At 37.5% G+C, this 144,179-nt stretch overlaps 1 protein-coding gene and 1 pseudogene across 1 annotated transcript; one reads left to right on the top strand and one right to left on the bottom strand.

The window, feature by feature from the left end:
- Positions 1-18,451: 18,451 nt before the first annotated feature.
- On the bottom strand, positions 18,452-48,641 carry BPNT2 (3'(2'), 5'-bisphosphate nucleotidase 2). Its single transcript, XM_028533626.2, has 5 exons — positions 47,979-48,641; positions 35,273-35,435; positions 33,848-33,943; positions 20,218-20,379; positions 18,452-18,736 (listed from the first exon to the last, which is right to left on the bottom strand). Exons 1-5 carry the CDS (start codon positions 48,363-48,365, stop codon positions 18,468-18,470), a joined length of 1,077 nt encoding a protein of 358 aa, XP_028389427.1. The 5' UTR covers positions 48,366-48,641; the 3' UTR covers positions 18,452-18,467.
- LOC114514797 lies at positions 48,513-63,526 on the top strand (annotated as a pseudogene).
- Positions 63,527-144,179: the final 80,653 nt, after the last annotated feature.

A 144,179-nucleotide genomic window follows, 5' to 3' on the forward strand; every position in this document is an offset into this window, starting at 1 on the left:
AGGACATTTTTTTCATTGCTTTTAGAGCACAAGTGGCAAACACAAGGCCCTCGGGCTGAATCTGGCCTTCCACCTTGTTTTATCTGGCCCAGCACCCTGTTTCTACCCGGTGACAGTGCGGAGCTCTCACTTAACTGTTAAGGAGTAGTTACATTTATACAGTCCTAAAATTACATTCAGCCCTTTGAAGGCAACCGCAAGGCTGATATGGTCCCCGGTGAACATGAGTTTGATACCCTGGTAGAGGGATGAGAGTTGAATGGGAAAGTGGGGAGGACTGCTAAAGGGCACAGGTTTCTTTTTGGGTGATGGTAGTACTTTAAAAGCTATTGCAGTGATGGCTGCATGACTCTGTAGATATATTAAAACCCCCTATATTATATACTTTAAGTGGGTGATTTGGTATGGTATATGTATTATATCTCAATGAAGCTGTTACAGCAAAAATAAAAAAGATGACTTAGGGATTTATATTTAACCTTGACTCCAATGTTCTCAAACATGAACAAACATCAGCATCACCTGGAAAATGTGTCCAGACACAGATGGCTGGACACATTTACTGCTTCTGAGTCAATAGTTCTGGGAGTTTGCATACCTACATTCTGGGGTGAGCCTGAAGCTCTGGTCTGGGGGCTGCACTTTGAAACCACTGTTCAAAAACAGTCAACTTTTGAAGCAAAAAAAAGCACTTGCCACAAGCAAAGCTCTGCCTCCTGCCTATCACACAGCCCACAGATGTCCACAGGTTGATGCCTGAGAAGACATAAAGAATTTGCAGGGTATCAGACACCAGCCGAATCAAACAATTTCATAGGAGGGAATAAAACCCAGCCTCACAATGAAACATTGCCACACATTAAGGAGAAAGTTCCACTTTGGGAGTTGTTTATGATCAGCTGCGGGCAAAGCTGTGTAATTACTAGTCCCTGTAACTGGAAGAACAAACTAAGCTTTTCAGGGAACTTGCTCTCCTCACTAGCTCGTGAGCGAAGCCCCACCTCCCTCGTACATCACTTTTCTTTCCAGTAAGGGGTGAAGGCATATCTGCCTTGCAGCCTTATTTGAAACTTTAATTAAGTATATATCTAGTTTTAGATTTGAAAATACATCATGGTTTAGAATAACAGCAGGTACTTCAACTATATCTCTCTCCCTCATCTTTCCTACCTTTCTGTGTCATGGTTCCAAACTTACCAGCTATTTGACTTTGACCTTAGAATCTCGATGCCTCAGTTTTCTTATCTATATAGTGGGATTATGCTACTACTTCTGAGCACTGTAGAGAAAATTAGATGAGATGGAGAATGGACAGTGCTTTCAAGAGTGCCTGGCTCATAGCAATATTCCATATAGTAGTATCTGGAACCTAAATTTCCTCAAGTTCTCCAGATTAGAGAGCTTCTGCCCTATACTTTAACACTCAATTACCATAGCTGCACCCCTCAATTTATGTGTCTGTAAAAAACACCAGCAGGTAGTCCTGGGAATCTAAGGGAAGTATACATGCTCTCTGAGTCAGTCTGATTGTCACTTGTTACCTCTTGCTCCAACCCAACAGGCTTGTGTTTGGGTCAGCTCTTGCTATAATGCAGTGATTTCTCTTTGAACTTAACTGCTTTGCCCAAGGTGCCTTCCTTCTCAGGGCATAAACTGGAAGACAGGAAGCACCTTAGCAATTACCATCTGAGCTGGCCTGTTTGTTGGATCTGCAGAGTCCCTGAATAACAGATTATCAATGGCTGAGGAAGTGTTTGATGGGATTCTTAGCTGAAAATAACCAAACACTCCTTAATCATTTCAACCTAAGAAGAAATTATTAAGGAATAATAGGGAGCTTCCAGGATCTCAGGAAGGGCAGAGAATCAGGGGTGAAGGCCATACAGTCAGAAGCAATACCCAAAACATACTGCAGACCCTTCAGTAAAGACCTTAGAGCCACTGCTACTGGGCACAGGAACCTTAGCTCACTGCACACAGTACACCAGACGCTACTGTTCAGAGCTTTGCCTGGGCTGATTGTACACACAGAATATTCCATCATCACTTTCAATTTAATTATCTCACATCGTACTGCCTCCTTCATGTCACTGTTCTTCAAGTCAGAACCACATGTGAAATCACATACTAGGGTCCTGGTGGCAAAGGAGACTGGGAGGAAGAGTTTCTGCTTTTCCCCTGTGAAGGTGAAGTCACAGACAGAGGAAATGTGACCCAAAGCTCTGGGCAGCAGGGAATCAAAACAAATAACCCTACGCATGAATGAGCCTGAGGACTGCCTTTCAGAGCCACTTGCACACCGGTAAGGTGAGGAAAAAGATGCAGAGAGTTCCACACACCTCCAAGTGGGCACAGCAGTGCTTAGCAGGTTGGTGGACCCTGGTCAGAATGGGAGAGTGCAGACACACAGACTGACAGCCGGAGTCCACAGTGGGATATCAGGACTCATCAGGCATCAAGAACAAGTGTCAATACCCAAAGACAACGGACATGGTGGTCTCAGCAGAGACCAGACTATGACAGAGGACGGTACTCAGACCAAATGCTCCTCCCCACTGCCAAGGTGGTATTAGAAGCCTCTATGAACTTGGTCTACCACAGGAAGCTAAAAGCAGAGGAAAGGGAGAACTATCGAGTGTGACAGCCTATAGACCCTAACAAGCCCAGTCCTACATCAGAAATGACAGTATTGTCTTGTTTGACAAGTGTGGAAATAAATAAGGCAAACCAAATGAAAAAAGCAAAGTAAAGGCTATTTGTTCTGGCTACCATCACTTGTATTTTGTCAGAGATGCAAAGGCAGACAGAGGAAGGGGAAGGCTTTATAGTAAGAAAAAGGGAAGCTTCAGATGTGCCCTTACTGGAGGCTGTTGGCCCGGGGAAGCTGTGGGCAGGCTGACGAGGAGTGGAGCATCCTATGTGACTGGTTAGAGGAGCACAGTGGGCTTTCTCTGGTGGATCCTAAGGTAGAAACAGGAACAAAAATTGGGGAAAGCTGGAAGTTATTAATGAACTCCTGGCCCTGTGGGTCTGATTATTACAGAAGTTATTGTTATGCTTCCTGGATTGTCACTAGAGAGACCGAACTGGCTTCCTCCAAGTCTGACTGATGCACACTGGCTTCCAGGGGTGTGTACTGTAGATAAGGGGCTGGTTTTCTGCCCAGGTTGCTGAAGATTGTGGGCCAAAGTTTTGTTTTTATTTGGTCTAACCATTAACCATTTGTATATTCAGTTTCTATATTCAGAAGAAGATGTCCTAAGTTGCACTCAGTTACAAATGAGTTTACGTTTTTGCACATCAGATTTATGATTGCAAATTCTAAGCCTTCTTGTCCATATTGTTGGTATTCTCTGGCCTTGGTAAAGATGGTCTTGCACAGAGTTCCTTGACTTGACTCCTCCAGATCCCGGTGCCTCCTCGAAGGGTAGGAATCTGCACAGGGAAGAGCCCCTCGGAATGACTTTCCCTAATAAGAGCAGTGTTTCCTGCGGGTAACCAGAGCTTTCTCCTCCGCAAGGCCACCCCTTTATCAAAGACACTCCAGCACACCAGTTTCGAAAATAACATTGTTATCATGGTCCCTAAAGTCTTTCATCCTACTCCCACTTCCCCCCAAATAAAAAATGGCAGGGCTGTTAAATAATCCCCTTTTAGTTTCCTTTATACTTCCAATACTTTGATTCTCACCTGAATTGCCCTCTTCTGTCTTAAAGAAAAGAGAGATTTCCACTCCTTTCTTAAGTCAAGCCCACCTCATCTGTGCTCCAGACAACCCGTTCTGCCCTTCTGTGGTCTGGCTCTTTAGTTGTTTCCTCTTTTCATTCTTTGTGTCATTTTAGATCAACAAACACGTCCCGGCGCCTCTACTCTGAGTCCGGTGCTGAGCCGATCCCTGGCCCTTGGTGGTCAGGAGTCCTTTCAGGGGAGAAGAAAAGGACATCCCCGTGGCTTCAAACATGCTGAGAGAGACAATGCAGAGAGTTTTTCACTGAGGTTGATGCCTGTCCTTGACCCCACAGCTGGCCCTCTCCAGACAAAATCCAACTTTCTGGAACAGTGGCTGCCCGTTCATGACAACAATCCCTTCCTTCTCATGACCACCTCGACCAACTACTCCCTAAACTAGTGAAACTTCTGCTTCCCCTGCCCCCTCCTCCGCTGTAGCTTGGAAACTGTTCCACCCTATCACCAAGTCAAACACTTCCTGAGGTCCTTCCTGTCCCTGGCTCCTTAAAACAAAAGCTTATGTTGGCGGTGTTTGTTGATTTTCAGTTTTTGGTGCTATGACTTCTATATGGCTACCCTGCCCTGCAGCATTAGCAAAAAGACAGCAGGGACAGCAGCTTTGGAGAGACCATTTAACCAACTCTCACAGTTACATATGGTCAAATCCCTATAAACAGATTTCTTATTTTACATATACTTACACATTCATATACATTTGCACATCCATATACATAAATGCATTCCCAGTGGCTCTGCTTCTGTGGCTGAGCTCAGAATGATGCAGGATTGATATAAAGAATGGTTCCAGAGGAATAGACTCTTAAGGATAAGTTCTTAGAATTGATTCTGGACGATATAGAGCTGTTTTTTTTCAATTTGATTAGATTTAAAGGTACTAATGTCCCTGTTTCCAGTGGTAAAAGGTACATGTGAAAAATGGCAAGCATTTCAAAAACAATTACACAGGTTACTACTTGTATGTCTCTATAACCAAATACCTATAGAAGAGAAGTCACTGGAGGTTTAAATACTTATCTAGAGCACTTTAGTTTAGGGAGGGAGTAAAATGGGGCAGGTTGGTTGCTTACCGTGTGCTATAGGATTTTTGGAGAAGAAAAAAGTTCAGGGCTTTAAATTCCCAACTCAAGGTCAACATAAGGGACCTGAAAAGCCACTTGTGAGGCTTCTGTGAGGCTGTGAACAATCATTGTTATTTAAATGATAAAACGACAGACCTTGAGCTGAGCTGCAGTAGACAGGAAGGATGTTGATACCCAATGTGGAGAATTTTCGCTCTCCTATAGCAAAGAAATAAAATCTTCTCTTCTGTGATAATATAATGCTGAAAAATGGATCCTAAAGAACAGAGGTTCAACTGTAATTGAACAATAAAAATTTAAAAAATAAATACAATACAAAAAAAGAATGGAGGTTCAGAAAGACAATTCTCAAAGAGAAATGGAAGACTGCAGGTTAAGAAAATGACATATTAATAGTAGCTAACTTTTATAAGAGACTTTATTTTCATGATTAGCCTTACCCATAAGGCTAATCATGAAATCATTATCCTCTTTTTGCATACATAAGGCATATAGAGAATAACTTACTTGTCCAAGTCCCTTAACCAGATCTGAGTTTACCCCATCTGATTCTAAGGTCTGTGTTCACCACTACACTACACTGCTTCATCATAAAAGAAAAATCTCTCTGAACTGCTTTACCTGCCACAAAGGTTTGTTGTTGTTTGAATACTTCTGTGAGAGATAGATTAATAAATTACATTTAGAACCCCACCAAATAGCCTGCATGGGTGTTGTACGTGATTAACATACATTACCTGCAACTTGGAAGTTCTTGAATTACAGGGTAGGGAAGTAGTCCTTGGAAAGCTATTGTTGTTTGCATAAAGTACCCACAGAACCATTTCTAGTTATTGTTGCATATAAATATCTAGGAGGTGCTCGTCCTGTGGACATTGTGGAACAGATCCAGTGCTCCGAGTGGGAGGGACAGGGAGTGGAAGACAAAGGCCATGGAACAGCTGGTTGTTGTCACAGGTGGTTGGCATGTGCTATTCTTTGTCCTGCTGCCCAGAATTCACTGTCTTGGCTTTTTTTACTTTTACTTTAATATTTGCTGTCCCAAATATCTTTCCTTGTGACCAGTGCATTCAGGCTGTATTAATCTTTTTCCCTATTTAGGCCAGGAAGTTTTTGTCCAAGAAGTAGCCTTGGGATCTTCGTGACTTACTCAGAGATGGTCTTTTTTCAGGACTCAATACTTAAACTGCTAGAGTCATTATTATCTCTGAGCAAAATGAAGATAAAAAATGACACTCTTTTTGGGCAAAAATATATTTATTTTTTCTGGCTGGAAACACTTTTTATTGCCTTCACAAGTAATAGAATGAAAGTACTAACTTCACTGTTATTTTCCTTATTATCATATAAATAGCTTTTAAATTCTATTGCTACCCAAATTCATGCAAATTATAAAAATAGAGGAGATTCATCCTCAGGAAACAAAAATCTAGAGTATAAAATATTTTGTATTCCAAGGACTACATAGTTTAATTATGTGCCTCATAGTCATCTTGATATTTTGATTAGGCTATATATATTTATTCTCAAAAATAATATTAATTCTCAAAACAGTAATCATAAAACTTGCTTATTTATAAATCTCCTGATTCTTTAATGTCTTAAAGAAAAAAATTAGTAAAGAGACTACTATATTTTTAGACCAAGCTTTAATTGTCATAATTTTCTGATGTTTCTTAACAACCAAGTGATAAAATATTGGTATTTAAAAAGATAATTAAAATAATAGTAAATATTGTCTTTCAGAGGTTGTGTGCCCTCTTACCCTAATTTCATTTTTTTAAAAGATTTTATTTATTTATTTTTAGAGAGGGAAGGGAGGGAGATAGAGAGAGAGAGAGAAACATCAATGTGCAGTTGCTGGGGATCATGGCCTGCAGCCCAGGCATGTACCCTGACTGGGAATCGAACCTGCGACACTTTGGTTCGCAGCCCGCCCTCAATCCACTGAGCTATGCCAGCCAGGGCTCTAATTTTAAATTTTTTTAAAAACATTTTTCATTGTTTAAGATGCTTATCTCTTGCAATCAACAAGTACTAGACATGAAGAATGAAGGGATCTTGGACCATACTGGAGAGTCTTTGTTAACAATGTGATTTATGGTGAGCCTTTGGGCCACATGCTGTCCACCTGACCTCTGGAGGGGATGGAGACTAAGCCAGCCATGAGGTGGTCAGTAATACTTACATGACTAACCCCTGGACACCAAAGCCTGGTGAGCTTCCCGGGTTGGCAACATACTCTGAGCATATTGCTACACATACTTGAGGGAAATAAGCACTGCCTACACGACTCCACTGGGAGAGGAAAATTGGAAGCTTATACCCAGAACCCTTTTGCCCTTGCTCTCTGTGCTTTTTCCTGTTATTGATCTTAATCTGTATCCTTTGGTTGTAATAAACAGTAGCCATGAATGCAACAGCTCTACCGAGTTCTGAGTCCTCTTAGTGAATTACTGAATGTGGGAGTCGTCTTGGAACCTCCCAAACTAGCAACAATTATGTTAATTGTGTTTGATTATGTGTGTAGGATTCTACCATGTTGGCTGACCAATAATTTTCTATAGGGTCTGACACAAATAATGTCCCTTTTTAATTAGAAAATATTTTGTTACAAAATCATAAGCATGTAATTCTATAACGTAACAATATCACACTTAAGCACATCATATGACATTTTAGGTGAAATGTTCAAATTTAAACTATAAATTATTACACCCACATTATTACCTTACCAACCACACTCAAGTAGGAGTTACTTCTGTCAGACCCTGTTAATAAAAATATATTGCTGATTTAATAAAAGTATGCTTATTGTTTATATCCTTTGAATATGTATATCATTTGATATAGAAGTTTAAGGAAGTAATAACATATGGGTAATTATTGTAGTGTTATTCATAATAACTAAAGTGGAAAATAATCTAAATATACAATGGAGCTTACAATGAGTAAATGATGCATATTTGCCCAGTTGAACATGATAATTATTAAAACTTATGCTGTAAAAGCATACTAGTTTGAAAAAAAGCTAAACTGGCAAAGCAGAGTAAACATATGTAAATATATTTCTGTTAAAGGATGTACATATAGTCCATATTTCCATAGGGGAAAAAGTTGTACGTAAAAGTGTAAATCATGCATCCTTGCGAGTGGTGGAATTAGGTGGCTTTAGTGTTTTCACTTTGTGCAAATTTATGTTTCACTCATATTCTTTGTAAGCATGTGTTATAATTTTAAAAATATTATTTTTAGCCCCACCCCTACAATAAATTTTAAAATCACTTAAACTAATTTTATGATAGAGTCTAAACTTGCTCAATAGAATAAGTTTGGAAAAATGAGACAGATTCTTGAAACATTTGATAGGCATATTGGTACACACTTGGAATTGGGTGAAAATGGGCAGGTAACTTGAAAAAGATGATGAAAATATTTCTGTGTTTTAGTTTGTGGGGATTTTGTGACACTGATGTCCTTAGCTAAGGAGGCTGCCAGAGGTTATCCTAAACCAGAGGTTAGGTACAGGATAATTACATTGGCCAAAAAGTCCATATTTTTTTTCCCATAAAAGACACATTTCTAATTTTCATAAATAACTTCACTGATTTGGGCATTTTGAGTATGTTGGCTATCTCCCACATGGTATAACATTGATTGTTCTCAATTAATGTCTCAGTTTCATTGCTATCAACTTCAACTGGTCTACCCAACCATGCAGCATCATCCAGTGAGAACTCTCCAGAACGAAACTTTGAAAATTACTTCGAACAAATTTGATCAGTCACAGCATTTTCTCCATACACTGCACAACTGTTTTTTTTGTGTTTTTTTGCATTTCAGTTGTTTTTTTACCTTTCTGAAAATAATAAAGCAAAATATACCAAAAATGATGCATATTTTCTTCCATCTTCAATATTAAAATGACTATACAAAATTTCACCAATTTTGATAAGTTTTTTTAATGCATGTTGATATGACAGCTGTCACAATACAATCTAACAAAATTGTTTCAAATGAAGTTAAGGACAACTAAGCACTATTGGAGCCATCCTACAAGAAAAAAAACAAATGGACTTTTTGGCCAACCCCATATATTTAGTTCAGATTTGAATGTGCTTAAATTGAGGAGCGAGCAGGATACTCAATTGAATATAAGCATTTAGAGCCCTGGTTGGTGTGGCTCAGTGGACTGAGTGCCAGCCTGCAAGCAGGAGGGATCACTGGTTCAATTTCCAGTCAGGGCGCATTTCTGTGTTGGGCCAGATCCCCCGTTGGGGGTGTGTGAGAGGCAACCACACTTTGACGCTCCCTCTTTTTCTCTGTCCTTTGCCCTCTTTCTAAAAATAAATAAATGAAATCTAAAAAAAAAGATAAGCATTTTGAAACACTGGTCTAGAGCATAGGAGATATTTTAAATGGGCACTAGGAAGCAATAGGTCGTAACATTGAAGGGATGGACAATACAGAGGATCCAGGAAAGAAACTGCTAAGAAGTAAAGAGGTAAGAGGAAAATCAGAAGAAAATGAGGTTACTGATATTCAAGGGGTAAAGACAGTTTCCAGGAAGGACTAACCAACCACAGCAAAATCCAAGCCAGACAGGCACTTGGCAGTTTGGGAGGTAGGAGACCATCTCTAAAACAGGAATTTGTCTTTCCCTTCAGGGGTTTTCAAGGATATTGAAATTTAGAAATGTAAAAATACCACACTACTTTCCTTGATCTTGACTTTTCCGGGTACAACTTTCCAGGCACAATTCATGACAAAGCCAGTTTCAGTGCAAGATGCTTGACTCTAAGTAGTCTCTCCAACTCTGGAGGAGATGAGGGCTATAGGAAATGAAGCCACTAGCTTATGCTGTTTTCAAGGAACAGAAAGTCTTCTTTTTCATGTCAGGATATGAACATAGCATAGCAACAGAAATACCTAGGAGAGCCACAGAGCTGCTCCAATATTCCATGAAATTAAAATGTACTATGAAGAAAGCTCTCTTGCAATCATGTAAACTCTTGATATTTTCTGGATAGGTGGCATGAATTTGAAGTGGTTGCCAGGGTTTTAAATTTTTTCTGTCTCACAGAGAAATAAATAAAGAGGGGAGGACAGCTAGATACACAAAATATAACATTCACACCTGCCTTTTCCTGAACTGAGCACTTACAATAAGTACAACTATTAAGGTATATTTATAGAGTATCTAATACAAACCCAATACTGGGAAGGACTCAAACAATGTAAAATCAGATATGTCAGAGTTCTAAAAAGCATCACAAAGAAATCTGCTCCTTTATGTAATCAAATAGCTACTTTCTGTCTCCTAGATGAGGTCTGTCCAGAAAAAGTCCAGCCTTTGTTAATAAAACAATAGTTTGCGTGACATTGATGTAACCTGGCAGCCAAGGAGAGTGGACTGGAATGCACATGAACAATGACAATTTCACTGTATTAGTCAGTGGGAGCAGTAGATGCCATTGAGTGAACACGTGTACTGTGTGGCCATCACATTCAAAATGACTGAGCAAGCAGAGCAATGAATCTGCATCAAATTGTGTGTTAAGCTTGAACATTCCTCCGCAGAAACTATTCAGATGATTCAGAAGGCTTTTAGGCATGATGCAGTGAGTGCAGCACCAATAAAAGTGCGGCACAAATGCTTCAAAGATCGTTGAGAATCTGCTGAAAGGGATTCACATGCTGGAAGGCATGCACAAGCAGACCACCTGAGAATGGTGAACGTGTATGGGCTGCAATCAACAAGGATCAGCGACAGACAGTGAAAAAACTGGAACCTGATCTGGGATTACAAAAACTACTTTTGATGAGATTTTGATGCAGGGTCTTAGCATGAAACCTGCTGTGGCAAAATTCATTCCACAGCTTCTGCTTCCAGAGCAGGAGAAACATGGTGCTACAGTTGCTAATGCGTGATGCAAACCACCACCAATGAACCAGGTTTCCTCAAGGTCATAACTGGAGATGAATCATGGATCTACGACTATGATCTGAAAGTGAAGGCCCAGTCACCCCAATGGAATTTACCTGGTTCTCCACATCTGAAGAAAGCACGGCAAAGTCCCAGCAAGATCAAGGCCCTTTTAATTATGTTTTTTGATTGGGAAGGTATTGTCTATCACAAGTACACCCCTCCAGGTCAAACAATTAATGAGTACTACTTCCATGTTCTTTGTCCATTGAGAGATGCAATATGACTAAAATGGCCACAGCTATGGGCAACTGGTGATTGGCAGCTTCATCACGACAATACGCCCACTCATGAGTCATCTTGTACAGTTTTTTGGCAAAACTTCAAATCACCCAGGTGACTCAACCCCTTACAGCCTAGATTTGGCACCCTGTGATTTCTGGCTTTCCCCCCAACTAAACTCACCTTGGAAAGAGAAGAGATTTCAGATGGTCAATGAGATTAATAAAAATACGACAGGGGCAGCTGATGGTGGTTGGGAGAACTCTGTGAGGTCCCATGATGCCTACTTCGAAGGGAACTGAGGTGTCATTGTCCTATGAACAATGTTTCTTGTATCTTTTTCAATAAATGTCTCTTTTTCATAGCACATAGCACATAGCACATGTTCTGGACAGACCTCATATATAAGTGTAGCCTAGAGAGACCTGCTGAACCTGGAAAGAGTGGTAGAACATTCCAGAATATCAACCACTTACAAATTCCCAGCCACAACAAGGCTCACTACCTTTAAGAGCAAGCCCATATAGCCCTGGCTGGGTGGTTCAGCTGGAGAGAGCATCTCCTCGTACACCAAAAGGTCACAAGTTTGATTCCTGGTCAGGGCATATACCTAGGTTGCAGGTTCAATCCCTAGTCAGGCTATGTATGGGACACAACTAATTGATCTCTCTCTCTCACATTGTTTCTCTCTCCCTCACTTTCCTCCTTCTCTAAAAGCAATAAACATATCCTCAGATGAGGATTAAAAAAGAGCAAGCCTGCAAGCCCATATACCTCCCCTGCTCTGCCATTTAAAAAATATTATAGTTGACATATTACATACATATACTCAGAATATTGTAATAACACATGATGACAGATGATTACTAAACCTATCATGATCACTTCATAGGGTATTTAGATGTCAAATTATGTTGTACACTTGAAACTAATATTTTGTATGTCACCCTGTCATTTTTATAATCCACTTTGTCAAGAGGAAAATGCTAATCTACAAAACTGACAATTTTCAATACTCAGAAAACATTACAAGCAAAATTTCATAAAAATTATGTAGCATCTGAAAGAATATCAATATGTAAGTGTAGCTAAGGAACTTAAACATTGTAGCTAAAAGCAGCCCAGTAGAGGGTGATGTGTGGTTTGCCAGTGATAGAATGAAAGGTCTTACCGTACTGGTTTGCTTTATTTTGTCCTCAGAAGAAACTAAAAACTAAGACATCTTAAGGGATCTGGGTGACCTCTTATCATCTCCAAGACTGAGGAAAAGGAAGGCCTTGGATATCTTTTTCATTATACGTTTTCTCCTTACCACCCTCCTATAATTTTGTTTTCTTTTGCTTTTTCTATCTTCCATCTGTTATTTTTTTTAAAAAATCTAATAAAGGATTCAAGTTATAATTTTGTTATAGCTATTTTTGTCACATACACATTCTCAAACATGAATTTTGTGAAAATGGTGAGAGAAGACAGAGAATCCCACATAATTGAGTTTAAAAGTAGATGCATTCATGGAGACAGAAAGCAGGTGTTGTGGGGGCTGGGAAAGGGTTTATTAGGAGTGACGGTTTAATGGGTACAGAGTTCGGGATGAGCAGATTCTTCAAATGGATAGTGTGACAGTTGCACATGGTGACTGTATCTGATGCCCCTTGAACTGTATACATAGCTAAGAAATAAAAGGAAAAAAGCAGATGTGACACAGCATTTCAGACATGACCAATTTATTCAGAAAATTCAAATTTGTTTGGCAAAATATATCCAAGGGCAGAGTTTGAGATAACCATTTCATTAGAGGCAATCACATTTTCTAGAGCTAATTGGCCGAGAGGTAGTATCCAAAGCAAAACTTTAAAAAGTAATTTAGTGTGTGGGGTTGATAATCATAAATATTTGCAGAGAAAATAAAACAAGCAACCAGCTTACACAACTGAACCAAGAGATGCTAATGCTAGTAGAAACCCTTTATTCAATTTAGTTCAACATACATTAAGCACCTAATTTGTTCAAAACACTGGGCTACCAGGGTTGAAGCAGAAACATAAAATTCACCAAGGTACATAATCGTGTCCTTGACAGTTTACAACAGCATGTCTACAAATGAGTGCGATAGGTGAGGAACAACAAAACAAAAACAAAAAACAAATGCTCTGAAAACAGGGAAAGGGGAGAGTTCTACTTCCCAGTAGACACTGAAGTCTGAGGTTGGGACTCCCCCTCCCTTCCTTCAAATTGGTGGTGTGGGTGAGGCAGGGTACAGCACTGCCAAGTAAACTCTGGTGTCTAAGCATGTCTTGGCAACAGGATGTGGCCTGGTTCCTCTACAGCTTTAAATGTGTGAAGGGGTAGGGGTGTTCAAAGATATTTTTACTTTAACCCTGTCATCGATAGCCCATTATATGAAAGAGACTGACAGAAAGTGAGGGTGATTAAAAGCAAAGTCTGAAGTGGCAGGAGCATAGACTGGAAACACCACTTCATAGTTTTAGTATAAATTCAACCCCTTGCATATATGCATCTAGTAGTGCAAGTAACATCATCAAATGGGGGAAAGTCACTGGCAGCACCACAGTTCATCATGGCAGAACGTGGTCTCTCCTGTTGGACTATGAAGCTCCCTTTAGCTACTGCCAACAGTGGATATAAGGGCAGATGAATTTGAAGCCCACATTTTACACATAAATCAAACCCCATAAACATTCTCTCTTTAACTTAACATAAATGAAGAAGAGGGCTTCGCCTTTAGGAGAAAGATGAAGTCTTTGTAGGCTAATAGATCTAATGGTGACTTGGTAATCTATATTTTCTATTTAAAAAAATACAGACTCTTCCTTGAATAATAATTTACTATGTGTATAAGATACACCTCAAAGAGAATTTTAATGGAACATTATAACAGTCAAAGATCAGTTTCTGCTTTTGCAATTACACAAACTACCTTAATTATAATAGTTTGGGAACCATTACAAACACAATATATAACAAAATGTTTTAATATCATTCATTATCCTTAACTCCTGAAAGTTTGGATTATATTATTTTATCTCAAAGGAAAACTGTATTTCACTTTCCCATAAAATTAATTCACTACCAAACCTTAAAATTAAACAAAAGAAAAAGCTTCCCTGAAGCCTTTACCAATGAAAACTTGCAATGAGAACATCTGCCAGGCTTTGAGGAAATAAAAATCAACAACTTACATAACCAGCACCTCAAATCACAAAAGCAAAACCTCCTTTTGAAGTATGAAGTTTAATTCTTCTTGCCCACACAGTAACTGGTAATCAGAACCCTCCCCCACCTAGAAACTGCTCTGGTTTGTTATGTAATACAACATACAGTATTTTTGAACATTAATAAATTACTGATATGGCACAATGAATAAAGAGCTATTTTTTTAATACTGAAGTGACTCAATACTAGGAGAACATGTAATAGCATACTAAAAGTGATTTAAAAGTAAAAACTTTAAAAATGTAATCTATTTTGATCTTATATTAATTGAAATTAAAAACCAAAGGATAAAGTGTTATTTCAAACCTATATATCAAGATAGATGCCAGTTATAAAAAATGTACTTTTGTTGTAAATGCTAGATTATGCAAAAATAATTTTATATCAGTTTTATTTAACTTTAATGAATTTTCCCAACTCTAATGTTAAAAACATTTTAAAAGAACTTAAATTTTAATGGCAAAAAGTTCCTATTTTCCCTATCCATTAAAAAAAAGGTTTTGTTTTCCCTTAACATACAATGCCCTATTGTTAAGGCACATTTTTTTAGGATAAAAATAAAACCATAGATTAGGTTTATTTTATGCAACAGTCACAAAATAGACTTTTGTAGGCATATACAGAAAATAATCAAAATGAAAAATCATTGTTTCTATCCGGGAGCAATCAGCACATAACTAAGTAATTGCAGTTAGAATAACCCAAATAGTTTCCGTTTTTAACTTGCCAAAGATGGTATCCATAAGGCCATTTTCAAGGTGTAATCTAGGAGAGGCAAGCTGGGTATTCTCTTTTCTGAGGAATGGGAGTGCACTCCTGCTTTCCTCTATGCTTGGGCTATCAGGGATAGTTGTCACCTTCAACGCCTGAGTGAAATCCAATATTTCAGTTAAATATCTGAGACAAGAGCTTGAGACAAGGGCAGAGTTCCCGATCACAAGGGTCAGGGCAGATGTGTGCTTTGCCTCCTCCCTCTGCTACCCTTCCCCTGAGCTGTCTTTCCTCTTTCCCACCCTTTTCTTAGCCACTGACCCTCCCCCACTTCTCTGCCCCAGTTTGCACAATATTGAAAGGGAGCACCCAGCAGAGTTTGCACAATTGTTACCTAAAACACACCAAAATGCTTATTTCATTATACAGCTATAAACAATTCACTTGAATATTAATTTATTTTTTTAAAAACCCTACAATTGAGGAAAAGGGGACAATTAATACCAAGGACAGACAGGACCTATCTTGTAGGTCCTTGTCATCTCAACTGAAATAAGGATTCAAGCATGAAAACTAAAAGAAAAAGCAAGTTTTCTCAAACAGGCTTATATACCCAACTCTTGTATTTTCTGCATTTCCATTCTTTGAAGGATAGGTTGGAAGAATTGCTTTATAAAGACAGAAGCACTGGATTAGATTTAACAGCCCAAAGCTCTGTGGTTTTGAAGTGATTTTACTTCACTTTTTTCAGGGAGTCTGAAAATGATCAGCTAGGATTCCACCAGGATTGATCTATCACTGGAAACTACTAGAGTCTCAGTTCTACTGTAAGATTCCAGCAGCCAATTTTAAGAAAAATATGTCTGTGAAAGAATTCCTGGATAAGGTTTGGGGAAGAGTATATTGGTTAAGAAAGAAGAGCAGAAATAAAATGAGAACATTAGGGGCTAGGGAGAAAGGGAGCGAGGTAGAAATGAAGAGAGGAAGAAAAAGGGGATAGCTGATGGCTACTGAGGTTATTCATGTTGCGGCTTTTACTAATGTGATGTGTAAAACTCAATTTTAAGGGAAAATGACCCTCTAAATAAGGACAAAGATGAAGGAAAGGGAAGACCAGGAGTTGGGGAGGTGAGGGTCACTAAAAGTAAACTCTAGTTATTTTGCTACATTTTAGAAATAATTTATGTAATCCTAGGTGACAGTACATGCCTCACTTATTCATGAAGGTGTTTGGCTATGTGCTGGCAAATAATGTCTTACATAAATAAATATAAATACTGTTCTTTGTAGTTATATTAGTTCTGTGATGTATACTGACTTTCAGAAACAAAAAATTTAAAGACTTTCTATAAAAGTACTTGCAAATCATTAGTAACTAGACTATACCAAATTATAAAAATAATGCATTTAACTGACAGCCAATATCTTAATTTTTGCACATAATTCCTTCACAAAGTCATTATCTACATGCAATTAATAAAATTAAAAATAAAACCAAAACAATTATACTTACTAAAGTTTCCATATAATATTGGGGAGAAAACCCCAACTCCAATGAAAGAAATTCCATTTCCTACTACACTAGTCTTATTTCCCTAAGTTTAATATTACACTGACAAAAATACTTCTATACTACAGAACTCTGGAAACACTATATGCATTTTCTCTATGTCTCCTGAGAAAAAAGGATTTTCTCATCTCATTGCAAAGTAAAAAGATGAAGTAAGTCTTCAATGATCTGTTCAAAATTCCTAAGTCCTGTTTAAATATCAAGTATTCCAACTACCAAAATTCTTGGATAAATTTTCATTAAATAAAAGCCTATGTAGTGAGGCCTATCAGATTCTTGGCCAGTTGCTAGAGACTGGGTGGAAACATGTGCATCATGCTATATTCAATCTCCCAATGAGGAATTAAAGGGCTTTGGATGACAGTGTTATATGCAAACCTAAAACCATATGCACATTCCACCAGGTGAGGCTGTTCCTTCTTTGGTCAAGTTTACCTCCAAGATAGGAAACAAATGGAAAATTGCTTTAGGAGAAGGAAGGTGGGGGCGGGGGGGGGGGAGGAAAGAAACTGTGAGAAATTCCTCTCCTTATCAGTATTACAAAATACAAGGATATCAAAGTCACATGAAATCATGGTACTGCTTGCATACATGAAGTTTTCAGATATCACAATGAGAGAACTCAGACGTCCCAATGGTAATTCACAAAGCAAGGTTCTAATTACAGTGACACTGTGAACATGCCATAACTGTTCTTCCAACCACATCCTGCATACTGACTAGAAAAATAATGCTTCAAAAATTCATTTTAACCTGCATTATTTTAATCTGAAGGGCAATTATAAAATAGCTCAAAATTTAGTACTTTGAGTTTGGTTAGGTTAGATCCATTTATTAATGATAACAGCAACCATAACTCATTCTTGATGATGAGAGAATATATACAGACCTGGCAAAATTTTTAAAAAGTACTTGAAGCTTTTGAAAATAATGAAATCTACCCCAATTTATATAGTGTCAAATAATTTTCAATTAGTAATAGAATTCCTTATATTTTTGTAGTGCCTTATAGCATATTTTGTCCCTAATGAGAAAATGTACCAAAAAGGAATGCTAACCCTGAAATCTTAATCCAAACCTTACGAGTAAAAGGCTAAAATGTTGGTCAAGAGGGAAAGGATGGAATCATGCTCTGTTTATAGGGCAAATGAAAATCAACAGCAAGATGTCAGAAAAGTTGAACCTATGGGTACAAACCTATTGCTCATTATAGAAACAAAACACATACACACAGAAATTACAACACAACTACCATACATCTATATTCTCTACCAGCTGGTGAACCTGCTATTGAAATTTCAAAGAAAAAAAACAATTTAAGCTTTTTCTATTTTAATCCATAAGAAATATTCAGGAACAGATAAATAGAGCATTTGTTGCATACTAACGAACATGTGGCTTCTTGTGCTTTCCATCTGAATTAGGGGTTAAAAACCCCAAATTACTTTATTTTCAATGAGATATAAGTATAAAGTAATATTAAACATCTATATGAAATCAATCCTTTCTTCAGCCCAATTCTACATGAAAGTACTAACAGTGAAGATTCATGATGTTGTGTGAAAATGGTGACTAATCACAATGTAGACTCAGTTATAGATTTTAATTCACAAATATATATATATATATATATATGTATATATACATATATATATATATATATATATATATATATATGTCTCGTGTGTAACAACTGTACGAAAATAGTCTCAAAAATAAAGACAATACTTGAGACACGAAGCAATCCATCTTCCCTGATCTTGCATCCTATTACAGGGAAAAGAAGTCTCCGATGCTTCATAAATACTTTAAAAAGTTTGGGATGGCCTTAACCATGCATAGTTTCCACTGATCGTTTGAAGCCTCCACCGTGTTAGGCTCTAGAAGAGCTGTGATCTATAATCAACGTTGCTTATTAATGTCCTGTCTTCTCTAGATCTGGGAGTTTTCTGACTAGAGCTTGGTGGTTCATTCTGATGCTAGCCAGGAGCCCTCCTTCGATGCCGTCAGAACCAGTATAACTGATTTCTTCACCACTCAGGGTAGTCATATGCCCCCCAAGGGCTTTTAAGATGGCATTGCCAGCACATATATCCCACTTTTTGATGTATGTCACATGAATATATAGATCGGCTTTTTCTTGACTCTTATCAGGCACATCCAAGAGCGCTAAAACTTTATAACCTAAAAGATAAACACAAGAATTAGATCATTGTGGGAAAGATTTAAAGAAAGTAGCTTCATTTTCTTAGTGCATTGTTAAAAATAACAGCACAGGGTGTGCAGGAACTCTTTGTACTATCTTTGCAAATGCTAAGTCTAAAATTATTTTAAATAGGTATTTTTTAAGTAACAGTCCAGAAATTAAACCCAAATGAAAAAAATGTACGGTGTAAAGTAAATAACTTATTTAGTTATTCTCAAGTACAACCAAATATATGTCTATAATTTTTAAAATTTATATCCATGTTGTGGCTGTTTTCTATGAAATAATACATTCAGTACATATCATTTCCTATTGAATATTATACTGAAACTAAACACATACAGGTTTCACTTGAAAATGTGGTAAGGCTGGATTTGAAAGAAGAAAATACAAAATAACACTACTATCTTATGTCTTCTTTGTAAGAAGTAGAATTTAAAAATAAAATAATAAAATGACCATAGAAGAAACTAGATCATCTACAACCTAGTTTATCCTATTCCTACTGAGCATTCTGGACACTATTGTTCTTAAACAACCTAACAGACAGACTATTACAAAATGATAAAATTGTATTAAGAAAGGCAATTATATGTGATCAGTAAAGTAAAACTATTAGGCGAAAAGTTAGTAAGCATTATTTTCCCATTACTGTGCTTAAAAGGCTTTCAAACACAAATGTTCTTGACCATTATTTTCATTAAATCACTTTTATAATATTAAATTGTATTCAAAATAAGGGTGGGCAAACAGCCCATGAGCCAAATCCACATTTATATAGACCTTAAGCTATGAATGATTTTTGTATTTTGGAAAAGTAGTTTAAAAAACAAAACAAAACAAAGATCTTATATGACTCACAAGGCCTAAAATATATACCATCTGGGCTTTTCTGAAAGGCTAAGCCCAGCTAGTCCCTGATCTATAATACGGGCAATATAACAATACAGAATATACATTAAGCTAGCTGGGTGGGCACCTGACTCTCTGGCTCATCCCAGACATGCAAGCCAAGAAGTTCACAGGTGTCAAAAGTCCTCCATAGATGAGCCATATAACAACCCTTATGATGATTCCTGGCATCCTTCTGCCATATGAAGCATCATGAAGTACTTGGAGCTTTCTTTCTCTCTCTAATATTCCTACAGTTAAACTAGTAGGAGAGTTATTTTTGAATCAGATCATATATTTAAAAAAAACTGACAGTACATCACTGACAGGAACAGAAATCACTACTGTGAAATCATTTGTTTCTACTGGAAGAGTGTTTCTTAACAAGAAGGCAGGTATGACTGAAATCCCACTCTAGACACAGCCAAGCAGGAGGCCATGTTTCTCTTGAAGTTTCTTCCCAAATGCATGGCAACCAAACCTTTCTCCTGACAGGAGACTTGACCTGTCAAGGTCCCTGCCAAGGCTGGGAATACTTTATAGGCATCACAGGGGAGGACAAACATACCAGCACCACCAGCCGGGATAATTGTTGTCTGGTTTCCAAAAGTCTGAAGAGCAACCTGTTTGACCATTCCTGAATGGGAGCGAGACACAACGATCCGTGGGGTCTTCTCATTGTAGGCAGTGCGGGCTTTCACATTTGACCCACCATCTACCATTGCCCAAGCTGAAAAGCAAACAAAACCCATTAATAGTACTTGAGTTTTTAAAAGTACAACTCAAAGTACCAAGAATGACTGAAAAAAATTTTTCTTCCACAGAGTTCCTTGTACCTTTATTCCAAAACAGAAGTTTTGTTTTCTCAGTAAAGAGAAATATTGTAGTGTTTATTATATTAAGACAAAGCTTAAAAAGTTCATAAAACCCTACCCGGCCAGAGATTAATAACTACTAAACACTTGGCTTAAGAAGTCTTAGTCTCCAGAGCTCCCTGTGGGGTGGAGGCTGAGTCTTCACTGGAACTGCACAGCAACGCAACCCGTACCTACACCAACCTCCTTACCACCCTTCCCAGGGTGAAGCCCAAGAGCACCCCTAGGAAACATTCTGCATGCTAAACTCTATCTCAAAGTCTGATTCCTGGAGAACCCAACCTGTGACAACCTATGACACAAGCACAACTAATTACCCTGAATAATTTAAATTTTAAAATTGTTAAAGAAGTTAGGTTTACATATCTGCTTTGTCAGACAGTATAAAAAGAAAAAGTTCTAGATTTCAAAGTAAAACAGAAGTTTTTAAGAAGATGGGTAGACCCCAGAAATGACTTGAAATGTTTTTCTTGGTTTAGAAGTTTTCTTCATTGTCTATCCAACTACACAAGAAAACAAACTTGCTCAGACTGATCCCAATTAGATTGTTGTTCTAGCAGTTACTCACTGTGGGATAAAATATAGTCAACCATGGCTAGCAGTGACAGCAGCTGCATTACTACATATTCCTGGATGCAGAAAAAGAAAGATCAAAAAAATCAGTAACGTCTGGGTTTCTGAGTTCCTTAAGGACAACGACAGTCTCCCAGACTCTTCTCACCTTTCTTTATGAAAACCCCACATAGCATCAAGGGGGGAAATACACACAGCCTTAATCAATATCTACAGGTGGAAGAGAGAAGATAGCTATCAACCAAAATTTCTGAGGAAGAAGGGGTTCAGCTGAGTAAGTGCTATAGGTGACCCCAGTGTGGAGAATACAGCAGGAGCTTCACAGAGGAGGCAAGAGGTCGGAGGATCTCAGTGGTGACAGGACATCACACAGGATTTCTTCACAGGAGGAAAAGACCCCATCTAAAATCAGAACTGCTAAAAGCAGGCCCAAAACTTGGCAACAGAGCAATGAGAAGAAGAGGCTTGGAGAAGACATGGAACCAAAAGTGATGTCTCAATAATAACATGCTGGATGATGTACAATATATTTTAGGATGTCTCTCCAAAACAGAGACAATTTGGAAGCCAGTAAATAGAACTAAAGAGAAGAAAGGAGTTGAAAAAGATTGGATCAAACAAGAGGAAATGTGAAAAAAAAAGACACCTAATAATAAAGATAATGCCTTCTTCATGCTAATAAAAGATGGCTCCTAAATTGAGAATCATTAGCCTCCAACCGATTCCACAGAAGCTGGTCCAAATGTGAAGAAAACCAAAAGTAAAACCACAATGTCTATTGAAAAATATAAGAAGAAAACACACAAAATAAAGATTATGGTAGGGTGTATCAGGGGACTAAATGGTAATAGAAAAAATACAATAAAGATTTAAAAAGAAAGAAAATAAAGGTTAAAACATTTCAGGCTACTTGAAAATTTCTAGGAAAACGATAACATTCCAACATGATTATAAAAATAAACAAGCAACAAAAATAAAAAAGAATGCTATGATACAAGCAATAAACTCAAGAAAAAAATGAACAAACGATACAAAGACGTGAAATGGGAACTTGTAACACAAGACAGAAAATAAAGACAAAATCAATGAAGACTTAGCACTCAATTATAGAATATACAAAGGACAACAGACTTGTCCAAAAGCACAGCAAACAATAAGACAAGCAAAAAGTGAAACAAGTAAATAGATAAAAGGAACCAGAGAGAAAGTGATAGACACAAAAGTCAGTGAAAAAGTCAATAAACACACAGTAGGAGTCCCTGAAATAAAAGACCTAAGTGTTCACACTGAGAGACATGCTATGTGGACACCTGTCCAGATGCAAACTCTGAACCTGAAATATATCATAGCTCTATTATTATAAAGTTCTCCATCATTCCAGGCAAAAAGATCAAGCCCCTGACAAAATCAATTACCAGCCTTTTTACCAAGTAGAATTAACATGTGCCCACCATGATCACAGCAGTTCGACAGTCTCTATGTTAACCAAAAAAAAAAAAGGGGTTTATGATGGGTGCACTGAATAAATTTAACTGTGAATTTTATAGGAAACCAAAGATAGGAAAAAGGTGGGAAAATATAGATGTGTAAATGTTATATCATAATTGAATGGTGAGAGTCAAAAGATACCACCTTAAATCTGAAAAGTAACATAATAGGCAGATAAACATCAAAAAACCCATGATTGAGTAAAACAGAATGGTGGTTAAGAAGGAGGCTAAAATAAGCTGACTTAATTTTTGGAGAAAACCAACAGATGCTACCTAAAGAAAAGGAACACATAATGGTGAACAAAGTCTGTCCAGAAGGTATCCAGCCACGTACTATGAAAAATAGAGACATTTATTGAAGATATAAGAAATATTGTACGTAGCACAATGACATCTCAGTGCCCCCGAAAGTAGGCACCTTGGGACCTCACACAATTCTCCCAGCATCTCTTCCACTCTTCAAAACACTTTGCAAAATCCTTTGTTGGAATCGCCATGAGCTGCCCTGTTGTATTTTTCTGAATCTCATCGGCGGTCTGAAACCTCTTCCCTTTCAAAGGTGATTTTAGTTTTGGGAAAAGCCAGAAGGTGAAGGACACCAAATCTGAGATGTTGTGGGGCTGAGTCACCTGAGTGATTTAAAGTTTCATCAAAAATTCTGCACAATACATGATGCATGAGCCAGCGTGTTGTCATGATGAAGCTGCCAATCACCAGTTGCCCATAGCTGTGGCCATTTTTGTTGTATGGCATCTCTACACTCACTGCATCATCCCCAAAAGCTTCTGAATCATCTGAAGTTTCCACAGACGAATGTTCAAGCTTAACACAAAATCTGATGCAGATTTGCTCTACTGGCTCAGTCATTTTGAATGCGATGGCTACACAGTACACATGCTCAGTCAACAGTGTCTACTGCCACCACTGATTAGCACAGTGAAGTCGTCATTATTTATACTAGTGCATTTCAGTCCACTCTCCTTGGCTGACAGGTTACACTGAAATTGCACAAACTGTTCTTATATTAACAATGGCTGGACTTTTTCCAGACAGACCTCGTGTATTAAGGTGTTAGTAAAAGTGAAGAACAACAGAAATTTAACTTAAGAAATAATAACTCTAGTTTGAATTGCACTGAATATAAATGACCATGAGATCATAAAGCTATATAAAAAAGGAGACAGCCTGCTCTTTCCCCTAACCTCACAATAATATTTGTTCTCATTGGAGATAGTTTCTACCCTAATTCCTTAATTGAAAACTAGTGCAGGAAAAGAGTTAAACGTTTATCTTGTTAAGAACAACATTTCAAGATAAACAAAATTAGTTTTATTGATGGAGAAATTTCCCTTATAGAAGAATTCTAGCTAGTATATGTAGGGGAAAAAAGGCAATTATAAAGTCCCATTTTACATCTTTAATGGATCATAAAACTACTATGTAAAAAGTTTAATAGAAATCTTGATTATTCATTGATGCTAAAATCTCTCCAGATTACCCAGTTTGGTAGCAAGAGAATTAAAATAATTTTATAACAGAAATTTCGTCATGACCCCCTTAACTATTTTTAGCATCATCAATGATGATATTATATGTCATGTAATATTATGCAGCAGGAAGTACACAAAGAATATCTACAATGTCTTCTTAACAAAAATGCTTAACCTTAATTCAATTAAGGCCCCAGAATTAATTTGCACTTTATAAGAAAAAGAAGATGTAAAAATAAGTTAAATGACACCCTGAGGAAAGAGAACAATCCGAAAGGTAGGGCATTCTATAAAAATTGACCTGGTCTTCTCAGGAAATCGGTGTGATGGGGGAAGGGAGCTGGAGGTTGTTTGTCCAGATAAGAGAATGTAATGCAGAAACCTAACAACCAAAGGAAATGCTTGTCACTTGACTGGATCTTGGTTTGAAGCAATCAGTTGTAAAATTATCTTTCGAACAATTGGGAAAAATGTGAATATTGGATCAACTTAGGAATGATTTTTAATTTTGTTATTATATAAATAGCTCTGTTCTTGCACAGAAACATATTTTTTAGAGATGCATACTGAAGTGTATCAGGATAAAATGTCATGATCCCTGTAATTTTCTTTAAAGTACAAAGGTAAAAAAAAAAAAGTAAATATATAAGCCCTGGCTGGATGGCTCAGTCAGTTGGAGCCTTGTCCAATACACCAAAAGGCTGTGGGTTTAATTCTAGTCAGGGCACGTTCTAAGGCTATGGGTTCAATCCCTAGTCAGGGCAAATAAGGGAGGCAACTGATCAATGTTTCTTTCTCATGCTCTCTCCCCACTTCTCTCTAAAGAAACCAGTAAAACAACAACAACAACAAAAACTCATATTCTTGAGTGAAGACTAAAATAAAAAGCAAATATATAAAAATATTACCAACTGTTACATCTAGAAGGAGTACAGCAGTCTGCTCTTATTGCCCAGGACACATCCCAAGACCCCCACTGGAAGCTTGAAACTGCAGGTAGTACAGAACCCTTTTTATACTATGCTTTTTTCCTAGACACACATAACTCAGTTCAGTTTATAAATTAAGAGCAATAAGAGATTTACAGTAGTAACTAACAATAAAATAGAACATTTAAAGCAATACACAATAATAAAAGTTATGTGAAAATAGTTCTCTCTGGCAACCGAGAAGGCTACTAAGTGACTAAACAGGTTGAGAGCGTATACAGTGTGGACAAAAAGGATGACTCACATCCTGGCTGTGACAAAGCAGAACCACAAGAGATTTCATCACACTACTCAAAAGGGAGAACAATTTAAAACTTACAAATTGTTTAGTTTTAGAATTTTGCATTTAATATTTTTGGCCTGTGAGTAATCTCAGGTAACTGAACTACAGAAAATGAAACTGAGATGAGGAGAGACTACCATATATAAAATTTATTATAATTTTATGTTTGAAGTTATTTATAATAGAAGTTTAAAAAGAGAAATGAGAGAAAAAAACAAAATCCTCTAAATTCATTTTAGAAATGATCCCAAAATTTTTTACTAAGAAGTGAATTTACACTGCTGTACCTCTAGAGGTCAGTATTGTGTAAGAGAATAAAGACAGCATTATCTCAGTGTATAGACAATACCAGAATAATTTTAGATAATTGCAGTTTAATATTTAAAAAAATATAGTTCATGTTACATAAAGTCAATACATTCAGTCATAACACTTACTACAAAATTTTTTCAATCAGCTTAAAAAATACAGGAGGTACTTAAATAAATATTAATGATAGATGATGAGGTAATAGTGATAAGGTAAAACAACCATTAGAATGTGTTTGTTCTCTATAAGATATGCTAAAAAAAAGTCCAGCACAAAGTAAAAAGTAGTTGGTACTTTGCTCCACAAACTTCAGGCATTATAACTTATTTTAATAGCTACAAATTATTGAGTGGATATACTACATATACACTTATTATACTACTTCATTAAAATACTACTGAAGTATCTCTCTAAGATTTTCAAACCCAATGAATTCATTCTAATTAAATCTGACAAGAATTTTGGTTAACTTTGCTCTAACTGCTGCCAGCAGTATGTACTTCCCATTTTTATAGTCAAGTGTTGCTAAATTCTGGTAAACATACAATATTTGATGGTTGGTGCTCTGCCGACATCAATATACAGTCTAGATCTGAAATTATTAATAGTCCCCAAAAAGGACATGCCAAACAAACCTTTGATCCAGGAATAGAAGGTCAACCTACACCTGGTTAAGAACTTAGTGATTCTAACGAATATTCGCTGACCAGCAAGCACCTTATGTTCCAGTACACTGGGCCAGAAAGCCACATCACAGAACAGGGCATTTTACTGGTAATTTACAAAGACATTTTTGAAACATGGTTTATTGATACAAGTTAGAGACTTTTGGCTTTTTTATTTTAAGGGATTAAGCCTACGGGGAGAAGTACCTATTCTTATAAAATACAGATTTAAAAAAACGGGCATTTTATTATGCCAGTTTCACCCCCTAAAATGAACAGATGTGAAAAATAGGACCCAAATGTGAATGTATTTGCCTATCTGATACCAATTTCCTCTGCATTCCCTTTATTATGGTTCTAATTCTCTTTGAAGTAGCAGTCTCTGTTGGTAGCTAAGGGTGACATGTGACATCTGGCCAATGAGAGGAAACAGAGGGTTGAAGCTGATACAAAGAATAGCTGATGTGGATCTAGATCTTTTGTCTTTCTCCTTTCCTTATCTTGCCTAGAACAGACCTAAGGTAACCAGAAGCACTCATCTTTGAATATACAATTAAAAAGCCATCTTCTAAGAAAAAGCTAAAACAGAAAAGTCAGCTCAACAGTATCACAAAGCCACTAAACAATGCCTACTCTCTGGCCATCTTATTAGTGAGAAAATAAACAGCTAGCTTGTTTGACCGCTATAATCAGATTTACCTTCAATGTAGCTAAATGCAATCCTGATATAGAAGAGGCAATGAGAGACACTGTCAAAAGAGAGGGCTTCAAAGACTTAAGCCCTGTACTTAACTGTTATATGTTTTATTTTTTATTAAAAAAATCACTATAATTCCTGTTTTATATTCTTTCCAGAATTATTCTAAGGCTGAAGTGAATTTATGTCAATACACTTCATAAACTGTGAAAATACTAAACAAATGAGATATTAAAAAATATTAAAAATGTTAGCTCGTACAGTAATATTTTTAAATATATGATTTCCATGGTAAGAGCTGGTAAGCCCCTTTTATCATCTATAAAAGACAGTAACATTTTTCCTTGTCACACAGAATTATTGAAAAGTTCAAATGAGACATCAAAATTGAAACTTAACAACTGGATAACCATCATTCAGAACCACCTGAGATCTAGCTGACTGAGCTGAATGGAGAGTCCTACAACTAAGGATATAAAGAACCCACACTGAGACTGGCAGGAAGGGCAGAGACACAGAACAAGCTGATCCCACACTCACATGTGGCAGATAAAAATTGAGCAGGATATCCTAGCTTCAGAGGTTCCCCCTGAGCATCAAAGGGTCCCAGCCCCACACCAGACCTACCAGTCCAGGATTCTAGTGCCAGGAAGAGAAGTCTCCATAATTTCTGGCTGTAAAACCAGCAGAGATTGTGGCTGAGTGAGATCAAGGCTTCTGGAGTCCCAACACTGGGGCAGCAACTCAAGAGGCACCAGGAATATATGGGGAAGGACTGAATTTTCTGACAAAGAAGTGAGGGCTGGAGGGGCAGTTTTCTCCCAGGCAGAAGTACTGGCAGAAGCCACTGTTCCTCTTCTGAGCCCATCCTCCACAGAGCTGGCACGCAAGGTCCGTATCTATTAACTTGGCTATCATTGTTCGCACTACCTTGGGGATTCCTGTAGACCCTGGCCCACCCAACTTGCAGAACCATCCATGCTGTTTCCAGTGACTTTTCCATACAGACAGCCTGTCTTACCTAAAATCTCTCAAACAAGCAGCATCTGGACTCAGCATGACCCATACCTCTTGCTGAGTGACCCCAGGCCTAGCAACAGCAACCCCAGTTGGCCTTGGTTTATAGCTTGGCCTCTCATGGGCACCCCTAAGTTCTCATCTGCTGATCACTCTGTAGTTTATGCTGGATGGCCCTTGGCAGGACACAGGTGGTGCTGACCTTGGCGTGCACCTCCTGGGAGGACCCAGAGTCAGTGCACTCCACGGACAGCTTCAGACCACATTGAAGCACCACCACCCAACCACCTCCACAGGCAACACACTCAAGGGACGCACTCAGTCAGCAACAGAGACCCGCTTAAGTAAGTCCTGCTCTGTGGGGTTTACCTGTGCACAGCTGATCCTCCATGGTGGTTGTAGCCAGCCCTTGCACCAACTGGCTTGGGGGTAAAACCCTCCCATTGACGAGCCAACAGCAATCAATGTCTCAACTACATACAACAGGAAAGTGTACACAGTCCATACAGGGGGTTGGGGGTGCACCTAGAGTACCCAGCTTGGGTGATCAGGAGGCTGTGACACTGGACCCTACAGGACACCTACTACATTAGGACACTCTACCAAGCCCAGGAGACATGGTAGCTCTACCTAATACAGAGAAATAAACAGGGACGCTGTCAAAATAAGGAGACAAACATGTCCCAAATGAAAGAACAGAAAAAAAACTCCAGAAAAGGAACTAAAATGGAGACAAGCAATTTACTATAGATATAGAGTTCAAAAAACTGGTTATAAGGATGCTCAGTGAACTTAGAACTTCATTAGCATGAAAATGGACATGGAAACAATAAAAAAGAACCAGTCAGAAATGAAGGATACACTAACAGAAATGAAAAATAATTTACAGGGAATCAGCAGTACAGTATATAGGCCAAGAATCAAAATAGTGATTTGGAGTATATAAGGAAGATAAAACACCCAATCAGAAGAGCAAAAAGAAGAAAAATCCAAAAAATTGAGCATAGTGTAAGGAGCCTCTGGGACAACTTCAAGCATACCATATTCACATAATGGGGGGTACCAATAAAATAAGACAAAAAATTAAAAACCTATTTGAAAAAATGGCAGAAAACTTCCCTAACCTGGTGAAGAAAATACATACAAGTCTAAGAAACACAGAGAGTCTTAAATCTTAAATAAGTTGAATCCAAAGAAGACCCTACCAATACAAATCATAATTAAAATGCAAAAGGTGAAATACTAAAAATCTAAAAGCAGAGAGAGAAAAGCAGCTAGTTGCTTACAAGGGAGTTCCCATAAGACTGTTAGCTGACTACTCTACAGAAACTTTTGTAGGCCAGAAGGGACTGGCAAGAAATATTCAAGGTCATGAAAAGCAACGATCTACAACCAAGTTCACTCTACTCAGCAAAGCTATCATTTAGAATTGAAGGACATGTAAAGAGCTCCCCAGAAAAGAAAAGGTACATGAGCTCATTTTCACCAAAATGGTATTACTTGAAATGTTAAAGGGTTTTCTTTAAGAAGAAAAAGGTAAAAAATATCCATTAAATGGCAATAAATACATATCTATCAACAACTGAATCTAATAAACAAAATAAACAACTAGGCAGAACAGAAATAGACTCATAAATACAGAGAATATTTTGATAGTTGCCAGATAGCAGGGAGGTTGGGGGATGGGTGAAAAAGGGCACAGGATTAAGAAGTACAAATTGGCTGTTACAGAATAGTCATTAGGACATAAAATACAGCATAGGGAATAGTCATAATATTGTAACAACTATGTATAGTGTCAGATGGGTACAAGTTTTATCAGGGTGATCATTTAAAAGTTATATAATGCCTCTTCACTGGGGTACACATGAAACTAATAATGTTGTATGACAACTGTAATAAAAAAATAAATAAAATGTAAAAGCAAAACTAATAAATAAAACCATGAAAAAATTAAAAAGAAAAAAACAGATTCAAATGAGATAACATTAAGTATATAGCAAATTCTAAATATTGGGTTAGCCAAAAAGTTCATTTGTTTTTTTCCATAAGATGGCTCCAGTAGCACTTCGTTGTCTTTAACTTCATTCAAAACAAATTTTATTAGACTGAATTGATACAGCTGTCATATCAGCATGCATTTTAAAAGAACTTACCAAAATTGGTGAATTTTTGTGTAGCCATTTTAATATTGAAGAGGAAATAAGATACACAACATTTTTGGCACATTATGCTTTATTATTTCAAGGAAAATAAAAATGTAACTGGAAGGCAAAAAAAAATTTCTGCAGTATATGGAGAAGGTGCTATACAGATTGACTGAATGTGTCAAAAGTGGTTTATGAAGTATCACATTGGAGATTTCTCGCTGGATGATGCTTCATGGTTGGGTAGACAAGTTGAAGTTGGTAGCGATCAAATCGAGACATTAATTGAGAACAATCAACATTGTACCATGCAGGAGGGAGCCAACATACTCAAAATATCCAAACAATAAAGTTGCTGGTGAAAATTAGAAATGTGTCTTTTATTTTACAGAATATTTTAGTTTTTTACAGACAAAAACTAAACAAGCTTTTTGGCCAAACCAATACTAACAAAAGTTAGGAATCGTGGAATTATTATTATAAAAGTGATGTGCTATACTGATTTGTCTAATAGTCTTGGGTTGATTTCTCCTCCAATTTAGATGGATACTCTTTTTTTTTTTTTTTTTGGTAGGAAATTTTTTCTTTTTTTCTTTAATTTTTTTTTTAAAGATTTTATTTATTCATCCTTAGAGAGGGAAGGGAGGGGGAGAGGGGGAGAGAGAGAGAGAGGGAGAGGGAGAGACAGACAGACATCCATGTGCGGTTGCTGGGGGTTCTGGCCTGCAACCCAGGAATGTACCCTGGCTGGGAATCGAACCTGGGACACTTTGATTCCCAGCCCACGCTCAATCCACTGAGCTACGCCAGCCAGGGCTAGACGGATACTCTTAAGAAATGTAACAATTTTCTGAGTCTCATTTTCTTATCTCTAAGTGGGAACAGTGATTGTAATTGTGTCCCTCACAAATGAGCTATACTAGATGTAGTAGTACTGCTCAATTATACTCCAAATACCCACTTTTACTATTTTCTCTGAGTGACAGAATCCCTGAATTTTTAGCTTGGATGGCCTATGAAATAACAAATACATTTCTCAGCCTTCCCTGAGGCTATGTTTTGATCAATGGGATGTGAACTGATGTGTGAAACTTACAGATCAAACCCTCAGTGCAAAATGTCCTGTAAGTCTCCCTTTTTACCCTCTCCATTGGTGGAATGTGAAGCAGTGAGCCACCCTTAGTCATGCAGAGGAGGGCAACAACTGTTAGCACAGCAAAAGAAAGACAGAAAATGGACAGTGTGCCCAGTACCAGGAAGCTGTCATGGCTGCCCCGATCTGCTTATATACAGGCTGTTAGAGCAATTATATAATTAATATTGAGGAACATTATCACACCAATAACATAAAACTTTTGTGCTCATCAAACTGTCAACATTAAAAACTATTTGAATTATAAAAATGAGATAAAATGTCAGATACCACAAAGATGTGGTTTTGAAATTCAGAGCCAATGGTCACATATTCAGCCTCAGAACAAACAGAATTAGGGATACAAGGTAATTCTGCACAGCAAATAAATTTAGAGTAATCAAAACTTAACCTTGTCTCTGTTTCTCTCCACTTCACAGTCTTTTTATGCTATGTCAGCCACACCACTGAGGCACAAAAAAGATGCTGGAGTAAATGATAGCATCAGTCGTAGGGATGCCTGTGTATTGGGTTCCTAGAGCTGCTGTAACAAATTACCACAAACTTGGTGCTTACAGTAGGAAAAATTTACTTTCTTAGAGTTTTGACTGAGGATAGAGGACACAAATCAAGATGTTGGCAGGGTTTGTTCCTTGACTGGTCTAAGGCAGAATCCATTTATAGCTTCTCTCCTAGCTTCTGGTGGCTGCTGGCACTCCTGGTGTTCATTGGCTTATTTGCATCACTCCAATCTCTTTCTCTATCTTCACATCACTTATCCCCTGTGTGTCTGTGTATCCTCTTTCTTATAAGGATACTTTCATTGGTTTAAGGGCTGACCTTAATCCAGGATGATCTCATCTTGATATTTACCTTAATTACATCCACAAAGATCTTATTTCCAAATAAGGTCACATTCTGAAATCCACATTCTTATGGGCTGAATTTTGCTCCCCCAAAAGATATGTTGAAGTCCTAACCTCCAGCACTTCATAAACTGACCTTATTTGGAAACAAGGTCCTTGTAAACGTAATTAGTTAAGATTAGTTAAAATGAGGTCAGGCTGGAGTAGGCAAGGTTCTTAATCCAACATGACTGGTGTCTTTACAAGGAGAGAAGAGACAGAGTCACAGAGACACTGGGAGAATGCCACGAGGGAGGCAGAGATGATATGCTTACAAGCCAAGGAACACCATGAATTGACTGTCAGCAAACTATAAGAACCTAAGAGAAAAACATGGAAGGATTTTCCTCTACAGGTTTTAGAGAGCATGGCTCTACCAACTTCTTGATTTTGGACTTCTAGCCTCCAACACTGGGAAAGACGAATTTGTTTAAAGACACACAATTTGTGTGGATTTTTTTTGTTTTTTTTGTGGCAGTCCCAGGGAACTAGTAATACAGAGTAAGTCCCAGGGAACTAGTAAGACATGAATTTGATGGGGACATTATTTAACCTACTACACCTGATTACTGGGGCTACTTAGAATGCTGGCAAAGAGGACAGTATCACCATGAAGAACCTTATCATCTTAGAGAGTAGTGGAACCAAAAGAGCATGATCCTTGCCCCATGGTTTTCAAGGGAGTTAGAGAGTTACCAACAAAAAGTATAATAATTCCCTTCAGGCTAGCAGTATTGCTTACATCAGTAATTATTTCCCTCAACTTCTTCACTATGACAACTCCCAGTATCACTGTGGACTTTTGACCATAGTCCATGATATTACAGCTACCCACTGATCATGACTAACTCTCCACACAGGCCAACTACAACTACAACATAACAGCTGCAGTGACACCAAAATGCATTGGGGTAAGGCTTTAGGCAAGATCAATCCTAAACTACATGGGAAGCTCTTTGGCATGCTCGACCATACTCTCGCTCTTACACGATCATCAAGGATCTGAGCTGCCATGTACGGGAGGCTAACAAATACAACTGCATTTGTTGGAAGCATTTGTTGGAATGTGAGGAAACAAGGGTCTGCAGGAGTACTGAGGGGCATCCAGGGATACAAAGGGATTAGCCTGATTTTTGATACTTTCACAGTGGCACCGCCCACTTTTGATCTGAGGTTGTCATCACTCTTAATGACCTTAACACGCCCTTAACCACCACAAGATCAAGCTTGTTTCCTGATAAAACAACAGATTTTGTTAAGGCCAGTTCATGGCGGACCCCAAAATCCACACAGAATCCAATGTTAAAGAGCCCTGGACCTTATCCCCAGCTGCAATGTGACGGAAACACAGAGCTGCTGGAGAGTACATACCAGTGGTGTTCCCCGATACACTAAGACTTTCTCATCTTCATTAAACAGTTGCTATCCTCTAAAGGTAGTTCAGAGAGCCCTGCTGTCATATATTCTGAGTGCCAATAGTAAAATCCTCACTACATTCAGTGAAGAGGTGAGGCAGCGTAAGGGAGTCACTCTGATAATTACTGACCTACAGTAATTATTCTGACAGGACAGTTTTACAGACAAAAGGTTTAATCACAGTAACTCTTGCTTCAACATATTTCTTACCTGTATATTCAGAAAATGGCTTATGTATTACTCCTAGGACAGGTTTACCATTTACAGCCACACAAACCATAGTAGTGACATACTTTCGAAGATCCTCTATGAGAAATAAACAACAAATACAATGGTAAAGTAACATATATAAATTCAGGATACAATGTTATACTTTATTTCATTAAAAATGTATGTACATTTTATAAAATGTTTTTCATAGCCAACAATCTCCTCAAGTCAACAGAGTCTAGCAATGAGAATCAGTTTACGTGAGTTTTGGTTTTGTAAGCAAAGTACCTGGGTTATTATCCTAGTCTATCCTTTTATTAGCTGCACTCCTTTGGGCAAATTATTTATATTCAGTTTCCTCATTTGTAAAATACAGACACTAATTAGGTACCTACCTTTAAATATTAAAATAATTTTTCATTTTACTATTTAAATTTTAAAAAATTTAAAAAATTTAGAATAGTCTCTGCACAAAGGATTAACTCACTAAATATTATCACTATTACATGATCAGGCCAATCTCAGTTTAAGAAAAACTTTTGATAAACAAACCCCTCAATATTCTCTATTTCTATTATCTACTCCAACAAAATATTGTTTTATAATTTCAGTTACTACTAGATAGACAACCTAGTGTCTTCTCCCTGTTCTCCAATTAGTTTCCTTGAGTGTCTACTAAGAGTCAAGTTCAGGGCTTAGGCAAGATCAATCCTAGAATACCAAGATGACAAAGCAGAAGTCCCCACATTCAGACAACTTACCATCTAGAAGGAAGACAAATATACAAGCAACCAATTTCAATATATATATCAAGACAACAGAGAAAAGGCAAAAATTAGGTTTGTCTGGGTAAGACACAAGGCATGGGAGAGGATCCACAGAATTGAAATCTGAACTGAGACTAGGTAAAAAGAATGATAATAAAGGGTGGGGTGGTAATTCTGTTTTGCTAATTATGTGTTCTCTGGGCAACTAGGGTTTACTATTTTGAATTCCAATGATAGATGTGTATGCACTAAAATCGAAATCCCCACTATCACAGATAAATATTATATTCTGACTATACAAATAAATACCTCAATAAAACATATCTCGATATATAAACACCTCAATAAATAGGTGTCAAATAGAGACCATTTTGCTGTAACTGTTAAAACTTCCTTTCACTGAAGAATCAGTGACATAATGAGCCACTATCAACATTACGAGTATGGCATAAATACATTGGGGGGGTACACTGAGAATACAGTGCAAATGGTTCATACACCACTGCATTAATACAGTTCTCTGTCTTAAAACCTAATGGAAAAGTTGTCTGAGATTGGTAAAGTATGTACCACCATTATAAACGACCTGCCCTCATTCTAGTTCTCTGCTATGTAATGGTAATCTAAAGCGTGAGATCAATTTTAATTTTAAAATTACCTGTATACTCCTGTGTAGCATCAAGTGGGTCGATCCAGACAGTAACACTTTCTGCTGGTACCTCTTTAGGGGTGGCTATTTCCTTCAGGATGTCCTCAGGAATTTTATGATCCCATAAGATAACTTCCTGATCAGTTGCATCCACATGTTCCTCCGTATTTATCTGTATCAAAAATACATGATAGTTAAAACATTTTTAAAGGAAAAAAATCACTACCTGAGAAACCACAAAAGAGAAAAACATTTCAGACAAAAATCACATAAATGTAAAGTAGGTAAAACAGTATTTTTGTTTAAGGCATTTCATTACAAAATAAAACTATATTGTAAAAGGAATTCCATCAACATCTTGTATTTAAGGACTTCCCAGTTAAATATTCAAGCTTAGGTTGTCTAAGCAAGACAAAGAACCCAAATATAAAGAAATATAAAGTAAGCCTCAAAGAAACAAGCAGGGTACTGTGCTTTCTGACAAGTCCCCTTTTCAGAGCAGATCAGTGTATATATACTAAATGTGATGCCACACCTAGACACCATAGTACAGGGTCAGAGTGATATATGTGGTAGTATGTGAACAAAAAGGCATACAGGGTAAAAACCCATAACTATAAGCAATCTCTGGAAAGCACCCTGAAATATCTCAAATTGCCATCAAAGAAGTTAAGAATAGTAATTCCTGAAACACCAAGCCACTTAAATAAAAATATTTTTATTACATTTTAAAAAATTTTTATTGTATTTTTTCCATTACCATTTAGTTCCCTTATACCCTCCACCCCTCGAGCAATCACCACTCTGTTGTCCATGCCCATGAGTCCTTTTCCTTCTTGCCCAATCACTCCACCTAACCTCCCCCCAGAGCTATCATCCTGCTCTCCATCCATGAGTCTGTCTCTCTTTTGCTTGTTTGTTCAGTGTGTTCATTAGATTCCACACATGAATGGAACCATACAGTATTTGTCTTTCTTGACTAGTTTATTTCACTTAGCATAATGCTCTCCAGGTCCATCCATACTGTCAGAAAGAGAGAAATTTTCTTTTTACAGCTGAGTAGTTTTCCATTGTGTGAATGTCCCATAGTTGTTTCATCTACTCATCTATTGATGGACATGAAGGTTGTTTCCATGTCTTGGTAATTGTAAATAATACCGCAGTGAACATAGGGGTGCTGATGTTACTTCAAATTAGTGTTTTGGGTTCCTTCAGATATATACTCCAGAAGTGGGACTGCTGGGTTGAAAGGCAAATCCATTTTTAATTTTTTGAGGTATCTACATACTGCTTTCCACAGCTGCATCAATCTGCATTCCCACCAATAGTGTAAAAAGGTTCCCCTTTCTCCACATCCTTGCCAGCATTTGTTGTTTGTTGACTTATTGATGATAGCCATTCTGACAGGTGTGAGATGATATATCTCATTGTGGTCTGATTTTGCATTTCTCTGATGATTAGTGACATTGAGCATTTTTTCATATGTCTATGGACCATCTGTATGTCCTCTTTGGAGTAGTGTCTATTTAAGTCCTTTGCCCATTTTTAATTAGGTTGTCTGTTTTTTTTGGTGTTGAGTTTTGTTGAGTTCTTTATAAATTTTGGATATTAACCCTTTATCAGATGTTTTGGCAACTATGTTCTTCATTCTGTGGGTTGTCTTTTTATTTTGACGATTTCCTTTGCTATGCAAAATCTTTTTAGTTTAATGTAGTCCCATTTATTTTTTCTTGTTTCCTCTGCCTGGGGAGATATATCCAATAAAACAGTGCTATGAGCAATGCCCAACATTTTGCTGCCAATATTTTCTTGTACAATTTTTATGATATTAGGTCTATCATTTAGTCTTTGATCCATTTTGAATTTATTCTTATGTGTGGTGTAAGAAGGTGGTCTAGTTTCATTTTTCTCCATGCAGCTGTCCAATTTTCCCAACACCATTTATTGAATAAACTATCTTTAGCCCATTGTATGTGCTTGCTTCCTGTGTTGAATATTAATTATTAAGGTGTAGGTTTATTTTTGGGCTCTCTATTCTGTTCCATTGGTCATATTTCTGGGTTCTCTACTCTGTTCCATTGAACTATGTGTCTGTTTTATGTGAGTACCATGCTATTTTGATTACTTTGGCCTTATAGTATAGTTTGATATTAGGTAGTGTGATTTCTCTAACTTTGTTCTTCTTTCTCAGGATCTCTGTTGCTATGGGGGCTTTTGTGGTTCCCTATAAATTTTTGAAATATTTGTTCTAGTTCTATGAAATACATCATTGGAATCTTGATAGAAATTGCATTGAACCTATAGATTGCCTTGGGTAATATGGACATTTTAATGATATTAATTTTTCCTATCCATGAATATAGTACACGCTTCCACTTATTTGTACCTTCCTCAATTTCTTTCTTCAGTGTCTTGTAACTTTCCAAGTATAGGTCTTTCACATCCTTGGTTAGGTTATTTCTAGGTATTTTATACTTTCTGAAGCAACTGTGAATGGGATTGTTTTCTTTTATTGGCATGTATGAATGCAACTGGTTTCTGGATATTAATGGTTTTATCCTGCTACTTTGCTGAATTCATTTACCAGTTCTAGTAGTTTCTTGGTGGAATCTTTTGAGGTTCCCTATATACAGTATCATGTCATCTGCAAATAAGACAGTTTTACTTCTTTCTTTCCAATCTGAATGCCTTTAATCTCTTCTTGTCTGACTGCTACAGCTAGGACTTCCAGTACTGTGGTGAATAACAGGAGTGAAAGTGGACATCCTTGTCTTGTTCCCAATCTAAAGGGGAACACTTGTAGTTTTTGCCCACTGAGTATGATACTGGCAGTGATTTGTCATATACAGCCTTTATTATGTTTAGATACATTCCCTCTTTGGGGAACATAGAAAATCCCACTCTGCTGAGAGTCTTTATCATAAATGTGTGCTGGATTTTATCAGATGCTTTTTCTACATCTATTGATGTGATAATTTTTTTAAAGCTTTTATGTATTTATTTTAGAGATGGGAAAGGAGGGAGAAAGAGATGGAAACACCAATGGGTGCCTGCGTCCCACATGCCACCTACTGGGGACCTGGCCCAGAACCCAGGAATGTACCCTGACTGTGAATCAAATCATTGACCCTTTGGTTCAAAGGTCAGTGCCCAATCCACTGAGCCTCACCAGTCAGGGCTGATTATGTGGTTTTTATCCTTCATTTAGTTTATATGGTGAATTACATTTATTGATTTGTTATTGTTGTACCAACCCTGCATTCCCAGATAAATCCCAGATGATTGTGGTGTATGATCTTGATGCATTGCTGTACTCAGTTTGCTAATATTTTGTTGAAGATTTTAGCATCTATGTTAATCAGGGATATTGGCCTATAATTTTCTTTTTTTTGTAATGCCTTTATCTGGTTTTGGAGTTAGGATAATGCTGGCCTTCTAAAATGAACTTGGGAGTCTTCCTTCCTCTTGAATTTTTGAAGTAGTTTGAGGAGAGGTGTTAGTTCTTCCAGGAATGTTTGGTAAAATTCACCTACGTAGCCACCCATTCAGGGCTTTTGTTTGTTGCAAGTTTTTTGATTGCCACATCAGTTTCACTAGGTGTAAACTGTCTATTCAGATTCTCTGATTCTTCCTGCTTTAGTTTTGGAAGCTTGTATGTTTCTAGGAATTTTTTCCACTTCATCCAGGCTGTCCAGTTTGTTGGCATATAGTTCATAATATTTTCTTACAATTGTTTGTAGTTCTTTGGTGTTAGTTATTTCTTTTCTTTCATTTCTGACTTAATTTATTTGGGTCCTCTCTCTTTTTTTTCTTGATGAGTCTGGTTAAAGGTGCATCAATCTTGTTTATCTTTTCAAAGAACCAGTCTTAGATTCACTGATGTTTTATATGGTTTTTTAGGCTCTTGTTTATTTCTACTTTAATCCTTATTATTCCCTTCCTTCTACTCATTTTGGGCTTTGTTTCTTATTCTTTTTCAAGTACCTTTAAGTGTAAAGTTAGATTGTTTATTTGACCCTTTTCTTGTTTTTTTCTGAGATAGGTCTGTAATGCTATAAACTTCCCTCTTATGACTGCTTTCCTGTGTCCCACTGATTTTGGATTGTTGTGTTCTCATTTTCACTTGTTTCAAGGTACCTTTCAATTTCTTTCTTCATCTTGCTATTGACTCATTCATTGTTTAATACCATGTTATTTAGCTTCCATGTCTTTCACAAAATATTTTTAGTAGAGTGTATAGTGAATATCCTATCCACCCATTCACCTGTTCCTTTATTAATTTAGCAAATGTTTGCTGATTGCTTGCTATATGCTAGACACAGTGTTAAGTCATTATGTACAATGGTGATCAATGTGAGAAAAAATTTCTATCGGCAGAGCTTAGATTCTAGTGAAGAAGACAAACAATATACAAGATAAGTAAGCAAACTGTGTTGTAAGCTGGAGAAAAGAAAGTAGGGCAGAACAGGAATTGTGTTTTAGGAGAGTATAGGATTTTACTTTAAGATAGGTTTGCTAGAATTATTCATAATGGCTCCAAATTGGAACGTACCAAATGTCCATCAGCTGATGGATGGATCAACAATGGAATATTAATTAGCCATAAAAAGAAATGAAGTAGTGATTCACACTATAGTATGGATGAACCCCAAAACATTATACTAAGTGAAAAAAACAGACACAAGAGACTATATACTAGATGATTCCATTTATGCAAAAAGTCTAGAACAGGGAGATCTATGGAGACAGTAGATTTGTGGTTACCTGGTACAGGGCATAGAACAGTCATCAGCACAAACAGGCACAGAAATAATATTAGGGTGATAAAAATTTTCTGAAATTGTTAATGACAATGGTTGCACAACTATGCAAATTCACAAAAAACTAACGGGACATCTGAAATGGGCAAATTATATGATATGTAAAATATGCTGCAATAATGCTGTTTGTTTTTAAAAGACAGCGTAGCTAAGAAAGGCAACACTGAAAAGGTGGTATTAAAGTGAAGATTTAAAGGAATGAGCCTGGCAGGCATCTAAAGGATGCACACTCCAGTCCATGAAATAAAAAATAAAGGAGGCAAGCATGGCTAGAGCCAGAGATGAGGTCTGAGGTCAGACAGTAATGGAAACCACAGGATGAAAAGCCCCACAGTACACAGAGTACTGCACAGAGTCAGTTGTCCTCCATCATAATCACTATTAACAATGGATGGGGTCTTAGCCATTGTGGAAAGCTAAAGAAGGGCATGGGAGAGGTATGAAGATTTGAAAGGAAGAAGCAAAATAAGCAACTGATATCTGATCATTGGAAAAATTCAGAAGAACTTGTGGATAAATTATAGAACAAAATGTAGCCAAGTTACTAGATATTAGGTCAAAAATTATCAATGAAATGCATTTTTATATATCAGCAACAAATATTTAAAACATTTAACATAAAAAAAGAAAACCACTTACACTGACAACAGAAATAAATGACCTGGCAGTAAGTGTACCCAAGATGTTCAAAAGCATGATCAAACAAATATATTAAAAATATTAATGCATCTTTTTTTTCTCCAGTGATGTGCTGTAACTTGACCCTCAGACTCCAAGAAAGGTACTCTTGCCCAGCAGTAACAGCCAAAATCTATTTTCTGTGAGGGCTTAACAGTAGAGAACTCCTCTTCTGCTGTCTTGCAGACATCACTCTATAAAGTATTTTGGTTTTAGAGCACACACTTTTAATGACAATGTTAGGCTAGTCAGATGAATGAATGTAAGAGTATCACTGTGCAAAAACCATGAAATAAACTATGTGCCATTATGCTAAGAAAATTCTGGTTTAAACTGCCATCTATCCCTTACTTGGATTCCTATAATAGCCCTTGATTGCTCTTGCCTCTTAGTGCATTCTCTGATTCACTCACTCATTCATTCAACAACAACTATTTCATGACAACATACTCTGAGCTGCTTTGGTTACTAGGACATAATAATGAACAAAACAGACAAAAATAGCTGCTTTTATGGAGCTTCCCCTCTCAACCAGGCAACCCACCAGCTTCCTAAATGAGATTATATAACTCGCTACTTAAAACCTCCCAATGATTTCTCATTACACAGGAAAAATCCAGACTGCTTACTATCGTCAACAAGGCAAGTCCTGGATGATTTGGCCCCAGCAACCTTTCTCTATTTGCACCCTTACTTTCTACACTCCAGATGTACTTGTTTTCTAGTCCCTTGACCTCAAGGCCTTCATACTTGTACTCTTTTGGTCATATACCATACTTCACCATGTATAATGTGTACTTTTTGCCCAAATTTTTGCAGGGAAATATAAGGATGTGCATTATACATGGGTAGTACTTGACATATCTTGTATCTGTTCTTGTATTTTGTAATGATTTATTACATAAAATTTCTTGTACTATATCTGTCCAAAAATAAATGCTAAAATTCCTTTATAATACAAAAAAGTATTTAAATATAAATACATAAATGAATTAAAAAATTAAAATGAAAGATTTTTCCCCTAAATGTTTGGGTTAAAAACAGGAAGTACATACACAGGAACACACGGTATAGGGTAAAATGCAGTAATACTTTTTTACCAAATCTCTGCATGATGATCTGCTTCTTATCATTCAGCTCTCAGCTGAAATGACAGACAGTGCCTCAGAGTGGCCTACCTTGACTACCCATGGCCAAAGCAGGAGATTCCCATATGTTCTTATTTTTATTTCTTCCAAGTCCTTATGAGTATGAATTCAACTCACTTGTTTACATGTTATCTATCTTGACCAACTAGAACATAAGATCTGTGAGTTCAAAGACACAGTTTCTCCTTCATTACTGTGGTAGCCCCATCTCCACTGCCTAAAACAGTGCCTTAACAATAGGTGCTAAATAAATACTTCTTGATTGACAACATTATTCTTCACTAATATAGTGTTATTTCTTCTCTGTAACCTTTTCCATTCAATGTACTCTCCCTCCTTCATCACTACTGCCTATCTGTACCAGCCCTCAACAGGGAATTAAAGAATAAGAAATCAATATTCCAAAACACAATTAATGCTATTTATATGACAGGTCAGTTACTTTGGGGTTAAAGAGGGTTTTGGTTAATACCTTAAGTAGAGGGTTTTGGTTAATACCTTAAGAAGGTACCATTTACTGCACTTTTCCATAGATCACTAGATCCTAATAAATTTTGGATATAATGTACTTATCACACCATTGGCATTCAATAACTATTTCTAAAACAAGTAATGTTGCTCTACTTGTGTTATTCTTTTACCTTTTCAAAAGCCTTTACTATCAACCACTACGTTTCAAGTATAGCCATATAAATAATTAAACAGGCTCTAGTGTCTCACATTTTAAAAACAAACATACCAAAAAAAGTACATTGAACCTTATTTTAACCCCACATAACACCCTAGCCAAGTTCCTCAGGAGCACAATTTTTGAAAGACTTACTGCCTCCCTTTCCTTCCTGGCATCTTTTTCAATTTTGCTTCCTTTCCATCAAGCCATCAAGCAAGCTCTCACAAAGTTCACCAATGACCCACCCACATATAGAACCATTATTATGAGTATGTGTACTATCATCAGAACTCCAGCTCCTCGATTTACTGGGTATGTGACTTATCTAGGATAGTCACCTAATCTTTCTGAGCTGTAGTAACCCATTGCTAAAACTGGGTGACAAATATATCTCCTTACAGGGTTCTTTGGATGACTCACCGAAATAGAAAAGTAAAACAGTACACTGCTTAACACAAAGTATTTAATAAAAGTTGCCTACTATTACTACTCTTAAGTGATTCCTCTCAAGTCTTTTTTATCTTTGGTCATAGGTCCTCATCTTCTACTTTCACACATCCTTTCAGTAAACAATCCTGTCCACAACTGGTTTCAATTATTATAACACCGATGACCTACAAATTTGTAGTTCTAATTCAGAAATCTCAGGAGCTTCAGACCCACACATATTCAACTACCTCCTTAACATGTCCCCTTGAACATACCAAAGGCATCTCTAACTTAACCCAGCACTCTTAACCTGCCCACTGGCACTTGTCATGTCATCCCTCACTCTCTTTCAACATCAGCAAAACACCAGTTGTGAAAGCCAGAAATAGAGGAGTCATTTTTGACACATTCCTGGACATTTTCTCATATCCTTCCACATCTAACTTCTCTGCAATGATAACTCCAATTCAGTGTATCATCTCTCACTTGAAAAAGCCTAACTGATCTACCCGCTCCAAACTATTCTCCAAGTATCTACCCTGAGTCCTTCCAATCCTTCGAAAAACTGTCGTTTAAGAGTATACTTCAGTTATACCTTTTATAGTACCTTACATATAGAATTAAAAAGACCTGAGATGATTTTCAGATTATTAAGTAAATCTCTATGAATCTAAGATTATTTTCTAGCTGTATAACCTTTCACAAATTACTTAGCCCCTCCAAGCCTCAATTTATCTGCAAAATGGAGGCAATAATACTCACCTCCTGTTTTTTCAAGAATAAATTAACAGTGGAAATAAGAAACTTAATTAAGTGCTTGCCACTTACTGAGGACTAAATAAATGTTAGCTACTGAAACAAGCTGAGTATAACTTTCCCATTGCCCAAGTTCTGGTGCTTAGGTCTCACCCCACCTATTTTAAAACTCTCCTAACCAGTCTCATCCACCTTCAAATGCCCACAGCCAAAACAAAGTATGGGATACTTGTAGGCACACTTTACTTGACTTTTATTTCAATAATAAAATTACTGAAATAAAAGGTAAATCTTTTAGTACTCTAGGATTAAACTAAAGATCAGGTCCAAACTTCTTTAAGCTTGGCATATGCTATAGCTCTTGTCTACCTTTCTAATTTCTTCATGTGCTTCTGATTCAGACTCATCGGGCTACTACTGCAGCAACTTTACTACAATTTTAGTAAATTCATACTACAGTACCACCTCAAATAGGCCTGTCCCATATAATTTGGGATGCAATGCTTATTTCTGCACTGATTACCACATTACTAGTTATCTCAATTTTAAAGAAAAGGAAACTATAACTCAAAGAAGTTAAATGACTGCTCAGAATCACCTAGACTGGAGACTGGACAAGATGTCAAAGCAAGTGTTCTTTGCACTGTATTAGCAGTTAAACTCTTCTAAGTGAGTACTCCCATCCTAAAGGTCAAGGAAGGCACAGACACAAGCTGCTTGTACCAGCTTGGAATACTATGCTTTATCTTTAAATCACTGTCAGAATTCTAATCCCAGTCAAGGACAAGAGCACCTCAAACAGAGAATTCCCTTTGCTTTAAATCAAAACTGTAACTGTTTGTTTTGTATTTGCCTGCAAATCCACTCTAAGAAACTACCTTCAGCCTGCATTTTCATCATTATCCACAAGGATATGAGATAGCGGTCATACCAATGCCACAGTTACTATTATTGTCATACAGCGAAATCAAGCATAGCTAGTATGTTTAAAAAGAGAACTGTTGCACTGAGGACTCCCCCAAGCTCCCTAACATGACAGGTTGAAAACAAAAGGAAATCCAGGGATCCTACCTGAACTTGATTTTTCTTAAGACAACATTCACTTCTCTAGAGTAGGGCTTCTCAATAGGGCACAAGTTGAAAAATTAGGGCAGATAATTTCTTGTTATGTGGGTCTTTATATGCATCATGGGTTGTTTACCCTTTCCCTACTCTATGTCAACAGCATTCTAACTCCCAGTTGTGACAACCAAAAATCTCCAGACACTGCCAAATGTCCTCTGGGGGCAAAACCATCCCCGGTTTAGTGCTCTAGAGTGACACCTGGTATATTATTTTTCTGAGAGGGGAACATTAAATTGGAAAGCTTCAAGCACTTTACTCAAGGAAGTTGTGGGAGAAAAGAAAAGAGACCTTTCTCCATCTGCACAGGGCACCATTATAAAAGAAAAGAGTAGCTGTGGCTTCTTGATGATGATTTTCCATAAGGAAATAAACTAAGTAGGATTCAATTTAAGTTCCTTACCAAAAATTTCGGGTGAGGCTTCAAAAACCACCAGACATTTTAGACTGTACTTCTGGGTGTGGAGGGAACGCAGTGAAGAATCTATGACTGCCCTGGCTGGTGTGGCTCAGTGGATTGAGGGCCTGCCTGCAAACCAATGGGTCGCTGGTTCAATTTCCGGTTAGGACACTCGCCTGGGTTGCAGGCCTGGTCCCCAGTGGGAGATGCGTGAGAGGCAACCACACACTGATGTTTCTCTCCCTCCCTTTCTCCTTCCCTTCCTCTCTCTCTAAAAATAAATACATAAAACCTTTAAAAAAAAAGAATCTAGCCCTGGCTGGCGTAGCTCAGTGGATTGAGCGCGGGCTGGGAACCAAAGTGTCCCAGGTTCGATTCCCAGCCAGGGTACATTCCTGGGTTGCAGGCCAGAACCCCCAGCAACCGCACATTGGTGTTTCTCTCTCTCTCTCTCTCTCTTTCCCTCCCTTCCCTCTCTAAAAATAAATAAATAAAATCTTTAAAAAAAAAAAAAAAGAATCTATAACTGAGTCTCTACTTACATGGCAATGACTTTTGGCCTCTAGTCTAACAACAAAAAGGGGATAGTTCAACATGACAAAAAGGGGATAGTTCAACATGACACTATTCTATATTGCCATTGCTATTGTATAAATGAACATAACCTCCACTATTCCCTCAATCACCATCCAACATGCACACTAAAGATGTACATACAAATGTTCAAACAATCCTGGGAAAACAAAAAGTTATAAAAGACAGTGACTTCAACATCTACAATGCCAAAAGCTTACCTTTAATGTTTCATAAAACGCAGCTCACTACCCTTAGCAGCTATTCCTTAATGTTTGCTAATAAGTGAGAAAGCAAACAAACTCAGAATCCTGTGGTAATTACCCAAGACAAAAGCTTTGGCAGAGGAAGAGTGGGGTGGTGTTTGCATGTGAACACACATCAACAACCAGATTTACGTTTTCAATATAAGAATATTTTTAGCTTTACCTTAACTTCAACTCTCCTTGCTATATTTCACTATTGTTGATTTCACTTTTTCCCTAGGAAACCATACTATAAGTTGTGTGTTAAATAGCCTCCTATATGCCCTGGCTGTGTAGCTTAGTAGGTTGAGCGCGGGCTGAGAATCAAAGGGTCACTGGTTCGATTCCCAGTCAGGGCACATGCCTGGGTTGTGGGCCAGGTCCTCAGTAGGGGGCCACATGAGAGGCAACCATCATTGATGTTTCTCTCTTTCTTCCTCCCTTCCCCTCTGTCTAAAAATAAATAAATAAAAATCTTTAAATAGCACCCTATAAAGATTGAGCAGGAATGAAGAGTAGATAGTTGACATAAACTGTATAGTAAAGTGTCATGTCATGAGCATCGGATTTCCCATCTGTAGAGTGGGCATAAATAAAATTTACTTATAAAGTTTCTGTGAGGGTCAAATAAAGTCCTGTGTGGCCAGTATTTGGGCACCTAGAATACACTCAATAAATTGTCACTATTGCTACTGTTACAACTATTATACATCAACCTCTCTGAAACTCATTTATTCCAAAAAGTCTAGGGAAAAATGCTGTTTTTTGGAGAAGAGAAGCAAACACATGTGATAAAGCAGGGTGGGGCAAAAGAAAAAGTGAAGATGTATGTTTTGTTTGAGAATTCTTGTATCAATTACATCTGTATTCAACACCTAATATGAAATTCAATACTCCTTGCCACTGCAAAAAAAAAAAGGAGAAAAAAAGATAGAGGAAGAAAAAAAACACACAGGAATAATAAGACAGGCCAGAAGAAGGGTTACTTATGATAAGTAATTCTACAATGACAATACTCTCCTAACTCACTCAAGAACAACAGTATTAAGGTCAAATACCTTCCAAAGAAACTCGGAGTTAGATTTCACTGTTTATCTAACTAATTAAATTCCACTGGAAACAATTTTTCTTCCTAGTAGTTAAAATGTCTGAATTTCCCTAAGAAAATATCAATTCCTTACCAGAAATGTACCCAAAGGCAAGTACTCTTCAGTTTCTATTTTATGAAGAAATAACGGATAGACAGTTGAAGTTACTGAGAAATATACTTCCATACACTTCCTTGAAGGACCCCCAAAATCTGTGGTATTAAGAAGGTCGTGATAATGACAACTACAGTTAATTCATAAGCATCCACCCCACAGAGGCCAGGCAGCAACACGTTCACAGTTGCTGGCCTTCATTTGGCTCCTGGTAGGTACATCGGCCAGAAAACGTGTATTGTACAGTCACAAACGTTCCAGTAATTAAATCAATGAAGGCTAGAGGACGTTGGGGGTTCTAGTTCAATACCTTTCATTTTACAGAAGTGCTTAACCTTAGCATTTTGATGTGACAGCTCTCCTAAATCCAAAGCTCCTGATCTCAGGTGCATATGCCACACACACCCTCCAGCAGGGACCAGGGGGCATGGGCCGTGGGTCAGACTGCCTGCAATCTCACCTAGCTCGTCCAACCAACTGTCTGTGTGACCTTGAACACCTAAAGTTCAGCGTCTCAATCTCCATCCACATCTGCAAAATGGGAGCCAGAACCCCGAGATCTAGGGCAGTTGGGAAGAGTCTCCGTGATGAGCCATGTTCCAAAGCTCCCGTGATCCCAGGCCTGAGCGCTCGGCTCGCCGCCCTACTGTGCCCGGCGCTCGCAGCACCCACCTGCACGTTAGGGAAGGCGGTCTTGAGTAAGTAGTACATCTTGCGGTTGGACAGTACGTCCCCGCTGGTCATCTTGTCGTCGGCTCCCTCGCGCGTCTTCCCCTTGGACTTCTCCTCGAGGACGTTGCTTTCGCGGACGCGCCTCACTTCGTCGCCACCGCGGACGGCAGCCAGCACGGACACGGCCAGCATCTCGCGCAGGTCCACGGTGCCACCGTCGGCCACGGCCACGGGTGCCGCCGCGGCACCGCCAGGCTCGCTGCCCAGGCCGAAGAGACTGAAGCGACCGGCTAGGAAGCCCGAATAGAGGTGGTAAAGGACGCCAAGCCCCAGCAGGCAGAACACGGCCACCCCCAGGGGGGACAGGCGGATGCCCATGGGGGCCATGTCGCCAGAGGGTGGGCACTCCGGACCGCGGCCTTCAAAGGCCTCCCAAGCGCACGCCACCGCCGCGCTCCCGGGCCAGGAACCGTGCGTACTACACAGGCGCCCGCTCCCCGGCGCCCGCGCGCCCCATAGCTCCTTCTGGGAAAGATGAGCTGCGCGGCGAAGCACACCTTCGCAGTTCCGCGCGCCCAGCTCCCCTGGGCGGCACACCCCGACTCCACTGCGGGCCAGCGGGTCTCCAGTCCACGTTAGCCAACTGCCGGGAGGTGAAAGGGTAGCGTGGGTGTGTATCCGGGTTACGGAAGGGGGCGGGGTGAGAGTAAGGGGCGGGGCAAGAGGGACTCCTCCCTTGGTGCGGGGCGGATGGCTAAGTGCTTTTAGAGGCGTTGGACTGGCTGCCTGTTTTTGTTGGGGTCCCGCGTTATTTCAGTTTTCGAATCACTTCTGGATGTGGCGAAGCTGCTCTCCACACAGGAAAGGATAATGAGTGTCTTGTGAAAATGTAATCTATCTTTGAAAGCTAATGTATGGCTGAAAAAAAGCCATGTTGACAGTCTTGACTGTTGAAGAACGAAGGAAAATAAGTCATTTTGAGAGAGGTCTGCAAGCTTTTTTTCTTCAGCGCTTGCCTTTTTAAATCGCTTCTGCGCTCTTGCAGGCAGAACAGGAGGTGAGAGGTGACCAGAGGAATTTTACTTGCTTCTTTATTCTGTTGGCATCTCTTGTAATCTAAATGCTTATGCATTTATATCGGTAGGCATAGATATCACGCATTACTTCCACATGACAGTATAAACCATCCTCTATGTCAGTGATTTTTAACCTTTTTCATTGTATGGCACACCAAAAAATATGTATTTTGCCGATCTGACCCCCCAAAAAAGTATAATTTTGATTCATTCACATAGAACGGCTATTGTTGTGTTGGCTGTTGTCTTTTTTTTTTTTTTTTTTTTTAATTTGACAGTCGAAGGGAAAAGAGGTCAGTGCCCCTGACTACTCAAACACTGCATGTTTTAAAAAGTATTTTCAGCCCACCAGTGTTCTGGGGCACACCAGGTGAAAAGCACTGCTCTATATGGCTGAAAAACATGCCCTGATGTTGGGCTTTCATAATGAAAAAACACTCCAGCCTCTTTTCACTTCCAAGGTTAAATACACCTTCCTCCCAGAGGTTGAGGAAGGAGAGGAATTGCCTGAGGAAGAACATTTGCTATCAAGGTTGTCCCAGGATGTTCTTTCAAACCAGAATACATAATCTTGGAGTCAATGTAGGCCTTTCAAATGTACTTACAGAAGCATTTAATAGAAACGACTCCCTTCTACTATACCACTGATCTTAGCAAGAATAGTGAATACTTAAATTTTAAGTAGCATTATAATTAGTATTGATAAGTTTATCCTCCATCTTAAAAGCAAATATCATGAGGTATTGTATCATTCTAAAATGTTAGAATATTTATATAAAATGGACTTAAAATGCAGCCTATTTTACTGTTAATAGCCAAAAGTCATTGGTTTTAAGTGGGCTTTAATATTAACAACCTTAAAAACTGCAAGTATACAGAATGCATCCTGAACCTCTATTGCTAAGCAAGTCATTAGAGACAGACAGATCTTTACCACTTCCTCAGAATTCAGGGCACCTGTAGAATTTGCATATGGTTATACAGATAAATAAACATGTGGTTATACAGATACAATAAACAAAAACTATTGATTGCTTGGTTTCCCTGCCAGCAATCTGTAACCAGTTTAAAAATAATCACAGCACAAAATCCAGTACAAATACAAATCAATGAACAGTTCCTGGAATGTTGGCAGCACCAGATCTTAGGGAGCATCTTCGAAATTAAACAAATCTCCTTTAAGAAGGAGTCTGAAAGCGAAAGTCACCAAATCCAAGAATAAATATAAGGACTAAGGGTTGAAGTGTAAAGGCCTGAGTTCAAAAGGACCACCTGAAACTGCACTATGAGACCCACAAAACGGATGAGTTGGGTAGTAGTTACGAAAATATTAAAAGCATCATTAGAAAACCATTCAGTAAAAATAAACCAAATATTGTTTTCCAAGGATATTGGAAAGAAATCTTAAGCCCTGGTCGCTGTGACACTATACAAAACATTAGTGGGACAACAAGATAGATGCTAAAAGCTCTGGAGCATTAACACTACGATAACGGGATTTAAGAATTGAGGGAGAAAATGCAAAGGCATGTGAGAAGAATGCGAGTGAGTTTAAAGATTATAGTTTTAAGAGGTGCTCTAGTACTAGGTAATAATTGATAAAAGATAACATGTAGCCCTGGTTGGTGTGGCTCAATTGGTTGGAGCATCATCCTGTAAACTGAAGGTCTCAGGTTCAACTGCTGGTCAGGGAGCATGCCTGTATTGCAGATTTGGTCCCTGGTTAGGAGCATATGAGAGGCAACAGATAGATGTTTCTCTCTCATATTGATGTTTCTCCTCCTCTCTCTTCCTCCTTTCCCCTCTCTCTAGGATCAATAAGCATGTCCTCAGGTGAGGATTATTAACAATTTTGTGACAAGAAGAAAAATTTAATTAATTACATGTGGGACAGTGATATTGTCTTAAAACCTCCATAGGAATTTGGAAGAAATTTGCTTTTTTAGTAACAAGTTGTTAGAACCTTCAAAAATGTATTTATACTGATGAAAATTATATGAAAGTAAAAGTAAAATAATTTGTGAGTGTGTGGTTCGTGAATTGAAGCAACCTGGTCTTTCAAAAATAACCTTTTCTCTAGTTGTTGAAGGAGATGAGGACAACCTAGTATTTCTTCTGTGTAAATACTGATAGCAATAAAATTGACATACAGTAAAAACTTTTTTAACCACCTTCCACTGATCTGGCTTGCCAGATACTACTCCCACCATTTGGGTGCTCACACCTAGTAAGATCAGCTGCTTTTCCAACACCTGCCTCTTTTCACTGTCACTAGTCAAACTTCATATACTTTTTGAGTTAGTTTTATTTCAACCTCATTTTGCCATTGTGGTTATTATTATAAATATATATAAGTTAAATATTATGTAAAGTAACTAGGTGTGAGTGTAAATATAAGGCTGACAGCTTTAGATGACTTGATAAAGGCAAGTTGGTAAAAACAAAAATTGCCATCAAATTAGGTTTGGAGAAAACATTTTTGCTGATTGTGAAGAAAATGAATCAAAAGTTCAAACCAATGATGAAAGCAAATTGCTTGACTTAAAACAACTGAAGCTGGCCATCCTAAATGATGTATTACTTATATGGTTGAAGTAGATGAATGAATAAAAAGATGAAGAAGGTGTGGTATATATACAATGGAATATTATTCAGCCCTGAAAAAAAGAACGAAATCTTGTTACCTGTGACAACATGGATGGACCTTGAGGTCATTATGCTAAGTGAAAAAAAAAAGAGACAGAGAAGGACAAATACCATGTGATCTCACTTATTAAATGGAAACTAAAAAAACAAAATATAAATAAAAAATACAGATACAGACCCACAGATATAGCAAAACAGCTGATGATTGTCAAGTAGGAGTGTATAGAATGGAGATAAAACTTTTTTTAAGTCACATATTGAATAATTCCATTTATATTAACATCCAGAATAGGTAAATGCACAGAGAAAAAAGATTAGTGACTGCAAGAAGCTGGTGGGTGGGTGGTTGGGTAGGGAATACAGAGTGACTACAAATGCGCCCAGAGCTTCTTTGTGAGGTGATGAAATGTTCTGAGTATAGAAAATGTTTATGAAAAAAAGGAACTGCAAGTAGTGAATATACTCAGAGAAAAGTCCTTGCCTTATGCTACAAGATAGGCAAATGACAATATATGGACATCCTTTACATGTTTAAGACGTGTAGGTTTTCCATAATTTCCCACATTAACTGTGTTTTCTCAATTAACTGACCCACTATAGTCCGGATTGCACCCAACAAAGGACCTCTCCTAAATGGGTTTTGCTACCTTTCTACAAATACCATCTTTCTTTATACTCTCCATATTATGCAAAATAAATAGTACCCATTAATGAAATTATTAACATCTTAAATGATGAAGATATTTTGGTTTGTCTGAATGATCCCTGACCCACAAATTTACCTTGGAGAAACTCTGTGTGTGTGTGTGTGTGTGTGTGTGTATGTGTGTGTGTGAGAGAGAGAGACAGAGAGAGAGATCTGCCAGTTAGTTTTCCTGTATTTTTCCCCCCGGGTGCTTTAGGGGGACAATATAATAAATTAAAAGTTCAATGAACTTATGGCATTTCTTCATGTTTAAATAATAAACTTCCAAGAAGAGTATTATTTGTTGCCTTCCCTTAAATGATTCAATCCTATAAACACAATAATTCCATGTTTTAATAGACCAGTGATATGGTATTTGGTTCTGTCATTACAGTTGTATCTTTGGCAGTACATAAAATTTTGGGGACAGTGTTTTTCATATGTTAAGATTGTGGATGTTCTATTTCTAATATATGATCTACATTCATTCTTAAAATTGTTTTCCCCCTAGATTTAGAAATATTCAACTAAATGGGTAATTTTTTTCAATTAATATAAAATAATTATTTTAGCATTATAAAGTTTTATTGTGGTCCTGGCCTTAGCAACAATAATAGTGAATACTTATTAAATAAAGGCAATATTGTAGGTACCTACAATAGAAAACTACATATAACTTTTAGCCTAAAAAATTATAATCACTCTAAGCTATGTGACCAACATGAACTCAGAGAGGTATTTTACATATCTTTATATCTCTGACATGACTCAGATCCTGTTTCATATGCAAACTCAGTAAATACATATTGAACTGGACTTTTAAAACTAGTTTTAACAAAATTTTGCCTATCATCTAAAGGGTTTTTAAAAATATTGAACTAACAAATACATTAAAGATCCAACATTTATTTTGTGTGTTCAAAACATTCGTTTCACAAACATGTAAGTCAGCTGAAATAAATATTTGCATTGTAGCCATGAAGATGTCAAATATTTGTTAATTTTTGTGTGTGCTTTTTATTCAACTCAGTGCTTGACAAAGCATCAATTAATTCAGTCAGTGATGTAAAATTTTCCACATTTTATTCTGTCATATAAATTCATATTACACATTTTGAACACTATCTACCTTAAACCTAAGTTAAAATTATGTTCTTAAAATTCCATTAGGTTAAAAAATACAGCAAAGTATCTAAAATTTTCTAGTCTTCAAAAAGTAATACTTGAATGGATTCATCAACCATGAATAGAGTATGTAGTCTATGGAATTATGTTCATAATTTACAGTTGACCCTTAAACAGCATGGGTTTGAACTGTACGTGTTCATGTATATGTGGCTCTTTTCAATACATATATTAGAAATTTTCATGGGGGGGACTTGTGACAATTAAAAAACTGGCAGATAATCTTACTGTTTTCTTAATAACATTTTCTTTTTTCTAGTTTATTATAAAAATAAAGTATATAATATATATAACATACAAAATATATGTTAATCTACTGTCTCATGCTATCAGTAAGGATTTCAGTCAACAGTAGGCTATTAGAAAGGTTTTCAGGCCCTGGCTGGTGTGGCTCAGTGGATTGAGCACTGGCCTGCAAAACAAAGGGCCGTTAGTTCGATTCCCAGTCAGGGCACATGCCTGGGTTTTGGGCCAGGTCCCCAGTAGGGGGCATGTGAGAGCCAGCCACACATTGATGTTTAACTCCCTCTATTTCTCCCTCCCTTTCCCCCTCTCTAAAAATAAATAAATAAAATCTTAAAAAAAAAAGTTTTTGGAGAATCAAAAGTGGATTTTTGACTGCAAGGGGATTGTTCAAGGGTCAACTGTATATTATAGAAGGACTCTAACATAATACATACTGCTAGTGCACAGATTTGGGTATTATGTAAACCATGTCATGTGCTCAGAATGTAAGAACTAAATATATTTAGTAATATGCCAATGGTTCTTAATTTTTTTCCAATGTAAAAGATAAAAATTTTTACATGTAGGCATAACAGAGAAAAACTTCACTAAACAATGTTTACCCTTACAGCATGAAATATACCTTTATGTTTTATACTCCCCAAATTTGGGAGAGAATTCTCTGTGTCTGTTTCTGCTTGTTTTTTCAGCATAGACACTCCCTTTTTAAGGATGTTGTATTTGCAGGAATGTTTGCTCTGCAAACATCCTTGAATGACACAGATGGTATCTCCCTCCAGAGGAAGGGACATATGTCTCATGTATATCAGGCAAACTTAACCACAATTATAAATGATTTAAGTTTCCTATGCTGAAAGTTCTCCTGGAATGCAAGCCCCTGCGTGCATGAGTCTCAACCCTTTTATACCCTGTGAGAATTGGGGCTTGAAAACCAGATACAAATGCTGACACCGTGAGTGCCACAGTTGCTTTGTCTCTGAGCCAGGATACTCATGGCTTCTGCCAGCATCCACACAATTGACAGGCTAACATGTCAGTTGCAAGTAGGGTAAAATCTCAGACCCTTCAGAGTTCCTGTCAGTTACAATTCCCATATCATCAATTAAGTCATAAAGCCAACGTTCCCAATTTATTTCTTCATCTTAATTGCAAACCAAAAGGAACAAATATATATTTTTGCAGCTTCAACTTACTCATACCTTATTATGCAACCAGGTCTTCTAGAAGCACATATTCTTTTAGCAGAACGAAATCTCTTCCTCATCTGTCTTTATGCATGAGCATGATTCAGTCCAAGAGCCTCCTGCCTGTCCTTGAGGTATTCATAGTTAGAAAAGACAAAAGACACTCAGATTACTCTAGGTGATGAGCATTTATTTAAGAATTCAGGCAGTAATGAGGAACCCTAGGAACATACTCAGCAACTTAGAGACATTCTGTGTCTCAGTGCTTCTAAAACTGTAATGTTAGCAGATCGTAATGTGCTTCAAGATGACTCATAGTCATATAGAGTACAAAGCAACTCCAGTGACCCATTTTTTCTTTCATGTATCATGCTCACACCACCACTAGGAACTCTGATTGTGTAACACATACTGACAGTGTTTCACCCCAAGTTATTTGTGTCATGCTATAGTTTTACATACATCTCTGTGGGTACCTTTGGCTCTGGTCGAGTCATTTCAGCCAGGTTAGCAGGGTTACTTTCATTTGAATTCTCTACACGTGGTAAAAGCCATAGCTACTGAGGAAGAATAGCCTGATGTTGTTTTCCTTTGAAGAGCTCCAGGGCAGATACAGTCATCATTGTCCCACTTATTTGAGTTCCTCAGGTAACATCTTAACATCCTTGCACCTAATGATAAAGCTACAAACACCTGCCAGGTGAACAACAAATCAGCAAATTCTAGAGGTTAAAGCACTAGAGAGATAATTCAGCTCCATCTCTTGACTTTACTGGTGAGTAAACTGGTTCTCCAAAGCTGGATCAGGAACCATGGTCTCCCATTTTCTGCTCAACATAATTCCTACCTCATGCTTGGATATGCGCAACATCACCCTCCTTGGGAAGGCAGTAGGAGTGCTGGCTTGGGCTTTCAGCTCCTGCCAAGTGTCTGTTCCATGGTGTGGCACATTTTCTCTCTTTCTCTCTCCTCCACTCAATTGAATCACTTTAGATTTGCATATGATCTGATTCACTTGCAACTTTCCTCACTTTTTGAATGCTTCCAAATAATACCATTTAATTTTAAATATTCTCTCATTTCTACTTCATGAATGAATTATTACCATGAACAACTCTGAGAAACAAATTCCCAGGTTTTATACGCTGAACATTTTTCAATCCTGGTCTTAGATCACTGTCTCCAGGTGGCTTCCTGACCAAAGAATAAGCTCCCTGGTTTTTGTGTATGCTTGCATAGCAGATGGTCCTTGTGTGTATCTCATGATATTGTCACTACCTGAATACCTGGCTACCTTCTGTAATGGACTTGTGGGCTCCTTATAGGCAAGACCCACATCTTATTCTGGTGTGGTATCCCAGAACCTGGCACTATTCTTGCCTTGACCCATGTTCAAAAAGTGGTTTATAATGCATTTTGACCCCACCATATCTACAATGCCATTGCCTATCCCCCATACTCTTTTCTGAACCTAATTCATTATTTCTTCTTACTCCATAGATTAATAGAATAAGTGTAACAATCTTTCAGACACAAAATCTTATCAAAATCTAGCTAGCTGAAGGTAATAGGAAGAAAAATTGCACATCTAGTTTCAACTGTGCCTTTCTTCCCCTTTAAGCTTGGAGTTCTGTCATTCAGCCTCTGAAAAGATGTCAGTGATAGTGACATATCTTTGGAAACATGGAATAAATATGTATTTGATGGACATAGATCAAGTCAACAAAGATAGTGAGTCCAGCTTATGGCTCCTAGTAAGTGGGCAAAAGGGAGATGGATTTTAATGATTCCTGATTCTTCAGGATACCTAGTAGGAAATGATCAGAAAAGTGCAATTACTGTGTAGATTGAGAACAAGAAGCCCTTGGGGATATTCACATGTCTATGCTCACATCCTTCTTCATAATGAAGGAAGGGGCCAACTGTGCGGAAGGCAGGGCTGGGAGGAGGGAGCTGGCAGCAGGGAGCCCTTCCATAGAATGATTGTGGGACTGCTCACCTGACTCTAGATAGCAGACAAAATTCAGCAAATAGAACAGTTAAAATTTGTGAATTTTATTATATATAGATTATACCTCAGGCTGATTTTTTAGAAGGAAGGACGGAAGGGGAAGAAACCAAGTTAAGAAATAGATTCTACATACAATGTTAATGAAACTCTCTGGAGACAAACTAGGGTAGAAGGGCGGAGCTCACATCCACATTTCTGCCAAGATCATGATATGCTGTAACTGCATGTCCCAGCAAGATGATCCTAGTGTAATGTTTTAAGAAGATAAGAAATGCCTTCTATTCCTATGTAACACAGTCTGCAGGCCCATTGTCCCCACTGACTTGTAAAGGTAAAATATCAAATAAAGGAGAAGACATCCTTTCCGCTAATCCAACTAGAATGCAGATGACTAGGGAATGGCAAATTGATGTACTTCTTGAAGGAGTACGTGGCAAATAAGCATAAATGATCAGGGCCAACTAAGTTCGCAATCTGGCTGGATTTGTGACCTAAGGTCCTTCAAAGAATGACCTGGATAGGGGGAAGCAGAGTGACATTTAAAAGTGAAGTCACATGTGGATGTCAATCGTAGCAAGACTGAAATAGAAGGAGGGGTAAATGCACACTTCCTAGACTAGAGCACTTAAGGCAGGCTTCAGTCAAAGCTGAGATATCCAGGAAAGGGGTCCTGTGACTCTGGCTGAAGAAAGAACAGATATTTCAAAGAAAAATCAAGTTTGGTTTCCCTTAACAGTTTGAGATTGTAAGCAATGGGTGCATCTTTTGTTTGCCACCGAAGCTGTTTTCCCTTCTGCTGTGCACCCTCCTGCCCTTCTCTGCCTGGCCAAGTCTAAGCAGTCCTCTGAGACCATGAAGTTGGCCCTCTTCCCATGCCAGCCTACTCTCATCAGCCCATCCTCTGAATGTCTATTGTACTCCAAACCTTTACTGTTCAGTTTAGCACTGCTCTGTCTTCCTAATTATTTATGCACAATATTCACTCCACTCCACCGACATGACCTAGTCTCATGCAATCAAAGAAACACAGTCTAGCAGCCAAAAGGTTGTTTTCCTCAAATACTCATTCTTTACTAGCATTTCTCACACTGTGAAGGCCACACTTTTCTATGTACTTTCCTCAGACTCTTGGTACATATTGTGTTCCCTGTGCTAGTTTGGTTGAGAAAGGTCCTTTCTCAAGGACAAAGGACTCTGGGTCAGGTTGCCATGATCCATTGACCTTGGACTGGCTGAGACTGGGGGCTTCTTGGATTTGCACACCAAGTTACCCTGCAGGGAGGGACAGGCTGCCCCCTGCTTCCTTTCCTCATGCTTGCTCCCTTTGCAAGGCTTTTGTTTTCGGCCTCTGGGCCACTGTCCTGTGGTTGCTGGGGAATTCCCCTTGACCAAGGATGACATCACCTTCTACCACTTCCCTCCAGGAGCCCTGGCCTCAAAGCCAGCTCCCCACCCTGTTTACATTGTCTGTCCTGACCAGCCTAACTAGGCAGTGCCAGCTGGCATAGATTTGCTTTTCACTAAATGTGTTTTATACTAAAGTTATCTGTTTTATTTATTGGAATGGTTAGTTAGTTCTCAAGCTTGTAATCTAGTTTTTCTTTATAACTTCCTCAGCACCTGGCACAGACCTGGCCAGATGACTGATTGCATGATGCTTTATGCCTGGGAAAACAGAGAGGGGCAATGCCCAGTTGCATTAACAGTATGTAACAGGATTATTTAAACTAGGATAGTGTTAAAAATGAAAAAGTCATACAAGCATAAACAGCCATAAACCAAAACTCCTGAGCTGAGGCATGTGGCAATTGTACTTTAACCCCAAGGTGGTCCATTGCATACTCAAGTAATTTTAGCCAGGCTTGATGGCCATCCTGTCACACCAAAATGCTGTCCTCAGTTCTTCACAGCCGGTGTCCACATGGATATTTGGAGCATATGGCATGTCAGTTGTTAAAAATTTTAAACATCGTCACCATTTAGAATGATCTGTCTTTTATGAAACCAAAATTTATGACTTAACGCATTGGTTCTAAGCTTCTCTCTTTGAACTGTGCAAAGGCAATTTAATTCTCCAGCACACATTAGGCACACAACATCCACTTAAATATTGAAGATGGCTATTTGGTGAAGCACTGCTAAACTTGAAATCAACGTAAGATTTAAAAAATACTATTATAGCTCAATTAAGAAATTAAATGTACAAAACCCCCCGACACTCCAAAATAGAAGATATCAATGTATACTGATTGATCTTTTAAATTAGAAATAATTTTCTTAGATTAAAACACATCGGAAAAAATGGAAGAGTTTAAAATTTTTAAATACACTAAAATTTAAAGTTTCTATTAACAGAATAATAAATAATAACAAAGTCAAAGAAATATTTGGCATAATTATGTCATACAAATCAATAGGGAAACACTAAGACAAATTGGCCAACTTATATAAAAAATAATTCACAAATGTGGAAATATAAGTGGTTAATAAACTTGGAAAAATGGTCAACCTCACTAATAATCAGGTACGCAGTTTAGGCAAAACAAGATACTAAATGCTAAAGGTTTGATAAAACATGGATTCTTAGGCATTTCTCAGTGGCAGAAAAATATTAAAAAATGATTTAGCATATGTATGAGGAGACTATGCCTGTAGATAGTGCTTTGATTAAATGAATTGAAAAAAAAGCTTCTGCACACAAATATATATCCCAATGCCATTTACAATATGGAAAACTTGGAAGCTTTCTAAATCTTCAGCAGCAAGTAAGTCAAAGAGCATTTCTAATAGACCATTTCTCTTCTCCCTCACCTTCAGCTCAGAGGACCAAAGAGTGAAAAGTTGGTGAAGAAACCAACAAAGACAGCTGTGTCAAGAGTGAGATTCACGCACAGAGACGCCACCCACAGGCACCTGCAGGAAGGGGTGAGCCAGAAGGAAGAGAATGAGGATGACTGTACAGTTGGGCAGTCAGTCCCCTTCAAAGAAAGTGAAGACTGAAACGTGTCCTCGGAAACCTGTTGGTTTTGTGGTGAATGCCAATAATACAATGAGGAGGTGGAAATGAAGTAGGACATAGTACAGGTTTTATCTGAAAGAACTGATATCGAATCTTGGAGTTTGTGCCAACATCATTCATCTCTTTAATGATGATAACACAATTCCCTTCATTGTACATTATTGAAAAGAGCTCATTAATAATCGTGGCACTGATTACTTGAGAGAAGTTTAAGAAACCTAGGGAAGCTATGGGCTGTTGCAAAGATTTGTAGTATAATCCAGAAAATTAAGAAGGAGGGGAAGATGTGTGAATGCTTGTTAAGACCCTTGCTGAACTGCAAAACTTTTGAACTAGAAAGTGTCACCTCCATATACAAGAGGGTATCCCCCCAAAATTGCAATTATCTTCTGGAAGCCAGGACCCTTGTAGTACAGGCTTCCACCACTAGGTGAGTGTTTTGGGAACCCTTCTGTATCAGTGTACCAGTTGTGAGAGGCTGCATCTGTCTTCAGTGAATTTTTTTTTGAAGACTCTTTCAATGTGTTTTCCCATTTCATAATGGGTGATTTATGAGTATACCTGCCCACACTGTGCTGAGTGTCCAGAAGTTTTTGACCAAAACTGGCATGACCCCCATGCCCTACCCTTCCTATTCACCCAATCTCATCCCAAATGACTTCTTTTTGTTTCCTTGGGTAAAAAAGCCCTCAAAGGGAAACAGTTTGCTGATGTGGAAGAGGCAAGACAAAATATGGCAGAAGCACTAAAAGGCATCAAAAGTGACAAGCTCAAAAAGTTTTCTGAGCAGTGGAAAAAAATGTCTTGATAGGTGTATTGCATCAAATGGAGAGTACTTTGAAGGTGACTAAAGTTTAAATGTGTAAGACTAAGTACACAATTTTTAGTAAATAAATTCTGTTTTTTTAGGTCCCCTCTCCTTGTAAAACTTGGAGCAAAGTCACCAAAGCCCAATGAGAAAGGCAGTTTAGATTGGAGGAAGCAGCCAGGACACTGCTTGAGAATCCACAGAAGCTCAATCTGCTGTTTAACATTCAACTGAAGGTATAAGGGCTTTTGACACTCCAGGACATTGAAACAGGAGTTCAGCATATTTTAGCAGGCATGATTGCTAAAGACAGATATACACATGACCTCAAAAGGAAATTGTGCCCCAATACATATATTTCTATTCCATCATCTCCAGCAAAGTGTTCTTTAAAAAAGTAAATGAGAAAGATAATGATAAGTTTCACCTCTACCAGAATTTTTTCATGCAACATAAAAACTATTCAACATCATCAGATTTTGGCAATTAACTGTGGAGAAAACTTGAATATACTACAGTCAAGGTCAACACTCTTGATGGAGTTAAGAATGAATTCTGCCCAGCCAGTGTGGCTTAGTTGGTTGGGTGTCGTCCCGCAAACCAAAAGGTTGCTGGTTCGATTTCCATCAAGGCACATGCTGGGTTGTGGGTTTAGTCCCCTCTTGGGGTGCAAACAACAGGAAAATGATCCATGTTTCTCTCCCTCTCTTTTTTCCTCCCTTCCCCTCTCTCTAAAAATAAATAAATGAAATCTTTTTTTTAAAAAAAAGACTGAATTCTGTAGGTGGTGCATCCAAAACAAGTGAAGACCATGTCACTTTGCAAGACGGGAGTTAATGAAGATCTTACGCAAGTCAATGGATGATTCTTTTAAATGACTTGTTTATCCTCTCTACTGTAGAGAATTCAGAGCCAAACTAACATTAGATGCAGAGAAGGAGTCAGTAATGATGTTTGGATGGAAACTTTGTCAGCTCCTCTTAAGCCTTGTTCCAGGGCTTGTGGATCTTGGTTACAAACATGGTTGCAAATTAGCTATAATTTCTCTTACCAGCCAGATGCATTATACTATGTGGTTTGCTTGCATTGTGGACAAGGCTTCAAAGAGGTGGAGAAAATGAAAACGCTTTTGCTGGATTTCAACAGCAGCGTGGTGGTGATTGGAAATGGAACTGCTTGCTGGGAAACAGGGAAACAGAAGCTTACTCTGCTGACATGGTCATGAAAAATTACTTTGCACTATTAGATGTTGTCCAGCGTATGGTCAGTGAAGCAGGAGCATTAACTTACGGTGTCAGCCCTGTAGCTAACAAATAGATGCCAGGACTGGACTCTAATTTGAGGAGTGCGGTTTCTGTAGCAAGATGTATAGAAGATCCATTAGTTGAGCTGGTGAAAACTGAGTGAGACATGTTAGAGTTGGAATGTGTCAGTATGATGCCTCCCAGGCATTCCTCAGGACAACACCAGACAGTGCTGGAGAAGACTGTGTCAGCTTTGTGGGAGTAGATGTTAACATCTGTTCAGAAGTCTTGTTAAGGCATATTGTAAGACTTGGTGCTAACTGAGCCAAAAATACTCATAGTATTGAATGGCAAGAGAAAAATGGGCCCCTCAGCAACTTAGAACATCTGAAGAAAGTGAAAGGACTGGACCCAAACTCTTTCCAAAAGTGTGTTGGCTTCATCAGAATTATCCAGCATCATATTAAAAAATCTGGCAGTAGTCAGCAACTGAATCTGCAGACCCAAGTCAGGGAGTTGCTGTGACCTCTCTTGCAGGTGTGAGGTCACAAATGAGAACCAGGGCAAGAAGAGCAAAACCCTAGCAAATGCTGAACTGAATCCAGATCCTTTGGATCCAACTTGTATCCACCCGGAATCATGTGATGTAGCAACAAGGTTTTTTATCATACACTGAAGAAACACTGTGTGAGAGTGGAAAACCTGAAATGCAAGCAAAAGTAAAGTCCATTCCTTGAAAAGGAAAGAATAGAGAAAATGGCAGAAAAATTACAAACAATTGCACTTACCTCACAAATCATCTTAGGTGGTTCCAGCCAGCCTGAAAGCTTTGACTTTCAAACGGATTTTGATAAACTCAATTTTGAGAGAAGCATAGTCAGCTTGTCAGATTTGAAGGTTGGGCAATTCTTTTTTTTTAAAGACCAAAGGGCTTTAAAAAAATATGTATTTAATTTTTTAGAGAGAGGGGAAGGGAGGGAGAAAGAGAGGGAGAGAAACATCAATGTGTGGTTGCTTCTCACATGGCCCCAACTGGGAACCTGGCCTGTGACCCAGGCATGTGCCCTGACTGGGAATCGAACTGGTGATCCTTTGGTTCCCAGCCCTCACTCAATCCACTGAGCTACACCGGCCAGGTGGGGGCAATTCTTACAGGCAAAGTTGAGAATGCCACTTTGGAATTTTTGTGGATATAGGAGTGGGGAAAGTAGGGCTGGTTCCCATAGGAAATATAACAGAGGCAAAACTTAATAGCATGAAGAAGAGAAGGAGTCTGGACTGGGGCCCTGGAGAAAGAGTGGAATTTCAAGTACTCAACATTGACCCCCCACTCCTTGAGCCCAGATCTAGGATTGCTCTGGAAATCATTCAAATGATTGATTCAAGTGTCCCACTGAAAGCCAAACATTTATGTTATTTTTTCATTTCCACAGATTGGCAATAATATGTCAGATGTTTGTGGCTTCTAGAGAGCAGGTGAGAAAAAATTCATTTAATGTCAGAAGTATTTTCTGAACATTTCCTTATTTTTCTTTCTAAAATGAATAGAAAGCTGATAGTTTGATTTCCTTTCCTTTTAAAGAAAACAACTAATAGGCATCCTTATGTAGCTCTACATAGTAACAATTTTCTGACAAAAATTTTACCTTTTGTAACTTACCTTTGACTCTTTTTGCATTTTGTATAAGAGATTATTTCACTTCTACTTGTCAACTTGTCTGGCTGGACTTACATGGAATTGTCTTCTTGAATTGTACAGTGTTTATTCTCCCTTTTTATAGATTTTTAAAAGTCAGGACTTTGGAATTTGATTCTTGATATTCCCTTGCCAAGAAAACAAAAAATATACCAATAAAACAGATCCAGATGTGTTTGTAACCATCAAGTGGATGACTTAAAACTTTTCTCAGACAGATACATGTACTGATCACTTCAATGAAGTTTTGTGGACAGTGAAAAAAATAGGCATAAAGGGCTTCGATTAGTGCCTATTTACAGTCAGCACTAAGTAAATTTTAGTGTTTATACTAAGAACTTAATATTTCTGTCTGTGAATGAGTAAGTCATTCCTAATTTAACTTTAGCTTGTCTTGTATGGTGCCCTATTATTTTAGATCAAGTAGTCCCTGTGAATTCTAAGTTTCTTGAGTCTGGAAACCGTGGGCTTTTTACCCTCCATGATACCTACAGAAGTTCTGAGCACACAGCGTTCATTCCATAAATACTTACTGATTAGTTTAATGTTCTAGAGGTATTAAGTATCCCCCCTAATAAAACCCTATGGTTTGCTGGGAGACCATTCTCTATGGGTCTCCTGTACTTTGTACGTCTTTGGAACACAGGCACTGACAGCTTTTGTTTTCCATTTCTTTTTCAATGAAGCTTGTATAGTTGTTCAGCCTGGGAAATAGCAATAGTGATTCCACCGGAGCAGAGGGCAGGTGTGTTCGCTGTCTAGATAGTAAAGAGAGTAACACCCTACAGGGTAAAAATTGGGTAGCTTTGCTTGAGACCCATTATTTCTCACCTCTGATGCAAACCACTGAGTTCTCTGCATCCACATGTGCCATTCCGCCTTGTTCTCATGAGACACGAGGGGCAGGTGGAAACAACCACACGGAATGCGGGCTGCCTGCTGGGCCTTGGGTGACAAGCTCCTTGGTCTCTGCTCCGGGAGTCTCAGTCTCCTGGCGGAATCCACGGCACTGTGGCAGGCTCACTTGGTAACTTGCAAGTAGAGTGAAACCTGAGACCCTTCACCATTCCTGACGTGATGTTGGAAAGACAAGCACATTGATTTAATTGCCCAGCTCTATATTTTTCCAACTCCATTTAGAGGCATGGGGGACTAAATAAGCAATACATTCCATTTTAAATTCTCTAGGTACTGCATGTTAGAGTTCTAGTTCCTTATGTTGTCTTTCAGTACTTTATTATTATATGATTCTGACCTGGAGAATAGAGCACAGTGAAGAGATCAAATAATTTTCCTTTGAATTTTGCTCTTAAACATGAGGACTGAGCCTGAGGACACATTTAGAATACTTATCTAGTTACACAGCCCGGTGAATGTACATGGTTGTGCATTTACCAGAGGGGGAGCCCAGGGAAGGCGAGATGCTTTAAGAAGAAAGGAGTTGTGTTATACTTGAAGCACAATAGGATAGGTGTCCAGGATGGTGCAGGTCTCACCAATTATGTAGTGTGGTGAATATTAAAGGAAGGATGGAGTCAGTGGCTTCAAGGAACAGTGTTTCTCACACCGTGGGAAGGAGTTAAATGTGGCAGAATGACTTAATCAGGCAGGCGGTTGAACTGGATAAATTCTAAGATTTCCTAGGAGTTTAAGAGGGCTTAATGAAAAATGACTGTTTATGTTGACTTAAATTAATACCTGTAATGTTGCTGTCCATATAATTAATATGTTTTTCCTTGTACCTTGATAAACAGAAGAGGTTCTTTCTGTTTGAATTTGCTTAGTCTACTGCCAGATGGTTTTGTTGACAAAGGCGCAATCTGTCTCTGACACTATGTCTACATTTTATAACCATGAGGCCAAGGTGTTTGCTACAGCATCAAAACAAAAGGCTCTCATTGGTCTATCCAGTCTCCAGTGAGGCAATAACAATCTTTAATTCTAGACAATATTATTAACAATTTTCTGCAGGCCAGACACTCTGCTAAGCCCTTTTCATGACATACCCCAGTGAATTCTCTGAACAAACCTCCGAAGTTGGCACTACAGGACCCCATTTTACAGATGAAAAAACTGAGATACAGAGTATCCAGAATATCATGTTGTTACCTAGTCACACAGAGTAAGTACCGGAGGGGAATTTGGGCAGTCTGAGTTCTATGCCAGTGCTCTTAACAACTACATATTTAAAATGCAGAATCAGATGTGGACAGAAAAAAAATCTAGCAAGTTGTTAAGGAGGAACGAAATGTGGTGATTTTTCTAAGGTGTTAGAGGAAAACAGTCACATGTTTCCCCCATGATATCAAAATAACCCAACTGCTCTTTGTTCATTTCTGTAAATTGTGATGTTAAAGCTGAGACTCTGCAGGTTATTTTTAAAAATGAAGTATTTCACAACACTAACACAATGGAAATATTTTTCCCTTTTAAAGGAAACTTTGTTTTTTTGCTGACACTCTTTTGAACTTGCTGCTCTTTGGGAAAACAAGCCAATTTAGAAAGGTAGAGATTTATAACTGGAGATCAAAATGTAAACACTTTTTTTAAACTTTATTTTTATTGTTGACACTACTACAGATGCCCCCATTCCTTCCCCTCCCCTCCCCTTCCCTTCCTTCCTTCTGGCTATCACCACATTGCTGCCTCTGTTTATGAGTTATTCATACATATTCTTTGGCTAATCCCTTCACCTTCTTTCATCCAGCTGCCCCTGCCCTCTCCACTCTGACAGCTGTTGGTCTGTTCCATGTATCCATGCCTCTCTATTTTGCTCAGGTTAAGGTTCAGTAACATGATATAACTATGCTACGGTTATGTAATATTTTAGTCCTCTTCAAAGTTGGGCATGTGGCAGTTCTTTCTCCAGACTGAAGACTCCAGGGTCAATGCTGCTGGATTTCAGGGATATTGCCTTCCAGCTTGGCAATAAGGTAGTTAATTCTCGGATGACTGTTTTTGTGACAAATAAATGATGAAGATCTGTTAAAAGTGGATTAAAAAATAGCAGTGCTACTTTTCTAGTGTCAAAAAGCCATTAAATAATGTTGGCTTTAAAAGGGGCACAGCTTCCCATGAACTTAATGATAATTTCAAACCCAATGAAAAACTATTAGGCCCACCTAGATGGTTTATAGTTGAGACGTGCAAACTGGGGCCAGATGGCAAGTATTTTAGGCTTTGTAGGGCACAGATAGTCTTTGTTGTGACCATTTAACTTTGTCCTTGTGGTGTGAAAGCAACCATAGACAATATATAAACCAATGTGTGTGGCTGTGTTCTGAAACAACTTTATTTATGGACAATAAGTTTGATTTTCATACAGTTTCCCTTGTTACAATACGATTCTTTCCTTTGATTTTTTTCAACCATATAAACATGTAAAACTCATCCTTACTGCACAGGCCATACACAAACAGGCAGAGGGCTCAGCATGACCTGCAGACCGTGGTTTACTGATCCTGGCTTAACCTAACCTCAGCCAGGTCGTAGTGTATACAATGAGCAGAGACCTTCAGCGCCGGCAAGTGAGGTCTGTGAGACTGGTCCTGGCATATCTCCACCTCTTCTCTCTGCATCCCCTCTCCACCCCTGTGGAGTCTGCCCACAAATTACTAGCTTCCAGTCAGGAGAGTTCATTATACGCAGCATGATCAACTGCTTTAACAACATAATTACCAAGTACGGGTACACTGCTACAGTGTTGTCATCTTTCCTTTAGCTTTGTGTGTTATCTTCTTGGGGAATGATTCAGGGATTGCTTCTGACTGGTCTTCAAGCCAGAGTTACTTCAAACTTCAATGCTTGGCTCACAAAACCAGAATGCTCTATCTTTTCATCTGTTCAGACACACTGCTCACTAGCAAAGTGCAAAACCTAGACTGATAGATGTTCCATTACCTCTTCTTGGAAGACCACATTTCTTAACCTCCTTCACAGGGAAGTAGAAACTATGGGACTGGTTTTGCTCAATGGAATACGGACAAAAACAATATAAGCCATATGCAGGCCTGACTCTAAAACATCAAGAGTTATCTTTCATAGTCACACCTCCCCTCTCTTATCTGACCAGCTAAAAGCAAAGATAGAAGAGATGCTGGAACTCTACTATAGAAGGATTCCTAGAACAGAAAGAGAGACACCTAGAAGCACTGCCTGACCTACACTGGATCTCAACTGAGCTACAGAAATTTTAAGGCTTTTTCTTGTTAGAGCAGCTAGCATTAACTATCCTGACTAATACAATGCTGAAGTCCTACTCAGGGATTTTACTCAACTTCCATTATTTTCTTGTCTTTATTGGAGTTTACTGACAATCTCTTATACATTGCAACAGTTGCAAATTTCTGGATCATAATTATCCCAGTAAGGGGAAATTGTTATAAAAGCTTATAAAACCAAAAATCACAATTCTGAATATTTATTTCAGAGAAATAAAAGTTTCTATCCAGATAAAATTTATATAAGACTGTTCATACATAGCTTTATTTGTAATAGCCCCAAACTGGAAACAATCAAAATGTCCCTCAAGAGATAAATGGTTAAACAAACTTTTGCATCTGTACCATAGAACACTGCTCAGGAATGAAAGGAAATAAACTATTGATGCATGCAATGATTTGGATAGATCTCAAGGGCATAAAAAAGTCCAATCTCAGAAGATAAAATACTGTATTATTCCATTTATATAAAACTTTCCTACAATGAAAAATTACAAATAATGCCAAACTGATTGCTAGTAGTTGCCAGTGGGTAAACATGCAGGGGGCAAAGCTGGATGGGTGTGACTTCTGGGTTGCATGAGTGAGACCTTTGTAGCGATGAAAGATTTCTGCATTTTGTGGTGGTGATTGTGTGAATATGACACGACAAAATGTCACAGAACTATATCCATACATTGTAGGTGTGTCAATTTCCTATCAAACCATGTAAGAAAAGTCATTAAGGAAAACTGAGTACCTGCCTGTGAATCTATAATTGTTACAAAATAACCACCATGATAAAATCCTTATTCTATGTTAGGTTCCATGTGCTTTTCCTGTGTTATCTTATTTAATCCTCACAACTATATTATAAAGTAGGTATTCTTGTCCTTATTTTACAGATGAGAAAACTAAGAATTTGAAAGGTAGAATAACATAGAAAATGATGAAACTAGGATTCAAGTTAATCTGATTCCACAAATCTTGTTCTTCTCATCTATATATTTACCCTCTATTTTCTTTTTGTTTAAGATTTTATTTATTTGTTTTTACAGAGAGGGAAAGGGAGGGAGAGAAAGAAGGAGAGAAACATCAATGTGTGGTTGACTCTTGCACTCCCTCTACCAGGGACCTGTCCCACAAGCCAGACATGTGCCCCAACTGGGAATCAAACAAGCAACCCTTTGGTTCACAGGCCAGCACTCAATCCAGTGAGCCACACCAGCCATCTACCCTCTATTTTCTAAACAATAGCCTATCACTGTAGTATCACTCGATAAATGGTCATTATTTGGATAAGAAAGCAAAAGAAAGATACGTACATTGAAATACCTTTATGCCAGGTATGGGCCCTGGGTGATACCGACACATACAAAAATGTGTGTCCAATGTCTGATCCAGATGTCTCAACAGCAAAATATTCTACAATGAAAGCAGAAGGTACTCGCTCACTCAAATCTAACAATGTTTGTTAATTAACTCTGGTCCAACTTTCCTCATCTGGTATGCAAATTCTGAATTCCTACCCTGGCCTGGAAGTGATTTTGTTTTCACTTTACTTTTTTGGTTATATCTAGAAGAACATATAAATCAATTTTTTTCATAAATGTAAACAAATATTCTGGGACCTCTAAGCATTTCCACTTTTTTTTTCTTTTTAAATTCAGAGGAATGCACTAAAGAATATAAAATGGGCTATGGGAATTGTGTACTTGTGGACATTTGAGGAATACTCCTCTCTGGCCCACTTGATCAATGTAGACTGGATTTGGGTTTTGAAATCGCATCCAACATAGCATTAGCTGCTTCCCTGCTGTGCATATGCACTACCATTTTGGGACCCCCGTGAGGTGCAGAGAGCTAAATGGACTTGTTTCTGAGAGCCCCACGGGGTGAATGATGCTGAGTTTGATAATTTGCGTGTTGCAGCTCTGCTGCATGAGACAATGAATACGCATTAGGCTGGTAATGAAAATCTGCTATGACCAAGAAATAGTGGGCTTTAATTTTAAGGAAGACAGAAGAAGAAAAATAACAATAAAATCAAAACTACTCAGGGCTTGTAAGGGCCTACAAAATCTGCCCACTGCATCTCTCCAAACTCAGCACCAGCTCAGTCTGTTTTCAGCACACTGACCTTCTTGCTGTTTCTTGAGTGTGCCAAGCTCAGTTCCACCACAGGACCTCTGCACATTCTGTTCTCTCTGCAGCACCCTTCCATGGACCTCCATATAGCAACTCTCCTACCCTTGATCAGGCCGCTCCTCAAATCACTTCTTCCCATACAGGCTAGCCCTCAAATATAATGTGCATATTTAAAGTGGATGCTCCTTTCCCATTATCTTCATCCCCTGCTTGTTATTCAGTTTTCTTTTTTAGCACTTATCACTACTTATACAAAAGCATAATATAACAAAAAATTATTTATTTATTTATTATCTCACTTTCTGAATAACAAATAAATTCCTCATGGGCAGGGGAGCTATCTGTTTTGTTCACTGCTATATCCTCAGCACATAGAATCTACTTTCTGACACCTAGTAAGCTTTATATTTTACTTATTAAATGAAAAAAAAAAGGCCCTGGCTGGGTGGCTAAGTTGGTTGGAACATCCTCCCATACACCAAAGGGCTGTGGGTTAGTGATTCCTGGTCAGGGCACATACCTAGATTGTGTTATTGGTTCCCCGTTGGGGTGTGTGCAGGATACACAAGGGGGGGCAACTGACCAATGTTTCTGTCTCATATCTGTGTTTCTGTCTCGTATCAATGTTTCTCTCTCTCTAAAGTCAACAAAACTTTTAAAAAAGAAAAGAAAAAATGAGTAAGTTTCTGGCCCACAAGTTGTAACTTGTCTTTTTGTTTCAGCCAGGTGTTTATATCATCTCTTCCAGGCTTCTTGTGTTTGGGATTTGGTTATTGTCTTCATGGGAAGTCTGTGCAGACCTCTGAGCTACATATGGTTCATTGCCCAGGTTTCCTTTCTGTTAGTGCCTCGTGTATGCTTTCTGCACCATCTCTCTGGGATCATGGACTCTTGTTTCATTCTGGTTCTTCCCACCTTTTCTGTTTTTCTAGGTTATAGGTCCCTTGCTGCTCATTCAGACGCTTCACACCTGACTGATGACTTGTCTTGGAACTGGATGTGACGTTTAGGACAAGAGAAGTCTCCACTCTAGACTATGCACCTGCTCACAGTCATCCTAAGTCCTTAGCTTTTGTTCAAATGCTCAGTCCAGCTTCACTCTCCAAACATGCCCCTTCACAGTCTCTTACCCACCCATCTTGATACAGCTACTTCCCAGAGGAAAATTCTCAGAGAGACTTCATTGAAAATTAGTTAGTGCCCTAAGCCAGAAAACCCAGTATCAGAGCGGTTGAAGTACAGCACGTAAAAATATGGTTTTATCATCTATCACATTCTATCGAATTTCCTTTTGCTGTTTGGAAGTGAGCCTGTGCTCTAGGTCTATAGAGACTTTCCTATGTAGATTTTCAAGTTTCATTGTTAAAACTACCTGAGGGATATTTAGATGGAAATATCTGGATCTGAACATTAGCCTCACCCTTCACGCTTATTCTGCTTCAGCCTTCTAGACTCATTGCCTTGAAATCAAGAATTGTGAGCTTTCCAAGCCCAGGTTTCCTACACTATAATTTTCCATGGAGAGCTTTTAGTAACCTGGGACTTCTTTCTCAGGGTACAGTGCTGAAATTTAAATATTATGATGGATTGGGCAGTTACAGTATTATCTGTGTATCTCAGACAACCTTAGAGAATTATGACAAGAAATACAGGTTCTGGCACAAATAATGCCCCTTTTTATCACAAAGTCATAAACAGGTAATTCTGCAATATAACAATATCACACTCAAGCACACCGTGTTTCATTTTAGGTAAAATGTTCAAATTAAAATTACAAATTATTACACCAAGTCATTACCCTACCAACCACACTCAAGCAGGCATCACTTCTGCTAGACCCTGTATAAGTAAAATTATGAAAAAAAATAATGATGGCAACATGAACAATGCTCTTTTCATTACACAAGAAAAGAAAGTTCAGGAAATGAACCAGAGGTCTCCAGAGGTCTGTCCAAGGCTTGCCGGGCCTCATGGAGCAACTTCTACTAGATAAAATGTTTCAGATCTTGATTATGAAGAAAATGTAGCTATGCTTTATCACAATGTAGCTATGCTTACTATAGGACCATTTGCCAGTGCTCTGCCTTGAACATATAAACATGGGAGCTTTGCCCACCATATAGTAGACCAAGGACTCAGCAAATGAGTAGGTGGAATTATTGTAAAAGAGACAGTTCATTTGGTATCATGGATTTCAGTTCATTGGATAGACCTGGTCTTTTATTTTTTTTAATTATTTTATTGTTGTTCAGTTACAGTTGTCCGCATTTTCTCCCCACCACTTGCCCCCACCCCAGCCAAACCCACCTCCCACCCTTCCCCTTGGTTTTATCCATGTGTTCTTTATAGTAGTTCCTGAAAACCCTTCTCCCCACTGTCCCCCCCCCCCCCCCTCTGGCTATTGCTAGATTGTTCTTAATTTCAATGTCTCTGGTTATATTTTGTTTGCTTTTTTCTTTTGTTGATTATATTCCAGTTAAATGTGAGATCATATGGTATTTGTCTCTCACCACCTGGCTTATTTCACTTAGCATAATGCTTTTCAGTTCCATCCATTCTGTCACAAAGGGTAGGAACTCCTTTCTTTCTGCTGCATAGAATTCCATTGTCGAAATGTACCATAGTTTTTTGATCCACTCATTTACTGATGAGCACTTAGGTTGCTTCCAGGAATTGACTATTGTAAATTGTGCTGCTATGAACATTGAGGTGCATAGGTTCTTTTGGGTTAGTGTTTCAGGGCTCTCAGTATAATCCCAGCAGTGTAATTGCTGGGTCAAAAGGAAGTCTCATTTTTAGTTTTCTGAGGAAATTCCATACTGTTTTCCACAGTGGCTGCACCAGTCTGCATTCCTACCAACATGCACTAGGGTTCCCTTTTCTCCACAACCTCTCCAACACTTGTTTGTTGATTTGTTTATGATGGCCATTCTCACTGGTGTGAAGTGGTATCTCATTGTGGTTTTAATTTGCATCTCTCTGATGGCTAGTGATGCTGAGCATCTTTTCATATGTCTCTGGGCCTTCTGTATGTCCTCCTTGGAGAAATCTTTTGCGCATTTTTTAATTGGGTTATTTGTCTTCCTGGAGTGGAGTTGTGTGAATTCTTTATATATTTTGGAGATCAAACCCTTGTCCGAGGTAACATTGGCAAATATGTTTTCCCATATAGTTGGTTCTCTTTTCATGTTAATGCTACTTTCTTTTGCCATGCAGAAGCTTTGGATAGACCTAGTCTTTTAAAATTTGAAGTGGTAATAGCTTAACATGTTTAAGCCTTTAATTAAGTAATTAAAATGTACATTATTATTTGCTTATAAAACTTAAATCATAAAATTGCTGTGATAAGGAGAACTTTTACAAGTCATTGAGTCTAAGCTCTTATTTCTATATCCAGCTAGGATTAGCTCCATGGTATCTTGGCAAATAAGTATTGCTTGTTTAAAAAAAAAAGAGGAAAAGGCCCCAGTCATCTTGGTCATTTTTCTTTACATCTATTAAGGGATTCTATCAGACATTTCGGCTCCTTACAGCAATATGTAGAAGGAACTATACACCATGTCCAAGTGGAATTTACTATATGGATGCAAGACTAGTTCAATATTTGAAAATCAATCAGTATAACTCACCTTATTATCAGCCTATAAAGAAAAATATTATATGACCATATCAATTAAAGCAGAATTTTTTTTTACAAAATTCAACATCAATTATTCATTAAAACTCTTAGAAAAATAAGAATAGAGGAGAACTTTCTCAACTTAATAAAGAACATTTATAAAAACCCCCAAAACGTATAGCTGATGTACTTAATGGAGAAAAAGTGAATGCTTTTTCACTAAAATAGGAAGCAAGACAAGGGTATGTGCTCTCACTGTTGCTATTCAACATTGTAATGGAATTACAAGCAAGCTCCATAAGATAAGAAAAATATAGTAGAAGGAATTTAGATCAGAAAGGAAAAAAAATAAAACCATAGCTATTTGCAGATGAGATGATAGCCTGTGTAGGAAATCTCAAGGAATCTACAACACAGCTAGAACTAATAAGTGAATAAGGTCACAAGATATAAGATCAACATACAAAAATTCACCATATTTCCATATACTAGCAATAAATATGTGGAAATGGAAATAAATAGTACAGTATCATTTATAATAGCAGAAAAATTAAAATCTTGGTTGTAAATCTAGCAAAACATATATGGGACCTGTATGCTAATAGCTACAAAATGGTGAAATAAATCAAGGATCTAAATAAGTGGAAAGATATTCTGTGTCCATGATTTAGTAGACTTGACATAGTAAAAGTTCAAGTCTCCTCAAAGTGCTGTACAGATTTTTCATTCCTGTAAAAATATCAGCAAGGGTTTATATTTTTTGGTAAAAACTTTTTTTGTTGTTGATATAGATAAAATGGTTCCAATATATATATAGAAAGGTGAAGAAACTAGAATAGCTGAAGGAAATTTGAGAAAAGAAAGTATTTAATTTTAAGGCATACAGTAATCAGAACTATGTGGTATCTGTGGAAGGTGATGTGTATATAGACAGACCCAAGGAACAGAATAGAGAATCCAGTATGGCCAACTGTTTGTTTGTTTGTTTGTTTGTTTTTACAGTGGTGCAAAAGCAATTCAACTGAAAAAGAGGAGTCTTTTCAACAGGTGGTACAAGAATAATTGTACATTCATAGGCAAACAATAATAATAACTTAAACTTTGTATACTATAAAAATTTAACTCAAAATTGATCATAGATTCTTTCTATGATCAATAGAAATAACTGTGGCCATGCTGGGGACACTTATACGATCCTTGTCTTAACCAACAAAATGCTCCCTCAGACTTCTTTCTGAACTCTCAAATCCTGTTTGGCTTCTTCCAACAAGCTGTACTTAAGCCATAGGAAGCATAATAATGTCAAATGATAAAACCTTACCAGCTGACTCTAAATGGAGAGAGCTGCTATAGCTGTAGGGGATATGTGTTTAAACAACTTTTCGTTGATGTTCAGTGAGGAGGGAAACTTTTTTCATGTCTTACTCTCTGCCAATGGATATCTCTTGCCAAATGCCAGCACAGCATGAGAAAAGCCATACCTTTGTTAAATACAGACACACTCTTCTTTAGGATGCTTGGTTATTTCATATAATATTGAAGAAGCATATTGTTTTAAATTCTAGCTTTTCATAATTTGAATGGTATTTTGAGACATAGCAATTTAGTTGAAAAGACCCAGTCCTCAATGTCTGAACTCTGAGTAATTGCAAATTGGAATACAAAATGTTACCTAAAATCAGTAACAGGAATGATCATGATTAAGGGCTAACAATTATTGAGAACTACAAAAAAAAATATTATGATGTAGGTACATCTATAATTACTCTTTTACAGATAAAACTGAACTACTTGCCTGGCCAGAGGCCTAGTTAATGGAGAAACAGGATTTGAACTTAGGTCTGCTCATGCTCCTCACCATTGATGAGTACATTAGGAAGCAACCCTTCCCATTCACAACCATGTTGGAAGCAAATGGTGAGAGACATAGAAGCATTTAGAATTATAGTTGCCATATTTTGTATTTCATGTACCAATATTATTTAAAGAAGGCAAAAGAGAAAAAAGTAAAAGAGGGAACTAATACAATACAGTGTTGCTAGTATTTATTGTGCCAAATAAAAAATATTTTGAAAAACTACCATCCATTTCCAATATTATTTCATAAAATAAAGAATATTTTAACATCAGAATGCATGAGAATATAATTTTAGAATAAAAGAAAGTCCTTTAAATTGAATAAATTTAGTTTTATGAAAACCTTACTGCAGTAATCTTAACATCTCTTCCTCTCTCTACTTTTTTAAATTCAATTATTGATCAGAGTCAATGTCACAGATCAGCAGTGATATACAGTCTGGCGTTTGGAAAACACTTGCTCAAGGATAACAAAGTTTCCTATGAGAGTTTTAAAGAATCTGGAAAAGAAAGAGCAGCTTCATCTAGTTGAGTGTTTGGCCAGTTCTGTTTGGAGTCATAGAAATCATCTCTCCAGCCCTGTATAACCACTTTATGTAATCCCTTAAAACATTCAATCTCTGGCTATTGAAAATGCCCTGGAAATCCAAAAAACAAGACTGAAGTCAAGAATCAAATTAATGATTTGGACCATAGGGAAGCAAAAACAACCAATCAAAACAAGAGCCCTGGCTTGTGTGGCTCAGTGGATTGAGTCCTGGACTGCAAACCAAAGGGTTGCTGGTTCAATTCCCAGTCAGAGCACATGCCTGGGTTGCAGACCAGGTCCCCAGTTGGGGGCACATGAGAGGCAACCACACACTGATGTTTCTCTCCCTTTCTTTCTCCCTCACGTCCCCGCTCTCTAAAAATAAATAAATAAAATCTTTAAAAAAAGAACAACAAAAAGAAAAACTTTCCCCCCAAATGAGGACAGAGTAAGCAGCCTCTGGGACAACTTAAAGTATTCCAACATTTGCATCATAGGGATGCCAGAAGGAGAAGAGAAATAGCAAGAAATTAAAAGTCTATTTGAAAAAAATAATGAAAGAAAACTTCCATATTTTGGTGAAGGAAATAGACATGAATTTCCAGGAAGAAAAGAGTCCCAAATAAGATGGATGCAAAGAGGCCTTCTCCGACACATCATCATTAAAATGCTGAAGCTTAAAGATAAATAGAGGACCTTGAAAGCAGCAAGAGAAAAGCAGTTAGTTACCTACAGGAGAATTCTCATAAGACTGTCAGCTGATTTATCAAAAGAAACTTTGTAGACAAAAGGGATTGGCAAGGAATATTCAAATACATGAAAAGCAGGGACCTATGGCTAAGGTTGTTCTGCCCAGCAAAGCTATCATTTAGAATCAACGGACAGATAAAGAGCTTCAAAGACAAGTAAAAACTAAAGGAGTTCATCATCACCAAATCATTATTATATGAAATGTTAAAGGGACTTATTTTTAAAAAAGAAGATAAAATATGAATAAAATGGCAATAAATACATATCTATCAACAATTGACTTTAAAAAACAAACTAAGCAAACCAGAAGAACAGAGACAGAATCATGGATATGGATAGTGTTTTGATGGTTGCAATATGGGAAGGGGTTGTGGGGGAATGGGAGAAGAGGTGAGAGGGTTAAGAAGTACATATACGTAGTTACAGAATAGCCATGGGGATGTAAAGCACAGTATCAGAAATGGAGTAGCCAAAGAACTTATATGCATGATCCATGAACATGAACAATGGTGTGGGGATTGCCTGAGGGAGTGGGGGGTGCTGGGCAGAGGGGGGCAAAGTGGAAAAAAATGGGATTATGTAATAGCATAATCAATAAAATATAATTAAAGAAAAACATATCACCTTATTCCTCCTATTCATGGATTTAATTCTAAATTGGATGCTCTAAATCTTTCAAGAGCTGTTTATCTTGTTCCCTATTTTTAAAGTCTCTAATTTTCCCTTATTGTCTTATTTCATATTGTTCTTGTCAATATAAGAACAACTAAACCTGTAGAGAATTTCTATGAAAATTTATTCGAGTCAAACAGAGGATATACCTGGAAACAAGATCTCAATATACTGAAAAAACATGTTTTGGAGGAGAAGTTTACAGCTTTTTTTATGCACTCATGATTAAGGATGAAGTATAAGGAAGATTATATGAAGGTTGGAGAAAGCAAGGTGGGGAGATTGGATTACAGCAACAATTTTCAACCTTTTTCATCTACTGGCACACATAAAATAATTACTAAAGTTCTGCAACACACCAAAAACATATTTTTTGCCAATCAGACAAAAAATAGGTATAATTTTGATTCATTCACACCAGACAGCTATTGTTATATTGGTTTGGCTGTTGTCATTTTTTATTTTGACAAGCTAAGGGAAAAGAGGTCCATGCCCCTGACTAAACAGTTAAGTATGACATGTTTTAAAAATTCTTGTGGTACACTGGTGAGCTGGAGCACACCGGTTGAAAACCACTGGATTACCGTAGAGTTAAAATTGTGTGCTCTCTTGAGGGAAGGTCATGCTTTAGAAAGAGGGGTCTGAAAAGAGGCATTTCTCTTTTTTTAAATTTTATTTTAATCATTGTTCAAATACAGTTTTCTCCATTTTACTCCCAATCCAGCCTCCCCTCCCACCCCTCCCCACTTCCCTCCCATTACCACCCTCCCCCTGATTTTTGACCATGTGTCTTTTAAGTTTGTTCCCGTGAACCTTTCCCAATGTCCCCTGAAATTCCTTCTACTCTCTTCTTTGGGCACTGTCAGCCTGGCCTCTATTTCAGTGTCTTTGGTTATATTTTGCTTGTTTCTTTGTTTTGTTGTTTAGGTTCCTGTTAAAGGTGAGATCATATGGTATTTGTCTTTCACTGCCTGGCTTGTTTCGCTTAGCATAATGCTTTCCAGCTCCATCCATGCTGTTGCAAAGGGTATGAGCTCCTTCTTTCTTTCTGCTGCATAGAATTCCATTGTGTAAATGTACCATAGTTTTTCGATCCATTCATTTACTGATGGGCATCTAGGTTGCTTCCAGCACCTAGCTACTGTAAATTGTGCTGCTATGAACATTGGGATGCATAGGTTCTTTTGAATTGGTGTTTTAGTATTCTTAGGATAGAGTCCCAGCAGTGGAATTGCCGGGTCAAAAGGCAGATTCATTTTTAGTTTTCTGAGGAAGTTCCAAACTGCTTTCCATAGAGGTTGTACCAGTCTGCAGTCCCACCAACAGTGCACTAGGGACCCCCTTTCTCCACAGCCTCTCCAACTCTTGCAATCTGTGCCTTCAAGCAACACGTTCTCCCCTGGAGTTGCTCAACCCCCGTATTCGGGGGAGGGAGCAACGACTCCCCTCTCCCGGAGCCCTGAGGCAGACCCGGGAGCACCAGGCCTGGGGACTGCACACCCCTAGTCCCCACCCTGATCCCTGGGTCCCTTTTGTCCTGAAGCAGTCTCCTTACCATATGGTTTTTCAATGATCACAATAATTTTTGATGTCCTGCTTTCAAAAGTGATTCGGTAACCTAGTCCACTTGCTCTGTTTCTCCACTGATCTGCAAGTTTCCCTCCTCTTCACAGAAGCTGAGAAACACGCTGCCTAGAGTAAAGCCACCATCTTAAGAATCCTCAAAAAGAGGCATTTCAAGGATGTATTAACCTAGATGTACAGAAACCATACACAGGGGTTTGTTTAAGGCAAAGATAAGCCTTTGACTAAAGAAATTACATGCCTGGGGTGTGACTACCTGTCACATCCTGCACAATTAGGAATTTATGATAAAATCACCCTGTGAGGCTTCATTTCTCAGAACTCCTTTTTTTTTTTTTCATTTACATTCTTTTGGATTCAATATCAGGTCTTCCCATGTAAGACCTTGGCCCTCCTTCCACCATAATTCAAATTAAACCATCCCTCCCAGTTCAACCATTCTAGGAATACTTATCTCAGTGCCACAACCTCCACAGGCAACTTTTCTACTAAATTTTACTACAGGTGAAGTAATAACAGGAACTTATCTAAGTCTTATGCAAATACTGCAGAGTCTGTGTAATTTATGACATCATAAAGTTTTGTGTAGAGAACATCTGCTGCTTTTATTTGCAAGACATTCCTTACTTCTTTTGATAGCAGCACTCCAATTTTAACTTGAGGGATAACCCACACCCTCTTGGCAATAATCTTGGAAGAACTGTCAACCAAGTTGCTCCAGTCCTGACACCTCTATCCCCCATGCCAACAGGCTGGCACGAAACCCAGGGTAGGTCAATCAGACTCTCTTTTCCAGGAATTTAAATGTTCAATATCTAATCTAATGGCACAGGGTGGAAAAATCATTATTAAGAGCTGAATTATTCCAAAAATGGCACCTTGAAGAGATTGTTTTAAATTCACGAAATGTAGATTCCAGAACTCTCCTTCTTCTCTGTTGTTTTATAACCTTCCAATTATTCCACCAATTTTTGGTCTGAAGTTAATCAAAATCTATTTTTAATGTTCATAACCAATTCTCTAGCTGATATACTTTGCTTATTATTCATACTATGCATAATAAAAATTGCTAAGGTACATTGAGGCCTTATCTTAACAGCATTATGCTGTGTTTTTCATGCTTCCTGATTTCCACAATGACCTCAGGAGTTGATTCATAGCACCCTTGACATTTTACTGTTGAGAAAATTGAGGCTTGCTGAGGTTAATTCACCTGAGATTATAGCACCATTAGGTAAAGGAGACAGGATTTGAACCCTGGGTCTGTCTGATTTCTCAAGCTGCCTGTAATCACATATTTGATCATATATTTGATGAGTAAACCATATATTGTTTTCATTCTATGATAGGAGTACAGATATGATCAATGAAATGTATAAAGGCTCCAATTAAAACAAACTCTTTTCTAATCTTTGATAGATCACATTTGGAATATTTGAACTTTCAGTTTTGAGACCCATACTGAGAACGTATGAAGAATTCCTGTCAAGCATTGTCTTATTAAAGGCTTTTCTCCCCCCACTTTTTTTTTTCTGGATGTGCCATACATTGCATAAAGAACGCATGTAGACATGTAGAGTGGTACTGCAATGCTGGCATGACAAGCTAGAGGAGGGTATACAAAGAAAAGTGTGCATGATGGGTCCTCATCTATTCAATCAACGAAGGCTAATTGATCACCTACTCTGTGCTGTGTATACTACTGGGCACTAGAAGTAAAGAGCATAAAAAAGCATAGTCATTTTTAGCCCAAAAAGCTCAAGTGGGTTAAGAGATAAATAAACTAGAAAAATAATTTATGTGATAAAATAACAAATATTTCAATTTAATTACAAATTTTGATTTTCAGAGACATACTGTAACTTGTGCTCCATATATACAACACTCAAATAAACATATTACAATGTTACATCGATGCGTGGAAAAATCATTCAAACTGAAATAATCCTTTGGCAATGAGTGGAAATGATGAATATGCCCAATATACATTCTACACTATGGTAATGATGCTTCACATGTTACAATGGTTGCAAACCATAATTTTACCAAAATAATAAGATTGTGCTTAATGGAAAACTATTTTATGCAGCTTTAGTTTAAAATAAAAATTTAAATTAACTAATAATTAAATAAAATTCAAAATCTATTTCCTCAGTTACACTAACCACATTGCAAGGGCTCACTAACAAGAAGAGAAATGATTGTTAGCAGTCAAATAATTCAGTGGGATTTACATTTTCTCACTAATATCACACTGTGTATTAATGAGTTAAATTTGAAGCATCAAGAAAGGAAAAGCTTATTCATGACCTAGCTATACAGGTATGAGAATTTATGTTGAAAGAGACTTTCTATAATATAAATACATACTAACCTTTTAGATTTTGTTCCAACATAACTCAACATGCAGCTTTGGAGGTAAGACCCAGAGAGTCAGCCCATTCCTGATTGTGAATCACTGTCCATTGCCTTTGGATCTCTAGGCAAATGGGGAAGCTACAGGGACCTTCTAAAAGGTATGATACATTTGAGAGTTAGAAAAAAGGCCATTTTTTGTTATTTATTGATCAACTGGAGCCTAGATCAGATTCCTTTACTAAACTTAGAAATAATATCTTTCCAAATTAAACTCCAGAGGAAGCTACCAAGCCATTCTTAGCAATCAGGTTTAAAAGCATGAATATGGATTGACATAAAACTCAAGGAGAAAGAAGTCTTCATGTACCACTTGCCCCAGATACTTCCTAAGATGGAATAAATTTGATTTCTTTTTGAAAATTACAGGTTGTTGAAGATCTTGGCAGTTTCTACTATAGATGGAGCTTTGGACAGACACTCAGAATATCTCTTTAGCACAAATCACGTAACTTTATGGAGGTGAAGGCTTCTTTTCTTTCTTTCTTTTTTTGTTTTATAAATGAGAGCTTTGGACTACATGACATCTCAATGCCTATCTGATCCCAACTTTTAGAATTCCTCTTACACATTTCATTTTCACTGTTTGCTGCTCTGTCCTCACTCAGACCTTTAGCTGGCTTCTCCTTCTTCTTTTTCCCCTTCCCTCAGCAAAGTGAATCAGTGTGGTCTTCCCCTGGCAAATTTTGTCAAGGCTCTCTGCCAGCAAGTCTGCATTCCAAGCACAAGAAGGAGGTGAGTAGCCTCTGACTGTCCAGGTCCAGTTCTTGGGGCAGCTGGCAGCCTTGACCTCTCTATTACATTCTCCAATAGAATCAACAGGGAACAACTAGAGTACACTAGTCTTCAATAAATCATACAGATATTCCACTGCATGAAAGTGATCTAAATACCCTAACAGGCAGAGATTTATAACTGAATGCAAAAGCAAAACTTAATCATATACTAACTATAAGAAATACACTTTAAATATAAAGAAAAAGTTCAGCTACAAATAAAGATTGAAGATATCCCATGCAACTATTCATCATAAAAAATATGGAGGGACTATATTAATATTGTACAAAGTGGAACTCAGGACAAGAAATTCTACCCAGGATAAAAATAACACTCCACAATGTTAGAAGGCTCAAACTCAATTCCACAAGAAGACATACGAACTTAAATGTGTGTGTACCTAATTACATAACATCAATATACATGGAACAAAAACTAAGAAAACTAAAGGAGCTAGACATATCCATCATGTAAAGATTTCAACACTTCTTTCTCTGTCATTGTTAGAGTAAATAGACACAAAGTCAGCAAGTACATAAAAGATTTAAACAATACTATTAACTAACTGAATCTAATTGACAATTTATAGATAGAGAATTTACCAAATAAAACAGATAACACATTATTTTAAAGCATACTTAGACCATTAATGAAGGTAGATCATTTGTGTGTACATATATAATCTCAACAGATTTCAAAAGGTTAACGCCTTACAGAGCATGTCCTCAGACCACAACAGAATTTGAGATAAATAACAAAAAATAATCTGGAATCCTCAAATATGTGAAAATTAAACAATGCTTCCCTAAATAATCCATGAGTCAAAGAGCAAGCATAAAACACTAGAAAATATTTTGAATTGAATGATAATGAAAAACTAATGTCAAAAATTAATGTGATAAAGCTAAGGCAAAAATTGGCAGTTTTAAATAATTATGTTAGAAAAGGCAGAAGATCTAAAATCAATGACCTAAGATGGTTAAAAAAAGAAAAGCAACTTAGACAAAAAGAGAGGACAAGAAATAATAAAGATGACTAAAATCAGTGTGGTAGAAAGTGGAAAAACGATAGAAAACCCTAATGAAACAAATAAATGGTTATTTTTAAAGATCAATAAAATTAATAAATTTCTGGTTAAACTAATAAAGCAAGCAAAATAAGAGACTCAAATTAACAATATCAGGAATCTAATGGAGATAACACTACAGATCCTCCAAATATTGATTTATGAGCAATTCTATGCAGCTTGATGAAATTAAGAATTTCCCTAAAAAAACACATATTACAAAAAACTCAGAAAAGAAGAAATAGGAAATCCAAGTAGTCCTATATCTATTAGAAATTGATTTATTAGTTGAAGAACAAAGAACAACCCAGGAGTAGGGGGTTTCATTTGTGAATTCTACTAATCCTGCAAAAACTGTTTCACTTAAGAGTTCTGCCATCTCTTTACTCATTTATTGAGGCCAAATTTATCCAATAGCAAAACTAGATAATGAGACTACAGTCTGATGATGTAAATTTTTTTAACAAAGTGCTAACAAATTGAATCCAATAATATATAAAAATGATAATAAATGATCAATAAATACTCTTATCTCAAGAATATAAAGTTGCCTTAACATTTGAAAATCAATCAATACGATTTACCATATTAGTAAAATCAAGAGGGACTATAAATGTATCTCAACAGATGCAAAGGGAAAGCGTATTGAGATGCCAGTATATACCAACTATACATACTGTGTGTAACACCAAGAAAGTGTTAAGTGTTCATAAAAATCTGGAGCATGGGACATTCCTCTTTTTGGAGGGAATGTACGTGTTAAAATCACTTTAGAAAAATGGTTATTTCTTATAAAATTAAACATATCTTACCATACAACTGAACAAGTGGTCATTTAGATATTCTTCTAAATTTACACAAGTGAAAAGAAAACATGCCCGCACAAAATCTGTATAGAAATACTATTTGTAATAGTTTCCACCTAGAAAGGCCCATTAAATGTGAATTTACAGGAAATGCTCGAAATCCACACTACAGAATACTACTCAGCAATAAAATGTAATGAAGTATCAGTGTATGCAACAATGCAAATTTCACAAAATTAGTTGAACAAAAAATCATACCCCAAAAAGTACATATTCTAGGAGTTTATTTACATAATATTTTAGAACTGGTAAAATGAATCCATGAGTATAGAAAGCTCATCAGGGGCATGGAAAAATTTGAGGAATGACATGTCTTAAATATTGATTTGACTGTGGTTACATGAGCATGTATTAAATGATTATTGAATGTTTAAAATAAATGTAATAAAACAACAATTGATTTAAAAATTTAAAGCAAAGCAGAGAGAAGACAATAGTTGGCAACACAAATAAGGGAGCCTTGTTTAGGAACTTTCTGAGGAAATAAGAGCTCACTCCACTTTTCTGGCTCACCTCTGCTGACATAAACATAAAAGCAGAAACTTCCAGAGTTGACCTAAAAGCTTAACAAATGCAAATATCACAGGATGATTGGCAGGTCTGTTCTCTAATTCTCCTTCTACCTTATTTTTACTCTGTTAAATTCCTTTTTTGCTGGAAACATTAGGTGTTAAATCTTCCTTGAGTAAGTAACATATGTTGTTCCAAATGACAGGAGAAAAACAAGCAACATATTCAGATGGCAAACCTATATTCATATAAATATTGCTTTGTGTTTATGAAAGTAATATATTTATTGGAAAAAGATATTAGGAAATGTACAAATAAAAATAAATCTCAATCTCACTTGTAATCATAAGTCTTGAAAATCATATATATGGTACATATATGTCATATAAATATATATACATATAAACCAATACCTACTAAGTGACTATATATATCACATATTGTGCTAGACATACTTTACAAAATAAAGAATTTCCCCCTGGCTGGCATAGCCCAGTGGATTGAGCGCGGGCTGCGAACAAAAGCATCGCAGGTTTGATTCCCAGTCAGGGCACATGCCTGGGTTGCAGGCCACAGCCCCCAGCAACCGCACATTGATGTTTCTCTCTCTCTCTTTCTCCCTCCCTTCTCTCTCTAAAAATAAATAAATAAATAAATATATTAAAAAAAGAAAAAAAAGAATTTCCCCAGGTGGGAGAGACAGCCATTGGTCCAATAAAAGAGCGTAGTATTTTATAGTGTTTTGTGACCTGCTTGCATAATTAACAATATATTGCAAATATATTTGCATACCATTTATATATTTCATAACTTTTAATGCCTTCATAGTATCCCATTGTGTGGTTCTACCACTGTTTTTCTTTACTAAGCCAAATTTTCTTTTATTGGCTATTTAGATAATTTTCCTCTTCCTTTTATATATGCTGTTATTGACAACAATATTAGTGTAGCAAAATGGTGCTTATCTTAAGTATTTCTCAAAGATGATAAATATAAATAATAAAGTTAATTAAAAGATATAGATTCTAAAGTAATTTGATGTGCATTGATTGATACAGTTGTAATTTTGTGCTAGAAGTTTTATCCATTTAGATGTCTATGTGGCCAGGTTGTATCTGGACTTGCATAGATGCCTCAAGAAAATATTTTACGTAGAAAACATTTAATTGTATTCACTCAAACTTTGCCTTACCTAAACTTTATCCCTAAAAATGTCCCTGTCTCAGGAAATGAGGTACACACTTTCAGGTTGTTTTAGTTCTGAATGTTCACAATTTAACCTTTAAAACTCTCACACTTCTGCTAATTAGCCCTCATAAATAAATGTATATCCCAGAGAGTATTATAAAGAGATCATTTTGACGTGAGTTCCTTAGTTGTTTCAAGTGATCGATATCTCCATAATTTAATCTGGGAAGTACACATGCAGAGAAATAAGAGGCTAGACTAGCTATGACTTTTAATACTAATATTGATTGTCCAGAATTAGTTGATTGTTCCTGGCCATTATTTTTTTCAGCTAAATTTGTCTTAGAAAACATATGGCAGTGCTCCTTTCTCACTCCATCTGTATAATTCTTTTTGACATTAATGGTACACAAACAAAGATTAAGTACGCAACATATCAGCTAATAAGTTGATAGCAATAGAAACAGCAATTTACACAAATAGGATTTACATGAATTCTTTCTATCTTGTTTCCATCAAATATAGCTATAAAGCACTTAATTGCTGGAGCAATCTAATTTATTGAAGAAAAGCAGATTACCACAAAAGGCATTGTTTTTTCTTCACTTCTTCAGATAATTTCTTTTGAGATTGAAAGGGGTCCTATAACACTTTTAAGAAAAGAAGTGCTTTCTTTTAAAAGATGTTTATCTTTAAAGGTCAGTGAAGAAGACATTTCTTCAGATTGTAAAAGAAATCTGAAAGTCACAGCCTGTTCAGAATTATCATGCTCTATATTAATCATCAGAAATTCTGTAAAGTTAAGTGACAATATTCAAGGGTGCTAGAAATGCGTCTCAGAACGGCTCTTCTTTCATTCAGCTTTTTCTTTGTAATAAATTTCTTTATCCCCATCCCGTAATATATACCATTTATGAAATCTAAAATGAAAGGCACTTAGGCATAGAGAAATACTGACCTATAAGTTTGCAAGGATCCTTGCATTTCGATAATGACAATGTACTCACAGCAGAGAAACAGGAAAGATTTATGAAAAAATAAGATTTTTTATAAAAATAGCAGCTCAGTGTGGTTGGCTATATTTCTTTAATTTAAGATTTTCTTAAGCTTAGTAATTGCTGGTAGTAATCATTTCAACAGCTTCTTCATTAAAACTGTATAATTAAGAGTATTTTACACTGATTTCTATTAGACATATATCTCTGCTCTGTGTAAATCATCACTTTTAGCTATAGGTTGTATGAATTTATAGGCTGAATGAATTGAGGCTATGTTTATGTTAGATCTTGTACGATATACTATGAAATTTAAGGATTAAATCCTAATAATTCTACTAGTAAGGTGAATTATACCTCATATTCCCATAATAAAGAAGAATTTACAGTATTCAATCCATCTGATGTAACCTTTTTTATGTAACCTCTTATTTAAAAAAATTTAATTATGATATTGGTCTATTGAATATTCTGAGTATCATCGGTTGTGGCATAATTTCTAAATTTTATCTACCCAATGCTAAATTTGTATCATTTGGGATGCTTTGGTTCCAAGGCAAAGAATACTGAATTAAAAGTAACCATAACAATAGAGGTTCATTAATAAAACTAAAGCAGAAAAAATTCCAGGGTTGGGAATTTTAGCAAGTCAGCAATGCAGAACTCTTGGCTGGTCTGAGCACACTGCTCTACAACTCTGGTCCGTTGTGAGATGCCCATTACACCACCACCCTCCATACCTCTGCTAGGAATTTGAAAGTTGCAAGACAGGAGCAAGAGCTTCTTTCTGGGCACCTCCTTCTTATCAAGGAAGGAAATATTTCCAAGAACAATCTTACCTCCACACCCGCCAAATTGAATTTCTTTTTTTAGATTTCCTTGGCCCCAAACTGAGTGGTAGCAGCTTCTTCTGAAAAGAGGATAGGAAAGCTAGTTTCTAGAATTTCAGTGAGAAATTCAGAGCTAGCCCCCGGCAGTGAGAGGCTAGCTCAGGATGAACAAGGAACAAGGGCTGAAGAAAGGGTCTTGGCCAGGCAGACCCCGCACTTTCTGAATAAAGAGAAAAATAATCTCACTTTTATAGAAAATGTAACAATTTACATAAAATGTTTTGTGTTTCATGAGATATTTGGCATGACTTTCATCAAAGAAATATCAATTATCTGTCATCCCGAGCCTGCTAGGGAATTAGAAAGGGAATAATTTATAAAATTTAATTCTATAAATAATGAAATATAGCAAAAATGGCTGCAGATAGCACCATTTCAATTTCAGATCTTTAAAATGCAATTATAATCTAATTTCCACATTGTTAGAATCTAAGTTTCCATCTAAAGTATAAATTAATATAATCTTTAAATATTCTTACTCCCAAAGTTCAGATTTTGCACTACAAATGGAAAGAAACTTTCTATTTTTTCCTGAGTATACACTTATCTAAGTATAAATTTTAACAAGTGATTTCCTACATGAATTTTTCGTGGAAGTTCTTATATTATGTGTCCTGCTAGGTGAGAAACATGGCCAGTTAAATAAGATGTTATTTATTTATTTATTTATTTGCTTTCTGAACCCATAGCAGATTTGCTAATAAGAGTGTTGTCATGCTAACTGATGATGAGAATAGTTTAGAGGTACAAAGTATACTGGTCCTATCTAATTTTATAGAATGTGCCAGATAGTTGCAATAGGGCAAGAAAATGGGATCCATCTGTAACAAATGGATTAAAAAAATCTTTCTAAAAAATAATTTTAATTATTTCTTTTTTATTTTTCAATAACAGTCAGTTGACACAGAATATTATCTTAGTTTCAGGTGTACAGATAGTGATTAGGATTTATGATCACTAACTTATCAAATGATCACCCCAATATGTCTAGTACCCATCTGCCACCATACATGGTTATTAAAATATTATCTTAATCCATTCCCCTTTTGTCACCCATTGCCCCCAACCCCCTTCCATCTGACAGCCATAAATTTATTCTCTGTATCAATTTTATATGAATTTATTTCTCTTTTGTTTATTTAGTTTGTTTTTTAAAGTCCACATATAACTGAAATCACATGGTATTTGTCTTTGTCTTATTTCACTTGGCATAATACCTACTAGGTCCATCCATGTTGTCACAAATGGTAAGATTACATTCTTTTTTATGGCTGAGTCATACTTTATTGTATATATGCACCACTTCTTTATCCATTCATCTATTGATTGATACTCAGATTGTTTCCCTGTCTTGGCTATTGTAAATAGTGCTGCAATGAACATGGGAACACATATGTCTTTTCAAGTTAGTATTTTGGCCTTGATTGGTGTGGCTCAGTTGGACGTGGTCCTACAAAGCAAAAGGTTGCTGGTTCGATTCCCAGTTAGGGTGTTGCCTGGGTTGAGGGTTTGATGCCCCATTGAGCACTTATGGGAGGCAACTGATCTATGTTTCTGTCTCTATATTTCTCTCCATTCCCCCTCTATCTAAAAAACAAACAAAAAATAGTGTTTTGAGTTTCTTTGGAAAACTACTTTAAATATTATATATTTATATAATGCAAGTACAGACACAAATATTTTTTTAGATTTTGTATACTTTTAAACTGTTAATTTTACTCTACATGAAACACAGTATTTCTGAAGCTAATGTCTGAACTTGAAATAATTTTAATAGTTTTCACGTCTTGAATTGGCTATGGAATTTTTTTTTATCAAAATGCTCCTAGTAAATTCACTGATTTATTAGAGCTTTGGCTCTTATTCTTATGGAGAGTTGCTACTAGTTTCTCACATGAGTTATGTAATGGATGAGGACCAGAAGTACCATGTAAACATCTACAGTTGAGTGAGAATTCAAAAAAAATATATATGATATTTTACCTTGCTGTTCCATATAAGTAATTTTGGAAAGATGCTAAGCATAGTGTTTTGTTGGGTTTAGTGCAGGAGGTGCTGCTATAAGTAGTAATAGGAGTGTGGGCTGAAGTATCTGAGCTATAGATCAATGTGCTTCAAATTCTCTCCTGCAGAAGTTTATATATGTGTCCCTGGAGTTACTACAGAGGCTGGTAATCTCTAATTCAGCCACAGTAACACTGTTTTCTTCTTTTTTCCCTTTTTAAAATTATTTTCTTGTCTCCATTTTACCACCACCACTTTCTCCTGCCCCACTCACCCCCACCTCCCACCCTCCATCCTTCCCCTCTTTGGCTTTGTCCATGGGTCCTTTACACATGTTCCTTGATGACCCTTCCTCTTCTTTCCCCTGTTATGCCCTTGCCCCTCTGCACTCTCCTTTGCTACTATCAGTTTGTTCTTTATTTCAGTTTTAAATATTGGCATTCCATTTCCGATTTGGTGCAGAATTAAAAAAAAATTAAAGCCACTGTTTTTACTGATAAATAACTATGACTCAGTTAAGTAAAAACATGAACAGAATGAAGTGGAGAAGATAAAGAATGTTTTCTGAAGTGCTTATTTCCTATGGGTTAAATACAAGGATGTTTACTTAAGCATCCATTCCTTGACTTACAAATATTTGTTGAACATGTACATCAGACTTAACACTGTTTAATCACCTTTACTAATAGAAAAAATACGAAAAATCTGAATGTCTATCAACATGGGAATTAGGGTACATACAGTCTCTAGAAAACCATAAAGCTCTTAAAATGTGTAAATTGGATTTATTGGTATGAACTTAAACACATGTTCAAACTACGTTGCTCAATATAAAAAATTGTAAGATGTTTCCCTCCATGAAATTATCTTGGCATCTTCATAAAAAATTTATTCACTATATAGGTATACATCCATTTTTTATATCTCTCTTCTGGTTTGTTGATCTCTGTGTTCATCACTGTGCCTACACCACATCGTCTGGATTACTGTGGCTATACAGAAAGACTTGAAATCAAGTAATAAGAATCTTATAACTTTGGCATTTTATTTATTTATTTATTTTGCTTTCTTAAAAATTATTTTACTCTTTTTAATCCTTTGAATAATCAGTTTTAAAACCAGCTTATCAACTTGTAGAAGAATAGTCTGTTGAGAGTTTGGAATTACACTGAAATCTGTAAGTGGAAAATTAACATCTTAGCAATACTGAGACATTCAATCAATGAATATGATACATCTCTCCATTTACTTTGCCTAATTTCTCTTGGAAATTTTTGTGGGTTTTACATACAGGTTTTTGACCATGTTTCGTTATGTATGTGTATTTTATGTTTTTGATGTTATTATGAATTATATCTTAAATTCTTTTCCCTGTGGTTTCCAGTATATACATTTGACTTTTTCTCTGTGTAGTAATTCTACAAAGCTGCTGAATTCATTTATTAAGTATAGTAGTTGTTTTCAGTTCTTTAGAATTCTTTTGCAAACACAATTACATTATATCCTAACAGTTTTTATTTTTTCTAAAAATAAAAATATTTTTTCTAAAAAATATTCATCAGTTTTTTATTTATTCTCTTTGCCATATTTAACTGACTAGGACCTCCACAACAATACCGATTAGAAATATTTAGTAAACATTGTTGTTTAGCTTCCAATCTTAAAGGAAAAGCATTCTTTATCTTACCATTAAGTATCTTAGTAGCTCTAGATTTTTCACATATGCCCTTAATCAATTTGAAGAAATTTGCTTCTGTGTCTAGTATTTGGAAAGTTTTGTGTGGATTGACTGTGGGAATTGGGGGTAGGCTGGGCAGAGAAGGGCAATGGGGGAAAATAGAATAAACAATAATAAAAAAGAAAGTTTTTTTGTATTTTTTAAAGATTTTATTTATTTATTTTTAGTGAGGGAAGTGGGGGGAGAGAGAGAGAGAGAGAAACATCAATGTGCGGTTGCTGGGGGTTATGGCCTGCAACCCAGGAATGTACCCTGGCTGGGAATCGAACCTGGGACACTTTGGTTCCCAGCCCGCGCTCAATCCACTGAGCTACGCCAGCCAGGGCTTAATAAAAGAAAGTTTTTAACACAAGTAGGTATCAAATTTTGTCAAATGCATTTTCTTTATCTCTAGATGATCATATGATTTTCTTGTATACTCTATTAATATATGCATTACACTGATCAAATATTATACCAACCTTGGATTCCTTTGACAAACCCCATTTGGTTATAATAGCTCACTCTTATACAACACTGGAGTCTATGTGCCAACATTTGGTAAGGAATGTTGCATTTATGCTTATCAGAGATTTTAGTGTATAGTTTTCTTTTTCTCAAATGACTGTGTGATATTGGTATCAAAGTCATGATAAGTAGGCTCATAAAATGAGTTTTAAAATGTATACTTCTATTTTCTGAAGGAGTTTAAAAAATTCTATGTGTTTCCATGTCACTGATTTGTCTTCTACTTATCTTTAAAATTTAATTTGGTATATTTTTTTCTAGTTTTTGAAGGTGGAAAGTTAGGTTATTAATGGTAATCTTTTTCTCTAATATAATAATTCAAAGCTATAAATTTTTGTTTATATTCTGCTTTACCTGCATCTCACAAATTTTAATATATTGTGTTTTCTTCATCAATCAGTTTGAAATATTTTTTAATGTGTTATGTGACTAATGCTTTGACTCAAGTGTTGTTGAAAAAATTTTTTTAAACTTCCTGGTATTGGGGGAATCCTATATATTTTTTAGTTATTGATTTTTATTTGAATTTGGTACAGTCATAAAACATTGCCTGTTTGATTTTAGTTATCTTATATTAAGTGAAAATTTACTTTTTCTGTATTGTTTTAATGTTTTTCTTTAAGTATCTGATTATATTTATAATAACTAAAAAACTTTGCTAATTCTATTATCTCTGATCTGATTTCATTGACTGAATTTTCTCTTCCTTATATGTCAAATTTCACTGCTTCTTCACAAATTCAGTAATTTTAATGGGATGCTGATTATTGTTAATATTATATTGTTGTGTGTTTAGCTTTGTTAACTTCCTTTAAAGATTATTAAGTTTTGTTCTGGCAGATAGCTTAGTTGCAGATAAACTTGCTTCCTTTGAAGCTCACTTTTAAACTTGTTAGGGTGAGTCTGAACAGCTGTTACTTTAAAACTATGTAGTTTGGTTCTCCTCAAAAGTAATGGCATGTCTTGGGTCTGCTCAAAAGTTCTAGTTGTTCAGTGAGGTTGCTTTATACCGGTTGGTTAGAACTCAAAACATCCTATAGGTCTATAGTCTATGGTACTGTTTCCTTTCTCACTATCTTGGAGTCTCACCACATACAAGTAAAATGCGGAAATTAGTTAGAAACTCTAGGAATAATAAATATATTTGGAACTGTTTTTGCATATTTTCCTTTACTTTGGAGGTCTATGCAAATTGCTGTCACTTGAGTTTCCCTAATTACTATCTCTCCATCTCAGGAAGACCTCCATCCTTTTCTTGCTCAGGGTCAGCCCTGTACTTGCAAAACCCTGTGAGCATCTCCTTAAATTTACACTCCTTGCAACTCACTCACCTCACCCAAGTCCTAGCCCTGCTCCTGCTTACTGCTCATGGCACCATGATTCACTAAATGCTCACAGGCAGAAAACACAAATGGCTGCAAGATTTACTTTGTTCATTTCCCTCTTTGAGGGTTATTGTCCTGAGCTCTCTGTTTTTTAATTTCTAAAAAAGTATTGATTTCATACATTATATCCAGATTTTTAGTTGCTTAACACAGAAGTGGAAACTCAGTCCCAGTTCTTCCATCTTGTCCAGAATGACAATCTCCTTAACCTTCCTAAAAATCTAAATGAATGACTTAGACTTGTCAAATAATGTTTTAAAGTCTATAAAATAAAAGTATAAAAATCAAAGTACAAAAAACATTTAGCAATTATTAAACTGAATAAGTTACTCAAATTCATCCCCATTCAGTAATATATGGATCTTTACCTTAATATAGTCACTAATATATTTAATATACTTTATTTAAACATATTAAATATATTCACTTTATTCAAATATACTAATACATTTGATATATTAATACATTTCTATTAGGTTGAATATATTAAATATACTTTAAATACATACAAAAATTCATTTAGATTTTAGCCCATTGAAACTGAATTCAGACTTCTGTCCTTCAGAACTATAAGAGAATAAATATGTGTTGTTTTGAACATAAAATACATATATATGCATAATTATATATGAAATAGCAAAAACAGAATTCTGTTTTTCATGTTATTTAACTAGATGTCACAATAACTAATATTTATACATTCTCTTACAATTTCAATCAATATTCACACGTTATTTCTTGTGATTCTAAAATGAAAACTGTGAGATATATGAGGTGTCACTAGACCTAAAAGATATGTGTCTTAACTCTAAATTATTATCATACGAAACAAGTGCAATATATTTAGAGAGCTCTAAAGTCTGTCCAGCTCGTATAAGTTACTACATATTATAGAAGCTGTGAATAATAGTGAAGACCTGTTAGACTGAAGGAGGAAACTGAGAGTTTGCTGTTAAATAATAATACTTGGGTATCTATTTATCTACAGGGTTTGTTTGTCACTCTTCAAATATAAAGACAAATGTGGGGCATGGAAGTAGAAAAGGTTTTATAGGGTAAAGCAAAAGGAGTAGTTGCCCGCCACCTTGATCCACCTTTTCTAATATTTGTAAGCCAGAGAGACAGGCAAATTAAAAATAACAATAGCTTTTAATTAGATTCTTACTGTATGATCAATTTGTGCTAAGTGTCTAATATGGAATGTAATCCTAATATCAATGAATGTGGAAGGTGCAATTATTAATCACTTTTAATGCAGAAACTAAAGTATAGAGAGATTAAGAACCTACCTCAAATTTATGTAGTTAATGGGTGACTGAGCTTGCACATGATCTAACTTGAAATTTCGACGTTAAAGCCCACGCTCTTAACCATAATTATATGGCTCCCTCATAAAAGACACCATGTTTATGCCTTCATCATGTTGACACAAAGGTTCTTAATTTTTTTACCATTCTTGCATATTTCAATTATCATAGGCTTCATCATAAAACATATAATGTTACCCAAGCCATATTTTCGAACTATCTCATGTAAAACTTGGCAAAGAGTGGAATAGGAACAGCCAAATCAAACACATAAGAAGAGGTGAATCACAGATTTGAAAGATTAGAGTGACTTTTGGTTCTGGTAATTTTCACAACTATGCCAATCCCCAAGCTCTTGTGTCTTAAAGCCCCTAAAATGTTGCCTAATGTAATAATGACTTCTAAGATACAGCTGAAGTAGTAGGAGTCACCCAGGTGCCAGAAGTAAAGAACAATGAACTAGATTACAGATTTCTGTCAGAGATCAAATCAGCCTGGACTGCTGGCTCTCCCAAAGTCATACCAGAGGAAACAACAGGAAAGAAAGAAAAGACAATTTGAGGAATAAAAAAAAAGAAAGAAAGAAAGAAAAAGGCCAGTCTGGACTTGGGTGTGGATGGGCAGCTGCACCAAGGCAGGCTGCCAGAGGCAGCAACGGAAGGGAAGTTTAGGAGAAAGCATTATGAAATACTCTGGCCTCTTCCTGAGTTGTCTTGGAGCAATTATTTCTTCCCTGATTCAGGAAAGAAATTATGCACAAAAGTGTTACTGAGCAGACTGGGTCCCATTTGCATGTTGCCTTGATGTAAAACCCAACAATTAATGCTGGAAGGAGTGGGTCTTTATTTTCAACATTCCAACCATGGGAGTACTTAGAATACCTCAGCTTGGAGCCCTCCTTTCCCCCAAGACCCAGCATTTCCCATGTTTCCCACCAGGCAATAAGCCACAGACATCCCCCAAAGTTTCCCATGTTCTTATCTAATCTTAATCCAGCTGCACAAACAGTTCCCCATTCTGTCTTGGAGGTACCAAAGTCACCATCCTCACAGAGCTCTTTCCTTTTGGGGTACGTGGCCAGCAACCTCTGGGTAATAGACCAGAAAAGGCACAGATCCAAAGAGTCCAGGTAAAATCAAGGTGTAACAAGGCAGCATCTTGCAAGAAAGTCCTTGATGGCTCCAGAGTCAGCTAGAGCAGGCACGATCACAGTGGCAGCATCTCCTTCCTTATTACTCCAGGCTGCATGGCCTCCTTCCTCACTATAAACTACACAGCTGCTTGCTTACTTCTCCCCTCTCACTGCTGTCTTTCAAACCACATGGGAAAAATCCCTTACTACAGGCAGCATGTCTCCTACCTCACTACTACTCCCTGCGTGGCCAAGCACCCTTACTACAGACAACATGCCTCCTTCCTCACTCCTATTTCCCACATGGCCAAGGGAGAGAATGGCTGCTGCTCTTGAGTTTAAATCCTTACCCTGCACCTCTTCCATAATCCTATTCCCGACTCCTCCCACAATGGGTTACATCTGCCTGTTCTCTGTACCTTCTGACATTCTCTGGCTGCTATTGCTAGTCCTGGCAGCATGGACCCGTGACTCAGAGCAAATTGCCTCCAAGCTCTTGTGCAGGTACTGCAAGCCCTGGCTATGTCACAAGTTAATATCACACCCATCTCCCTTGTCCTCCACTATTTATTTATTTTTTTAAGATTTTATATATTTCCTTTTAGAGAGACAGGAAGGGAGGGAGAAAGAGAGGGAGAGAAACATCAATGAGTGGTTGCCTCTTGCGCGCCCCTAACTGGGGACCTGGCCTGCAACTTAGGCATGTGTCCTGACTGGGAATTGAACCAGTGACCTTTTGGTTTGTAGGCTGGCACTCAAACCACTGAGGCTCAGCCATTTAACATAACTGTTAAACTAGGCAAGTTGCCAAAGATATGCAAAATAATTCTCAATGGTTGTCCTCTGCTTCTCAATCCCCCATGCCAAGGCTGTGGAGGGTTTTTTCTGAACCCCAGTCTACATCCTGTATCAAAACAGCAGGCTACTGCCATATTTGTAATAAAAGCAGGGCAGTGCAAAGCTCCAGAATGGGAAGCCAGCCATATCAAGCATTTACTCCTTCAACCTGTTTCTACAAACCATCTGGGACAGGGAGAAGGGATTAAAACCTAGGAGACTATCTCCTCGAAATCTTTCCTTCTAATCCATTGTCTGTGGAATGGCCACACATAGAAATGTCCAAGTAGTGCTTCTCTGGAGCATGGGTCCCTTGAGCACTTACTCATCCCCTCTTCTCCAGTTAAACTCACTGGGGGACATCCAGATTTGGTCCGGCTTCCTGTTCTTGCCCAAGAAACTTTGCCTGTCAGCATAGCTAACACATGAGCTGAGTTTATGAGCTCAACTATCTAAACACCAGATAAATACAAACACTATAAAAGAGAAACAATGAAGTGAACTACATCTAATACATAAAGCAGAATTTTGATAAATTATCATAGATAATTATCAATATGCTTAAGGAAATTAGCAAGATGAATCAAGAACATGAGCACTTAGCACTCAACCTAATGCCACGGAGACTGACGGAGGATTATTAGACTAGAAAATGGCTGGCCATCAATACTTTCATGTATATGAGAGACATGAAGTATTGTATTTTTGCTGAAGGCTATGCATCAGTGGTTAGAAAAAAAAATGTTCACCAACTCAAGGAAAATGTTCTTTTCTTTGGAGAAAGGGTGAAAAAATTACCCTCAAAAATTTCCAACAATGGATATCTATACCCTCTGCATGGGATGAGAAACATCGAGCTGAGAAATCAACATTAAAATATTCCTTTATTGGGGACAGTCCTGGAGTGCCAGGAAGAAGAAAATGCAGAACTGCTCCTATTGTCCAGATGGAATGAGAGTTTAATAGACAAGCCTCTTCTGAAGAGCACTTACAATGAAATGTGAAAAAGCACTTGAGGAAAGAGTTGCTGTGAGCAAGAGTCAGCAGATTCAGCATGCCAACACTTATTATAGAAATAAACTGAAAGGTTGATTTTAAAAACCATGTTCAAATAATTTACCACAACTGAAGATTTGAGACCTAACAGAAAGGATAAAAGTGTTTTAAAAGGAAACTTTCAAAAAATAGAATACTAGTAATAAAACATGTAGCTAGCAAAATTAAAAATTAAATAGACTGGTTAATAGCAGATCAGGTCATACAGTTGATGAAATTATCCAAAATGTAGCTCAGGGATTCATTGGGGTGAACATGTGACAGGAATTTGGAGACATGGAGGAGAGGATGAGAAGATCTACTCTGTGTGATTGGAAATGATTGAAGGAAAATATACATTTGAATATCGAATGACAGGTAAATAACTTTTAAATATCACTGGAAGAAAACCCTTAGATTCAAGAAACATAAGCAGTCTTAAACAAGGTTTTAAAATATCCATGTTTAGAATATGGTGAAATTACTGGATGATAAAGAAAAATATATTTTAGAAGCCAGAGGGAACAACTGCTTAGAACTGACTTCACAGCTTTAGGGGTAGGGGGAAGTTCTTCAAACTGCTGAGGGAAAATATAGGTGGAATTCTCCAGCAGTATTAGTTTGCTAGGGTTGCTGTAACAAAATGCCAGATGAGGTGGCTTGAACAATGTCTCTGTCAGCATCTCTCTAAGCTTGTCTATACCTGAGAGTTGTTCAAAAAAGTATCATTAATACGTTTATTCATTGAGCAAACATTTGATTAGTTATTGTAAACCAGGTACTCTTAGGTATAAGTGATACAAAGATAAATAAGACAGGTTCTTATTTTGAAGAGATTACCAATTTAAAAAGAGAAGAAGGTGGTTAAAAAGGGGTTCTTTTCCCCTCCACGCCTTTTACTTTTCACTCTCTTGAAGTAGACAAAGTATTATAAACAGCATGCCTCAAACTGTGCACACTAAGAAACACCTGGGCATCTTGTTGAAATGAAAATTCAAATTCAGGAGGTCTGCATTTCTATCAAGCTCAGGTGATGCTGAGCTGGTGCTGCTGGTGCTGGTCCCCACTTTGAATGAGAAGGTCTAGGAGTTACTTTTATTTTTTCAAGCCATGATGTATTGCTTAGCTATTGTGGTATTCCAACCCAAGCTTGAGAGGCTGCTTCACTGACAGTCCTGTTCTGTTTGTTTCATAAGATTATGTCCATTAACCTTACTCTATCCAGTTGAATGAACAGGCTATGTCATTTGACTAAGTTAGCATTTTCTGAAAATTATACTGTTGGCTAACAAAGAGCAAATAATAGTTTTCACCTCAGAGTACATTGTGTTTTCCTAATTATAGTGTAGGTTCATGCTGGAACAAGAGCCATTTCAACAGAAAAATTAAATCAGAAGAATGTCAGGTGTTTTGCCAAGACACTGGAAAGAAAAAAATCATTTTGTAAAAATTACTCTATGTTTCAATTGTTCTGTCTTTTCTCAACAGCCCATTCTAAACTGTTGCTCATCCTTCTCCCTCTAGAACTTTCTGGGAAAGAAATAAGTCTATTTAATTCCTGTTTGACTTGTTATACACTTAAGACTATATTACTGTATGAAATAGGAACATTTAAGTTCTCCTTGCCTTTAGGTTTCTCTTCCCTACACATTACCTATTATTTTCTTCCAGTTCAAACCAACTATTTAGCAGGGACATTTACTAACAAATTTTGGGTATGACTCATAGTTTTTATTTGTCACTTAGTCTGTGTATTCCATTATATTGAAAGTTAATAGTTGTACATTAATATGCTCTCAGAAATAAGCTAAGAAGTAACTAATCAAATTAGTAAGCAGTAAATATCCCAAAGGATGATTAGGTCTTCAAAAGAGTCCTAAATTTGTTTCCGTTCACATTTCTAGTGTTCAACTATTCTTTGTCACTGAGACATGTCTATAGAGAGAGAAAGCAAAGGAGGACTAAAAAGTGAAGGTAAAAAGTTACTCTAGCAAGTTCAAATGGAACTGGGCAGGGTACAGCTCCCCTAGGGAAGCTTTCAGAGCAATGCAGATTACAGTAGGAAATCAGAGAGAAACACAGTGACTCTAGTTTAGAGCAGCTCACAGATAAGTATGAATTTAAACAATTTTGATTTTTATCCCACTCTTTGTGCTATGTAATAGGTCAATGCAGAACAAAAGCAAGATTAAATACTCAAAAAGAGATCTTACAAATTACTCTTTGTAGCTTTCATGAAACTAGGTAATTTTTCTAAAGTTTCTAACTCAGGTCTAAGTATAAGGAAAAGTGCTCAATAAGTATGAGCTATTTTTTTATGACGAGTTAAAATGACTTCTTTTCCTTTGTGTAGTGTTTGGCAATCAATAATATATTTTATGTAGAAATTAATCATAAAATTATACATATTTCAGAAGCATCAACGGAGTGAGACTACATAATTCCCATGATTCTTAGATTTCCATACATGAACCTTTCTACCTGGCTTTAAAAATAAAAGATCCCATTGGCCTAGTAACAAAGACCTGATGGCCTAGTAACAAATACCATGAGCACAGTATGCAAGCTTCTGTGTGGGTGCTGGCCCCGCATAGCAGAATTTGCCCCAGCAGGGTCTGGTGCCTGCCAAGGCCTTCCTTTGGTTATGCTGCTTGTGGAGCTAACTGGGTCTTGCTCTGCTGTGCTCTGCAGCCAGCCACTAGTATGTTGGTTCTGGGACCTCTTAGGAGTGACTCTGGTTCAAGTCAATGTCAGACGCTGCATGTGATTGGCTCTGCGGTATCTGTGAGGAGCCTCAGGGCAATCTGTGGTGGGTAGCTGAATTTGCTGAGCATGGGTGTATGTGGGAGGGGCCAAGTTGCATATTGAGGCCAGCTGCTACCAGAACAGGCCTAAGCAGGGTTCAGCACAAGGCCCAAGGGACCGTGAGAGTTGCTGCTGCCTGCCAGCTGCTTGTTAGGCTCAGCCGCTGAAAAAGCCTCAGGCAGTTTGACAGTTGCAAGAGGTAGGGGCTCAGGCAGTCACCAGGTAAGGGTGAACGGTGCTTACCAGGTTAATACAGATTCAAACTTAATGCCAGTGCTGGGTCCAAGCACACTCAGCAAAAGTCTCAGGGCACACTGGGGCCAATTGCAACTTCTCTGGGGCCTGTGGACTTTTTCAGTGGGGCACAGTCTCAGGGAATTGTAAAGGTGGAGCCAGTAGAGTTCATCAGGCTAGAGCAGATTAAGATCTGGCTATTTGAAGGGAGGGCTTTGAACAGGAACTATGGCACCACTGGGCACAAGGGAAGACGGTTCTTGCTCTAAAGCCACACAACTCAGCCTCTCCCTGTGCTTCTCCAGCAAACTCTGAGTCTGCTGGGGACAACTCAGGCCCAGGCAGGTTGCCACTGGCAGAGCCTTCAGTCAGGGCTGAGTTGGGTAGGGTGGGGTCTCAGGTTGTCATCTGGGAGGAGCTAGTACAGTTCCCCAGGATAATGTCCCGTGGGTGGCAAAGTCCCACCAGGAAAGGTGGTGGCAGTTGGGTACATGGGTAAAATGGTCCTTGCCCTAAAACCACAAAACTCAGCCTCTTACTGTGTGCTTCTGGCATCCCCCAGTTTGCCTCAGATTCCTGGAAAGTTTTTCAAGAAAGACTACAACACAGGTCCAGGCTGGCCCCTGCTGGCAGAGCTCATAGTCATCCACTAGCTACATAGGGCATGGCTTCAGGGAGTTGCCAAGGTGGAGCTAGTGCAGTTGTCCAGGCTAATTCCATGTGGGTGGAGTGAACCACCCAGGAAAGGCGGCATCCATGGGGGTGCAGGAGAGGGACTTAACATAGGGACAATCCCTCCAGTGACCAATGTCCCTCCCCAAAGCCACACAACCCAGTTTCTTCTTGTATAATTTTGGCACTTTCTAAGCTCCCAATCCCTCCACCAGAGCCCAAGGTGAGTGCTTGCAAGTGAGATTTTCTGCCCTGACCCTTTATTTGGGTTGCTTAGGTCTAGCAGCCTTCCATCTCACCCAGGCAGATGGAATCTCCACTGATTTTCAGAGCCAGATGTCAAGTGGGCTCCTGTTCCTGGCACTGGTGCTTCAGGATGGGGAGCCCAGCATGTGGCTGAGACTGCTCAGTTCTCAGGGCGGGGACACCTCTGCCACTATATGATTCCTCCAGATTCTCAACTGCCACACTTGGTTGTAGGGCCAGCTTGTTTTACATCTCTGCCCCTCCTGTCAGTCTTGATGTGGCTTCTTCTATATGTCCTTTGCTATAGGATTTCTGTTCATCTAGTCTTCAGATGGTCATCCAGATTGATTGGTCTATAATTTATCTGTAATCTTGATGTGGTTATAGGAGGAAGTGAGTGCAACTTCCACCTACTTCACCATCTTGGTTCTCTCTGGTCCATCCTTTTTCTTATTAAAAAAAAAAGAATTCCAAAGCATTTTAGCTATATTTTATTTAAAACAAAAGACAGTGATAAGGACATTTTTCTTTGTGAATATTCATGGTTCAATTCAAAGAGCTTCATTTGACTGCCATATATGAGGTCTGTCCAGAAAATGTCCAGCCATTGTTAATATAATGAAAACAGTTTGCATGACATCGATGTAACCTGGCAGCCAAGGAGAGTGGACTGGAATGTGCATGTGTGAACAATGATGACCTCACTGGTCAATGGGGGCAGTAGACACTGTTGAGTAGGCATGTGTACTGCGTGGCTGTCATATTCAAAGTGACTGACTGAGTAGAGCAATGACTCTGCATTGAATTTTGCATTAAGCTTGAGCATTCCTCCACAGAAACTATTTGGATCATTCAGAACACTGCAGCTATGGGCAACTGGTGATTGGCAGCTTCATCACAACAATGTGCCTACCTGCTCATGCATCACGTTTTGTGAAGAGATTTTTGGCAAAACATCAAATCACCCAGGTGGCTCAGCCCCCTGCAGCCCAGCTTTGGCATCCTGTGACTTTTGGCTTTTCTCCAAACTAAAATCACCTTTGAAAGGGAAGAGATTTCAGACTATTGATGAGATTTAGGAAAATATCATGGGGCTGCTGATGGTGATTAGGAGAACTGTGTGAGGTCCCAAGGTATCTATTTTGAAGGGGACTGAGAGGCCATTGTCCTGTGTACAATGTGTCTTGTATCTTCTTCAGTAAATGTCTCTACTTTTCATATTACATGGCTGGGTACCTTCTGGACAGACCTTGTATGGGATCAAGGAATCTACACAAAGATTTGAAGAATTAAAATAAATGAGGGTGGAGTCATGCATCATGAGCCTGTTTCTTTTACTCACAAATGCTAATGGATTTGTCCAGGTTGTTTTTCCTAATTCTAGGCCAACTATTCCAACAGAGCAGTAAACTTTACTTGGCTAGTAACCATGATTTACTCTCCCATGATTAATACAATCTCATCTATGCTTTTCTTTTTTACTCTTAATCCCATTTTCTTTGAAGCTGAATTATTGAAGTTTTCACAAAATATACCCTATCAAGAAAGTCTTATGCAGATAAATGGTTGCAGTGACTTGTCCAGAACCTCTTAGCAGGCAGATGCTCTATGTGAATCTGTCACAGGTGGGCACAGGTAACCAGGTTCTTAGTGATCGGGACAAAGAATTGAACAAAACACCCAGAGTTTATAGAAGAGAACATGGGAGCAGGCCAACTCCAAGAAGAAATTGACCTCATGGGCTGGAGGGACTCTATTCTTATAGGGAGGATCCTTTCTGGCTAGTTTTGGTGGGCTTTTACTGAGTATATACAAGTAGTTGCATTACTTTAAAGCTATTGCGCATGTGGTTTCCTATGATCCTCCCGGATTGGCCACCAGGGAAGAGGGTCCCACAATGCTACCAAATTGATACCCATTACTCCTGGGGTCCCCCTGTACTAGGTTCACCTTTCCCTAAGCCAGAGAATTATAGCTCTCCATGTTAGAGATTGGAGAAAAAGAAGAGTTATTTATTCAAGTTATACAGGCTAAAAGTAATGACTTAATGTCTTTGTCAAAATCCCAAAGTCCCCTGAAACACCAACAAACACGCAGTCCTTCCTTCCCCTCTTTGCCAAGTCTGGGGTACCATATCTCAGGAAAAGAAATAGAAGTCCATGGCTGAGGCAGCTCCTGGTTTTTCCTAGTAATTTGTGCTCAGCTGGCAGGCCTTCCTTAGTTCTCAGCACCATTGGTTGTGTTGCCAGGATCTCCAGCTAAAGCCTCGTGGTGATTCTTCTCATGGCTGTGGGGGAAAGGGGGATGATCCCCCTTTCTGGGAGAGCGATGGCAGCAGTAGCAGCACCGAGGGGACTAGCGTGGAGCTCACTGTGTCCTGGCCAGAGCAGGTGACTGCAAGGTTGGCTGAGCCCGAGTGGTGAGAGCGCGGGCGCAGTGGGCGGAAGCCTGGCGGTGGCTAGGGAGGCTGGGCAGTGACCCAGTGCTCCTGAGTCACTTACTGGTGGCCCCTTCTCGCTGCTGCAGCTGCAGAGCCTGCTGGGGCTCGGAGCCAGGCAGTAGAGGAGCTGCAGGCAGCTGCATTGCAGACGGTGTCTGCACGGCTGCGGGAGTCCCCACTCTGCTAAAACCACATGGTTCTCTCCTCAGTGACTGCGTCCTCCCTGCACTGCCACAGCTGCATAGTTTTTTCTTCAATGGCTGTCGTGCCTGAGTTTAAATCCCCGAGCCAATTTTCCTCTGCAGCCCCATTTCCAACTCCTCCCACACTCGGCCTCACATGTCAGAACTCATATCCTTCCAGCTTTACTGGGCTGCCATCATGAGTCTGGGCAGGTGTGGCCCCATGTCATGGAGCCAATCGTCTCTGAGCTCCCACGCAGGTGCTATAACTAGGGGGAGTTGCCTCCCAGTTACATCTTGGTGGGGAAGTTACTTCCATTCCCCTGGCTCAGAGCTGGCCACAGCTATTTAACATATCTATGTAACCAGTTAAAAGTTATAGATATGCTAAATGACCATGCCAGAGGGTAGCTGCAAGGCTGTTGCTATGTGAAACAGCTCTCAATGGCCCTGCTCCATTTGTCCCTTCCCCCAACCCACACCTGGGGGGTGAGGGTGAGGACATTCTATATATTTTTCTAATATTTCCTGGACACCTTGAGTTCTGGACCCCATTACAAATCCTTCTTTTGGGGACCCTTTGGCTGCACCCTCCTACAAATACACATTCCGAATTTGTTCACTAGACCACATTGCTTTTTCGTACAGGTGATTATTTTCAACTCTTGGAATTTTTAAATATTTCAATGTTTAAACTTCAGTGAACTGAAACCAAACACCCTGGAGGGGAACATGTTCATCAGTATTTCTAGAAAGTTCCCTAGAAGACTCGGTTGTAGAGGGATAGTGCCTATGAAGTACAATCGAGTATTGCTACCAGCAGAGGGCCTGCTATGTCTTACACAAAAGCTTAAAGAATGTGGGTGATTTAAAGCTCAGGTCTCCTTTAAACCCTGTTCTGAGATCTGGAGTTAGAGGACTGCAACAACCCACACCACACTTCAGTCAGAAAGTGTGCAGAGGCGGCTCCTCAGAGCCTGGTCCCCACAGCTGGCTGTTACAGTGATCTCACCCGGCAGCTGCAGACTTTCACTTTGAAAGCTATCTTATCTGGCAATTCAGACAAGTTTTAGTGAAGGCTCTTGAAATAAAACTGATGGCTAATTAAGTGCTTTCTTAAAGCCAAAAGCTAAGCAAAGCTGACAGGCTGTAAATTTTTCTTTAGAAATCTGTGCATATGTTTGTCCTTTTCTGATTAAGTTTGTGTGGCTTGTTTCCCAACAAAATGTGAAAACAAAAGAGTCCAGAAGAATAAGATATTTGCATATGTATCACTTTTGATACTTGTCTCATTCTTCCTGAAGAATTTTAATGTATGGAGGTGACTGAGTGATGACACAGGTCAATGCCACTGAAAGAACAATTTATCACTTACATTTCCTGAGAGTAGGGGACATGCCCTGCCGTGCCACGCAGGGCCACAGGCATAGCCCCAGTCTGCTCGGGAGCAGAAGCAGCAGTAAGGGGAAAGCCTGGGCCAGAGCAGAGTAAACATTTCAGATCAGCCCTTTTGAATAATTCTGGTGGGTTACGAGGATGGCTGGTCTCTGGTACCTGGCCCTGGAATGAATTAGGGCAGGACCGTTTATTGGTTTGGTGTGTGAGGGTTAGATAAAGGAAATGTTTGGAAGTTAGTTTGCATATGAAAGATGAGCTCTTGGCCTCACCCTTTGCTGTCTCTAAGAACTGGCTGACTCTGGGAGGACAGTCTCTCCCCAGTATCAAGATTCAGAAGATGTCAAAACATCATATGATACAGAAAACTTAATAATATGATACTTCCGTCTGAAAACTGTTGGATCGAAGTTACTGGGGTTTCACATGGTTGTGTTGGGGCTAAACTCTTCTTCAAGTTCTTCACTCAGCTAGTCAATGACAAGGGTCAGCACATGGCCATTGGTGAGCAGGAATACTCCAGACAGTTCTCTTTCAATATTCGGGTAAGTGAGAAGTTGAAATCATGAAGTCTTGAAATCTCGTTGCTATGCATTCTGCAAAGCAGGAAGGTGTTCTTTATTCGTCGGTCTTGTTCATGCAATTTTTCCTGTATTTCTAAAGCTTCATTGATATATATATCTGAAATTTAACAATTTAGCAAAGAATAGAAAAACATCGTTTCCCTCTTCCTATAGCAGAAAAGCCTAAAAAGCTAAAGTCTTCAATGTTCTGTATATTATATGTAGCTTTAATATGTTTAGTTGACCTATTAGATCTTTTGAATTAAAAATGTGTTCTTTAGATTCTACATTCAGCTGTGCCCAGAATACTTGTACACTCAGAATTTTGGGGCAATAATTTCATTGGTTATTTTACAGGGTATTTTCATTTAATATTTAATTGTCTCTGGGTCTGGTATCTAGAAAAAAGCACATTTTTAAGGAAATTCTGTTTTGATTTAATACTAAAAATTTTGGAGAACTAGTAAAAAATATGAGAATAGTTTTTTTCTATGTCTGTGTTTTAGGGGTTGGCACACAAAGTAGCTATAACATTAGTTTGAATAAAAATATGTATTGACACCAAATAAGCACTCCTTTGCAAAGGAAACTTGCACTCTAGGTGAGTAGACCTTCAATATAAGTTAAAGAGCACTGTGGAATTATGTTGTTCTCTTACAACGTTTTATTTATGGGACTCAGATACCCATGAACAACTGAGGAGTCCACTAGTAGGAGGTGGTGGTGTAGGCAAGAGTTGTTAACAGTTAAGGTAAAGCTATTTAACATGTGTGGTTCCTCCCCTACCTCTCTTGTCCCCTCCCCACAACCTCCAGCCCTGCACCTTCAGTCACTGGACCCAGTGTGTGCATGTCACCTGTGTGTAGAACCCATACGTGCTTCTCCGCTGAGCTTTTTAAGATTATAACTTTGAGCTAAAACTTTCCTTGTATATAGTATATAGGTAGTCTCACCTTAATAAAGATATGATTGGAAACCCACTGAACCATTTTTCCATTTATATTTAAGCGATACTTATTTTTATAAAACTCAAAAAGGAAATTTGCTCTTTCTCTCTGATTCCCAAATATTTACAATTTTAAAAGGTGACACTTTCCCTTATCTATCTTCTACCTAATGATTAAAGGAATCATTTTATTGATTTATTTTAAGGACAGTTAGTTTAGGTCTTAATTAACTTAAATAATTTGCCTAATCAATTTTATGAATCATTCAGTTTATATTTTATGTATAGTCTATATTCCATATATGTATCACCAATATTCCTCGAAACAGACTTTTCCAGGGTCCATGAATAAGTAATTAGTGTTGTTATATTTATATAATTTATTTAGGCACAAGATTGGAATGTGAGTGGGAACAGATGAACTCAAAAGAGGTTTTCCTGTTTTCATTTTTGTTTCTTTTTGCAGAATTTGATCTTATGCTTCAGGCTCTACGAACAGGGAGATTCCAAATCACAGAGTGTTGTTTCTTGGTTTGGCCTTGGCTGTGGCCTGCGGGATTCTTTAGAAGTCATATTGAAGGCTGTGACATTTTTTTATTGGTGTGGTGGGAAGCTGAATGAAGGTGGTTAATGTTTTCTGCTGTTTAGTAATGGGAACAAAGAGATCTTGAATATAGTTATGCTACAGGCATTTTTTCATGGATGACTCACATTCTAAATGATTGCTTTTTAATGTCACAGTTGAATAATACCAAAATATTGTAGGAACATAACAACCAGCACAATTTGAGGTTATAGTTAGATCATATGTGTTTATCTTGGGCCTCTTTAGCACTATAAGGGTACAGCGGGGGAGGTGGGGCTATCAACTGTCCCATAAGCATTTATTAAGGGCTACTCCAATGCAGAAATTTTGCTGAGCACTGGTGATTTAGTCATGAGAGAGCATGATCCTTTTCTCAATAAGTATGTAGTCTGTGCAGATATCAGATATACAAAAAAAAAATGCCATGCAGCATAGTATATTAGTAACCAGAAATGGAATGTGGAACAGTCATACCTCAAAAATAAAAGCTGAGAAAGTTTTTGAGCTTAAAAAATCTTGTTAAAAATTAGTAAGAATCCATATCAATAATTTTTGTAGTGTAACATGTAAATAAAATGATCATCAAACAAATAAGAACCAAAGATTATTATATCAGGCTCTGTGCTGAGTAATTTCCATATATTATCTAATTCTATTTACATGAACTCAGAGGAGGTGGGCAATGTAATTATTTCCCTTTTCATGAGGAAACAAACATATTAAGGTAAAATGAAGATCAGAGCTACTCAAAGTGATCCACAAAATTGTTCTGGTCCATGAACTGTGTATCATTAATCTACAGTGAGTTAAGTGTTGGAGACTTTACAACAATTTTACAGAGTAATTTTATGACTGTTGCACTAAATGATAGAAAATACAGGTTTGAGTTTTGCATATCTTTATTTTTAAAGTTGTGGCAAAATGTACATAGATGTTTACTATTTAAATCATTTTTAAGTGTACAATTCAGTGACATTAAGTGCATTTACAGTGTTATTCACCTATCACTACTACCTGTTGATAGCACATTTTGAGCGTCCCAAACTGAAAACTCTGTACCCATTTATCCCCATTGTCCTCTTATTTTCAGACCCTGGTAACCTCTGATCAGTAGAGGTTCACTTTCTTACTCGTGAAGTTCACTTTCTTACTCGTGAATTTTCCTATTCTAGATATTTCATGCATTACTTGTGTGTGTGTGTGTGTGTGTGGCTTATTTCACTTAACATAATATTTTTAAGGTTTATTCATATTATGTATACCAGAACTTCATTCTTTTATATAGCTGAATAATATTTAATTTTCTGTATATACTATATTTTGTTTATACATTTTGCTGATGGACACGTGTTATTTCTACCTTTTATCTATTGGGAATAATGCTGCTATGAACATCGGCCTACAAGTATCTAACTCACTGGTTGCAGTTCTTTTGGGTATATTCCTAAGAGTATACTTCTGGGTCCTGTAATATTTTCATGTTAAACTATTTTAGGAGCCACCAAACCGTTTCTCACAGCATCAAGGGTTCAATTATTTCCACATCCTCTACAACATATTTTTTCCATTTTGGGTATTATAACCATCCTAGTAATTGTGAAATAACATTCACTTTGATTTTGGTGTGCATTTACCTAGTAACTAATGATTTTGAGTATCATTTAATGTGCTTATTAGTCATTTGTTTATCTTGTTTGGAGGAATACCTATTCAAGTCCTTTGCTCATTTTAAAAAATTGGTTGTATTTTTGTTGTTGAATTGTAGGAACTTTTTTTAAAAATATATTCTAAATACTAACCTCTTACCAGTTTTACAAATATTTTCTCCTGTTCTGTGAGTTGTCTTTTAACTCTCTCAATGATGTCCTTTAATGTATAAAAGTTTTTAATTTTGATTAAGTCTAATGTATGCTTCTTGTTGTCATTGCCTTGGGTTTTCATATCATAATTAAGAAACCGTTATTATATCCAAGCTCATAAAGCTTTGCTTCTGTTTTCCTCTATGAGTTTGCTAGTTTTCGCTTTTAATTCTAGGTCCTTAATTCATATTGAGTTAATTTTTGTATATGGTGTAAATTAAGGGCCCAACTTTATTGCTTGGCATGTGGAAATCCAATTGTCTCAACACCATTTGTTGAAGATTATTTTTCCTTAAGATTTTGGTATCATCAAAAATCAATTGACCATAGATGTAGAAATGTTTTCTACATTTTATATGTAGAGAACTCTACATCTGGGTTTATTTTCTGGGCTCTCAGCTCTATTCTATTAATCTATAGGTCTATCCCTATTTCAGTACCACACTGTTTTGATTAATATATCTTTGTAATAAGTTTTAAAATCAGGAAGTGTATGTTCTCCCACTATGTTCTTCTTTTACATTATTATTTTGGCTCTTCAAAGTCTTTTGAAATTTCATATGTATTGTAGGATCAGTTTAAACATATCTGCAAGAAAACTGTTGGAATTTTGATAGAGATTGCACAGAATTTGCAGATTTTTTTGGCTAATATTGTCATCTTTACAATTCCATGAACACTGCATGTCTTTCCATTTATTTAGATTATTTTTAATTTTTTTAACAATGATTTGTAGTTTTCAATGTATAAATTTTGTGCCTCCTTGGATAAATTTATTTCTAAGTATTTTAGTCTTTCTCATGTTATTGTAAATACAATTGTTTTCTTAATATTTTCTTGAGATTGTTGTATATAGAAATAGGACTAAAGCAATTGTGTGTTGATTTAATATCCTATAATTTTGGTGAATCCATTTATTAATTTTAACACTTTCAGGGGAATGAATTTTTAGAGTTTTCTACATATAAAATGGACTTCTCTTCCAATTCAAATATATTTTATTTCTCTGTTCTGCATAATTATTATAGCTAGAACGTCCAGTACTATGTCAGATAGAATGGATGCATGCAGGCACCCTTGTCTTGCTTTTGATCTTAGGAGAAAAGCTTTCAGTCTTTCACCATCGAGTATGACATTAGCTCTGGGTTGTTCATATGATTTTTATCATGTTAAGATGTATTCCCAGTTCACTTATTTTCTTTATGAAGACAGAATGTTGAATTTTGTCAAATGCTTTTTCTATATCAGTTGAAATGATCATGTGCAGTTTCCTTAATTTTATTAATAATGTGTATTAAATTGACTCATTATGTATATTGAACAACCTTCACATTACTGAGATAAATCCCACTTGGTAATGGTGTATAAGCCTTTAAATATTCTGCTGATTTCAGTTTGTTAGTACTATGTTGAAGATTTTTGCATCTATATACATAAGGGATAAAGGTCTGTGGTTTTCTTGTAGTTCTTTGTCTGGTGGCAGTATCAGGCTAGTACTGACCTCATAAAATGAATTGAGATGTACTTCTACTTATTTGTTTGAAACAGTTTGAGTAGGATTGGTAGGTTGGTATTAATTTTTCCTTAAGCATTTGGTAGATTTAACCAGTGAAGGTATCTGGACTTTCAATGTTAGGAGATTTTTGATCACTAATTAAGTCTCTTCACTTGTTTTAGATCTACTCAGATTTTCTATTTCTTTTTGAGCAGGTTTTAGTAGATTGTATTTTTGTTTTCATTTATCTCAAGGTATTTTTTAATTTTCTTATATTATTTGATCTGATTATTCATTAATTTGTTTTCTTATGGCTTTCCCCCCCCATTTGTATCATAGTATATTATAGTGAAAAAATCCAAATGGTAATAGAGATGTGATTTAACTTTGACTTACATTTTTGTTAACCCTTACATATCAGTATAATCAATTCAAGTCTTGACTCCAGACATACGTTTTAAGGCATTTATGTTTGTTTAAAATATATTTTATTGATTATGCTATTACAATTGTCCCATTACTCCCCTTCATTCCCCTCCACCTTGCACACCCTCTCTCACCCACATTCCCCCCTTTAGTCCATGTCCATGTGTCATAAGTTCTTTAGTGTCTACATTTCCCATACTATCCTTGCCCTCCCCCTGTCTATTTTATACCTACCATCTATGCTTCTTATTCTCCGTACCTCTTCCCCGTCTCTCCACCTCCCACTCCCCTGTTGATAACCCTCCATTTGATCTCCATTTCTGTGGTTCTGTTCCTGTTCTAGTTGTTTGCTTAGTTTCTTTTTGTTTTTGTCTTTGAGTTCCTGCTAGTATTCTTTCATTTCCACCTGAAAAACTCCCTTCAGCATTTCTTATACTGAAAATGTACTGGCTTCTTTAGCTACTGTGACAAACAGTGGGCTGAGCTGATCACCAAAGCATTTCATTTTCTCTTGGCTACTCAGTTGGACTACAGTTACCAGCATCCTTTGCAGGAGTTAAGTGTGACATATGACTGAGTTCTAGATATGATAATGGAATGTAAAGGTGACACAGGACTAGCCCCTAAGACTTCACCCATGATCTGCTACTCTCCATCTTTCTTCTTCTGTTGGCTGGAGACTGATTGTGACCTTGGTAGCCACACACCGAAGATAGCAGGTTCTGTGAGTCTGTGTCCCAGAATGGCTGTGTGGGACCTTCCCATCCATTCCCATGCAACCCATGCTGGACTTAATTTCATATATTTATTAATGCTTAATATTGAAGATTTTATTTATTTATTCTTAGAGAGAGGGGAAGGGAAGGAGAAAGAGAGGGAGATAAATGTCAATTCAATGTATGAGAGAAGCATTAATCGGTTGCCTCTCATGCACACCCCTACAGGGGACCTGCAACCTAAACATGTGCCCCGAATGGGAATCAAACCAGCAGCCTTTTGCTTTATGAGAAGATGTGCAACCAACTGAGCTACACCAGTCACGGCTAATGCTTAAACTTTTATTTAGTGGTCAGGGGTCATGCTTAAACTTTTATTGGTATGCCTTTGAAGTTTAGAGGTTTTTCAGCTATAGCAACTAGCATTACCTTCATGCATTCATATTTGATTCATTTACTCAATAGATCATGTTTTCCCTAATTTCCATTTCCAAAGCTCAAAACATGTAGCATTATGTGACTTTTCCAAACTTCATAATCCTTGTCCAGGCTTTCACCAAATATAATTAATTTCCCACTATGGAGTTGCTGCTTTCCAATGGCTATCATTCAAATCCATCTCTCTTCACTTCAGTTTCCATACTCAACAAATATTTATTCTATTTCTATTTTGGTCCAGTACACAGATTATAAAGGTAAATACAAAAAACATGGTTTCAATATAGTGTTTGCTGAACACATAAGAGTGTTCTCACTAAACTTCCTCTTCCGGACTATCCAGGCAATTTTATATACCTCTCCAGATAAATCTCCTCACATAAATATTTTGCATATTCCTGTTACTCATGAGATAAAATGTAAATCTCTTGACTTCCATGTGAAGCTCTTTCCTTGTCTATTTGTTATGCATTTTCTCCCACTTCCCATCATTTTACTTTGATCTTTGTCATGGTACCCTTCTTTCTAGTTGAACACATTATGTTCATTCCCAAATCCAGGTCTTTGTGTTATACCTCACCTGTTTTATTTTCTCCTTTCCCCTTCACCCCATCCAGGTTTCCAGGGTTTTTATCTCTCCTATTTATGAAGGCCTGCTCTAAACAAACAAACAAAAACAAAAAACTCGGAAACTCATTCACACTCAAATTTGCTCTTGATCACACACAGGAAAAGATGTTCTTTCTCACAGATCTCTTTTTTATTTTTTCTCGTATCTTTTTACTGATAACACATGTCTGAATAAAGTAAATAAACATTTAATATATGATCATTATGACCAAAATTTTAGAAAGTAAAAGAAGGTTGTCCACATTTCTAACACCAGACCATCAGGATTCACTCTGATAGGGATCAAGTAATGTTTTGGGCATTGGAGATCTGGGTGAGGAAGTGGAGGGAGACTTGAGAAAACTGTTGAATGACTCAATGTTGTTTCTAGAACTAAAGGAATAAAAATAAACAACCAAAGTGATCAAATATTTCAGTTAAATTTTACTTCAGGGAAAAATAGATACAAACAGACAACTAAAAGAAACCATAAGGCACAAATAAATCTTTAATTTCTTTTAACCAAAACTTCTTATGATTCTTCTTATGATAAAGGTGTATGGACACCACATTAGGATGCATAAGAGGAGACAATGGGCAATGTTTGATAATAATTATGGATAAATTTTACAACAACATGATACTGCCATTTTTGATACCGTCATTTTTATTTATTATTTGGTATTTTGTTTTAATGATTTTTCACTTATTTTTTCCCTATATTTTTATTGTTAACACTATTACAGATGTCCCATTTCCCCCTCTTTGCCTGTCTCTACCCAAGCCCCAATCCCTTCCCTCAGGATGCCACCACACTGCTGTCTGTGCCTATGGACTATGCATATATGTCCTTTGGCTGATCCATTCATCTTCTTTCATCCAACCATTTTTATATGTACAATTCTTTCACTGATCTACTAGATTACCATTGAAATTATTTTAATGGTATGGTACTGCTTGAAACCCTAAAGGTAAAAGTGGGACATGTCTTACACTTTCCATAAGTATTCAGGATCAACTACAAAGGACTAGGACAGAACGAGAGTGTCAGCCCTGCTGGGTGTGAACACATCCTCGAAGTATATTTTCCTTCTTGTCCCTTGATTGATGAGTTTAATATATTCTTATGTGCACTGCCTGTTGTGTAAGACCAGAAGCTGCTAGTTAGGAGATAATAAGCATAATGCTGTAATGTGAAACTCAAAGGCAGTTTTAAGATTGGGTTTGTACTGCTGCATCTCACTGTAAGTATTCCTGTGTGAAACCCATACTGTTATGTGACATTTGGGGGAATAAAGAGGCAAACAAAATTCCCCACAGGAATCAAAGTCATTGCATGCTTTGACTGTTCTCTTTAAAAACAACTCACCTGTTTTGGCTTCTGAAAAATCTGCTAAGAAAGAAAGAAGCTTATCATTAACATGCCAACAGGAAATGTCTCTAAGCTGACACATCATCCTGTCAGGTCCTGATGCAGTCTGGTCCTGGCATTAGCCAGGAAGCATCCAATGAGGCAGGGAAGCTTTACTGGTCACAAAGCCCCACTTCCCGAACTCTTGAGTGCTTTCAACTCGGACTGAGAGTTCTCCAAGGACTTTTGGTTGGCAGCTCCATTCTTGTAGTATACCCTTCATAAAATACACACACACCTCATTTTATTGTGCTTAGATTTGCTGTGTTTCACAGATACTGCATTTTTTTTTTTACAAATTGAAGGTTTGTGGCAACCCAGCATTGAGCAAATCTATCAGCACCATTGTTTTCAACGACATTTGCTCATTTTATGTCTGCATAAAATTACCAATTACAGTTTGGTAATTCTTGCAACATTTTGATTTTTTTCAAAATTTTTATTATATTTTATGGTAATCTGTGATCAGTAATCTTTGTCAGGGCTCAATCATGGTTAACATTTTTAGTAATAAAGTACTTTAAGCAAAGCATGTACTTTTTTTAGATACAATGCTGTTGCATACGTAATAGACTATAGCATTGTGTAAACATAACTTTTATATGCACTGGAAAACCAAAATTATTGTGTGAATAACTTTATTATGATATTCACTTTATTGTGGTGATCTGGAACTAAACTCACAATATCTTCTTTCTAAACTAAATAACATAGATTACCTTGTCCCATGCATCTAGTAATTGAATACTGACTCTATTACCTTCTACTTGTATGACTAGGTAAGTTATTTAGATTTTCTGAGGTTTAATGACCTCATCTGAGCCATGGGAACAGCAAATGCAATCTTAGAGGATTTTGTGAAGATTAAGCAATTTGCATATGTACAGAACTGGTTAAATCTGTGTAGAAAAAATCCATTTCCTCCTCCTATATAATACTGTGTACAGATTTGACCATAGCACCATATCAACACTTGCTGCAAGCAAATAGTCATTCTTTGACGATATGGAGTTCAGAGGGATCACAGCTCTCCCATTTTCGTGCTGCCCAGTGGTCCTGTGGTGCTACCACATACACATCAGAAACCAACAAGAAGCACACATCGTGATTCTTTGTTTTCCCTGAGGGCAGAGAGTTGAATCCACAGATAAGGCACTGTAGTTTTCTTTTGTGAATAGCAAATCACCACAAGATTAGCAGTTAAAAACAATGCCCATTTATTATCTCCAATTTCTTGGATCAGGAGCCCAGGCATGGCTTGACTTGGTCCTCCACTCCGAACATCTGAAGATGGCAGTCAAGGTGGTGGCCACACTGTGGTTCTCATCTGGGGCTCAGGGTGCTCCAAGACCATTCAGGTGTTGGAAGGATTCAGCTTCTCGTGGAGGTACAGTTGAGGCTCTCAACCTAGAGGCAGCCCCTATTGACAAGCAATTTGCTGCACGTCTGTTTGCTTTCTTTCCTGAGGCCAGCAGGAGAGCATGTCTTGATGTTTCACTTTCTTTTGAAGGCTCCTTCCATTATATCAAGTCCACCCAGAATATCAGTGTTGATAAACTCAAAGTCAACTGACCAGTAATGAAATCATGATGCTGATATATCCCATGACAGTCACAGATTCTGTCCATGCTCAAGGTGAGCAGATTCTGCAGGGCGTACACCACAGGGAGTATGTACCTGGGGATTCTGCCTGCAACAGTCATGTGGTCTAGAGCCAATGGAACATCTTCAGAAGAAGGCATCTTCAAATGGATACTTGGCTCTGTTTTTCACACCAGATCTATGTTTATTGCTGATAATTTACATTTAATCTGAAATGACAATGGCATTCTCAGCATTAGTAGACTGGTAGCAATAGATGCTGTGAACACCATGCTGACCAATTTGATATATAGCCATCAAAAACGAAATATTCATTTGAGCATAGTTTAAGGAGGTAAGCTAGAGGTGGAAAACATTTATACCAGGTATACTCTTTAAAGTACTCACTCTAGTTTCTTTTATTTTAAGCTTCTTAAAAGTTCTGAGACTTTTGTTTTATGTAAGGTGAAGAAATTGCATCTCAGAATAAATGACTCACCCAAAGACACATAGTCTAGTGAGAGCTGGGATTTGAACCTGTGTCTATCTTACTTAGGCCAGTTTTTTTTCAATATAACATTCTACTTTTTCTGTTAAAAGTAGGGGCATCCTATATGGAAGGGTTTTTCTTATGCAGGCTCTGTGGTATGGCCATTGGTTATTCTTCGAGCTTTATCAGGTGCATGCGAGAATGAAAACATAGTCATGATGAAATTCCGTATCTTGACAGGACACAGGCATGGTCTTTTTTGATTATTAAAACATAATCAGGAAAAAGATTTTGTTATAGAGGGTGACACTAGATTGCCTTATTCAGAATTAAGATTGATAGAATATATGAGTTAGCTACAAATGTCACTGATTAAACATTTGTTCGCTCTTTTTAAACATTTACAGAATTTATCACAGTTACTGGGAATCCTTCAACTGGGATTTACACAGGACTGTTCTTTTCTAGGTGATTAAAATGGGCTCTTTTGTATATCCTCAATACATATGACTCCATATTATATTTTACTTCAATATTATTTATGCTTTACTTTCATATTACTTTTCAGTAGAAAATGGCTTAGCTAGGGTTTTCTCACAATTTTAGGTTCCAAAATTTACAGACATTATAATGATCTAAATAAGTTTTTTAGGAATGAAGATATGAAATATAATTTAATCTTAGTAAAAAAATAACTGAGTATAAAAAACCAGTAGGATTTTTGGGGGAAATTATTTGTACAAAGTAAGAGACCCTTGTTGTGCCTTCAGGTAAAGCAGAAAAATGTCCGTTCTGTGACACAGGGAGGTGGGAAGAGTGTATCACTGTCTTTTCCAAGACTCTGGTGTGTTCAGAGGAGGTGGAGAGAATGGAGGCCCTTTCTTTAGAATTTGAAACTGTTGGCTTGCTTCACCAGTGGGCTAAGGATTGAATTTACACTGCCTGTACTCCAGAAACACTCAGGCCCATGAAATAACATACAAATTTATCCTAAACCAGGGTTGTTATGGGATGAATTATGCTCCCCTCTAATTCGTATGTTGAAGTCCTAATCTCTAGTACCTCAGAATGTGACTGTATTTGGAGATTGGGTTTTTAAGAGGTCATTGAAGTAAAATGAGGTCATTGGGTTCTGATATAATGTGACTGGTGACCTTATAGGAAGAGGAAATTTGGAGACAGACATGTTCAGAAGGAAGACCATGTGAAGATGCAGGTAGAAGGCCATCTACCAGCTAAGTGGAGAGGCCTCAGGAAAAACCCACCTGCTAACCTTCTAGCATCTAGAACTGTGAGAAAACAACTTTCTGTTGGCTAAGTTCCCAGTATGTTGTGCTTTATTCTGTCAGCTTAGTAAACACAGGGGAGTGACTCCACCACCTCAGTGGCTTCTCACAGAAAAATACAGTCTCACCAATTTTCATATCCCTGTTCATAAAATGTATAGCAAAGGAGGCCATATTCTACTATGAATTAGAAAATGGTTATAACTTCAAGAAGTTAAAAATTATGACAATCTAAAGTAGAGCATAATATAAGCATATTAAAAATTCTTAAAGTCATAAATGAAAGCATTAACACCTCAAGAAAAGATTAAATATTTGAAAATCAAATAGAAACTGAAAAAGAATTTACAGAAATTAAAAATATAATCTTTAAAATTAAAAAAACAAAAGGTCGATTAAATAGCAAGTTAAAGACAAATATGATAAGCTTAAAGATAGATATGAGGAAATTATATAGCATTTAGGAAAGAGGTAGTTAATGAAAGCTATAAGATTTGAGAGAAATGGAGAATAGAATGAGAAAACCAATATGCAAAGAAATGTTAGAAAAGTAAAATAGAATGAAGGAGAAATAATAAAGGTGAGAAGATGATGGAATAACATTTCTGAGAGAAAAGTAAAGTTAAACACAAATTTTAATAAGATTGAACTAAAATAATTTATTCAGGACTTTCAGCTTTCTTAGCGACTTCATGAAACTTAGATGTTTTACAACACATGTACTTCTTTTCCCTCCCACCACTGGGAAAAAACAATGGCTTTGCATTCAACTCTACCATCTGTCACTAAGGCTAGTGGTCACCTCACCGAGCAGCAGTTTGGAGGAGATGGCAGCACATTAGAAGAAGAAGTGCTAAACTAAGGAGCACTTTTCTCCTTTGTAAAGAACACATTGAATGTACTAGAGACGACAAAAGCCAGGTTTGGCATCAGACAAATCTGTATACACAGCCTGGTTCATCCGCTGACTTGCTGCCCGGTCTTCTGTGCTCTATAAATATTTATTGAGGGAGTTACCTAATCTCAGTTACCTGGTCTGAAACGTGGAGGTGGCAGACCTGACTCAATTACTTATGGGAGATCATTGAGATATCCTATGTGATTTGGTTAGTATTGTGTTTAGCACAGAGTAAGGGGCAATCACAGATAGCCGATGCTTTTCATATCTCTAAGGTCCCTTGTAGTTCTTACACTGTCAGAATCCACAATTTGGTCTCATTAAGTGTAAAACAATTGATAGGGAATGTGGGAATGAAGTATTTTATATTACAGTTTCATGGATTTTTATTTGACAAGTATATTGCAGTAAACTCATTATTTTAAGCATGAAATGAAAGGTTTATTCCCCACCACAAGCTTTCCCCTTAAACTTTATTACAATAGGTGCAAAGGCTGACCCCTTGTGGAAGGAGTGATGACTACAGGCCGAACCTTTTGCTGGGACTCCAGCTTTAAACATTTATTGCAGACAAGGCAAGCAAGGTGGTGATGGGAGCTGCACACGTGCTACATTTCTGTACTTTGACTGTATTACAAAATCTGATTCCAGAGGGTCACTGCTGTTTCTCAGGAATAGCAGCTTAAGCCTGACTGTATATTTTAAAAGTGGTCTATGAATAATGTAAGAGCACAGCTATTACATGCTAAGTTTTCGGTCAAGTTAGCTCTCTCCCACCTTTTCTTTCTGAAGCTTTAAGGAAAATATAACTTTAATGTTTTATTATTCTGGTTACAATAGCCCCGTGGAAAAGTCTGCCTTATAATTCTTACATTTTTTTATCTCATAGAAGAGTTATACTACAAATATTCCCTATATGTTGCAAAAATGTATATAGCACATATCAAAGTGAAGGGAAGACATTATTTAATTCAATGGTGTGACAGAGATTTCCTTATCATCTTTTTTTTTCATTTTTTAAATATATTTTATTGATTTTGCTGTTACAGTTATCCCATTCTCCCCCATTATTCCCCTCCACCCTGCACATCTCCTCCCACCTGCATTCCACCCACCCCCTTAGTTCATGTCCATAGGTTGTACATATATTTCTTTCACATTTCCTATACTGTACTTAACCTCCCTGTCTAGTCTCTACCTACCATTTATGCTTCTTATTCTCTGTACCTTTCCTCCCTCTCTCTCCACCCCTTCCCTGCTGATAACCATCCATGTGATAACCATTTCTGTGGTTCTGTTCCTGTTCTAGTTGTTTGCTTAGTTCATTTTTGGTTTTGTTTTTAGGTTTGGTTATTGATAGTTGTGAGTATGTTGTCATTTTACTGTTCATATTTTTTATCTTTTTCTTAGATAAATCCCTTTAACATTTTCTATAATAAGGGCTTGGTGATGATGAACTCCTTTCACTTGACCTTGTCTGGGAAGCACTTTATCTGCCCTTCCATTCTAAATGATAACTTTGTTGGATGGAGTAGTCTTGGATGTAGGAAGTTGCCTTCCATGACTTCAAATACTTCTTTTCACTTCTGGCCAATGGAGACATAGGTAGATATATTTTGCTTCCTTGCACGAACAAAAGAAGGATGACAACACATTTAAAAACAAAATACATGCCCTGGCTGGTGTGGCTCAGTGGATTGAGCTTGGGCCTGAGAACTGTAAGGTTGTCGGTTCAATTCCCAGTCAGGGCACATGCCTGGGTTGCGGGCCAGGTCCTTAGTGGGGGGTGCAGAAGAGGCAACCACACACTGATGTTTCTTTCCCTCTCTTTCTCCTTCCCTTCTCCCTCTATCTAAAAATAAATAAGTAAAATCTTTTAAAAAATAAAATAAAAACAAAATACAACCAGAACTGACAGAAAAATTGAACTGTACGAAAGTCCAACAACCAGGAGTTAAAGAAGAAATATTTATCCAGGCCTGTAGGAGGGCAGAGATGGGCAGCCTGGGAAGAGAGGACTTGCAGCCAGATGATGGCTGGTGGACCTGGTGGTCCCACATTTGCGTGCGGATAAATTGGGAGGAACAACTGGGGAGCGAGACAGACTGCACAATGCAGGGCTCCAGCCTGGGGGAAATAAAGCCTCAAAACCTCTGACTGAAAAAACCTGTGGAAGTTGAGGTGGTAGGAGAAACTCTCAGCCTCACCGGAAAGATTGTTGGAGAGACCCACAGGGTCCTAGAATGTACACAAACCCACCCACCCAGGGATCAGCACCAGAAGGGCCCAGTTTGCTTGAGGGAAGTGGGGAAGTGACTGAAAGCCCACCAAGAGCTGAGCAAGCAGCATTGTTCCTTCTTGGTCCCCTCCTTATCATCTTCTTAGTGTGCTTTGCATTTGGTATGGAAGGGTCCCCAGGATGGTGGGCATTACTGGCTGCTGCAGGTCAGGTTCTCCAGATGGAGATGCTGAGACTGAATTGGAGGACAAGATATCTGGAGGCCAAGTCTATGAAGGCAGAGAGGAAGAAGAAGCAGGACGGGGCTGAGGCAGAAGATGAACAGTAGATGCAGGGTCAGGAAAGCCTTAGCTAACCCAGTGTAGTTCTGCCAAGAGGCTGGCCCAGCCCATGTCTGTGTTGGGCCCAAATGCCTGGATCTCTGTACCTTCCTGGTTCACCACTGGACACTGGCTGCTCCCCAGGAGCATGGGGCTCTCTGGACCCAAGACCCACTATGTAGGAACTACAGCAAGTCCTTCCTTGAAGGGAAATATGGAAGCATGTGTCTGTGTTTGCCATGTGTCACTGACTAAGGTGAGGGGACAAAGAACCTCACTTCATTCCCACTTTTGATAGAAAGCATTCTTGCTGATCCTCAAATGCAATTTAATTGCAGTTCCAATTATTTATGCTGAAAGCTCTTCCCTCTACTGCCTTGGTCTCCTAAAATTTCATGAGGAACAATGTTATCTTTCCCTATATAATTTTCTCTCCTGTTGTGGCTTTGGCTAAGCTTGTCTTTCTCTCAAAAGAAATGTTAGCCTGTATTACCAAATTGTATATATAATTATTATGCTTTGCATTTTTAAGTACGTATATTCTGTTTTTTTCTAACTAAACTATAAGCCAGGAATTAAAAAAAAAAAAAAAAAAAGAACTTGCCTTGCACTACAGTGCTTGTTAATGGCTGCCTGGAGGACAGCTGTTGAGAAGGACTTTGATTCTGAATCCAAGCTCAGGGTGTACAGCCATCACTGATGACCTTCATGGTCATGCCAGGGAAAGAGATGGCATCTGTTTCAGTGTTTGCTTTCCAACCCTGTTCTCAGCCTTCCACCAGCAGTTAACATGACAATGTGTTAAAAAGACACTTCCCATTATTTGCTGAATGTAGAAATGAAATTGCTGTAAGCAATTCCCCTCTCCAGGGGACTTTAGGTGTGGAGTTCAAGATTCTTACAGACAAGTTTCTGTGGTACATACTCAGAAGTGAAGTTGTTGGATCCTAGCTGGATCCTGGTGCTTGGTTTTGTTTTATCAGACACTGTTGTGTTGCTCTCCAATGTTCCCGAGGGCTCCTCTATCGTCCCACAACCCCAAGCACCTGCGTTATTCAGCTATAACTTGCACACTGAAACTAGGGGGGACTCATGCATTGGTGCAGGGCTTCAGTTCTGCCTCCTCCCGCCCCAGCCCCACCCGCTGCTCTTTCAGATGCTGTGACTCTTTCTCTGACTACCAGCAGATCTCATAACTTTTCTGTATCTTTAAGTAATAAAAATCTCATTTTCAAGCCATAAAATACAGTTTTAATAAGGTAAACATGTGCAGCCCATGGAAGAGTCAGTTTTAATTTTAATTTAATAGGGAGTTGGCACTTTGGTTCTGTTGCAATCTGGAAGCCTGCACTTAGAAAAGGGGCAATGGGGTCAGTTTCTTTTCTCACTTCTCACCTTGTGATTCCATCCCTCCCCCCTCATCTAACTTAAAGTGATTTCTGGCCCCTCCAGGTGTAGAGCAAGGCAGAGTGAGGAGTGGTGAGGTTATCAGAGATTAACCAACTCTGTTGTGCTCATCTAGCAGCTGAACCCTCTGGACTGGAGAGATTTATATTTTAACACTTTTTCCTTTATTTTTATCATTGACACTATTGCAGATGTCCCCATTCCCCCTCTCCTCCCAGCCCTGCTCCCCCTTCCCTCTGGCCATCAGCACGCTGTTGTCCTTGTCCATGGGTTATACATACATGTTCTCTGTTTAATCCCTTCACCTTCTTTCATGCAGGCTCCCCCCTCCCCTCTGACAGCTGTCAGTCTGTTCCATATGTCTATACCTCTGTTTCTATTTTGTTTGTCAGTTCATTTTGTTCATTAGATTCCACATATAAGTGAAATCACATGGTATTTGTCTTTCTCTTACTGGCTTATTTTGCTTACCATATTACTCTCTGAGTCCATCCATACTGTTGCAAAAGGTAAGATTTCTTTTTTATGGCCATGTAATATGGCATTATAATTCACATATCATAAAATATACAATTTTAATGTGTTAAACTTAGTGGGTTTTAGCATAGTCCCAAGGTTGTGCAACCATATACCCTGCCTGATTCTAGAACATTTTTATCACCCCCAAAAGAAAACCTGCACCCAAAAGTGGTCATTTCTCATTCCCTTCTCACCTTAGTCCTTAGCAACCAATAATTTATGTCTTGAGTCTACGGATCTGCTTATTCTGATCATTTCATATATATATATAGGGTTACACAATCTGAGGCCTTTGCTGACTGCCTTCTTCCACTTAGAATAATATTTTCAATGTTCATCCACGTTGTAGCATGTGTCGGTATTCCATTCCTTTTATGGAGGAATACAATTGCAGTATATCGGATATATCACTTTTTATTTATTCATTCATCAGTTTTTGCACACGTGGTTGCTTCTGTTTTTTGACTATTATGAATAACATTGCTATGACATTCATGCACAAACCTTTTTAAGTGAACACACGATTTTAATTCTCTCTAATATATACCAAGGGTAGAATTGCGGGCAATATAGTAACTTTTATATTTAATATTTTGGGGAACTGCCAATCTGATTTTCAGTGTCTAATTTATTTTTCACTCCTCCCAGCAGTGTATGAGGGTTCCAATATCTGTATATCTTCATCAATATTTGTTGTTTTCTAGTTTCTGAGTTTTTATTTATTATAACTATCTAGTGGACAGTAGTGGTATTTCATTGTACTTTCAATTTGAATTTCCCTAATGACTAAGGATGTTGAGCATCTTTCCATGTGTTTGTTGGCAATTTACAGATGCTTTTATTTGCATGTGTTTATCATTTAAAAAATAGGTACTTGTCTTTTTATCACTGATGTATAAGTATTCTTTTTGTATATGGACATTAGATCCTTAACAGATATATAATTAGTGATATTATCTCCCATTCTGTGGGTTGTTTCTTTATCTTCTTGACAGTGTCCTTTGACACACAAACTTTTAATTTTTATAAAGTATGATTAATCTGTTTTTTCTTTAGTTTCTTATGCCTTGAGGGTCATATTTAACAAACTGTTGCTTAATAGAAAGTCATGAAGATTTACTCATATCTTCTAAGAATTGTATAGTTTTAGCTGTAGCATTTTTGATCTTTGATGTATTTTGAGTTCATTTAATTATATGATGTGAGGCTGTTCTGGGAGTATTGCCATCTTAACAGTATTATCTTTCAATCTGTGAACAGGGCTGTCTTTCTATTTATTCAGGTTTTCTTTAATTTCTTTTACCAATGTGTTTTAGTTTCAGTGTAGATATTTACACTTCTTGGATTAAATTTATTCTTCAGTATTTTACTTTTTCGATGCTATTATAAACTAAAGAATTTTCTTAATTTCATTTTCAGATGGTCATGGCTAGTGTACAGTAATACAACAGATTTTATTAACTTATATCTTATAACTTTGCTAAACTTGTTTATTAGTTTTAATTTTTGTGTACATGCACATATGTGTGTGTTTTTCGTGTGTGTGTGTGTCCATGTGTGGATTCTTAAGGCTATTCCATATAAAATATCATACCCTCTACACAGCGACATGGTTTTATTCTTCCTTCTAACAGTGATGGTTTTTATTTCTTTTTCTAGCTTAATTGCTCTGGCTAGAACCTCCACTACAGCATCAGATGGAATTGGCAAGAGTGGACATATTTGTCTGTTCCTGATCTTAGGAGCTAAGAAACTTTGCTTTCATCATTAAATAAGATGTTAGATGGTTTTTTAATAATTGTTCTTTGTTGTACTGAGGAACATCCCTTCTGGTCCTTGTTTTGTGATGGTTTTCATCATGAAAAGGTATTGGATTTTTTTTCAAATCCTATGATTGTTCTGCATCCGTTGGAATGATTGTGTGGGATTCTTCCTTTGTGTTTTATTAATGTGATACATTCCACTAATTGATTTTCATGGTTAAACCAACCTTATATTCCTGGCATAACCCAGGAACCTGGGGCCCACTTGCTTGTAGTGTAAAATCCTTTTTATATGCTCATAGACTACTTGGTTTGTTAGTATTTTGTTGAAGATTTTTATATCTGTGATTATAAAGGATATTGGTGTGTCATTTTCTTGTAATGTCTTTGGTTTTAGTGTCATGGTAACAATGGCCTCAGAGGATGTGTTAAGAAGTGTTAACTTTTATATTTTGGAAGAATTTGTGAAGAATTGGTGTTAGCTCTTCTTTAAATATTTGGTGCAATTCACCAATGAGCTCTGGTCCTTGTTTTTTCTTTCTGGGAAGTTTCTGTTTAATAAATCAATCTCTTAACAGAGTCTTAAAGAGGTTAAGTAATTTTTGCATTTTGTTAGTCATAGTAGGACACAAATTCAAGTAATTTTGACACCAAAATCTGTGTTTTAACCCACTAAAATACACATCTTTTTTATATTTAATAGTGTCACTATGAAGATAGTACAGTATTAGTTATGATTCACCACAAAAACTGAACCAGTAGGAGATGCAGATATGACTTATTATGGGAATTAACTCATGTGATTATGGAGGCTGAGATGTCCCATTATCCATCTTGAGCTGGAGAACGAGGAAAGCCAGTGGTAGAATTCAGCCTAAGTCCAAAGACCTAAGAATCCAGAGTGAGGGGTGATGTTACAATTCCTGGTTCAAGTCCCAAAGCCCAAGGACAAAGAGCACTGCTGTCCAAGGTGAAGAGAAGATGAATGTCTCAGCTCAAAGACAGCAAATTTGCCCTTTCTTTGCCTTTTTATTTCCTTTGAGGCGTGGGGTGGGGAGAGAGAGAGGGAAATGGAAAGAAACATTGATGAGAGAAACACCAATTGGTTGCCTTTCATATGTGCCCCAAATGGGGACTGAACCTGCAACCTACGCATGTGTCCTGACGAGGAATTGAACCAGCGACCTTTTGGTTTACTGGATGATGCCCAACAAACTGAGCCACAGAGGCCAAGGAATTCCTGTGATTTTTTTGTTCTATTCTAGCCCTCAACAAATTGGATGATGCCTACCAACATTGGTGAAAGTGATCTTCTTTGCTCAGTCTGTTGATTAAATGCTAATCTGGAAACACTCTCACAGACACACCCAGAAGTAATGTTTTAACAGCTGTCTTGGCAGCCCTTAGCCCAGTAAAGTTGATGCATAAAATTGACTGTTACAAATACCTGTACATTTAAGCATTTTTTTAGATTATAGATGAGTTTTCAGAAGAAAATAAAAATATCCACAATCACTTTTCAATGTGTTGGTGTATTTTCCTTTAGTATTTTTTCTAACTATTATCCATATGCATATATTTAGTATGAATTAGACATGATTGTAATAACATTTTCCACACAATTTTTTCTTCTTTTTTTATTTAATTATGTCTTGTGAATTCATATGTCACTAGTAATTCTTCAAAAACATTCAGTTAAGATCATTGCATAATATACCACCATGTAATTTCTTTAATCACAGAAGATTTTCCTTTTTTCCAATTTAATATTTAGATATTTTAATGTTGTTTTCTGCTATGATAAATAATACTCTTGGGTCATCTTTGCCTATGTCACATCTATAATTTCCCAATATATTTTTAGAAGCAGAATAGTAGATCAGGGGTTAGGAACATTTGTAAGATTCTGCCTCTGCTCGACAGGCGAAGAGTTTTACCAATTTATATTTCTACTAGTATTATGTGAATTTTTGTTTATATCATCTCTAATAGCTTTGTTGTTTTACAATCATTTTCTCTTTGCCATCCAACCAGAAACAATGATAATATGTGAGAGTCTGTATAACATTTGGCTTAGAAAAATGAAATTAAAAAGCTCTTGTTGTCTAGCACTCTGTATCTATAGTAACCAAGTGCACGCAGTGCCTATTCAAGTTTGTTTTTTAAATCAGAAATAACAGGGATTGGTGGCACTGAAGGAAATGTTTCATGCTGAAGTTAATTTATTCTTTATTTTTTAAAAAGTTAATGTACTGAAGTAAATTTTACCTAATACATCACTGAGTAGTGATGAGAGTTCACCTAGAAAATCATAAATGTATATAAAATCTAATGCTGACATTACTGAAAATTTGAGACTTAAAATATACTGTTGTTGCTTATTTGACTAAATTAATTCACCCATTTGAAATGTAGTATTTCCGATTGTTACAACAATTTACTATCCATGTACAGCTGCCGGTGCAGGTCATCTCTATTTGAAATCACACAACAACTTGTCAGCAAAGCTACCCCACCCCACTCTACCCCGGAACCAAACCTCTAAAAGACAGAGACAGAAGAGTATGTCTGCAAATGTTCAATGCAGCATATAATTTTTTCAACTTTGTAAAATTTCTCCTTTGTAATTGCAGTATGTGAAATCATTAAAATACTATAACCAAAAAGAAATATTTTTCTAATCTGCTAGGTTAAAGAAGAGTGTCACTTTGATATGGTAGTCACAGCGTGGTAGTCTCTAGGGAAAGGCATGCAGGGAGCAAATGCCCACCTTCCAGGCCATGAGATACTGCCACGACACCTTTCCTCTTGCTCTGCTTCAGGCCTTGCAGCCAGGACACTGACGCCACTAAACACTGGGGTCTAGGCTGGAAATAAGGACTGAATCTGGCACACAGTCCGGACTTACCATGGAGCTGTGAGCCTGTCCAGGGTGTCTTTGAGCTTTGCTTTAACCCTCAGGTTTATATAAAATGTAACATTGCTAGTTCAGCTCATTGCATGTTCCCAACAAGTAGATGATGGTTTTAACATAGAAAATTTATTATTTTCAGATGGTTAATAATAACAATATTTAAATTTACCTTAAAAGACCCCATAACCCATAATAGAGAATGGAGAAGACCTGAAAGGATTTCCCTAAGAGATTTGGTTTTCCTTGTATCTAGTTACAAGGAAGGTAAATAATTTAAAACAGATAATAGCAAGACCATTGTAATCATTATTTTCACAGCCTTCTCAACCTGCCTTCTTCATCCTTAAAGTTTCAACAACAAAACCCCCCAAACAAACAAGGAATTAAACAAAGAAAACAGATGCTAAAATTGTGAACATTAGCAAACTGAGCTCATTTTATTTTCTTGTCTGCTATTTGCTGTGGCATGTTGGCAAACAAAGTCACACTTGAAATGGCAAAATACTTCCTGCAGCAGAGGAAAGGGACAGAGCAAATGACCCGGGCAATCCATAGACTCCGTGAGCAGCCCTGGGATAACAAAGAGCTGACTGAAATGGAAAGGAAAAGAGCAAATAATCACTCTGCATACACAAACTATTAGTCGTCAGAGCCATTTTGAACCTGTGTGGTGATAGGCTCATCACTTTCTTGCAGAGAGACATTTTCAAAGATTGAGAGGGTGCAGTGGGGAGTAACAGAAATGACTCTGTGCGTGGGCTTCTGGAATAGTGATACCTGAACCTCCGCTGTACCACTCTGCAAACCCAGTGGCTGCAGCCCCCAACACTCCCCACGATGAAAGGGCTGGCTGCAGAAGGTCACACTGTCTGTGGATAGGAGTGAGAAATCTGGGTCCCCATGACAAGATTTTTGACCAAGTCACTTCAAAATCGTACTATCAGTAGGTGTTGGTGTTAAGCTGGAAGAAATATTTTAAAATATTTTGCAAAGACTTTAGAAGACTAAAACATAATCTTGATTTGGGAGCCAATAAGCCCTGCCACTTCCTGCTGATATCATCCAAGGCAGGTCATGTAAACAGACTTGGCCTTGGTTTCTAAGCCGGACCTTGCAGGCAATAAATTAGCCAGTTAATCAGAAATAATTCCAACTGTCAAGGGCTCTACAAATGATTGGCATTTTAGCTCTTTGGTTTGGCTGAATAGGTATGTGGCTCATTATCAGGGAAAGGGAAAGGGTTAACAATAAAAGCATAGGTGGCTACACTGGGTGGGAAATTTGAATAAAAAAAAACAAAAAATGTTCCATAAACTCACTGTTTGATTTTTAAAAAACAATATATAGTTTCATAAACTCAGTGCTTCTATGCAGTGGTAGACATTTTTTGGGAGGGGTGGTTATTATGTTCCTGCTAAAATTCAGAAAGTCTATTTCGTACTTTCTCACCATCAAAGCAGAGGTTTTCATTAAGAGAGACAGAGAAAGGAAGAGAGCAGGTGGTAGTTATTTTGAAGAACATATTGTAAAAGAGTAAGTACACTTCTGTGAAGTAGCAAATTAACTAGAACTAGAGAAATGCAGTCAGGTTAGGGTTAAACCTGGCTCAATTTTCAGTGACTTTTGGAATGTTTATGCATTAATATACACAAATATTTAAATGAAAGTGTTCATCAATTTTGTTTTTATTTCTATTGAGACACGAATGACATGTATTAGTTTCAGGTGCACAGTGTAAAGATTTGGTGTTTATATACAGGGTCCAGCAGAAGTAATACCTGCTTGAGTGTGGTTGGTAGGGTAATAATATGGGTGTAATAATTTATAGTTTTAATTTGAACATTTCACCTAAAATGTCATACAGTATGCTTGAGTGTGATATTGTTATATTACAGAATTACATGCTTATGATTTTGTAAAAAAAGATTTTGTAATAAAAAGGGGCATTATTTGTGCCAGACTCTGTATATTGAGAAAGGGAGCATCCTTTTAAATAAGGACTGAATGATGGGAATCCAGATGAAATGAGGACATAGACAGGAGGACAGTTGGCACAAAGTTCTTCCCACCTCTTCAGTGAGGAGGTGCTGCAAGTTAACACTGAAACCTCATGGAATACCATCTATGATTTGTTATATTGCATATAAATGTGTATGTGGAAATATATATTTCATATATATTTCACATATATTTCATATGTATTTATATATAAATACTATAAACCTCATATACTTTCTATTTTGTACTTTTCAGAGTAAACCTCAAAAAGACTTTTTGTTGTCCTTGTCTATCTCCTGTGACAGATACCCCTTACATCTGATGAGTGACCCATATTTCAAACTGATGTATCATGCTTAACTCCATTCATTCATTCATTCATTTACTTGTTAATAAACATTTATGAAGTACTCATTTTGTCCTTTCTTGCTTTTAAGAAATTCAGCACCTCGTGAAGAGAGAATGGCATTAAAATACATAAGCCTCTAAGCAATCCTCATCCTTATCACTATTTTATCCAAATGATTCTAGAAAAATTTAATCTAACTCACTCACTGGTTTGGACCCAATGAAGAATATATGAACCTTCATTAATCCATCTACTATTTATTGAATGTAAAATGCTGGGTTGGCTTTAAAAACCTTGATAAATCTAGCTACTCACTATTTTCCCAAAAGTCAAATGTTTCATATTTAATTAAGTGTAAAATGAGCATGACTGAATCAGTTTCTTCTTTAAAGATCAGATGGCCAGCTGAAATGTAATAAGTTTACTTATAGGACAAAAACAACAGCAAACATATTAGCCTATGGCTATCCAAAATCTTTCATTTGATTTAGTGAGGGAAATTATGAATAAATATTAAAACACAGAAGAAGCATGGTGGTTACTGTATAATTAGTAATTATGTGCCAACCACAGCTTTTAATTATATTACTTGGACTGTAATAAGGCAGTAAATTCAGAACAGCTTGGATTTTGGCTTTGAGCACCTGGTATAATGAGTGCAACTTGTAAATGCCCACAATGATATTTTCCTGCATTTTGCTACAGCAGCTGAATTATCCTTCAACAAATCAATGCATCTCTCAACATTTGCACACAGTGAGTTCAAGTAGAGGAAACAGAAAAAGCCATCAGCCAGCATCCCCTACCTTCAGACCCTGTGAACGCCTGCTACCCGACATGAGAATGCTAACCTGTCATATGAATGACCACCACTTTCACCATTCCATCTGTTCTGAACAGAGGGAAGGAGGGTAGTCGTATATTTTGCACCAGGCTTCTAATCCTGCCAGATCACAGTGGTCTTTAACCATATGCCACACATTATTAGAGAACAGATCTTTTTATTTGCATGACAAGCTGTGGTTTCTGGATAGCCCTGTAGGGCCACCTCCAGATAGAGCACTGAGTGTCCTCTGGATGTGTCACCAGCAGTGATGAAGAGCGTAGGCTTTGGCTCTGGCAACAGCAGGCACAAATTGCAGTGCCTCCACCATGGGCTACTGAGAAGGTTTTTTCTTTCTTGGGTTTGGTCCTCTCCCCTGTAAGCCAATTGTTTGTGGAGTTGGATGTAGAGGCAGGGTAGCATCTTGCAAGAGGGTGTGGGCTCCATACCAGCGCCAGAGCAGCTCCAAAGCCTGCTCCTCCACTTACTGATCATTCAACCAATGGCAATTACATACTTTTCTCATCTTTAAAATGGGAATACATACACTGCCTCCACTGAGGGTTCTTGTGGAAGTTAAATGGGTTAACAAAGAACTGAGTGTGGCATATAAATGACTATATAAAGTATTAGCAATCATTATTATAAATTTTTTGTAAGGGTTAAGTGAGATGGGCTAATTTTAAACATTAGAGCCTACTGGCACACAGAAAACTCTCCAAAATGGTAATGGTTATTATTTTATTGTTATAATTTAGAATTATAACTGCCATTACCATGAAATACAGTATAAATGACTATTAAAACAAAGTACAATGGTACCCAGGGTTGGAGTTTTTCTTCTGTGGGCCCATATTTTAACACAGCAAGCAATGGCATTCCAAAATTTGTTTGTGCCCTTCATGTGTGATTGAGATCTTTTGGGAATGTAAGATGTGCTGCCATGGTGATGAAGCACCTGAGTGGCAGGGTCAGCTCTTTCTTGGGTTGCAAAGATGAAGTTCAAGGGGCTTTTAAAAAATTACTCTAGAAATGCTGGCCTCTAAATTCTTTGATCAGGTTGGAGAGAAGGCATGGATGGCTGTCAAACTTTGATTATGTGGGCAGTCCCCTGAAGGTTTCCTAAAACGGCTACTAAGGAAAGCAGCATGCCTCTTTTCTGTAAGATTCTGAAGAGGAGTTGGAGAGAAAGAAAATGTGTGTGATTCTCTAATACGATGTTCTTCTTTTTACAGCTACACCAAATTACAGTCTAATGGGATTTCCAAGAGAGAGCATCTAGTTTATTCTCTCTTTACTGTAGAAGTCTTACAATATAAATATTCACTATTTCAAATAACCAAAAATGAAATTTAACACTGTCACTAAACCATGGGTTTCCAAGTTTCACAAGACATATTTTTGGCCAGGCAAACAAAGGAACATTTCACCAAATTTGGGGGGCAATGTATTTTTATACTAGTCTTCTATATTTTACAGATAATGGAGGTAAAAGCAGATTTGGAGGGGAAGAGGGTTAATTGAGGAGCGAAATGATGTAATTAATTTATACCAGTGCAATAACCCATGTTCTGTGTTGTTGCTATTGTGACTGCTGTTGCTATTTTGTTGTTTGTAAGTTAAAAACATCCCTTGAATATAAATTTCTTATGTCTTCCTTATGCTATCTTTTAATGTAGAAACATAAACTCTATTTCCTTTTGATCTATTTTCAGAAAAGATCCCCAGCAATTTGTCCATGCTTATGCATAAGGCCCATTGATTTTTCTTATATTAGTGATTAGATATGGTTGTTTTTATTCCAGATCGTTTACTTAACAAGAGATATTATCTAAGAGCCAAGAGTATTTCCATTCTGTTTCCCCAACTAGACATTTGTGCTGAGAGAGCATTTAAGGAGGTATGTGTATAGCAAAGGCCGTTGCTGAGCGTCAGGACCATGCTATTGCTGTCATTCCAGGGTCTGTTGGGTTCATTGCCCACACACTCTGCACTGACCATGAGTAACTGATTAACTGGGCCTCTAAAATGTCTATAACAAAATTAACCTTTGCATACAAGAAATTACAATATTGATATGAGTAAATATTAATAACAACAAACATCCGTAAATGGGATAGTGGGAAAAACATTAGAATTAAGTAGAACAAAGTTCATGTCATGCTTTCTTTGGTGGGTTATTTAATTTCCTAAATTTTGCTTTATTATCTATAAAATGGGGCAATGACACCTTATCAAAATATGGAAATTAATTGCCTCAGTGATTGTAAAGTGTTTCCTTCATACTAAACTAACTACTGAAGGAAAAAGCCAGTGAGCTTATTTCCCTGTTAACTGGTCCATCTGTCACCATGAGGTCTCTTCACAGAAACCGTCCTACAACCAGCTCACCCTAAACTGAGTTTGAGGCTCACCAACAGTATCACTGTCACTGAGATTGCTTTCACCATAATTCAGAAGCCAAGAAGTGGCCTATAACAAAGGCCAGATGACAAATATATTCTAAATGATGTTTAAAGTTAAATGTAAGCATCAGAATAAAGGGTGTAGTGATCAAATTGATTTCTCGGATCCAGCTTAAGTTTATGGTTCATAAGTTGCTTCTATGTAGACTGTTCTAAAACGGTGAACCAGAGACCTTCAAACTCCTCACAGCACATGTCTGGTGGAGGAGCACTGGGTCTATTTTGTGTGGCTGCTGAACTTGAGTCTGACTGGCTAATACTTGACCATCTGCCTATTTATCATATTTCAGATCCCCAAGAACTAAAAGATTTTCACAGCCACACATAAAAAACAACAGCTTTACGCCAGTACTAATTAGAAAATATAATAAAAACAAATACTGTACCAACCAAAAACCTAATTACCAACTTACCTAATTACCTATTACCAACCTAATAGTAACCAAAAATATGGTATCTAGGAATAAATCCTTTGAACAAAATTTTGAGTTTAAAGCATTATTGAAAATGTGAAAGAAGATCTGAATAAATGGTGAAGTAGAACATGTTCATAGTTAAAAAGATTGTATTACAAAGATATTCATTTTCTCCAAATTAATCTATAAATGTAATGCATATCCATTCTAAAAGTCCCAATAGAATTTTGTTTGTGGAAATTGACAAATTTATCCTAAAATTCACACAGAAGAGTACTGAGCTAAGACTAGTTAAGCTATTTTAAAAACGAAGAAATTGAGAGTTTTCCATAACAGATAAGACAAATTGTAGAGCTGTAGCCACCAGGTGTGGAATAGACAGAGAAGCAGAACAAGATGCTAGACTCATGTGTATATGGAAACAGAAGTAGCATTGTGAATCAGTGTGGGAAAGAGGAGACACTTGTAAATGGTTTTGGAATCATTGCTTATCCATACAGGATACAAAAGTACCACTCCAGACACAAAAATAAATTTAACATGCATCAAAAACCTAAATATTCTAGAAAAAAATAAAGAAAATATAATGTTAAAGGAATTTCTTAAATAAGACACATACTTAAAAAAGCTACTTAAAATTTAAAAATTCTGTTCAACAATATAGCATAAAAAGCATTCATGCAAGCTACAAACTGGGAAAATATTTAAAAATTATATAACTGGAAGAAATTATTATTCAAAATTTATAAAGGACTTTAACATGGCCATCAGGCACAGGTGAATCACGTAATGGAAAAGGGACAAGAGGAGATAAACTAGGCATTCACAGCAGAGAAACCTAAATATTTTGTAAATGTGTGATAATCTCACCACCCATCAGGTAAATGAAAATTAAGACAATCAGGTATAATTAGACACCCATTAGACTGACAACAATTCCAACAGCAAGTAATGCCAATGTTTGGCAACTCTATGGGGAAAGAACACTTGCATCACACAGTGCTTTAAGCAATATGAGGATGTACATGCACAGGAGCAAAATTTGACAATATAAGATTAGGTTAAAAGCCCAAATATTAAGACCAGAAATTCCTTCCACTCATAAAAATATATAATAGAGAAAATCTCTTCCATGTGCTCAAGGAGATATCTACAAAAAATGTTTATGACAGCACTGTTTTTAACACTGAACACTTGGAAACAATCTGTGTATACAGAATAGGTGATTTAATTGTGATGCATTCAAGAAATGAAATACTCAGAGTTAATGAACTATAATTATCAACATGGAAAATTCTAGAAAACATGGCATTGAGTGAAAAAACAAATCTTAAAAGAATGCATTTTTAAAAAGTGTAAAAATACTATATGTTGTTTATAGATACATACTTTTGTAGAATAACTGCAACATCATTTATTTTAAGGATGAATTCCAAATTCAGAATGTTAAGCACTGGAGGTGAAGAAAGCAAATGGCATCAGAGAAAAATACACAGGAGCACTAACACATATCATTGAAGTTTTATCTCTTTGAAAAATAAACCTGTGAGAATATGGCAAAATATTTGTCAAAATATATTAAGAAATGATCAAGCTGATGGTACACATCTGTTTTAGATTTTACACACCATGTTTTTCACTGCTAGGATTCCTTTTTTATTGTTTTTCAGTTTCCATATCTCCCCTGAGACTTTCCACCTTATTACCCATATAACTCTCCTATAGTTCCTGTTCCAAATGTATCCTAGTTATTTTTTAAAATCTTTGCCAAGTAGTTTCAATAGATTGTCAAACTGTCTCCACTGTCTCTTTCCCCTCCTGGTTATGGGCCCCCTTGTTTGTAAGTCTGGTGATTTTTTAAAATGCATGCTGTGCATTATTGACGGTACGTGGTAGAAACTGTGGGTTTTGTTACTTTTTCTGAAGAGTGCTGAGTTTTGTTGTAGGCAGGTGATTAAATTAATGACATAAATTATTCAATAAAAGGAACCATAGTCCTTTGGAGTAGTGAAAATAAAAATATGCTCAATTTAAAAAAGAGGGGATAGGGAGCTTGCTGAAAGGACCCAAGTTCCAATATAAAAGAGTTTCCAGTGGGCAACAAAGTGATGATGTCATTGGAATATAACTTATAAAGTAAAATTTCTGTCCACGAGTCATGCTGATATAAACAAGTAATTGAATAAATAGATACATGGGGGAAAGAGAAAGATCTTTCTCACAGACAACTTCTAATTAGTGTATGTGTGGGTATGAAGGAAATATAAAATTAACATTAGTCAAATGCCAAAATAATCATTACTACAAGCAAGGTCCACCAATTGACACCAAAATTAGTGTTTTAGCAAAATATGATGCGTTGTCTCAAAGTATTTATTACAAAATATTCATTAATTTTAAAAAGAAAAAAATGGTGAACCCTGCAGAGCCACTTTAACCAGGTGATCGAGATTGATAGCACTGGAAATAAGACATACAGACATCACACACCACCTGATATGATGTAATAAGAATGCTACAATATCTCACTTCTGTGCCATTCTTGCATAAAATGCATAATCTCAAGCTAATCAAGAGAAAATATCAGCCAAATCTAAACTGAGAAACATCCTACAAAATAATAGACCAGCCTTTTTACCAAAAGTATCAAGGTCATAAAAGACAGGAGAGATTGGGGAGTGGAGGAGATTGTCATAACTGGGAAGAAATTAAAAATAAACAAACAAACAAACAAAAGTGTGTCACGGGATTCTGGAACAGAATAAAGACATTAGTGGAAAATTTTATAAGATTTGAACAATATCTATTTAAACTTTAGTTACTAGTATTGTAGCAATGTTAAGTATCTGGTTTGGATCATTGGACTATGATTGTGTAAGATTTCAGCATTAGAGGAAAGTGGGTGAAGTGTATATGGGGACTCAGTACTATGCTTGCAAATTTTCCATAAATCTAAAATGATTTCTAAATAAAACATTAAACATACTGGTATATTCCTTTATGTGGAGTCTTATTTTAAGTTTTGTTTGGGTGGATCTAGTCCAGTTTTGCCCTTAGTTTTCACGATTTGGTCCTTAGTTTTGCAACTAGTTAGCACAAGTGTTTTTCAGTATGTCTTTAAATTGTAACTGCACGGTACACGTTGTCATTACTAGCATGGAGCCTTCTCAGAGTTTCAGTGGAAGGCTGAGTATTTACTAAGCCCTTCAATCTTGGTGACACTTCAACTCCCAGTTCTGGTCTCTGCAGCATTAGGCAGCTGCTGCTCACAGCTGGACTCCTCAAATACTGTCCTCATATAATACATACAGTTCAAAGACAGGAAACAGGAAAGAATTGAAGAGGAATTTAGGTGCAGATATTGGGGCTCCCTTGTGGCTTCCTTTTTTTCTGGGATTCAGTGCCTTGATTTCTCACCCGGAATTCTAACCCAACTGTTCTGTTTGTTAGGATGGCTGCTTTCTGCCTGAGAATTCCCCTGTGTACCTCAGAAACTGGCTCAGCGGGAACCTAGTTATATGCGCATCTCCTCCAGTTTCTGCCTAGGTTTGGTTGCCCTCCAATGTCTTAAAGCTGTTGTATTTTTGTACTTTCTGCAGAGCTTAAAATTGTCATTGAAAAGAGAGGTAGTCTGATAAAAGCTACTCTGCCAGTATCAAGATACGGGTGTGCAATAACTTTTAAATGCTTCAATTATTTTATATTGTAAAATACTAAAAAATAAAAATTTTATTGGTATGTCAGTAAGTCTTAAACGTTTTTCACAACCCTCATGGCTATCCCAAGGCACACTGTATGATAGCCTTAATGTTTTCTTTGGCCTCTTCACTTTCCTTAGGGAGGGAGGGAGGGGAGGGGAGAGGAAGGGAGGGAGGATCCCTGCTGAGGCAAAGCTCTGGAGCAGGACACCCAAACTGGCAAATCTCAGGGTCACTTAACATTTTTAGTGCAATCAATGATACCATTTTGGTTTTGAATTCCTGTCATTAGTCAGCTAATATGGTAGCTACTCTGTAACTCCTGTTCCACTTGCTGGTTCTCTTTGTGGTTCACTCATTTGCTGACTCACTCAGATCTTTGCTTCAATGCCACCTCTTCCTTACAAGAGAACTCATGATCACCTTCTCTAAAGAGCACCACCCCCGCTACCCTCGTCATTGTCTATCCATTTTCCTCTTTTTTAAAAAAATATAAGTTATCTCTACCTTGCATTTATTTAGTATATTACAAAAGAGACTTATGGTCTCTTTCCTAAAATATAAGTAACATAAGCACAGAAAGTTTGATTTTTTCCATTGATGTATTTCCAGCCCATAGAACAATACCTGACACTTAGTAAGAGCTAAATAGATATATTTCAACGAATAAATGAATTTTCACAGTGATCTTGCAGGATTATTATTTGTATCCTCATTGAACGAAGAACAAAACTGGACACCAGGAAAATTAACTAATCGGTTGGAATAAAGTTGGCAGATCTGGATTAAAACTGAGATATTTTGACTCCATACCCATTGCTTCTTCCAAAAAAGTAGAAGGTGAGGCCAAGGATAGGATGCTCCCACTGGAGGGAGGGGGAGACAAAGGACGACAATGTAGGCAGACAGTTTTGCCCAGTTTCTCTTCAGCATGCCGCGAGTCACTTCTTTTAGAGCTTGGCCTGTCTCTCTTGGCTTCTGGTTATGTTTTATGCTGGCAGAATTCATATGCAGACCCTTATTGAAAAATGGAGCAAGGTTATCCCATTAGTCTAGAGTTTTCTCCTCTACCAGCTTCCCTTTTCTGAATTTGTTTTCTGAGCTTCTAGATTCTGAAAGTGAAATAGTTAAAGAAAGTGCTGAAGAGGCTGGGAATTAAATGAAGTCAGCATATCTGTGCTCAGTTTTGTTGTACAGAATTTCACAAATACGGATGACTCATTTAGGGCAAGTTAATCTCTAAAAACCTACTTTCTGTGTTACTGACTGCTGGGAGGGCCAAAACTGGGGATACATTTAGGGAATAATTCTAGATAATTTCTTGGGAAGGTCAACATAACTCAAAGACAATGAATTTCATATATTAACCAAATAAACCAGAGAGAGAAGAGATTCCCCTTTGAAGGTGTTTGAAAAAAATGCTCAGGAAATACAAAAGATACTTTCCTCAAATCTGTTTATAGACACAGCAGCAGAATATGTATATATACATATTAGCTTTGAGTGTGGGTATTTTAAAGTATGCAGTTAGTGGGGGCATGTGCAATACAATTGTATTTCAATTTGACCATTTTCAGTCAAAAGTACTGAGAAAAAACATTGGTAAGATGAAATGGGTCTGCTCTGGCTTGTGTAACTTAACTTGCTGATATCATGCCCCAACCAGAAAAGAATTATGTAGCAGAATAATGCTCCCACAAAATTATTTTCTCTCCCCATATATATAAGGAGGGACATTTCTGACTTGAGTAATGATGCTCCAAGATATTCACCTCAAAGTCCTTGGACTCTGATACTATCTCAAAGCGTCAGGTTGGAAATGGCTTCACCAACTTCTCTTTTTCCACTTACAGTTATAATAGTCTATACTGGAAAAAAATTCTTTCTTTTCTTTCTTTCTTTCTTCCTTTCTTTCTTTCTTTCTTTCTTTCTTCTTTCTTTCTTTCTTTCTTTCTTTCTTTCTTCTTTCTTTCTTTCTCTCTTTCCTTCCTTCCTTCCTTCCTTCCTTCCTTCCTTCCTTCCTTCCTTCCTTCCTTCCTTCCTTCCTTCCTTCCTTTTCTTTTTTTCAAGTGTTTGAAATCTATGGTCCTAGTTGGAAGCCAGATGTCATTTCCATTTAGTTATTTTGCAAAGTTCTTTTCCTTAGATCATAGCAACGAATAAGCAAACTGTAAAAGTAAAATGGTTTGCATAGTCTACACACTTCTTCAGGTGATTGGTGCAGTATAACAGTCCCACTTCACCTGGATGGGGGAGCTCATGAAGGCCAGATGGGCCAGGCCCACCTGAGTGTGAGCAGAACTGACAGGTAGGACACCATGATCTCCCCTCAGAAGGCAGTGGCAGCGACTCATTTCTGGCTGGGTGTTGTCATTCTAGAATGTGGGCTTGGTGATGCTAGATTTAACAAGCTAGAAATCTAAATTTTCATTGAAAATGCCCGATTTTCAAATGTCAGCAAATTAATTTAAAAATTGGAATACACAAACTGGTCACAAAACACAGTGTCCAGTCACTGACGAAGAGGAAACAGGTATTCAACATGGGACATGTGGGCCCAGGGGTGGAACAGTCAGCTCTCCCCAGAGGCAGCTCTGAAGAAGTAGTGTGCTGTACTGGCTTTCTGGATGTTTCCTGGCTACTTCTCCTCTCCCCCTCTCCTTGCCTGTCCACCAGGAACTCTCCCCTGATGCTCCTGGTTATTAGCCACCTTGAGAGAGGAGAGGACAGGGCTGGTGTGAGATGAGTGGCAACTGCAAGTGTGGGGTGACCCATGCCTCTGTTTTCACTGGACCCTCAGAATTGTTGCCACTCGAAGCTACATTGTACTGCAGAGGGGGAACTAAGTAAAGGGATTTACAGTTTAGAAAGATTTTATTCTTTTTATAAACTATATATATTCATACAGATGTTTTCATAGTTGAAAAATAAACACCATAAGAAAGTGAAACACTCCCTGGAATGGTCTTGCTGTCCCATCTGTTCTGTTTTCAGCAAATTTCTTGGTCAGGAAGTCGACACTTGACTCCATTCAGGGAAACCCTGTGTTTTCTTGCAGAGGCTCCATCTCCCCTTCTTCTTCCACCCTGCAGCAGGGTCAGATGGGTCATGACCCAAGTGCCGATTTCCCAATGTCCAGGTCACTCTGCCTACATATCACCCAGTGGTCACAGTGGTTCTGGGTGGTGAGTAGGCAGGGTGCCTGAGAGTGGCTTTAGCAGCACAAGGCTCCAAGTTAGATGTTTGCACAGCAGTTCAGGCTTCTTTGAAGAAGATGTACCTCTTCATCCTTCAGGGTTAGCAGGAGGTAAGTATCAAATCAAACAACACAGAGACATCTAAGGACATCCATACTTTTCAGGGGCAGTGTGGTCTAATCCACATTAAAGGAGGAAAACGTTTTCCTAATTGGGATAAAATCTTTGCAGCTGGCCTCTCCAGGGTGGAGTTGGGGAGGGCTCCGTGACCCAGGGCAGTGTTGGTTCACCTTTGTTCCTCCACCAGCTCTCAGTCCCTCCAGGTCTATTGGGAAATAAGAAATGGGATTCACTAAAGACTGCCTCCCCATTAACTTCTTAGTGTCCATCACTTTCTTGGGATAAACCCAGAAGAGTATGTGAAATTAATTTATTTTCTTTTATTTTCCGATGGACCAAATTTTGGGGAAGGGCTTTCTGTAATCTTTGTATATAGAGAAAGGCATCTCTAACTAACCTTTAAGGGTTGAACATGGGATAGGTGGGTGGTTTGTGCATTTAATTACTCTAAAAAGTTGAATATGAATTCCTCATTAATAGTAAATGAATCAAGGTCACAAGTGAAAAATTCTGACATTTTCACCTGTTTTTCTGCTTTTTTCCCATTGGTTTTAGGGTCTGATTTTTTTAAAGTGTTAATAAAACAATAGTTTATGAGAACTACTCTAACAAATTTTATTTGGAATTGATATTAAAATGTATTATGTGTTATATCACACATAGATATATTTTTCAGCAATAATAAAAATGTAGAATATCATTTCTTTTCACAGATCAACTATTTTTTCAATCAATGAGAAATATTACTAAACAAACCTTTCACATTTTAAGTTTGGATTTTATTTTATATATTTACCAATGTATTTTTAGTAAGGAATGAACAGGTGTTTTTTTTTTTAATTTCAAAAAGTCCTTTTGGGGGCAAAATTGGGGAAAAGACTGCATTTCTGCTAACAAAGCAAGCATTGTGAACAAAGTAGTTATGATTCTGGTATGTCAATCACTTTTGCAAAGGTGCATTATATACACCATGGCCAGCACAGAGGGGAATGTACATGCTTGGGTCACAAAGACTAATATAAATCCCAGCTTCACCCTTGCAGGTTGGGGGAACTTTGACAATTCAGTCGCCACAGGTTGACTGTTCCAGAAAGCAGCCTATGAGACAGGTGGGAGTGTTTAGATGTCTGTAGGGAGCATGATGGGATGAACAACTGTGGAGGGGAAGGGAAGGAAGCAGGATAGACAGAGGAGAAATTGAGCAGCAAGGTACCCCTGATAGCCTCAGCCACCCCGCTCGGAATCCCTGGAGCTGGAATGTCCCCACAGATCAATGCTGGGCCTCGATACCCTTCTCTCAGTCACAGGATAGTAGCTACAAACTGGGAGGGTTGTGACCTTAGGGGACGCAGCTTTTTGCCATTGAGGCTAGCCCTATAGGGGCCCACAGCTGAAGACCACCTGCCAACAGCACTCCCAACAGTTGGGGCAAGTCCTTCCTTAAAGGTAGACCTGCATGAGGAACCTCTGTCCATCTCAGTTGACCTCTATGAGCCTCAATTTCCTTAAAAGTATGAAGACTGAATGAAGTGATGACTGTCATCAAAACAACTCAGTGCTCAGAACGACATTACCTCACAATGAATGTGAACTCTCGCTGTTACTCACAGGGCATGGTTGAAACTGCTACTTTTAGAGTGCTTGTTCATACAGAAAATGGGCATTCCTTTAATGCTTTCTGCTTTAAAACATATTTATTTCTAGGCATGTCTTAGAGAAGTTAAAGATGCAAAAATGCCTTGAATACCTAGTATTTTGTTTGCTTCGAGAGCAAAATCCCAAGGTATAGTACTTCAATGAAATCTAGACAGCAATATCAGGTAAAGATACACTGAGTCTGGAAACAGGAAAATTAGGAACAGCTGGCACAGGATGACATGAGGACTTGCTTTATAGCTTCAGCTCTGCTTTTCCGAGAAGCAGCAGCAGCATTGAAAACACATCTATATATGCTTTATTCTCCTCCTTTGTCCTGGGGATCACCTTCCTTCACTTCTTTGATCTCCCAGGGCAATAAACATGGTAGTGAGAGCACCTGAGCTTTACATATCCAAACTGATCCGAAATCCCTAGAAGACTCTGATTGGTTTAACTTGAGTCAGGTCTCCATCCCTGGGCCAATCAAGAGTGGCCAGAGTCACCTTGAAAAGTGGCCTTTTCCGTTTCACACATTGGATGGTCAGGTGCAAGGGAACAGTGGAGTTTCAAGAAAAAGGCATGAAGGTACTAAGCAGATTAAACAGTGGTGGTCACAAAATCTAGAAAGCTAGGAAAAATACTTTCCTTGGATGTTACCTTAAGAGAATAAAGACAATGTGAATCACTGGATTTCTATTTGCCAACAGAGATTCATCACTGCATTTTTGTCCCCTCAAGAGACTGGAGGAAAGAAGAGCTGCAGCGGCCCTTGGCTGTTGGAAACTGTCTAACCATTTCATATCACGGGAATTTTCCAGTCTGGAATGATGGAACTACACTAGTTGCAAGATTGATTCCTCACAGTTTTATGTTGTTTTTATGGTCCAGATTTTAGACAGTTAAATAAATATAGCCGATGTCCAGTTTTTATTTTCCTTGATCTTGTACTCTATTATTCTTCACAATTAAGATATATGAATTCAGTCAGAATATTAGATATCATTTTGTTTAATGGTGTTTAGGAATAGAAGATTCTAATGCAGAAAGATGTTTCATAATTATATGCAATATTTAAGACAATAAATACTAAATGATATGCATTAAGCAGAACACACATGCCTTCAAGATATTTTGCACACTCTTTCTGCAAACTATCTTGATGAGAATTTGATTTTCCCTTTGTCATTTTCATTCTAATAGGGTCTTGTGAGAAGCATTATACAGCAACAGCAGTTCATAAAAAGTGT

Source organism: Phyllostomus discolor, chromosome 7 (assembly GCF_004126475.2).
Source record: "Phyllostomus discolor isolate MPI-MPIP mPhyDis1 chromosome 7, mPhyDis1.pri.v3, whole genome shotgun sequence".
Taxonomy (NCBI): Eukaryota; Metazoa; Chordata; class Mammalia; order Chiroptera; family Phyllostomidae; genus Phyllostomus; species Phyllostomus discolor.

Coding starts and splice junctions, on each gene's coding strand:
- BPNT2 (XM_028533626.2), bottom strand. CDS start 48,365: ATGGCCCCCATGGGCATCCGCCTGTCCCCCCTGGGGGTGGCCGTGTTC. Junction 35,436..47,978: donor CCGCCTTCCCTAACGTGCAG/GTGGGTGCTGCG, acceptor TTTTTGATACAG/ATAAATACGGAGGAACATGT. Junction 33,944..35,272: donor TGCTACACAGGAGTATACAG/GTAATTTTAAAA, acceptor TATTTCTCATAG/AGGATCTTCGAAAGTATGTC.